Below are 144179 nucleotides of genomic sequence, written 5' to 3' on the forward strand. Positions count from 1 at the left end.
TTTATTGATTTCACAGAGGAAGGAAGAGGAATAGAGAGAGAAACATCAATGATGAGAGACAATCATTGATTGGCTGTCTCCTGCACGCCCCCCCTTTGGGGATTGAGCCCATAACCTGGGCATGTGCCCTGACTGGTAATCAAACCATGATTTATATATACTAGTAGGTCAACCACTGAGCCATAACAGCTGGGCTGTGAAGCAATTTATTAAAGTGATATTTATTTGGTTCTTTAAGAAAGCCAGCACACTGGATATGAATTACAGATTCTTAGCATAGGTATCAATTAATGATTATCTAAATGTCATATTCTTGTTACTTACTCATGTAGCTTAATTGGTTGAATGGCTGTTAGGCAAGAAAATTTAAGGAACTAATAATCATTTTGACACCTATTATTTGGGTATTACCCAAATTAAGGCATTTATTAGTTAATGTTCTCTGTTAACCATTTTAATTGCCTACAGTAAGTGAACTAAACATTTCTACAACTTAGAATTTCCCAAAGTAGGTTCAGAAGGCTGCAGAATAAATACTATTAATGGCAAAAAGCCTTTAACACCCTAGCCAAAACACTGACCTATTGTAAACACTTTACATGAGATGTATTTTCTGTCATAGAAGTACATTTTTCTTCTAGAAATGTAAGTGATGTTATTAAGAAAACATTTTTTCTTTCTTTCTTAGTAAATTCAGGTGGTAGTATAATATGAGCCCTGGTATTTTATTTTACTTTACTTTAAAGGTGTAATACCAGCAATGAATGGAAAAACTTAAAAATTCACAGAATTCTTCCATTTAGCACAAAACTAGTAAGGCAGTGTGGTAAAAAAACGAAAACGAAACAAAACAAAAAACCCCAGTAGAATAAGTGTCTAGGTTTTAATTTTAACTGCCAATAACTTGCTGGTTGAGATGTAGTTCATTTATTGTCATGAATTCTATAAAAAATGTTTTTCTCTCTACCTATTGGACACTTTACAGGAGAATTGTGAGAATGAGTCATTCAGTCTCTAGAGATGTGAACAATCCTGTGGAGGCAGAATGTCAGCAGTGGCTTCTATGCCTACCTAGCTCAGCGGTTCTCAACACTGAGACCTAACACTACCATTTTGGTTGTCTTATTTTCTGTGTTTTATTTGTGTGTGTGTGTGTGTGTGTGTGTGTGTGTGTGTGTGTGTGTGTGTGTGTGTTTCCTGTGTTTTTAAGCATTTAAAATTTTATAAACAGTAAAATTTGCTTTCTTTAGTGGGCATGTCTATAAGTTTGACAAATGCATTGAGTTGTGTAATCCCTACCACAATCAAGATTCAGAATAGTTAACATTTCTCCCACCACGCCCCAAACTCCCTTATGCTGTCCCTTAGTAATAAATCTTCTTGGGAACCCCTAACCCCCGGCAACCATCGATGTGTCCCCTGTTCTATAATGATTTTCCAGAATGTCACATAAATCAAATCACACAGTATATAGACTTTACAGACTGACCAAAAACTGCCTTTTAAAAAATAATAGGTATTCCATTATTCCCACTTTACCATCCTTAAATAGAATTAAAAGATAATATTATCTACGCTGACACACAAAATCTCGAAAATAATAAATATAATGCTCTAATATCTATAAGGGGAGCAAAAAATCAACTATAAAATATTATTTATTTGAAATGAATATGGTTGAGCATGGCTACTCTTGACCTAATCAAGTAATCAGATGCCTGCATTTACTTTAATGAAAAAATTTGGTTTTAAGGGAAGTATGAAGATCAGAAGCTATTATGGATAAAAAGCACAGGAAAAGAGCAGACGTGTGATGTGATTTTTCCAAAATGTGAATAATTATTGGTAAAGATCCAAACAAAACAAAACACAATCTTACCTCTCACAGAATCTTACTATTCCCAGTAGTAGTGTTTGTGGAAAATTCAGTGTAGATTAAAAACTATGTTTATATGTAAAATGGAGCTAGGTTTCTAGGTTCAGATAATTTTAAACGAGCTTTCATGTACATGAATCTCCAGCAGGGTAATCAAAAGATGCGTAGACTGTGGGACTGTTCATGTATGGTCCTGTCTTGTGCATAGGAGGACATCTACCATCCCTGGTTTACACCCTGTAAGAGCCCAAAGCTCCCTCCAATCATTGTAATAACCAATAATACCCCCACAAATTTCTAAAATGCCTCCTAGTGAGTGACTCAATGGCTAAGATAAAGTAACTCTTGTGCCATTCAATACTCTCATCTTAGTGTTAATGTTTACCTATCTTTTGTTTACCAATTTAATTCTGCACGTACCTTCATATTTGGAAAGGAAGGTCTTGAAGTGCTGACTTTTGCATTCTATCTCTAGAAATATATTCCTATAATAGAGATCAATAAAGTATCATTTTGGTTTATCCCAGTTCTGTTTTGAGTTTGCTTAACTTGAAGCAATCGCTCAGGTCCTGATCAACTTAAAAGTAACAAAACTCAGATTTGTCTGCACAAACATAACTTCCTGTTTTGTGTTAACTCTGCCAAGGTATTGCCCCCTCAATAAACCTTACTTTCATAATTAGCTAATCTCCCTTGAAATTTTAAATGTGTTCTTTAAAAAATTCATGAGGGCACATTTTTAAGGTTACTATGGGTGCAAATGGTATTCAGTATTTTACCTAAATAAAGCCAATCACATAATCTGGCATTCAAAAATTTTGATTATTCCCACAACTGGAAAGAAAATATATCATATTGAGATGGCCCAAGGAAAGATGTTTCACGAAACTTGAGAATTCTCAAGAATGAGTGCAAAATAGGGCAGGGGGTGGAAGGGATGGGGAGAGATTAACTAAAGAACATATATGCATAACCCATGGACACGGTCAATAGTATGGGGAAGGCCTGGTGGGGGGTGCAGGGGCTGGGTTGAGGGGAGTTAAGAGCAGGGGAGGGAGTGGGGGTCTCCCCCGCAGGCCTGAATACTGTCAACAATACATTTTTTAAAAAAGAATGAGTGCAAGATAGAAGAATTCAACTCTTATTGTGGTTATCAGTTATCAATAAGGCAACTTCCACAATATATATTATAAAATCCTTGGTACAAGTTTTAAATTATGAAGTTTTTGTTTATTTGAATATAGGAAGAGTTTTTAGAGTCACAGTGCTCTCTGAGATTCTAGTTGCTACTGTGAGCATAGCGCGGTGAAGAAGTAGACCTATGCCCTTATCATCTAGTATATGGCAAAGGTCTTATTGCAATATCCAGAGAGCAAAGCAAAATTTCCTCCTGGGAATAAATAATATTAGTAATAAATGTCCAAGGCATTCATGTTATTAGAACAGTCTGAGTTAAGAGTAAATTTTTGCAGACTGACTGTAGTAAGTTGGAAGAGGCTAATAACTTATAAGAGGGAACCAACCATAGCCATTTGGATTCAAATATTACATTGCCTTTTAATTTATATCTAACAGGCACTCATAAAGTTCCTTTTATATTTTAGGCAGTTTAAATCCAGAAGTATTACTTACACTGAATCTGAGTTGAAGTAGCCAATCAATCAAAGTGTCCTTAAATACATGTACTCAATTATTGGGGTGGGGGTGGGGGGTGGAGGAGGGCGTGCTATCCTGAATCCACAATCTGCATTATTTCCATTACCGTACATTGCTTCCCAAATAGTTCTAAAAGCCTAAAGAAAAGGAGAAATTTTGTGGAGACAGTAAATATATAGTAAACAAGGCTCAAAACAGCATGTAATTCCTTGGTATTCTTGCAAAAAATGAGAAAGGTTTTTGTAAAACCTGATTTTATCAAGCTCATTGATAGCTAACCTTTAATAATGTTATTGCAGATTCCCAGTCATCATTCACGGGGAGCATGACATTTTGATTCAATCTCTTTGCTTGAAAAAAACCCCAAACCATTAAATATCTTTCAAACAAAGGGAAATAACTTTACTATTCTTTCTTATTAATACCTGTTTATTATAAAAGATTTAAATAACACAATCAAATGATATAAAGAAGAAAGTGAAAATCTGGAGAAACATAACCATCTAATATTAATAACTATTCACACAGTAGTGTCTAGATATACACCAAATACGTTAAAATACAAACATATTTTATGTATTTATTTATTTTTCATTGAATGCTTGATTTTATTTTTAATTATTACTATTTTAATATATTTTTATTGATTTCAGAGAGGAACGGAAAGAGAGACATAGAAACATCAATGATGAGAGAGAATCATTGATTGGCTGCCTTCTGCATGCCCCCTACTGGGGACCGAGCCTGTAACCCAGGCATGTGCCCTTGCCTGGAATAAAACCCAGGACCCTTTAGGTTGTCTGCAGGTCAACGCTCTAACCACTGAGCCAAACCGGCTAGGGACAGACATATTTTAAACCATAGTGTATTTATACTGTAATTATACCACAATCATTCATGCTGTTTTGCAGCTCTTTTTAAAAAAATTTAAAATAATGAGGACTTTTTATGTCCACAGATTCCACTAGATGCCACTTTAACTTGCAGCATGGCATTCCACTATATTCCACAAAACTCATTCAGTTTTGGTGGTCATTATTTCTAATTCTTTAATATTGAAAAGTTTGTCAAGAAATTCTTGTTCATATATGTTTTATGCATATCTAATTATTTAATAAATTCTCAGAAGTAAAACTTCTTGTTAAAGAATATACCTATATAAAACATTGATACAAGATACTATATTGCCTTCTAGAAAGATTGCATCATTTTCTACACTTGTCAACAGCAAATGCTGTGAGTCGTCTTCATCTTTACTCTAGCAAAAGGTAAAAGAGAATATCTCATTGTTTTTATTTGAATTTCTGGATATCTTTTAAAATGTTAAATGACCATAGATTTTCATTTATTTGTATGTGTATGTCAATTACCTGAAGCTGTACCCATTTTCTATTGGGATATTCTCTTTCAACTTTAGCAAAAATCACCTTATATAAAAGATTTGAATGCAAAACTTCCCCCTCAACATATTTTTTCTTTAGTTAAAAAACTTTTTTTTTTCAATTATAGCTTGAAAAAACAGTCAATATTATTTTCTATTAGTTTTAGGTGTACACTGGTTAGACACTCATGTATTTTACAAAGTGTTTCCAATACCCAACTGACATTATACGTAGTTAAAACAGCATTATTGACTATTTTTCTAAAGCTGACTTTATATCCTCATGACTATTTTGTAATTATCAATCTGTACTTCTCAATCCATTCACTTTTTCACCCAGTCCTGCAACCCCTCTTTTCTCTGGCAACCACCAGTTTCTCTGTATCTATGAGACTTTTTCTATTTTGTTTGTTCATTTACATTGTTCTTTAGGTTCCACATGTAGCTAAAATTATATGGTATTTGTTTTTCTCTGACTGACTTATTTCACTTTGTATAATTACCTCTAAGTCCATCCATGCTGTTGCAAATAGTAAAATTTCATTGCTTTTTATGGTGGAGTAATATTCCATCATATATATGTACCACAGCTTTTTTTTTTTTTTTTTTTTTTACCATAGCTTTTTTATCCACTCAGCTATTAATGGGCACTTGCCTGGGAAGCTCTTTATTTCTCCTTAAATTTTAGATGATAACCTTTGTGGGTAAAGTAGCTTTGCTTGTGGGTCCTTGCTTTTTTAAAATTTAAATTCTTTATTATTTAAAGTATTACATATGTCTCCTTTTCCCCCCATTGACCTCTCCCTGGCCACTCCCACCCCCCCAGCACAGGCCCTCACCCCTCTACTGTCTGTGTCTATTGGTTATGCTTATATGCATGCATACAAGTCCTTTGGTTGATCTCTTACCCACCCCCCTACCACCTGTACATCCTTGCTTTTTATCACTTTGAATATTTCATGCCAATTCCTTTAGGCCTGAAATGTTTTTGTTGCAAAATCAGCTGACAATTTTATGGTAGCTCCCTTGTAAGTAACTAATTATCTTTATTTTTCAGCCTTTAAGATTCTCTTTTTGTCTTTAACCTTTGCCATTTTAATTATAATGTGTCTCTTGGTATGGTCCTCTTTGAGTTCATCTTTTTGAAATTCTCTGGATTTTTGTGTCTTTTTCCTTCACCAGGTTAGGGAAGTTTTCAGTCATTATTTTTTTAAATAGATCTCAACTTCTTGTGCTAGCTCTTCTCCTTCTGGTACTCCTATGCTGCAGATGTTGTTACACTTCATGTTCTCCCAAATGTTCCTTAAACTATTCTCATGTTTTTTAATTATTTTTTTTTCTTTTTGATTCTCTGGGTGTTTTCTGCTACCTTGTCTTCAAATCACTTATTGTATCCTCTGCTTCTTCTAACCTACTGTTTATCCCTTCTAGGGTATTCTTCATTTCAGATATTGTATTCTTCCTTTCTGACTGTTTTTTCCTTTATGATTTCTATGTTTGTTTTTTTCATGCTTACGATATCTTTAAGTTCTCACTGATTTCATCCATTCTTTCCCTAAGTTCCTTGAACAGCTTTATAACCATTGCTTTGAACTCTATCTCTGGTAGATTACTTGCTTCCATTTCATTTAGCTGCTTTTCTGAAGATTTCTCCTGTTTTTCATTTTAGGCATGTTTCTCTGTGTTCACATTTTGGCTGCCTCTTTGTGTTTGTTTCTGTGTATTAGGTAGATCTGCTATGTCTCCCAGTTTTGGTAGAGCGGTCTTTGTAATAGGTGTCCTGTGGGACTCAGTACTGCTATCTTCTTGATTACCTGAGCTGGGTGCACCAGGAATGTCCCTTGTGTGGGTTAAGTGAGCCCTCCTGTTGTAATTGAGTCTTGTTTGTTGTTGACCATTTGTGCATGGGGTTTACCCTCAGGTAGGCTGACTGTTGGATTGACCCCAACCACCATGTATTAGCTGCTGTGCAGGTAGAATTTGACTGAGCGTGGTCTGTAGCCTGCTGAGATCTCCCTTTGAATATGCCATTTGTGAAACTAATTGGATCCTGCTCTGATGTTGTCTGAAGTTTACCGCTGGGTCTATTGGTTCTGGGGCCTCTTGGGAGGGACTCTGGTGCTTGTGACTTGCCTTGGGCAACCTGTGTGGAGCCCAGAGCACAGAATTCAGTTACTGACCTCCCCTAAATCTGCCCAGACCTCTACACCCTGGGTCCAGACAGCTAACTCCTCCCTAGGGAGTGAGCTCCACAGGGTGGGTTGATAGGGAGTTCAGAGGGTGGGGCTCTTGCATTCCCCCAGACCAGTGGTTGGCAAACTGCGGCTTGCGAGCCACATGCGGCTCTTTGGCCTCTTGAGTGTGGCTCTTCCACAAAATACCGACTTCTGCGCATGGGCCACGAAGTTTCAATTGCACTGTACGTGCGCGCCCGCACGTGGTATTTTGTGGAAGAGCCCCACTCAAGGGGCCAAAGAGCCGCATGTGGCTCGTGAGCCGTGGTTTGCCAACCACGGCCCCAGACTAATGCTGTATGGAGGGGAGTGCTCAATCCAAGAAAGGTGGCATCTGCAGTGTGAGAGAGGGACTCAGCTCAGGGACTCCCCCATGGCTGTCCCTTCAACTCTCTCTCTGGAGCTGTAAACCCCAGACGCTCCTCACACAGCTCCAGTCTGTTCCACCTTCCCTCTGCCAGAGCCCTGTGTGAGTGGCTATAAGTGAGATTTTGTATGCTGGCCCTTTAAGAGGCCGCCTGAGTGTCTAGTGGACTCCCATCTTTCCCTGATGGAGAGAATCCTCCCTAATTTTCACAGCCAGATGTTATGTAGGTGACTTTTCCTGGCTTTGGTGCTCTGGGCTGGGGAGCCCGGAGTGGGGTTGAGACCTCACACTCCTCAGGGGAAACCTTTGCATCTGTGATATCCCGATTCTCAGCCACTGCCCATGGGAGTGAGTGCAGCCCTTTTTTTGTCTTCACCCTTCCTACCAGTCTCAATGTGGCTTTTTTGGTAAATCCTTTGTTGTAAGACTTCTGTTCAGCTAGTCTTCAGTTGGTTATTCAGGTTGATTATTCTACATTTAGTTGTAATTCCAGTTTGGTCCTGGGAGGAGGTGAGTGTAACTTCTACATATTCTATCGTCATCTTGGATCTATCCCCTCAACATATTATTTATCTTTTAATGTTGTTTCTTGTATCTCTGAACATATAGAATATAGATATATAGAAACATATTTATAGATATGTAGCTATATGTGTACAGAGACCATATAAAGATAGATGAAGGAAGGAAGGAAGGAAGGAAGGAAGGAAGGAAGGAAGGAAGGAAGGAAGGAAGGAAAAGAAAGAAAGAGAAAGAAGAAAGAAAGAAATAAAGAAAGAAAGAAAGAAAGAAAGAAAGAAAGAAAGAAAGAAAGAAAGAAAGAAGTTAGCAAACATATCAACATATCTTTGGTGTTTTTCTTAGAAAAATGGTCAGATGCTCACCTAATTTTTTTTCTAGAATGTTTCTTTTCCCAACTGATATACAAACTAAATGTCTTCACCCCACCTCTTAGGTCTTTGCCATTCCTCAGCCTCACCAGAAAGAGAAAGAGTCAGAAAAGGAAGGTGTGAGAGTGATTTTGTGGAGGTAGGAGTCACATAGACACCAAAACAACCCTCTCAAAATGATGGATGAGGAGATGTGCCTGCTCCTGCTTGAGGCAAAAAAGCCTTATCAAAGCTATGTCAACAGTGTCCTGCTGCTTTTTTGAGGCTCATTATGAATTAAGCTCCTCCATATATAGTACTCATGGGACTTTCCAGTGCTTCAGGTGTCTGTGTCCTAGGATATCTGTGTCTGTGATAACTTTCTGGAAGTAGGAATGGGTGAAGGACTAGAACTCAGATTAGCAGGTAAATTGGAGAGAAGAATTGGGGGAAAGTTCATAATGCTCTGTAGACTTCAGAGATCAGTGATCAAGAAACCCCTCTCACTGCTGTTTTGAGGATGGCCGCAGATCCACAGGTGAGCGAGCAGCTTCATACCCAGGCCTTGAGTCAGCTCTTCAGACCACTGCTTCTAGAACTCATAAAATACCAGCTACTGGTGGGGCTCTGCAGTTTCAAATGAATTATATAGTTATTATTGAAATGACGCATTTGTGTTCTGAGTTCCTTTTTCTTATAGATTTGTAATTTCTTTATATATTCTGGATAAGGGTCTTATATATCCAAGTATCTTCTCCTACTCTATGGCTTCTCTTTTCACTCTCAATGTTATCTTTTGATAAAAAGAGGTTTTTAATTTTAATATAATCCATTTTACCAATTCTTTCTTTTATGGATAGTGCTTTTTGTGTCCTAATGAAACATTAATATTTTTTAATTTCTTTAAAAATTTTAAAACAAATTTAGTGAAATACAGTTGACACATAATAAACTGCACATAGTTAAAGTGTATTATTTTTTAACCTTTTGGGAGTGATGGATCGTGTACACCAAGCATGTCAAACTCAAATGCTAACATGGGCCAAATAAACAAGGTTTAAGTTTATGAGGGCCGCAAAAAAACAAAAGCTTCAATTTTCATAGAAACGTAGGTTTATTTTGATAGAGACATGCTGCATACAAAGGGCTGAAATCAATGAGCAATTGTTGACATAAAATAATAGAACCTTTTAATAAAAATTAATATATTTTTTTGAACATTAACTTACCAGGCACTAAATAACTGCATAAATTAATAAGTGTAATGCAAATAAACCTATTTTTCTTGTTCTCCGAAAGCAAAATATTCCGTTGGCACACCAAGTCAGTCCAAGACTAATGACGTGCCCATCGGCTGCTAAAATATTCGCTGCTAGTATTAGTGGAGAGAAGTGGTGCACCTGCACGTAAGGCGTGTTAAGGGAAATGAATGCAACACGATTATAGTAATCAGTCATTGGCAACCGTTGTAGTTCGTTATTAATAATTATGTATAACAGGATATTGTAAAAATTGTTATGAAATTTTTATTAAAACGTTTCTTACAAACCATTATATTGGCTGGGCCACAAAAATATTCATTGTGGGCCGCATGTGGCTTGTGGGCCACGAGTTTGACATGCTTGGTGTACATTATCTTGGTTGTGATGATAATTTCATGGTTAAATACATATGTCAGAACATCAATTTTAATAGTTCACTAACATTTCATCCTATGAAGGTATTGTACTTTGTTTTCCATTTCTCTATTATTGTGCAATAAAATTATTTTCCTTTTCCTCCACCATAAAAGAAATACTTCTGTTAAGTGTCATAGGGATGCATCAGCATGGATGAACAGAAAATAATGGATATGGTTTGTGGAAGACAAGATATGTGGTAGGTTGCTTGGCAATGCCATCACGTGAGGAAAGAATAGCTAGAGTGCTGCCCAGGCTGATGAGGAATGCTCAAGCTGTGCTGTGCTTCAGTAATGAGCTGTCATGTGTTGTGATGTACAGTTCTTAAGTGATAAAGTATGCAGGCAGCATAGCAAGAGGTGCTGGCTTAGGGCGGTGACAGCTGCCTACTTTGGGAGACACTGATGAAGCAGGAAAGGAAGGATCTTTCTCTTCTTAAAAATGGCTTTTAATTACATTTTTTAAACATCAGAAAATATTTGTGCATAAAGTGAAATTTATTCCATAGTCCCAGGTCCCACTTCCCATAGATAACTTCCTGGAACTATTTTGGCATGTAACCTTTTAGATATTTTCTATGCATAGTTTTATATACATACTAGAGGCCCAGTGCATGAAATTCATGCACAGGTAGGGTCCTTAGCAGCTGCTAGCTGCTGGCTGCTGACGGGGCCTCCCTTCCCCAGCTGCTGGCTGCCAGCAGGGCCTTCCTTTGTTCTGTGCTGCCCCGTGATGGTCAGCACACATCATAGCGAGTGATTGAACTCCCAGTCAGTTGAACTCCTGAGGGGACACTTTGCATATTAAGCTTTTATATATATAGATTAACTATACACACACACACACACACACACACACACACACACTGTTTCTCTTTTAAAAACAGAACTGCATTAAAAATAATGCTTGGCACCCTAGCCAGTTTGGCTCAGTGGATTGAGCATTGGCCTGTGGACTGAAGGGTCCTGGGTTTGATTCCAGTCAAGGGCATGTACCTCCTTTGCAGACTTGGTCAGAGTGTGTGAGGGAGGCAACCAATCAATGTGTCTCACTTACATCAGTGTTTCTCTCTCTCTGCCTCTCCACCTTCCTTCCTTTCTAAAAGTAAATGGAAAAATATTCTCGGGTGAGGATTAACATAAGTACATACATACATACATACATATATATAATGCTTGGCTACTTGCTCTATTCACTATCTATCTATGTCCCCCTTTCTATGCCAGTGTGCTATAAGGGGGCCTGATTCCATCTTTCTTATAGTGCAGCAGATATGCCTCAATCTCCATCTCAACACCAGTAGTGACCAAGTCAGCTTTGGCTGAGACCATGATGCAGAGTGGCTGGCAGAAATGGCACTGACAAATCCCCCTCTACAGCAGGCTTTGCCCTTGTTCCTACACAACCACACTTCCAGTCCCCTTAGCCCTGAGGTACTTTCTCCCTGCCTGTCCCATAGCCTCTTCTCCAGGCCACAACTCAGATGCCTAACGAAGCCCAGCAAGTCAAGTAGATGAGTGAAGAAGGCTCCATAGAGGAGTACTGTAACTGTAAGAATTAGAGAGCGCTAGCCCTGTTTGAATGGCAGTCCCTACTCACATACATCCCCTTGTAAGGAGGGAACATTGACAGAGGCTTATATTTTCCTAGAAAAGCCATGAGAAGCTAGAAAAAGGCCTTAGGAAGCTAGAATTCCAAATTTTTATGAGAAATCTTTTTTTTTTTTTTTTTTTTTTTTTTAATATATTTTATTGATTTTTTACAGAGAGGAAGGGAGAGAGATAGAGAGTTAGAAACATCGATGAGAGAGAAACATCGATCAGCTGCCTCCTGCACATCTCCTACTGGGGATATGCCCGCAACCCAGGTACATGCCCTTGACCGGAATCGAACCTGGGACCTTTCAGTCCGCAGGCCGACGCTCTATCCACTGAGCCAAACCAGTTTCGGCTATGAGAAATCTTTTGATTTTGAAAAGTCAGCAGCTAAGTGTTTTGAATGCATCTTGGTATTTACCTTTAATTTTAAAATTAGAGGCCCAGTGTACAAAAATTTGTGCACTTGGGAGGGTCCCTCAGCCTGGCCTGTGCCCTCTTGCAGTCTGGGAACCCTAGGGGGATGACCACCTGCTGGGTTAGGCCCGCTCCCTGGGGAATTGGGCCTAAGCTGGCAATCAGACATCCCTCTGGCAGCCCGGGAGCCCACAGGGGATGTCCACTTGCCAGCAGGGAGCAGGCCTAAGCTGCAGTCGGACATCCTTGACATCCTTAGTGCTGCTGAGGAGGTGGGAGAGGCTCCCACCACACTGCTGTACTGGCAGCTGTTAGCCTGGCTTGTGGCTGAGCAGAGCTCCCCCTGTGGGAGTGCACTGACCACCAGGGGGCAGCTCCTGCATTGAGCGTCTGGCCCCTGGTGGTCAGTGTGTGTCATAGTGACCAGTCATTCCTAGTCGTTCTGCTGTTAGGGTCAATTTGCATATTACCCTTTTATTATATAGGATAGAGGCCTGGTGCATGGGTGGGGGCCAGCTGGTTTGCCCTGAAGGGTGTCCCGGATCAGGATGGGGGTCCCACTTGGGTGCCTGTCCAGCCTGGGTGAGGGGCTGAGGGCTGTTTTCAGGCTGGCCACAGCCCCTTCAGGGTGGAGGTCTCCGCTGGGATGCCTGGCCAACCTGGGTGAGGGGATGATGGCTGTATGCAGGCTGGCCAAGCCCCTCAGCGGGGACCCTTACCCCATGAGGGTGTGGCCAGCCTGGGTGAGTGGCTGGTGGCTGTTTGCAGCTGGCCACATCCCCCAGCCACCCAAGCTCCCAGTGGAGGCTGGCTGGAAGCAGGTATCTGGGATTTATTTAGCTTCTATAATTGAAATTTTGTTGCCTTTTGCGGAGGCCACAGCCGGCCAGAGCAGGCAGGAAGCTTGGCTTCCTCCATTGCCAGGGCAACCAAGCCTCCTGCTTGCTCCAGCTCCATGGCTGCCGGCCGCCATCTTGGTTGGGTTAATTTGCATATAGTCCCTCTGATTGGCTGGTGGGCGTGGCTTGGGCGTAGTGAAGGTATGGGCAATTAGCATCTTTGTCTTTTATTAGTGTAGATTAAACTTCATTTTTTAGAAAAGCTTTACAGAAAAATGGCAAAGATAGTATAGAGAGTTCCCATCTACCCCATACACAGTTTTCCCTATTATTAACATTTTACATTAAGTATGGTGTATTTGTTATAACTAATCAGCCAATATTAACCCTTTGAGTGCCAACCAATATCCTAGGAACTATGCTAAAATTGCCAAGGCATTTTTGCTGATTTTACAGCAGTTTAGGAAAAAAATTATGAATCGCAAGTAAATGAAGTTACATATTCAAAAACTTAAGGAAACCTTTACTACATTGACATATTTAGCAATATCATCATCACTAATAAAAGCAGACTTAGAACTGGATGCCATTTCGAAGCTTTGATAGTGCTCCCGGCACTTTTGGCGAAAGACAGGAGGAGCGCAATTGTGCTCCCCGGCACTCTAGGGGTTAATACATTATTATTAACGGTTTATTCAGATTTTTTCAGTTCTTATCTGCTGTCCCTTTTCTGTTCCAGGATCCTGTCCAGGGTAGCATATTACAGTTAGTTGTCATGTGTCCTCAGGTTCCTCTTGGCTGTGACAGTTTCTCAGACTTCCCTTGTTTTTAATGACCTTGACAGTTTGGAGGATTACTCATCAGATATTTTGTAGAATGTCTCTCAATTTGGCTTTTCTGATACTTTTCTCATGATTAGACAGAGGCTATGGGTTTTCAGGAGCATGCCACAGAAGTAAAGTGCTATTCTCATCACACCATATCAAGGGCACATACTGTCAACATAACTTATCACTGTTGGTGTTGACCTTGATCACCTAGATGAGGTAATAGCTGTCAGGTCTCTCCATTGTAAAGTTACCCCCCACCCCCTTTCCATACTGAACTCTATGAAAGGAAGTCTCTCTGCACAGCCCATACTTAAGGAGTGGGCAGTTACGCTTCACCTCCTTGAGGACAATGTCTCTCCATAAATTTGGGGGATTCTTTTCAGCACAATCTTCCATAACCAACTCCTACCTACCTTTTTTAGCTTCATCCAGCCACTCCCTCTTCCCCCCACTCCAGGTTCATCACACTGCAGAGCGCTACTGGCAGATCCTTGATAGTTCTATTCCCTCTCTAGTCTCTTTGTCTTTGCTGTTGTCGCTCTCTGTGCATGGTCAACCCTCCCTCTCTTCCCTCCCTTGCATGTTCAATTGCCCGTTAACCTTTAAGGCTGCTCAAGTACCCTGCACTCTAGGAAGTCCTCCCACAACACAATCTGCATCAAGAGACTTTCCCCCGAGTCCCCAAATACCATGTTTACATCTCTATCGTGGTGTTCATTCCTATTGTCCATTCGTAACACTCTTGCCTGTTAGACTGAGAATCTGAAAGCAGGGGCTGTCTTTTTAGTTGCCTTTCCCTTGTGCCCATACAGGGCACACATCAGACACTTTGTTGATGTTTTTTGAATGAATTAATTAAAAAGCTTCCAGAATCCCAGATATGAGATTTCTTCTTTGAATTTCCAGTCCTCTGTCTTGTCAACAGTCACCATATTCTGCCTTCCATTATGGTTACTTGGGTGCTTGTCTTACTCATTTTAACTCCAATGGTCTTCAAGGGCTGGGGTCCTGTTTTGTTTTTCATGTTGTTTCATGATGCTTCTTACTGCCTTTGTCTTTCCTGTACTTTCTAGGACAGTGTCTTGCACAAAATAGGTGCTTAATAAATCTTTTTGGAATGAGTGAATGAGTTAATGAATAAATAAACCTGCCTGCAAATGTAATTGATGAGAATAAGTTACACAAGGAAAGGAAGGATAATGGACTGGAAAATCAATGGTAGAATTTCCAAACTAAACAAAGTTGATTGATAATACATTGTGTCCTAGCACATTATTTCCAAATTTTTATCATGTGCAAATAGATGTTGTTGTATTTTTATGAGTGGAGAAACTTAAACACATCACTGCATTCTGAATGAAAACAAAAGCCACTTTCACAGCTCCTCAACAACAGAAAGTCAAGCCTGATTTAGCTCTTAGATGGACCTTCCCCTCAAAAGACATACTCGGTTACTTTTGAAAGTATCTGACCAGTGCCTAACATAAGTTTGAACCAAAAGGGTTCAAATCCAAGATTTTTAAAATAACCTTTTTCTCTATAATAAAATATGAGTTTTCTAATTGTTCACTGTTGGGGAGAAGTGAATAGAGACCATCCATTCTGGAAGGAAAAATAATTCTTTAGAGCAAGATATATTCCCATTATCACCAGCACCAAGCTCCGCTGCTGCAGAAGAACCCCACTTTGGGGAATTTGAATCAGGCAATTGAGTACCTCTTTTCTCTAGCAAAAAGGACATTTCATGGATTATTTTTTAATTACTGGTGTTTGATTAGAACAACCTGTAGAGGGCGTCCTTGCACCAAGAGCCATAGGGGCTTGAGTAATACTAAGTCAAAAATTTCAATTAAAACCACACTTTCTGGAGTCAAAGAAAATGTCCATTGTTTTGTGAAACTATCTTTACCTAGGAGGCACTTGGCATTACAATGCTAAAGTGTTTTAAAGATTGACCAATGCATATGAATACATTATATAAATGAACATTTTCTGAAATTTTTGAAAAGAGGTTAACTATTTTTATTTTAAAGGGAGAAGAGTTGTGACGTTTTGGATTCAAACAGACTTAAATATTATTTACTTATCAGTATGAGGTATAGCAGTGAAGAGCATGGGCTTGGAAATCACTGTGCCTGGGATTTGAACCCTGACTCTGCCACTTACCAGCTAGGTAACCACAGTCAACTTATTGGACCTTTTTGAGCCTTGTTTCCACATCAATAAAATGGAAATAATTATAGTACCTACTTAAAAGAGTTGTGAGGATTAAGTAAGCACCTCAAATAAAAATCCTTTTAAAATTAAGACACTGTAAGTTCAAATAGTCATGGGCTTATTTAAATCTCTTCAAAGATTAACAATTGTACAACTGAAAATATTTCATAACTGGAACCGCATATTCTGTTCTTTTTAGTAACTTCTCACGACCTAACATTTAATAACCTCTCATGACCTGACGTTTATTTAACTCAATGTGTGCACATGTTCAGCTTCTCCTCTGTTGTTTCTGTTTGCTTTTCCCTCTTGAACTGTCCACAAAGCACCGAAACACCGCCCCAGCCCAGACACTCAATCCTTGGGCATTTGTCGCAGCATCTGGGTACTAAAGAACAAAGAGAAGAAAACAACCCTTTTCGGAGTCTGAAATCTTTCTTTAAAAATAAAAAATAACCCCAACCTTTTGCTTCTGTTTTCTTTGCTCATCCGAGGGGTTGGGTAAGAGGAAAGTTAAGTCCTTCCTGCTGGGGTCGGGTGGGTGTGTGAGGCTGTAGCTCACTGCCAGTCAACTGCCCTTCCCACGGCAAGACCAGCGCCTTGGGCTTGTCCTCCAGCGCCTGTGATTTCAGGACCAGAGCACGCCTCCAAGTTTTTTTTGAAACACCAGTAAATATAAAGATATTCACAACGTTTGGGACCCCTATCCCTAGGGGGTCAGGGACTCCTGTCACCCAGAGCCCGGGGAACTCTTCCTGGCGCTGCCCGGTTAGCAGAGAGAGGGGCCTCCCCCGATGTGCAAGCACCCTCCAGGGTGTCTGATAATGCAGAATGAAAGCCCGCGCCCCGAGTCCAGCCCAGTGCCTGCGATCGGGGCAGCAGTGGACGCTGGAGATTCGGGTTTTAAGTGCAGGGCAACGCGCAACATGTCAGCATAGCGCGGATCCGAGAGGATGGCTTTGCGGAGAGAGAGAGGAATGATGGGCGGAAAGGGAGAAGTGGGAGAAAATGTGCCTTCTTTTAGCATCAGGGTAGAAATGGGACCCGCCTTCATCATCATCGCGCTCAATTAAGCCCTGAGATCTCAGCTCACTCTATTTCCCGACGCCCCTGCCTCGCCTGGCTGGAATCATAGGCGAGTGTAGTCCTCGGGGTGCCTCCCAACACCCCTTTCGCAACCACTTCCACCACGCGCCCCCTTTGCACGCGTTCCCACTGGGCCCACCGCGGGGGAAACGCAGCCGCTGGGGTCGCGCGCCGCCCCGCCCCCCGCGCGCTCCGCAGCGCCCCCCGGTGGCGGCTCGCGGGGCCTCGTCACTGCTCACACGCACCCCACTGGCGCCCGCCCTTCCCGCTCTTCCCCTCTCGCCGTATTTAACCCTCCGACTGTGGGTCTCGCCGGGCGTGCTGGCATCCGCTGCTCTGCCAGCCTCGCGTCGCTGCTGTCCCCTCTCGCTCCTGCGCCCGCTCCTGCAGCCCGGCTCGCGCCGCTCTTGCCCGCCCTCCTCCTCCTCGCCCGGTTCTCCCAGGCTCACTCGCCCGGGGCTGGACGCTTCGCGCGCAGACGTCTACGCGGGAACAGCGGAGGGACCGCTGAACCGCCGCAGGTTGGGGTCGGTGCGGCCGGAGGAGTTCCAGCGGCGAGAGCCACCAGCGAGGAGGTCCGGACGAGCATGGCCCGAAGCAGCGCCCTTCCTGCCGCCGCGCTCGGGCTCTGGAGCGTCCTCTCCTGCCTGTTGGGGCTGCGGGCGGAGGTCGGGCAGCCGCGGGAGGAGAGCCTGTACCTGTGGATCGATGCTCACCAGGCAAGAGTGCTCATAGGTAAGGCGCCAGAGCCCAGCACCTTCCTCTGCCTGGATCTTCCCTCTCTTTCCGACTCTTCCATTAAAGAAGGAGAGATGCACGACTTTAGCATGTTTTTTAAACTTCATTTCCAAGGAAGGTTGCTCCCCCCTTCTAATGAGCTATTCCGTCTGAAAGCATATAAACTTCTCTCTCACGAAACTTAGGCTCACCTAACATTCGGATCTTGCTGTTGCTGGTTTCTACAATCCTCTGTTTTTAGGTGGACCCAGCATTTGTTACCACCAGTTAACACTCCTTCTCCCTGAAAGCATGTGCCTGTTGGCATCATTCTTGTCACACACAGAGGAAAATGAGTCGGCACCAAGGCAGGTGCTCTGTGGAAAGCAATGAACCATACTGATTCTTTGGTGTTCTTGCATGCAGTGCTGATTTTGATTCTTGTAAGTCCGCCTAGTTTGATAGTTTTGTTTCTTTTTCTAAAACCAGGATTTGAAGAAGATATCCTGATTGTTTCAGAGGGAAAAATGGCCCCCTTCACACATGATTTCAGAAAAGCGCAACAGAGAATGCCAGCTATTCCTGTCAATATCCACTCCATGAATTTTACCTGGCAAGCCGCAGGCCAGGTAAGTTCTGATAGCCAGGAAGGGTGGAGAAAATGACCCTTTAATATTGCCACTGCTTACTGACAGGTAGAAATATATTGTGTAGTGTGTCGTCTGGTATATTTTTATAATGTTTAAGAATGGTTTCTCATCTGATCTCCAAAACAAATAAAGAATTAACCCCCATTTATTTAAACACGCTACATTACTTACGGATTCCCAAAGGAAAAGAGCAAGCAATGTGCCTAAAAACGCACTATTTTGATAAGACTCGGTGACTTCAGACTGCTGGAATATAAAGACCTCAAATACCAACATCACTTATTTCTGTGATTATTGACATTAAAATTTAACATAATATTTAAAAGGCTCTTTTTTCCCCATAGCATATACTAATCACTTATGGCATTTATATTTTACCGTCAGTTTTAAGGCCTGTACGTATTTTTGACATTGTGCACTTGAAAAAAATTGGTATGTTAAATGTTACTCACTGGAACGATGTGAATGCTATATATTTCTGGTAGAAGTTCACAGACTCAAAAAGTGTCATATAAGAACATTTGGCCCTGGCCAGTTTGGCTCACTGGGTAGAGCGTTAGTCTGAAGGGTCCTGGGTTCTATTCTGGTCAAGGGCACATGCCCAGGTTGTGGGCTCGATGGGGGGGGAGGGAGGGGGTAAGGTGGGGTGCATACAGGAGGCAGCCGGTCATTGATTATCTCTCATCATTGGTGTTTCTCTCTCTCCCTCCCTCTCCCTTCCTCTCTGAAATCAATAATATATATATATATATATATATATATATATATACACACACACACACACACACATATATATATATATATAAACATTTGTAAAATATTGCAGATTATTGACTTTTAAGTTACCATTTAAATAATTTTATATGGAAAAGGAAAATTGCAATGTATTTTTATAAAGAAGTATTTCTTTTATTTCCTAGCACATTAGCATTTTTATATGTTACCTTTTGTAGTTTCAGTATCACGTAAATTACCTCTAATGACAAATGGTAAGTAATAAATTCTTTTGCTCATTGGTTGGTAAAATGTGTCTAATATGAAAATCATTGTAATTGTAATTAAAATCACATTATCAGGTCTTTTTTTAAATTCTAAAATAATTAAATGGATATTTTCATGAAGAATGTGATCCAGAAAAAAACTCTTTATAAAAAGTAACTATTTTTAAATTGAGAAACCACATTGGTTCCCCTTAATTACTTGTTATAGTATGGGCATGACCATTTTAGCTGTCTCTTTTCCCTCAGATCTGTTCTCTCATTTTTCTTTTCCAAAGTAGATCAAACCTAAACCCTTTGACACTTCCATTGTTGCAACAACAACAACATAAATGAGAGAGATGTTTTGTATCCACTGAAGTTCATAGCCAGAAGGCCATTAATTCTGATACCCTCATTTTGCATTTGAGTTCAGAGGCTCTTACTGCTCTATAGAAAGATTATTGCTTTTCTTCGTACGATTCCCTCTTTATAGATACTTAATGGACAGTTAATTTTGGAATATTGTAAAACCAGTAATAAATCAATAAATGACATTTTTATTATCATTTTGTTTCACCTGAATCTGTTTACTTGTGTTTGACTCGTATCAAATGGGGTCAATATTAATTCTGTGTTTTTAAAAAGAACATTTTCCTTACCTATACTTTTATGATTCATAAGAACCATTAGAAAGTAGCTTGACTTAACACCCCTCCCTAGCTGAAAGGATTTGGTAACTGTTACAGAAGAAGCAGAAAATGTCAATAGCTCTTATCTATCTATTATCTACTGATTTATTTTTCATCTGAGTTTGTCTTCCAAAGAATGGAATTTGAAGCAATGGCTTAAATTTCATGTTATCTCCCCTGCTGCTTTATAGCATAGTGCGTGTTTGCAAACATTGGCACATCGTTGAGTACAAAATGGAATACATATCAAACAATCTCAGGAAAAATTTTTTGTAGGGGATTAGAGAAGATGGTAGAACTGGCATGGAGATGAAGCTTCCAGCATCTTTCTCTCTCCTGTTTGAGTGTTGATTACCCATGTGGATTGTCTCATTATGCAGGACACTGGTAGCACCTCAATTAGATTATCTCCCTCTCTAATTAAATCATCTCCCTCTCTGTGCCAGTCTGCTCTGGATAGGCTACCATAGGTACCTATGAAATCTGGTGTCTGTTGTTCTTAGGGAGGAGGGTAGTGACAGGGTAGGATCTTTACAATGCCAAACAGCAAGATGTTTGAATATATTATTTAAATCTGATCCATTTTACTCCATAAAGTTATGTGATTCTAGCACCATAATTTTTGAAATGCGTGGAAATTTTGAAGGTGGGAAAAATAATGACTTCAATACTAATTAAATGTTTTGAAAGGCATCTCTAACTAAAGCCAAACCACATCAAAACATCTACATGGATAATGTAAAGTTCATTCCATGATCTAGTTATTTCATCCAAATAATAGCAAACATCTAGGGATTTCAACACAAGCAAAACACATAACTGATTAATGAAAATTTAAACTTAATATGTAAGTGTTTTGGCAACATGTGAAGAAAGTTAATTTTAGTTTTGAAGACCTTGTAGAGGCAATAGGTGTTATCTACTTCCAATAAGTGATCAGTCCAATAACCCAAGGTGTCTTGGACCATTTAAAATAACATTCATGTTCTACTTCAAGCAAATACAAATAAAAATTACAGTGATATTCATTTCTCCACATCAAGTTGGTCAATTTTTTTTAGTGTTTTTAGTATGTGGAGAATTGTACATATTCATATGTGGCTGATGCATGTTAGACCTTTTGCAGGGCAATTAGAATCTGATGGCAAAAGCTTTGATCTAGATCCTTTGGGCAATTTTACTTCCAGAGGTTCATCCTAAAGATATAATCATGGATTTGAGTAAAAATTTTAGTGCAAGATTGTTCCTAATCATGCTTTTTATAAAAATTAAAAACTGGGTGGAACCTAGGAGTCCACTGATAATAGCAGGAGAATGGATGAAGCATTAATGAGAATATTCTAGATGTCTACTCAAAGCCATGGAAGGATGTTCATGACAAATTGTCAGTAGTCCATAACAGTATATTCTGTTTGATTGCATTACAAAATATGTGGGCAGGCATAGGAAAAAACATTTGATAAATGTCTGATCCTCCATGGTGTAAACATTGGTTACATCTGCATATGTTATATTTTGTTTTTTTCCACAATGAATGTGCATTGATTTAGAATTAAAAATATTACATGTGAGTAAAAAGGTGTGCTTTAGAGTTTAAAGTTATATGATGTTTGTTATTTCTATGAAAGAAGCTTTAGACTTAAAGGATTTTTAGTAATTAAGGAAAATACCCTTTGTTACTATATATAACTTTTAATAGTTGATATTTTTCAATGAAGCATTCCTTATTCTAACCTTTCCCTGAATTTGAGACAGAGGCCATGAGCAACCACCTTAGTTTTCTAAACTATGCACTAATTAAACATTTTATTTGGAAAATAACCCCTTTCTAAACCTAATGGCTTTCAAATAAAATTTTAATGAGAAGTTTGGTAGACAAATCTGAATTCTAATATTAGGACACTGCTGCTCATTTCCATAGGAACCAGTTTAGTATAAGGCCAAGTTTTTTCCATTTATGTAGGTCATACAATAAATGTGTGTTTAATACAATCTTATAAAATTTGTAAAGATCGTATAGGCTTGATTTTAATAACGCTAATATATGTATAGGCTTGATTTTAATAACGCTAATATATTCTATCACCTGCATTACAATGTTAAGGTACTATGAATCGAGAACCTAGTTAGTAGGGCATCTTTTTTAGGTTGGCTCTTTTAACAGTGGTAATGGATTTATGCTGAGCCATCTATATATGACTTTTCCAGCCTCTATTTGACCAAATGCCTGGTTTTCTGCGATGGTTGGTAAGGGCTGGGCTGAAATTGGTGTCTATGGGCTAGAAATTCTCTGGGTGAAGATAACTGGTCGATATTAACTTTAAACCTATCACTGGGATTACTAGCACGTTCTAATCACTGTATCAACAGATCCAGATCTTAGAATAAGCTTTTTAGCATGTATAGCAGTGGTTCTCAACCTGTGGGTCACGACCCCTTTGGGGGTCGAACGACCCTTTCACAGGCGTCGCCTAAGACCATCGGAAAACATATATAATTACATGTTGTTTTTGTGATTAATCACTATGCTTTAATTATGTTCAATTTGTAACAATGAAAATACATCCTGCATATCAGATATTTACATTATGATTCATAACAGTAGCAAAATTACAGTTATGAAGTAGCAACGAAAAAAGTTTTATGGTTGGGGGTCACCACAACATGAGAAACTGTATTAAAGGGTCGCGGCATTAGGAAGATTGAGAACCACTAATGTATAGGGATCACAATTCTTATAACCACTAGAAATCAAGCGATATAGATTTATTTTACTCAATTTCAAGATGTTTAAAAACAAAAATGAAAAGTATTACTGTGGGTACAGGATAGGAATTGCAGAATTTTGTCTGCTGTCCTGGGGAGCTGAGAGGTCATGTGTATATTGTAGAAAAATTGGTTTTATTGGGTTAAACTGCAGAAATGTGCTTCTTTGTTTTATGTATAACCACTGAAAATGGGAAATATTAGATATGCTAAAGATACAGTGTATCCATGAGGTATTTTCCAACATGAAAGGTTAATTATAAACTTGTTCATAACCCTTGCTAGCTCCCTATCAATGAAAAACAAAACTTCTTGAATTATTGAAAACTGCCCAAAATAATAAAAATAATTCAAAATCAAGTCTAAGAAAGCTTGAGAACTTTGCCTGGATAGTGGTGTCTTTGTGAATGATTCCTGTCAGTAACACCCAAATTCAGCTTTAAAATGAGGAAAATTCAAAAAATAAAATAAAACGAGGAAAATTCCATTGGGGAAAAAAAGAAGTCATAAACAGGCTATTTTCCTGACAACTGACCCACATTTTTTGCTGATGTTTTAAAAACTAGGATCACTATTGTTTCTGTAATATCAACTGGACATGTTCCTGTAATATCAACTGGATAATCCAATTCTGTTATTAAAATGCCCATAAAGCTCCGGATAGCTTGTTTTTGCAATGTAGGGTTTGAAATGATGTAACACTGGTCCCATTAAAGTGGCTACAGTTTGCAGTCTCAAATTTCCCATTAGGCTGGTTGAGTTAAGGAGAACTGTATTAAAATACTTTTTCCTCTTCCTTTCACCCCATGACAAAAATCAAAGAAAAACAATAGTGGATTTAAATTCAAGTACCTCCTCTCCCTCTTCAAAGAAATTGCCAACTACCCCTACACACCTCCTTTCAACTCTGAAGTTATGGTAACACTCATTATTAGCAGTATTATTTAAATCCCTTAATGTGTACTGTCCGCATTTTTTCCTAATGGAGTTATGATTGTTTTGGCAGTTACAATCCAAGTGGCTGCATACCTCTGCCCTCCTGGGGTTTGCCGTCATACCTTTGCGGTGGTTTTATATCACCAAATGGAGGAAATGCCTTGTTTGCGACCTCTGTTGCATGGTTTCAAAGTGGGAATGTGAGTATGTTTACATACTGTGGGCATGATTTTTTTTTAAAAGAAGGTACTCATATCAAAAGCGCAACTTTAGACCTTTAATGTTTAGATTCTGCTATGCTGTGGTGTTTTGCATTGTGGTGTTGTGGACATGCCACTAGGGATCAAAGAGTAATTCTGCAGAGAGCCCATTTCATTTAGCAAAGTAGGCATGTGCCAGCCATCTGTTGTATCTGCTGATAGAAAACAGCAGTAAGTTTCTCAAACTTTTGCCAGAAAAAAAAAAAAAGACTTTATTGCTTGGAGGAGATGAGTTACAAGTTACCTTGTAAGCAACATCTGGTTTTGTAGCGATTTACATGGCATAAATGTAAACTCCACTATGTCTTGCTTACACAGTGGCGGAAAGGCGCGTAAACAGCCCCTTCCCCGTTATCCTCCTTGTTTATTCCTGACTTTACAAAGCTTGCACAAATAAAAATCTCTTAAATAGTCGTGGTAGAGCAAAAGGTATGATATTCAATAAAGCATTTTGTTTTGGATTAAATTCATTGAACTTAAATGTCCCTGATGAATAGGATGGGCGCTGTGAAGGGGAAACTTTGGGGATTAAGAGTTCAGTGAAAATGCTTCATCCTGTAGCCAGAGCTCTGTTGGACTAGGGCTTCTTTTGCTGCAGAGATTAAACCAGCTTGCCCCACTTGCCAACATGGGAGCAGTTTGGTCACATTCCCTTAGTGCAGCGGTTCTCAACCTTGGCTGCACATTAGAATCACCTGGGAATCTTTAAAAAATCCTGATTTCTGGGCCTCACCCTCTGGAAATTCTGTTTCTTTGTTACTAATGTTGTGGCCCCACCCCATAACAATGAGGCCCAGAAATCAGGATTTAAAAAAGATTCCCAGGTGATTCTAATGTGCAGCCAAGGTTGAGAACCACTGCTTTAGTGGTTTTTTTCTGTCTGCCTCAAGCACTCACTCAATCAACAAACACAGGCACTGAGTTAGTCACAGATCATACCAAGAGGGATAAACATGGCCCTTGCCCTCAGGGAGCTCATAGTCTGGGAAACAAATACTCAAAACACTCATTGAAATGAGGTTGGAAAGTATAGGATTGGCTGAGAGCTCAAAGAAGGCCACTCTTTTCCCTGCTTGGGGGAGGAAGGAAGCCGGGAGCCCTTCCCTGAGCTCCCTGAGCACGTGTTGTTTGAAGTAATTCCTGAAGGTGATAAGCATTCCTCAGACCAGCAAGGGGGGCAAATGCCTTCCAAGTGAGCTCAGGATGTTCAAGTGCCTAGAGGTCTAAAAGGGGAAGGCACATTCTATCAGGGGTGGGGAACCATTTTTCTGCCAAGGGTCATTTGGATATTTATAACATCATTTTTGGGCTAGACAAAATTGTCAACTTAAAAATTAACCTGCTATATTTGGTCAACCATTTAATTAACTCACCCCCAATGCCTTGGCAGGGCCAGACCAAATGAGTTCTCAGTCCTTACGTGGCCTGTAGGTGCCACCCCTGTTCTAGGTAAGCATGAGGGGCCTCATATCTGAGAGGTAATGGAAATTCAATGAAGGGGACTTCAAGGTCAAATAATGGAGAAAGATTCTGGGAGGACAAAAAAGATAAAAACAGTTCAGGGAGGTTTCTCTCTTCTCTGCTGTGAAGAGAATAGACTCAACATTTTGCAAGTTTGTCCCAAGGATGCATTAAGTCTATCTTTGGTTTATGTATTGGGGGAAGAGTGGTTTTTCCACACCATGATTTAGCTCTTCTTTTTCACTTAACTCTGGAAGAGTTTGTGATAATTAGTACCAGCTCCAAATTAATTTTTGTAGGTGAATATGAAGGAGCTATAAAAAATGCTTTTTTTTTTGAGTGCATAGGACTTTAAAAAAATCAATTTAATTTTCTAATGCAACCTAGAACTTTGAACTTAATGTAAAACAATGCATAAATAATAATATGTTAATTTGAAAAAGAATTGAATTAGCATCTATTCTCAACTCCTATATTACTCTTTAAAATATCGTGAGAGCCCTAACCGGTTTGGCTCAGTGGATAGAGCGTTGGCCTGTGGACTCAAGGGTCCCAGGTTCGATTCCGGTGATGGGCATGTACCTTGGTTGCGGGCACATACCCAGTAGGGAGTGTGCAGGAGGCAGCTGATCGATGTTTCTCTCTCATCGATGTTTCTGACTCTCTCTATCCCTCTCCCTTCCTCTCTGTAAAAAAATCAATAAAATATATTTTAAAAAAATATATCATGAGAAGTATAATAAAGGTATAGAAATTACATTTGGCTGGAGATCCTTTAGTTAAAATAATGAGAGGTTGAACGCTAGAAATGGGTTTATTTAAAACAAACCCGCTTCTTCAAGTATTCTATTTTCACTTAAAACTTATTAAAATTCAAAAGTCACAGGACAGTTTCTGTTCTTCCCTGTTTCTCTCAGATAGACCTACAGGTATCTAGCCTCCCGAGCTGTACGCTTTGTCTTCTTTTTAAATGATATGGACGAATATGATTAAAGACTCTTGGAAATTTTCAGGCACCTTTTGAAACCCATTCACCTGAACAAAATATCACAGAGCAGCTGTGTGTTTTGAAGGACTTGAAGGACACACTTGAAGCATATTGAACCTGGGACGAGGGACAGATTAGGGAGTGAGTTCTTAGCTGGCAACATTGGAAAGGAGCTAAACCCAGTCCTTGCTTCGCCACTTGGGGCCAGAACTCAGATCATGCCTCTGAGTCTCCTTCTCTACTGTCTATTTCTTTAAATGGCATTCAGTATAATGATACTTGATTATATTTCACTAGAGGCTCAGTGCACGAAATTCTTGAACTCGGGAGGGGGTCCCTCAACCTGGCCTGCCCTCTCTCGCAGTCCAGGAGCCCTCGGGGGATGTCCGACTGATGGCTTAAGGCCAGCTCCTTGCAGGGAGTGGGCCTAAGCCGGCAGTTGGATATCCTTAGCACTGCCGCAGAGACGGAGAAGCTCCTGCCACTGCTGCTGTGCTCACCAGCTGTGAGCCTGGCTTCTGGCTGAGTGGAGCTTCCCCTGTGGGAGCACACTGACCACCAGGAGGCAGCTCCTGCATTGAGCATCTGCCCCCTGGTGGTCAGTGAGCATCATAGTGACCAGTTGTTCCACTGTTGGGCTGAAAACGACTCTCCGACATCCCCTGAGGGGTCCTGGATTGTGAGAGGGCACAGGCCAGGCTGAAAGACCCCACTGGTGCATGATTGGGGCCAGGGAGGGATGTGGGAGGTTGGCCAGACTGGGAGGGACCACAGGAGGGCTCCAGGGCATGTCCGAACCATCTAGCTCAGTCCCGATCAGCCCGACCCCAGCAGCAAGCAAACCTACCGGTCAGAGGGTCTGCACCTGGTGGTCAGTGCATGTCATAGCAAGTGGTTGAGTGGCTTTAGCATGTCATTAGCATATTACGCTTTGGTTGAACGGCCGACCAAATGAATGGATACTTAGCATATTAGGCTTTTATTATACAGGATTTTAATTGTTTGACTCTCCCATTCAATGTAAGCTCATGAGAGCAAGAACTTTGTCCTGTTAAACATATAACTCCAGCCCCTGGAACAGCTCCTGACACAACAATAAGCAGTCGATAACTATTAGTTGAATGAATGAATGCATGAGGTAGGTCTCATTATTATTCCCATTTGATAGGTAATAAGTGGCAGAGCTGGGATTCAAACCTAGTCAGTTGGGATTCAAATCTAACCCTTGCTCTGATAAGTGCTAAATAGAAGTGTGAACACAGAGTGAGCTCTGGAACACAGAGGAGGAAGCAGTGAATTTTGGCTGAGGAAGTAGGGGAAAGCTACTATAGAACTAGGACTTGAAGGACACACTTGAAGCATCGTCAATGCTACCATGTCCTAGGTCAGTGATGGCAAACCTCTGACACGCGAACTCATTTATTTGGTTGATTTTTCTTTGTTAAATGGCATTTAAATATATAAAATAAATTAAAAAATATAAGTCTTTGTTTTACGATGGTTGCAAATATCAAAAAATTTCTATATGTGACATGGCACCAGAGTTAAGTTAGGGTTTTTCAAAATGCTGACACTCCGAGCTCAAAAGGTTCGCCATCACTGTCCTAGGTTATGAGAATACATACCTTAATCATCAGAGGGGCACAGGAGGCAGGGCCATCACAGGCAGAGGCAAGGGAGTTGTGAGAGTGCATTCTGGGAGATGCTAATGGTGCCTGAGTCTGGGATTAATGTGTGGAAGGAAGAATACTAGGGCTAGGGTGGGGGAAGATGAGGCTGGACATTTGGTAAGGCCAGATATAGAAATACTAGAAGCCATGAAAGGTCATGTAACTCAATTCTTTTATCTATTAGAAAAGCAGTTTGGATTGCCTCCAAACTCCTTCCAAATTCTAATATGTTCTTATTGACTTCAGAGAGAGGAAGAGGGAGATAGGTATAGAAACATCAATAATGAGAGAGAATCATCAATGAGCTGCCTCCTGCATGCCACCTACTGGGGATGGAGCCTGCAACCTGGGCATGTACCCTGACCAGCAACTGAACCATGACCTCCTGGTTCATAGGTCGATGCTCAACCACTGAGCAACACTGGCTGTGGCATCAATAAGGCAATCATAATAATTGTGGCCGTAACCGGTTTGGCTCAGTAGATAGAGCGTCGGCCTGTGGACTGAAAGGTCCTGGGTTCGATTCTGGTCAAGGGCATGTACCTTGGTTGCAGGCACATCTCCAGTAGGGAGTGTGCAGGAGGCAGCTGATCGATGTTTCTCTCTCATCGATGTTTCTAACTCTCTATCTCTCTTCCTTCCTCTCTGTAAAAAAATCAATAAAATATATTTTAAAAAAGAATATATAATAATTGTGTTAAGTTCTCAGAACTGACGTGCAGTTGAATAAGGTTTTTCATTGCATAAGGGAACCTGACCAAACAGCAAGTCCAACCCAACCAAGTTGAAACCCAGCCCACATTTTGTTTGTCAAGTCTTATAGCTTGACACAGAGCCTCACAGTCCAGCAGGGACACTTCTACCTAATTTGCACAGAGCCTTCATATGGGCTAGCTGTGGCCCCATTAAATACCCTATGAAAAGTCCTATGGGAGCATAAAGCCAGAGGATTTGCCATTGATTGGGTAAATTTAGAATTTCATATGTTCTGGAGAAGATACCACAGAAAAGGTAACATCTACACACAAAAGATGATCAGTAGGCAGACAGTGGCCACGGCTGGTGAGGGTGAGATGGGCATTCTGGGTATACAGGGAGGTACACAGGATTCAGAATCATTGGTGTGCTTGGAAGATGACAGTTCAAAATGGTTGGGGTTTATGGAACAGATCTGAGTATTATAGACCTAAAACAGTAAGTTTGGGAAGTTATGATGATTTCTGTATGCCATAGTTGACTTGTCTTATAGAAAATGGGAAGCCATTGAAAGTTTAAAAGTAGATGACAATATCATATCTGTGTGAAAGATAATGTTGGTGGCAGATGGAGGGTAAGGATGAGGTGCCTGGCTGAGTTCTAGGAGCCAAGTAGGAAGTTAAGACACCGCAAGAGATGACAAGGGTGTGAATTAAGGCAAGCAGTAAGGAGAGAAGAAGGAATTGACTCTAGAGCTATCTGTCGGTGAAGTTGACAGGACTTAGTGAATGTGAGTGTTATGGAAATGAGAGAGTAGAGGATGACTCTGAGATGGTTATGTCTTAACTGAGAAATTGATTACAGGAAATGGATGAACAGTTTGAGGTTCAAAGACAGTGGAGTCCATTTGGAAATTACTGAACATGAATTTCTGCTCAGCATCCAGATGGAAAAGTCTCATGCATTTGAAAATGAGTCTAGAACAGCCGTGGGCAAACTACGGCCCGCGGGCTGGATCCGGCCCACGGAGCCGAAAGAGCGGAGGTTCTCTTGCTCTCCCCTCCGCTCCTTCACCAGCAGCAGTGTTAACATGCATTATTTCACACAAACACTCCATCCATGCTTTTGTTCCGGCCCTCCGGTCCAGTTTAAGAACACATTGTGGCCCTCGAGTCAAAAAGTTTGCCCACCCTGGTCTAGAACTAAGACATGAGGTGTAAAATAGAAGTGCTGACTTTGGAAACTGTGGATCCTTCTCTTCCTTCCTCTCTTCTTTTGACTTCAACTCAATAAATATTTATTGAGGGCCTACCTAATGCCAAAGCTTATACTGAATGCTAAATAAAATACACAAATGTAGCCTGGCCGGTGTGGCTCAGTGGTTGAAGCATTGACCTATGAACCAAGAGGTCTTGGTTTGATTCCCCATCAGGGCACATGCCTGGGTTGTGGGCTTGATCCCCAGTGGGGGTGTGTAGGAGGCAGCCAATCAATGATTCTCTTTCCTTATTGATGTTTCTATCTCTCTTTTCCTCTCAGAAATAAATAAAAACCTCTCAGAAATAAATAAATAAATAAATAAATAAATAAATAAATAAATAAATAAAAAGGCTAATATGTAAAGTGTCCCCTCAGGAGTTCAACCAGAGACCAAGAGTTTGATCGCTTGCTATGATGTGCACTGACCACCAGGGGGTGGTGTGGAATGAAGGAAGGCCCTGGCCAGCAGCCGGCAGCCAGGGAAGAAAGCCCTCGGCCAGCAGCTGGGAAAGAAGTCCCTGGCTGGCAGCCGGCTGCCAGGGAAGGAAGGCCCCGATCAGCCCTGCTCACCAGCCAGGCCAAGGGACCCTACCCATGCACGAATTTTGTGCACCGAGCCTCTAGTATATTAAAAAAAGTAATGTAAAATGTGTATGACACTTGCTTATAGGAGATTACAGTAATACAATTTTAAATGTGTTATCATTGCAATATGAACAAGGTGCTGTGAAAGTACCGAGGAGGAAGCATTAACTGTTGGGAGAGGAGTGAATTATCTGCACAGGGTTCCTGGTGTTGTTCAGGACATAACCTGAGCAATGTATATACCTAAGACATGCACATTTGGAACACCTTCTTTGCTTAACTCAGGGCTGTTATGTACTTGAGATAGTTTGGCCTAATGTATTCTGCCTTTCACTTGCATTTTTTTGGAAATGAATACAAGTGACACTATACCACTAGGTGACAAAGCAAGTCAGCTCTCCCAAATGAAACATCTAGAACTACTCTTGAGGAAACAGTCTGTGGGAGCAGAAGATAGGCTTAAATAAACCCACATTGTATGGCTTGTTAGGATGCCTCATTTCCAAGGGCTGTTTCAGTATTAGTCATGGATGCACCATTGGGAGGATTCACGTCTGAAGTCAAATCCAAGTAGGACATCTCCTACTTAAGGCAATAACCAGATGGATCCCCAGTAGACTTGTAAAATTACTCGGTTACTCGGCTTTTGAGTACTTGGTGAAGTAACTTGATTCTTATCATTTGGAAGTTCAGTCAATATTCCTATTTCCAGTTGAACCTTGAATAGGATGTGAGATTACATTTATATTTCTGTCACTTATAGCAGTAGCCAGCAGGTGGCAATGTAAAAAGTTACTTCTTTGTAAAATTTTCCAACTCAACATTTTTTAAGGCTGTGGAGGTGCTCTCTAAGAGGCCCGTTTGTGGGGTACTGTGATCTTTAGGTAGTTAATTTCAGTAGACCATTAATACATCCAATAAGTCAAAAAAATACTTTCTCAAATTCAATGTCCCTGAAAGCATTAAAACTCATCATATATTTTAGAGCTCATCCTAAATAACCAAAAATGTGAATGATTTCACTATACACTGATCACCTGTCTCTTTCTATTAAATAATTGCTCGATTTCATGTAGGAATCAAGTTTTGAGTTATCATCTCTGTATGTTCATCCAATTTTTTCTTTGCTTTCTCTGGCTGTACTTTTAGATAGAATAGCAGAGTTGGAAGAGTTCCCAGAGTTCATCCACCCCATCAAGCCCAACTTTTCTCAGCAGCATCCATGAGTTATGGTCTCTCAACCCCTAGTTGAACATGCTCAGGGGCAGGAAACTTACTAAAGCAGAATTCATTTCATAATTTTGATTGCGATGACCATAGGAAGTTGTTCTCTATCATGGGTCAAAACCTACCTTCCAGGTGTAACTTGAACATCACAAGACCACTGGTCTCTGGACTCCCATTTGGAGAGTCCTACCTTGCATTTATACCCTAAAGATGGCTGATTGGTCATCTCCATTGCTGATGTAGGGTTCATTTACTCCTGCTACTCCTCCAGCAAAGAGCAGCTATTTTGGAGCTCTTAGAAAGGCTGTACACACGCCATCCAGGAGGGAGATGTCTTGATCTCTGCCGCTGCAGTGGGGCCTGGGAGAGGCTGCTTCTCAGGTCCACGTGCAGCCTCTCCAAGCTCCCAAGCTGTAAGGACTCAAGGGGCTGGTCTATGTTCCCCACGGGCCTTATGGCCTCAGAGCAGCTTGGCGTTTTCTGGAGAAATGAGGAGTCTAGCCCTTTCCTCAGTTTGGCATTGCACTTTGTCACTTGGTCCCTAAAGCAGCATGGCTAATACCCTGACCCCAACTGAGGACACCAGCATTATTTTCCTGCAGCCCAAGTCCCCATAGAAGTTAGGCCTTGTCCTTAGTGCCAGGCCCTAGAATCTCTCAGTACAAACGTGCATCTTGCCCTGGCCATTGTCGCTCAGTTGTAAGAGTGTCACCAGTGCACCATAGGATCTCAGGTTCGATTCTGGTCAAGAGTACATACGTGGGTTGCAGGTTTGAACCCTGGCTCCAGTCAGAGTGTGTGTGGAAGCAACCAAGATGTGTTTCTCTTACATCAATGTTTCTCTCTCTCTTTCCCCCCAACCCTCTGTGCCTTCCACTCTCTCTAAAAATCAATGGAAAAAATATGCGAGGGTGCCGCCTGTCCCCTTACGCCCCAGGCAAGTGCATAAAGAAATGCCCCAATTAGCAGGTCCCCTGAATCTCATGCATGCCGATGGGTGCCGCAGACCACCAGACGCAGCTGAACCCCAAATCCCAATTGAGGCCCCACTGGAATGCCTAGTCACATCTATAATTCCTAGCCTTCGTCCTCTCCCTGACCTCTGGACCCCGAGGGAGTATGTTTTAACCTCTTTTTGATTGGCAACCAACTCACAGGCATTTGAGGACAGCTCACATTGTCTGTTCTCTTTGCCAACATCCCCAATTTCTTCAGCTACTTCACATAAGCAGTTCTGTATTTCTTCAACCTTGACTCCTAAATACTTATCAAAAGTATAAAATTGTCAGAGATGAAATTTACTGGTACTTTACTCTTTATACTCTGATAATAAAAGTTCATTGCTAAATTAGAGATTAACTTTATTACTTCTGGAATCGTGAAGTCAGTTACTGGTCTGTAAAGCTTGTGTGATAAAGAAGGGAAAGAAGAAAGGAGGAGAAGATAAAAAGAGGGAAATAGCTAACACTAAGTATATTTTACTTGCCATCATTGTGAAAGCCACTTTTCTTCTAGTTTAATCCTCACGGCAATCCTTTCAGATAAGCACTATTAATATTCTCATTTGACAAAAATGGCAACTGGGTTACAAAAAGCAACTTGCCTCAGGTCACTCAACTAAGGGGTAATGGAGCTAAGATTTAAACTCAGGTGGTCTGACTCCAGAATCCGCGATGAAACTGCAACTTGAACCCTTTGAAACTGAGATTTTCCTGAACCTGCATCTATGTTATTGAGACATTTTATTTCATCCATACAGCATGCTGTGGAGCACGAGTTAGGTAAGGACCCTGACCAGTAGGACCCTTACACTGTTCAAGGAGGTTAAAACAGCATCACTTTACTAAATAGGAGGTTGATGCACTTGAAGTTGTCATTTTTAGTCGGTCAGAATGGTTGAATTTCATCTGATTTAACCTAATAAGAACTGACCTTTATTGGACATTCGCTGTGTGCCCGCAGTTCTTCTCAGTAATTGACATAGATGATCTCATTTCATATTGGGACCTATTCTATGAGCTGTAGGTACTATTTTCATCTCCAGTAAAACATGTAAGAAGACTGAGACACAGAGGAATGAAGTAATTTGTCCAAGGCCATATCTTAGTCACCTGTAAAGCCTGGGTGTCAACGCTGGCAGTTGTATGGCAAAGTAGGCATACATATGTATATAGTTTTTCACGTCTAGGTTATAAACAAGTAGCCAATCTGTCTACCCAAGTCACTTTTTAAAGAAGACTTTCATTTAGAGCAGTGGTTCTCAACCTTCTGGCCCTTTAAATACAGTTCCTCATGTTGTGACCCAACCATAAAATTATTTTTGTTGCTACTTCATAACTGTAATGTCACTACTGTCATGAATCATGGTGTAAATATCTGATATGCAGGATGGTCTTAGGTGACCCCTGTGAAAGGGTCGTTTGACCGCCAAAGGGGTCGTGACCCACAGGTTGAGAACCGCTGATTTAGAGAGTCCTATCTTACAAGGTAAATATCAAATCATCTAAGTCAAGACACAGTCCAGGAGCCAGAGAGAACGAATGCAAAATCCTACTTGACTCCAGACTGGCTGGATGTCTTTGGTTCCCAAAGTTGGATTACTAAACTTACCTGATTTCTTGGATATCTGCGGACTTGAGTGTGGAGTCCCATGTTATCCAGGATTTGAAGGAACATTTACTCGTGAACTGAGGGAGAGAATATAAATTGGTACAGCTCTCTTGAATTGAAGTAAGAGATGTCCTATAGTATATTCTGCTAATAGCAGTGACACCTTTCTATATTGCACTTAATAGTTTAAAGCATACTTCCATTTATATTATCTCATAAGGTTAATTTGATCCTCACAATGACTGTGAAAAATCCTGCATTAATGAAACTGCAGATAACTCCATATGAGGAATAACTGTATAATATGCAGTGAGTGGCTCATTGCCAAAAGTAAAATAATTCAAACCTGATCTTTACTAGCTGTGCATTTTTCTTTAATGTACAGAAGATTTGTGTGTTTATGCTTTTATAGAAATGCTTTTGCCTTTCCATAAAAATAAATAAGGCCCCATTCAATAAATACTATATAAATTATAAGGAAATTTCATTGGAAAATGTAAATGGACTACCATTCCATTCCATAGTAAGCATACAAATAATTACCCTTAGTCTGTTTTCATACTCAGTATTTCAGGTATTTTTTTGCCATCAGTTCCTTGAGAAATTGTGCATACCCAGGACTCTTCTAGAATGGTATTTCTATACCATATTTTCTGTCTTCACTGCCTCACAGTGGGAGAAGTTACTATCAAAGAGGCACCTCTGTAAATTTGTGCTCTGAGTGCCTTGCTTGCCTCCCCCTAGTCCAGGCCCTGAACATACTAGAGAACACGATGTATGATGGGTAATTGTATGTGTCCAGACATTTGGTCAAACATTATTCCTGATGTACCTGTGAAGGCATTTTGGAAACGATTAATATCTGACTTGGCTGGGCCTCCTCCAATCAGTTGAACGCCTGAATGGAACAAAAAAGCAGACTCTCCCAGGAATAAGAGAGAACTGTCTGACCGCCTGCAGACTGAAACACTGGCTCCTCTTAGGTCTTGAGCCTGCCTGCTCTCAGACTGGAACTCACACCATTGGCTCTCTTCACTCCCAGGCCTTCGGACTCGGATCGAACTATACCACTCACTGCTCCTCAGTCTCCAGCTTGCCAATTACAGATCCTGGGACTTGTCAGCCTCCATGATCACATGAAACAATTCCTTATAATAAATTTACCTATCTATCATCTATCGGTCTATCTATCTATCTATCTATCTATCTATCTATCTATCTATCTCTGTTTTTCTCTCTATCCTATTGGTTCCTTTCTTCTGGAGAACTCTGACTAACATACCATATTTTCTGTCTTCACTGCCTAACAGTGGGAGAAGTTACTATCAAAGAGGTAAACAGCAGCAAGGGGTCAAATCTTGATCAACTTAAACTCTTGGGGACCTTGGTTTCTTCAAGTATTAAAAAGGAAATAATTAATTTGCTGTTTACAGCAGCAGCAAAATGCAGTTGTATAATGTGTACAAAATACTTGACACATAGTAGACACTGAAAAAGTAGGGTTCTTTCTTCCCCGTGTATTAATGAGCTGTGAGTGCTAAGTGGGAGCCATGAGGCCAAAGAAAGGGAGTCTGCCAGACCCCAGGCTGGGGAGTGCGCTGGCAGGATGCCCAAATTCCACTCTTCAGTGATGGCGCCCCACTCTCTGAACTCAGTGTCACACTGAGCTGGCCTGAGGAGACCTGGCTTCTGGCCCGGCTCCCACAACATCTATTTGGGACCTCAGACAAGTATTTCATTTTCTCATCTGTAAGATAATGGGGTTCCTTTTGGGTCTAAAAAGTCTGTGATTTATTATTAGTCATTATCATTTCTGCATTGTTCTTGGTTTTGTATTTGAATTCAAATCACAGAAAAATGGCTTGGACAATGGGGTTAATTGTAACAAAAGAATAAAACAAACTTAGGGCAGAATTAACTTTTCAAAATACCATTTGCCCAAATAATGCTACTAAAAGCTACTAAAATCTATTTTTGGTAACTTTTATCTCATTTTCCTATTAGCTTGATTTCAGACCATTCAATTTGACTAATAAACTGACAGGGAGTTACATTCTGAGGAAGATAAACAGGACAGCTATATTACTACTAATTCCCCTTTCAGACCTTCCCCAAATAGTAGCTCCTTTTAGATGCTGAGAACAGTTACTCCTGGCACGGTTCTTTACAAAGAACTGAGGAATCAACTCTGAGATTTTTGTCTCTGTTGCAGATTGAGGTTGTTCACATTTCGAGCTGTCTTTTGTATTAATTATAACTTGCGAAACTCGTTACTCACTTGGGAACATGAACTGGACTTCATTAGAGTTTGCAATACTTAATTTCCTGGGTATAACTATTTCTTTTTATGAATCCTTACATAGTTTTATTTTAAGTTCATTACTTTTTTCCATCATAAACTAGTATACCCTCTAAAACTACAGAAAAAGAGAAGGCAGAATGGGAGAGGGTAATTCATGTATAGATAACTTATGTAAGAAAATTTTAATATTTTGGTGTTTTCCCATCTACTGTTTTTCCATTGGAGTACCAATTTGTGTCCTTTTTTTATTTTTTTTATTTGCTGTTTGCTTAAAGACAGTGGGGCAGTTTCCCATGTTATTACATATTCTATAAACGATTTTTAAATGGCTGCACAATATTCTGTAGTTTATTTAAACATTCTCTTATTTAGATGATGTCTTTGGATACTTTTTCACTGTTATAAATAACACTGTGAATAGCAACTTGATGCATAAAACTTTTTCCACATTAGCTTTACTACTTCATTAGGACTGAGTTCCACAAGTGGAATTTCTGAGTCAAAGCGTCTGATCATTGCACAGGCTCTTGGCACGTACGTGATTGCTGAATGGCTTGTAACGGCTACTCCATATCCCAACAGCATTATACCAGGATGTCATTTTTAGTATCCTTTTGTGGCTTATTTCTAAACCTCCAAATGAAACTTTCCAAATGGTACTGGTGATGGTTGATTTGTGCCTGCATTTTTAAGTTCTGACAGGTTTATCTCAGTGGGAATTTCATACTGTAGGGGGCAGTGGGGGATCAGTAAGCGGCTTCTCCCTTTCCGTACAGGGATGTTAAGGCCCATCATGGTAAAAAGTTCTGCATGAGGATGATTACTAATTGTGAACAGAGGACTCTTCAAATAGATATTAATTATAAACTATACTTCTAGTCTACAAATATAAAACTAATGGGTGATTTCCAGAAAAATATAATAGGTACTTCTTTTTAACATAGCAAGGAAACACATTTTCTACTAATTTTAAGTGAATATGAATAAACATTTATATGAGTTTCTCTGCACATATGTAGATATTTTTTTTATCCAGAAATATTTTAAAATAACAGTGATTGGAACATTTATTTTTGCACATATATTCTTTAATTTTTTTATGTATTAAATAATTTCTTTCCCCAACACTCGGTGGTATAATATCCTCATTTTCATAGGGGCAAGGCAGACAGGCATTAGCAAGTAGAGTTATTGTCATCAGTGGCTAGAACATAGCACTCTCTAAGAGGAAGAATGGTGTATTTGCTACATTTATCAAAATAAGGGCACTCCAAGCAAATAAATATACTCTTATGGGTGTTGTGTAAAAGGGAAGACAAATTAATTTGCTAGTCAGAGCTCCCAGAGGTGTACATCCAAGTGGAGGAAGGGGAAAGAGGAGAGCTATGCAGGGAAGTCTTTAAGAGAAGCACTCAGCAGACTACGAGCTGGCTTCACTTGAACCAGCAGTCCTGATATCTTAGTAAATACTCCGCATGTTCGCCTTTGAAGTGTCTGTTAACTTCTGCTGAATTTGCTCTCTGTGGAATAGGATGTTTCAGGGAGTAACAAGAGCCTGGTAGGTAGACACAGATTATTGCTTATAAGCTGCTGGCTTCTCGGCTGCAGAGCATCTTCTGCAGCCACTTCAAAGCCGGCCGCCCTCGTGTGCTTCTTTGAGCAAAATCTCCTGTGGCGAACACAAGGCAAACAGAAGGGAAACAGGCAGATCTGATGGAGGGAAGTCATTCTCAATCACACTGTTGGCTCACTCTGAGTGATCTCGTCAACTGGTTATTAGAATGTATCTCTGCATTTTGAAAACACCAGAAACCGATAAAGGCGAAAGTGTGCTCCCAAGGATGTCTGTGCAGCAATTTCCAGGTGTGTATGTATTGGAAAAGATTACTCATTAGGTCTTAAGTCATTAAAAGCACAGAACTAATACACTGAGACTTTAATACTGAGAGCTAACTCTTTACTGAGCCCGATCCTCTACCTAAGCAGAATGAACTGTATTCTTCACAGATGCTTAGGACTGTATATTAACCCTTAGATGAATTTGTCAAGGGTCTCCATTTAGAATCATAAACTCTTAGAATGGAAGGAATCTTAAAGATTCTTTCAGCCACCTAATTTTCCAGATGGGAAAACCAAGGACCTGAGACGAGGACCAACTCTCTGAGGATCACAGAGAGAACTGGCAGCAGAGCTGACAAAAGAGCATGTATCTTCTGGCAGCCAGAGCCGAGCTCTCCACATCACAATTCAAAGGTCCCTTAAAGTGGAAGGGAAGAATTGCCTACAATTTTTCTCCCAGAATGGAGTATGAGGAAGTCTGTTGATCTGTTATCCAGTCTAATAATCTCTCTCTCCCTCCCTCCCTCCTTCCCTCCCTCCCTCCTTCCCTCCCTCCTTCTTTCCCTCCCTCCCTCCCTCCCCTCCTCCCCCTCCTCCTCCTCCTCCTCCTCCTCCTCCTCCTCCTCCTCCTCCTCCTCCTTCTTTCTCTCTCTCTCTCTCTCTCTCTCTCTCTCTCTCTCTCTCTCTCTCTCTCTTCAATTTTGATAGCTGGAGGGGTGGTTACAGGCACTGCAGTTCTGGCTGTGATGCATTTCACCCAGCTTGTACCCTGGACATGGTAGATATTTAACAATGGTGGTCCCCAAATCTCAGGCTAATGTCAGTGTTGGGTTTTTCCCCTTTAATTTCAGCATTAGCACGATGGAAATGATTGGTAGGGCGGCAGTATGGTATCATGAAAGGTGCTGAGCCAGTCCTAATGGATGGAACTTGGAATATAACAACTTCCCTGGCCTGCAGTTTCCCCACATGCTCTCCTAGAATTTTTCCAGCTCTAAAGTGTCTTGTTTGGCCATTTTAGCTTAGAGGATCTTTGGAAAGACTAACTTGTTCACAGAATTCTCTGAGATCCCTTATGGTGGAAATTCTGGCAGCATCAAAAGGAACTACAAATACAGATTTTTCAATGAGAGTTGGAAAGTATTTAATAGTCAGAGAATATATATTTTTTAAAATAACATTATTTTTACATAACTTTGAAAAGTTGTCCTGATTCTGTGCTAACCTGTTTCTAGGAGCTGGGTTCATTGATTGACTTTGTCTTTTATCCACTGCCGATGGAGGAAGAAAGACACAAAGTGTTGACCCTTATGTTCTGTTGTCCTTCTCTTGATTCATGTTAGAATGTTGGCTCTTTCTTGGAGATGAGTTCTTTACCTCAGAATCCACCAAACTAGCATTATAACCCCTCTCCCTTTCCTTCCTTCTTTCATTTAATAAACATGCCCCCCCCCCATGGTACTAGAGTTTCTGTTATTTTAATTTCCTTTAATAATTTTACCCAAAATGCTGTGGTTGATGTGGCACAAAAGAAAACGGAGGAAAAACAATAAGGACAGAAATACATGAGAGATAATTTCAAGTTGACTCTAAAAAAGGCTGATGGGGAAATCATCAGTAAATTAACAAACAACAAATGTTGGTGAGGATGTGGAGAAAAGAGAACCCTCATGCACTGTGGTGGGAATGCAGATTGGTGCAAACATTTTTGGAAAATAGTATGGAGGTTCCTCAAAATATTAAAAATGAAACTTCCTTATGACCCAACAATTCCACTTCTGGGTATATATCTGAAGAAATCCAAAACACTATTTTGAAAGAATATATGCACCCCTATGTTTACTGTAGTGTTATTTACAATAGTCAAGATATGGAAGCAACCCAAGTGCCCATCAGTATACAAGTGGATAAAAAAGTGGTGGTACATATATACAATGGAATATTACTTGGCCATAAAAAGAGTCAAATCATACAATTTGTGACAGCATGGATGGACCTAGATGGTATTATGCTAAGTGAAATAAGTCAGACAGAGATATACAAATACCATATGATTTTACTTATATGCGGAATCTAAAAAGCAAAGTAAACAAAACAGAAACAGACTCCTAGACACAGACGTCAGACTGATGGTTGCCAGAGGGGAGGCAGGTTGGGGGACTGGGTAAAGATAGTTAAGGGGTTAATATTATTTTGTGACAGATTGGTAGTCACAAAATAGTCACAGGAATGTAAAGGACAGTATAGGGAATATAGTCAATAACATTGTAATAACTGTATAGGGGGCTAGGGAAATATCAGGGGGACCACTTTGTAAAGTATATGATTGTCTAACCACTATGCTGTACAGCTGAAACTAATCTATAATAATAAAAGTATAATATGCAAATCAACCAAACGATCACCCAGATGTCCTTCAGATGACCTTCCTGACAGAGGAAGCCAGGGCTGCAGCTGCAGGAGGGATTGAGGCAGCCACCACGGCTGCAAAAGCCTACTCAAGCAGAATTTCGTGTATCGGGCCTCTAGTACAAAATAATATTGGATATAAACTGTTTTTAAAAAACAAAATGTTAAAAAAAGAGCTCTATGGAAATATTTACTCTCTGGGAAGAAGATAATTTAGAAATAATTGTTAGGGAAGGATTTGACTTTTTGGAACAAAGTGATTTTGGATTTGGAAGAGTAATACAGAATAGCATGAGCAAATGATAAAACTTGGGAGTGGAAAAAGTAGAAAAAGAAGTAGATAATGGACTGGTACAGAGCAGAAGAGTGGGGAGGGATTGTTGACAGGGAGAATACTTGTGAATGCGAGTATTTTTTTAAAAAAATATACTTGGCATACAACATTATATTATTTTCAGTTATACAACACAGTGACTTGACTACTATATACCTTACAAAATGATCACCATAATATGTCTAATAACCATCTGTCACCAGACAAAGTTATTACAACATTATTGACTGTATTCTCTATGCTGTACTTTACATTCTCATGACTTACTTATTTTATAACTAGAAGTTTGTACCTTTCAGTCCCCCTCACTTTTTCACTATTTCCCCCATTGCCCTTCCCTCTGGCAACCATCAGTTTGTTCAAAAACAAACTGAACGAATAAACAAAACAGAAACAGCAAGAGTTTTTTAAAGTCTACCATAGATTAGCAGAGCAGGAAGGGATCTCTGCATCTAACAGGAAGCATATAGGGCAGACCTTTAACTACCTTCTGTAAGAACCCAGCCATCACTTTGGCTACAGAGTTTCAACATTCAAAAAAAATTTTTAATTGATTTTAGAAAGGAAGAGAGAGGGAGAGAGAGATAGAAACATCAGTGATGAGAGACAATCATTGGTCAGCTGCCTCCTGCACACGCCAGGTATCCTGACCAGGAATCGAACCTTGACCTCCTGGTTCATAGGTCAATGCTCAACCACTGAGCCACACCAACTGGCTGGAGTTTCAACATTTTGATTGCCTACACTTTATCTCCATCCAGAATCTTCCTTGCTACAATGAAGTCATTTCTTTTTGTTATACCTTTCAGGGCTTGAGAACAATAGACAAAAATTCAAGAACTATAGACAACAATGAACTTGGAAAAGTGATTAATCCGAATACCTATTTTTAAAAAACAGTTCTTCATAAGACTTTTAAAATAGTTTCATAAACTTTGATATGTTTTTATGAATCCTTCTAATTCATTCATACCATTTAAAATAGATACTAGTATTATATCTAATGCATAGCATGGAGGAAGAATTTTTTTTAAATATGTTTTTATTGACTTTAGAGAGAGAGGAAGGGAGAGAGGGATAGAAACATCAATGAGAGAGAAACATTGATCAGCTGCCTCCTGCATACTACTCACTGGTGATGGAGCCCCCAACCCAGGCATGTGCCCTGACCGGGTATTGAACCCAGGGACCTCTTGGTGCATGGGTCGACATTCAACCACTGAGCCATGCCAGCTGGAATAAAGGAAGAACTTTACAGACAAGTTCATTTTTTCCTTATAACATAATATTGCTAACTCATATTCAGCTTGTGGTAAACTATGATTTTCCAAATCTGATTTGCCTAGTCTCAGTTGTCCCATTATGCTTCCCATTATGCAACCCATTCTGTGGTTGGCCTTTTGAGCCTAAAAACTTTCATTCTAGTTTTAATGTTGTCATATTTAATTAGTTAAGAATTTTTGGATACTTCTTTCAGAGTATTAAAACCTAATTAGTTTTAAAAAGTCTACAGCTTATGTGGGTATCCTCACATTTTGTTTATCAAAGTCACTAATCAGAATATCTAATAGATTGGTTTTCAAGACCAATCTGAATGAAACACCACCCAGTATGTATTCCAGGCTGACATAGGTTTATGCTTTGGGTGTGGCTCTTAAGTGGATTCCATACATAGAATGGTAAAGACGGGAATTCTCATTGAGGGAAGGAATCAGCAGTGATTTTGAAATAGAGGTAGTTTCTTTCTATTGCTGCTTATCCTCTCTTTTGAGTAAGAACAGTTCAGTCAGGCACTGTTTGCTTCTTGTGACTCTATATTGATGTCTAGGTTATTCTTCTAGGTATTAAAAGAGCCATGAAAACAGATCCTGATGCTGTCTGGTCTACAACTTCCAGAACCATCTATCTGTGTGTGTAAAAAAAAAAAAGATGAATACAGGAGACCCACTTCTCAGTGCCTTTGAGCTTCCAGACATTCACACAATCATGATTCAGATCATATCATGATTTGAGGGTACAGTTTTGCACACATCCAGTTTACCCATTGGTCTATTTCTTTTCCACTTTATGTAGTCTGTTATCCTCTGTCACAACTGGAGACCAAAACCAGTTCACTGATATTTTCTTAAAGAATAATTAGTCAAGCTGAGCCTTCTCCCCATTGGTGTTACTGGTCTTCTTTGATCATCATCCCTTCTTTGTGTGTGTGCAAGACATTTGAGATTACTTTTATAAGATAAAATTGGACAACTGAAAACAGGTGGGTAAATTGTTACTTACCAATGTATATGTCTCTGCCTTTAGGAATCATAATCGAGTAGAGGAGATGTGGGGCCAAATATCACTTTTTAAAATGTAGATGATTACAATGAATGAATTGAGTCAGTAATAATTAAAATTTGAAAGCTATTTTTATGTGAAGTTCTATATAGTGGCAGTAGTGTCACAAAGATTACTTTAACAGTGATATTTTGAACTTAAATCTAAATGTACATCAATTTGTTGGAAATTAGCTTTGGAAGCTTTTGAATAATTTCCAAAAGAAAAATAATCATGATACAGGTAACGAAACTGAATCAGGTGACAATGCGGTGGGGTAGTATGGTTGTGAGGGAGGAGGCAGAATGTAAAAATAGCTGCTTTCATGTGCCCCCTTATTATTTATTGGTTTTGTCTTTGTCAACTCATCTCACTTTAAAGATCAGATGTTTAGTCCAAAAAGATCAGACTAATCTTTTTTGGATATCTTTTATTCTGTCATTTAGTGTCCCTTCAATTCAGACTTCTTTGTCCTCTTAGATCAGAAAACTCTGGCTTTTTTGTTTTGTTTCTTAACTGCTGTGGGCCTGGGTTGGTACTTTTCTTCCCAGATATTCTCTTGTAAGCTTACTGCCCTTCCTCCCGAAGTGAAGCCAATTAAGTTACACTAAACACCTACATTTTAAATTGAGTAATAATATAACTTAACTGGGAGGGAGAGGGAGAGAGAGAAAGAGAGAAATAAATATAAATTTTAGGTAATGTAGATAATGACATAATGGCTTCCTAACCAGGTCCCAGTCATTTGAGAACTTGACATGAGAGCATGCCTTTGCTAAATGAATATACTTTCCACTTACGTTTTTAACAATGATTTGTTGGAAAAGTCTTTTCTTTTCCAGAATATGTATTTTTAAAGCACACAAGCCATGCAGTTAAGTAAAAAGTTATTGGTTTAGATTAAATTGCTTTACACAAATGAGCATCAAATGGATTCGGGGGAAATATTTATCTTTTTAAGCTTTCCAAAAATTCTGTTCATTAGGTCCCCACACCCTAACTTAAGGGCCTGAACAGTTTGAGGCTGACAGTAGCTGTGAAAAGTTTCATAGCCTTTTGAGAAAGTTCAACGGTTATGTTTGGGGAAGAGCTATATGTATTATGCAAGACTGCTAGCGAGTACAGAGATTGTGACATATGGGATTCATAAAGGTCCAATTACAGGACCGTCACTGTTTGCCATGGTTTTAACTTATGTAAGTTATTGATTATACTTTCATGAGATCATAATCAAAAGGTTATTCTTTGGTAATGGTGTGTTAGAAGAGCTTTATCCTGAACTTCAAAGCTGTCCTCTGAGCCCTGGGAACAAAGGCTTAGAAGTTTGAAGCAGGGGCAGAATCAGTCTGTATGAGTTAACGACGTTCCGACCATCCGGGAGCTGAATCAGCCCATCCACGTGCTCGGTCTTCCTCTCATCACATCAGATCAACAGTCATCACTAAAAGATGACAGTTGATTCAGCTTTAATGTGCCTTTTAAAAAAATGAATCAGCCTGACTAACCATGGTGTCTGCTCACATCTGCTCCGTAACCATTTATTTTAACTGTAAAGTCCTGTCATTCGCGGTGCTTGTGGCAGAGACTGATGATCATTAACTAGGTTTACATCTAGGAAGGGGAATGGCAAGTACTCAAAAATGTACAGAAAAGAATTCTTAGAAATGAGAAAGCTGTATGTAACACACAGTAATTAAAAAGTAAGAAAGGAGAGTTCAGATTTGTCTAATATTCTGGCATGCTTTAAGTGAGGCTGGTTACAACGGGAAATATGCTGCCCCCCTTCTTGGCTCTTCAAACCTAATAAGGATCTAAGAGCTTAAAGCTATTACACAAATCAGCATCTTTACTTTCTCTCAAAGCCCCACAGACCTACCATGCAGGCTCCTTCCTCTCTGGACCTTCAGATGAACCCTCAGGCAGACCTTGGAATTCTCTAGTCAGCCAGAGGTAATAAAATGTCTTCTGATTACTTCTGAAGAGTGCTCTTATTCTTATCTCAGTAATTAAAATACCCACCTCTCTGTAGTAGTTAAAATTCTGATTTTTATTCATAGTTAAAACTCCTCCCCACCCTCAGCTGCGGCCTGGAAGGCACCATGGCTGCCTTTTCTCACTAGACCAGCCGGGGCAAACTACGCCGGCGGGCCAGATCTGGCCCATTTGAAATGAATAAAACTATTGAAAAAAAAGACCGTACCCTTTTATGTAATGATGTTTACTTTGAATTTATATTAGTTCACACAAACACTCCATCCATGCTTTTGTTCCGGCCCTCCGGTCCAGTTTAAGAACCCATTGTGGCCCTCGAGTCAAAAAGTTTGCCCACCCCTGCACTAGACCATACCTCCTGCTCCTGCAGGGCTGAAGGCCAGTGTGCAGGTAGGGAGCATGGAAGAGAGACAGGAGGGAAGAAGCAGGGCATCGAGATCACCTGCAGGGTTTACCTCTGGCCTCAGAGGATGTGTGGAGCTGGACCTTGTTATTATGGGCCCTTTCCAGGGCTCCTCTTCTGGGAGCATCTGACTCTTTGCCTGTCTCAGAGCAGTGCTTCCCCTCTGGCCACATCCTGAGAACTACAGCGCCTCGAGAATTACAGTCTTGCCACACTGGCCTCCCTGCCATTTCCTGATCATTCCAGGGGCCATCCCATCTGGGGTACTTGACACTAACTATTCCTTCTGCTGTAGTGGTTTAGTCCCTGGTATTTGTTCAATTATTTACAAGTTTTCTAACACTCATATCCCCCTACCTGTATGGCTATAGAAACTTCTCTGACAAAGACAAAAACAGATAATATGTTTTCAAGAAATACTGGTTTCAGTCAATAGTATTTATTGCCTATATTGTCTAGTACAGTGTTAGATAAGGTGAGTGCTACAATCTTTGTCCCTTTCTTTGAGAAACTCTGATGTATCTATAAAAGATAACTTAAAAAAACCCCCTCAGTCCTGCCAGTGTGGCTCAGTGGTTGAGCATTGACCTATGAACCAGGAGGTCATGGTTCTATTCCCAGGCAGGGCACATGCCCGGGTTGTGGGTGTGATCCCCAATAGAGGGCATACAGGAGGCAGCGGATAGATGAGTCTCTGTCATCATTGATACTAATCTTTCTCTCTTCCTCTCCCTTCCTCTCTGAAATCAATAAAAAATATATTTTTAAAATACCTTCAAACCTATTAAAAATTATCTTAATATAATCAAATAGCCAGTTAAATTTTCAACTGTTTCTCATAGATGTCATACTTTTTAACAAACATTTTAATGTCATATACTTTTAAAGGTCTGTCTATTTGACTGAGAACCCAGAAAAGATCTGCAGATCATGATTGGTTGATCGGTCTTTTAGGTGTTTTAGTCTGTGGGTTTCTCATCCACCTCTCTCATTTTTCATTCCTACAATTTTTTGTTGAGTAAACAGGGTTTTGGCTTACAAAGTTTCCTTGCCTCAGTTTTGCTGATTACATCTTTGTGGGGTAGTTTTACTTGTTCTTCTGTCCTCTAAATTTCCTGTAAATTAATAGTTCGATAAGACATTTCTAATTTGTTTTCAATCTAAAGAAATAAGGTACCCAAGCTTGTTTTGCTCAGTGGATAGAGCGTCAGCCTGCAGACTGAAGGGTCCCAGGTTCAATTCCAGTCAAGGGCACGTACCATGGTTGTAGGCTCATTCCCCAGGAGGGGTCATGCAAAAGGCAGCCAATTGATGATGTTCCTCTCTCATTGATGTTTCTATCTCTCTATCCTCTCCTCCTCCTCTCTCTCTCTAAAAAATCAATAAAAACATGTTAAAAAAAAGAAATAAGGTAATTGTAATTTCGACTCTATATACTAACCCGAACTGTAAACTCACATGTGCAATAAGCAGAAAAGGAAAAGAATTTGTAGACTATTTTCACAGCCCCTACTCTTCTTTTGAACTCTTCTCCCAATACACACAGCACATAGCTGATATCCTTCAGGAATGTGAGAACCCCCTTGATCACCCTCCTCCAGCCCCGAACACCGAGAAATACAAAGACTGCTCCTTTCTACCTACAGGTTCCCCCACTGTCTAGGAACTTCTGCTGCCACATCCCCCCAACAAGAGTGGGTATTCTACTTGTGCATTCATCCTGTTAATAATGACCACAATTTGTTCAATGCTTGTTGTGTGTCAACATTTGCTGCCTACTTTACACGTTCTTTAATCCTCGCAGCAATGCTATCAAGTAGGTGCTGGCCTCTCTTTAGTTCCTCAAGCCTGCGGAAGTCCTGTCAGAGCTTATACCTGATCTTCCTTCTGGTGAAAATGCTTCCCCCTCTTTCACCTGTTTAACTTCACCTAGCAGATCTCAGTTGTGCCTTCTTTCTCAGGCAAGCCTTTCTTGACTCCCTAGCTAAATCAAATTACATAGTCTTCCAAGTACAACATACTTCTCATCTGAAGCACTTTACCACAGCCTTAATTTTATAATTATTTGATTAATGATCAACTTTTGTCCAGCCTGCAAGCCAGACAGATTTCTCCATAAAGACAAATACTAGATCTCTTTTTATTCATCCTTGCAATTGTGGGCATACACAATGCCTAGTGCTGACACACTCAGTGCCTATGTGTTGAATGACTAAAAGGCGAAGACTTTGCCCAAGGCCAGCTGGTAAGCAGTGGAATTAGAATTCAAGCCAAGTTGGTTTGACTGTAGCCCCAGTTTTACCCCAGTTCACCCCTGCCTGTGCGTGCTGTTGTGTGGACTGTTAGGTGTCTCCGTGGAGAGCCAGATCAGGACCAGCTTAGTATCCTGTGCATGGCCGGATATCGCCCATTTCCTGCTGACCTGTGATTGGGATGCCGATGTCTACCTCTCTCAATCAAGGTTTCACAAGGATACTTGGGTTTCTTTTTCATTTCATAACAGAAATTTCATGACTTGGAGTAGACATGGTAAGCCATGATTCACCCACTTTTTGAGGGGCTATTGCTAATTTGTCTTAACACTTATATTCATTTTTTATGAACAGTTTTTGAGCCACAAAGAATATGCTAGTCCCTGGGGATTCAAATAAAAAATAAAGCCCCTTCCGAGAGGAAAGTTTAATGTGGGGGGAAGACAAGTAAACAGATTGTTACTCTAAGTAATAATAGTAAAATAAGGGAAAGTACAGGAAAGAAGCATGTGGAGCAGGAAAGCTTTACAAAGAGGTGACATTTCACCTGAGCCTGGAGAGGGAAGTTAGTTTTTCAGGGAGTAGACATTCCAGGCATAAAATAAGGGCAGGGCTCATGAGAGAGCGTGTGGCTCAATGGACTCAAAGCTTGCTGTGGCTGGGTCAAGGACTTGGAAAGGAAGACCCAAGAGAAGAGGCAGGTAGGTGGGCAGAGCCAGTGGGAAATGTCTGAATTTTGGTAGTAACAATAGAAACAAGAGAAGAGAAGAGATCTGAGGAATCAATGAAAGTTTGTGGAGATGTTTGATAAAAGAAAAGTTAGTCTAGAAAGACTGCCAAGTTTATATCTTGAGCAGTCAGGTATACAGTGCTTGCTTTCTGAAGAAGATAAGTGAACAGGTTCATTGGGAAGGTAATGGGTTTGGTTCAGACATGTGAAGTCCAAGGCAGAGATGTCTGGTGGACAGCTATTGATATTAATCTAGAGCTCAGAAGAAGGGTGAAAACTGGAGATACAAATGGGAGGTCACTGAAATGTGGGTGAAGTTATGGAAACAGGTAAGAGACCCTGAGAGCCATGGACTCTAAGAATGAGATGAACGAGCTGAGTTCTGCTGTCCCCTAAGCCATATACTAGTCCATATGAACACAAAAGCTATGGGTTCTCTAAGGGCTCATTGGGCCCATATTCAGAATGCTTCGCAAGGTGCAGTTATATAAAGAGAAGCATGTGAAGGTCATTCGCGATAGACTGATCAGAGAAGGAAAAGGAAAACTCAAAGACACTATTATTGCTATATATAGGTCAAAAAAGAAGAGAAAGAGAAGTTTTTTGTAATAAAAAAAAAACCAGGAGAGATGAAGGTGGAAAAGTGTTGAATGGATAAAACAACTTGGATATCATCAGTGACCTTTCATCAAAACATTTTAATAGTAATGGGGGCAAAAGCCATACTGTAGTAAGCTGAAGACTTATGGGCACAAAAGCTGAGGCCTTGATTATAGATGCATTTTAATGTCAGGAAGGAAGGAAGATAGCCTGGTAGAGACAGTGTTTGGTTCTTAATCTTTTCATCACATTAATATAGATGAAGGAAGATGACATTATTTAGGGAACCAGTCTCAGAGGATATGGGAAGGAAGCAGGATTGAATGTGGCTGTAGCCTTTTTGTAGGTGGGTGGAGGAAAACTAGAGAAAATTCACCACTAGCAAAATCTTTTCTTTGAGGTAATCAGTTGAGTGAAGATAGCAGGAATGGGGTGGAGGACTTTGGTGAATTCATGGAATTCTTGTGTGTAGGAGAAGGGAGAGAGTAGTGATGTTAAAAAGAATTGCTCAGGGGCATTAGGGGGCAATTGAAATTGGCCACATAGATTTAACCAGTCCTCAGATTATGGATTTTCATCATCAGTGTTATCCAGGGAATTGCTTCTGTTCTGCCTCAGTTTCTCTTTTTCATAAGGAGGATGAACGGTGCAAATATCCAGAGGAGCTTAGAAAATTAAAAAGGCTAATTGTGCTGCATGTTCTAGGGCCTATGGAAAAATTTATAGTGATAACTATGAGTTGAATCTTCTGTTAGCAAGACTTGTTCCTTAAATTTTAGACTTTGAAAATCTGTAACTGTGAAGTTACAGACTTATTTTTTTTCTGTTTGGCTCTTGGATTGGAATGGAACAACTGGACCTATCTTGTAATGTAGTACTCTGATACATGAAATTGCAACTATATGAACAAAGAAGTCACATTAAGGCATATTTCATAACCCTTACCAAAGTAGTTTAATGCCTTTTTCCAAAACATAAAGTTAAAGAGAAAAGTCTGTTTTTTTCCCCTGGTTTTCATAAAAAAGTAAGTTAATAATGTCCATGTGGATTCAATGAAAAAATACATCAAGGAATTTCAGAAAACTACCTAAGGCTAAATAAAACTAAGAAAAATATGACCTAATGTTAAATCATTTGAAAGCCATCATTGGGAATATCTCCTGACATTTCTATGACAGCTAAAAATTTTCACTCACCTTTTATCAGTAGAGTAAAATTATACCCCTAGAGATAATGATACATTATACAGAACTCTTAAAGAAATGGGACATTAATTTTGCCTCTTTTGAGCTATGTGTCTGTGCTACCCAAATTTGTTTGTATATTTTATAAATGTTATTCTGTGTTTTAAAACGTGGTGTGTTGAAATACACTGCCATGTTACTTGCATGAAGAAAAGATAACAAGGGGATGAGATACTGATGAAGAATAAATGTACTACATGAGCTGTAAGAATAATTGTTCAGTTTTAAAATTATTGTTAAAGAAATAGCTCTTGGCAGTTCTCTCTCCCCCTTATAAATGAATATCCAGTGACTACTGCTTTTGAAGATATAAGAAAAATTCAAATATAAATCTTGACCAGCTAGTGTGGCTCAATGGGTTGAGTGCCTCACCATGCACCAAGAGGTCATTGGTTTGTTTTTCTTTTCTTTTTTTTTTTTTTTGAGTGTTATTTCTTTTTTTTTTAAATTTATTGCTTAAAGTATTACAAAGGGTATTACATATGTGTCCATTTTATCCCCCCGCCCTAGACAGTCCCCTAGTCTCCCCTATCCCCCAATGTCTTATGTCCACTGGTTATGCTTATATGCATGCATACAAGTCCTTTAGTTGATCTCTTATCCCTCTACCTCCTGCCCCCCAACCCTCCCCGGCCTTCCCGCTGCAGTTTGACAATCTGTTTGAGGCAGCTCTGCCTCTGTAGCTATTATTGTTCAAAAGTTTATAATGGTCTCTATTATCCATGAATGAGTGAGATCATGTGGTATTTCTCCTTCATTGACTGGCTTATTTCACTTAGCATAATGCTCTCCAGTTCCATCCATGACGTTGCAAATGGTAAGAGTTCCTTCCTTTTTACAGCAGCATAGTATTCCATCGTGTAGATGTACCACAGTTTTCTAATCCATTCATCTACTGATGGGCACTTAGGCTGTTTCCAGATCTTAGCTATGGTGAATTGTGCTGCTATGAACATAGGGGTGCATATATCCTTTCTGATTGGTGTTTCTGGTTTCTTGGGATATATTCCTAGGAATGGGATCACAGGGTCAAACGGGAGTTCCATTTTCAGTTTTTTAAGGAAACTCCACACTGTCTTCCATAGTGGCTGCACCAGTCTGCATTCCCACCAGCAGTGCACAAGTGTTCCTTTTTCTCCACATCCTCTCCAGCACTTGTCGTTTGTTGATTTGTTGATGATAGCCAGTCTGACAGGTGTGAGATGGTACCTCATTGTTGTTTTGATTTGCATCTCTCGGATGAGTAGTGACTTTGAGCATGTTTTCATATGTCTCTTGGCTTTCTGAATGTCCTCTTTTGAAAGGTGTCTATTTAGGTCCTTTGCCCATTTTTTGATTGGATTGTTTATCTTCCTTTTGTTGAGTTGTATGAGTTCCCTATAAATTTTGGAGATTAGGCCCTTATCAGATATGACATTGGCAAATATGTTTTCCCACACAGTGGGTTTTCTCGTTGTTTTGTTGATGGTTTCTTTTGCTGTGCAAAAGCTTTTTATTTTGATGTAGTCCCATTTGTTCATTTTCTCTTTAGTTTCAAGTACCCTAGGAGCTGTATCAGTGAAGAAATTGCTTCGGCATATGTCTGAGATTTTGTTGCCTTTGGATTCTTCTAGAATTTTTATGGTTTCCTGTCGTACATTTAAGTCCTTTATCCATTTTGAGTTTATTTTTGTGTATGGTGTAAGTTGGTGGTCTAGTTTCATTTTCTTGCATATATCTGTCCAATTTTCCCAACACCATTTATTGAAGAGACTATCTTGGCTCCATTGTATGTTCTTGCCTCCTTTGTCAAATATTAATTGAGCATATTGGTTCGGGCCGATTTCTGGGCTGTCTATTCTATTCCATTGATCTATATGCCTATTCTTGTGCCAGTACCAGGCAGTTTTGAGAACAGTGGCTTTGTAATACAACTTGATATCTGGTATTGAGATCCCACCTACTTTGGTCTTTTTCAGGATTGCTGTAGCTATTCGGGGTCTTTTTTTATTCCAGATGAATTTTTGGAGAGTTCGTTCTAGATCTCTGAAGTATGCCGTTGGTATTTTAATGGGAAGTGCGTTGAATTTATAGATTGCTTTGGGTAGTATGGACATTTTAATGATGTTGATTCTACCAATCCATGAACACGGTATGTTCTTCCATCTGTTTATGTCTTCCTCTATCTCTTTTTTCAACGTCCTGTAGTTTTCTGAGTAGAGGTCTTTTACCTCTTTAGTTAAGTTTATTCCTAGGTAGCTTAATTGTTTTGGTGCGATGGTAAACGGGATTGTTTTTATAATCTCTCTTTCTGAAAGTTCACTATTGGTGTATAGAAATGCCTCAGATTTCTTGGGGTTAATTTTGTATCCTGCTACATTGCCAAATTCATGTATTAAGTCTAGTAGCTTTTTGATGGAGTCTCTAGGGTTTTGTATGTATAATATCATGTCGTCTGCAAATAAGGACAGTTTTACTTCCTCTTTTCCAATTTGGATGCCTTTTATTTCTTCTTCTTGCCGAATTGCAATGGCTAACACTTCCAGTACTATGTTGAACAGGAGTGGTGAGAGGGGGCATCCCTGTCTTGTTCCTGTTCTTAGGGGAAATGGTGCTAGTTTTTGTCCATTGAGTGTGATGTTGGCTGTGGGCCTGTCATATATGGCTTTTATTATGTTGAGGTATGATCCTTCTACTCCCACCTTGCTGAGAGCTTTTATCAAAAATGGGTGTTGAATTTTGTCAAATGCTTTTTCTGCATCAATTGATATGACCATGTGGTTTTTTTCTTTCAATTTGTTTATGTGATGTATCACGTTTATTGATTTGCGGATATTGTACCATCCTTGCATCCCTGGGATAAATCCTACTTGGTCATGGTGTATGATTTTTCTGATGTACTGCTGGATCCGATTTGCTAAGATTTTGTTGAGGATTTTGGCATCTATGTTCATGAGGGATATTGGCCTGTAATTCTCTTTCATTGTGTTGTCTTTACCTGGTTTTGGTATTAGGGTGATGCTGGCTTCATACAATGAGCTTGGAAGTGTTCCTTCCAAGAGGTCATTGGTTTGATTCTCAGTCAGGGCACATGCCTGGGTTGCGATCCCCAGTAGGGGGCAGCCAATCAATGTTTCTCATCAATGTTTCTCTCTCTCCCACTCCCTTCCTCTATATCTAAAATCAATAAAAACATGTTAAAAACCAAAACAAAGATAAATCTTGATATGACAAGAAAAAATAGAAAAGGTATTCCTGTTTTTTTTTTTTTCAGGAATGAAGCCTTCCTCTCTCATCTCTTCCAGAACACCTGCATTCATTAGCTCACTCAGATTTTTCAATAATTATTCCGCCTTGTATCCAGAAGAAACTTAGAGCTGTGCTCCCAAGAGCCTCCACACTGTTTCTTTTCCCACACCTTCTAGTTGGATGTCCCCAGCTGTGCCACTTGTAATGAACCCTGTTTTCCTTGGTCCCTTACGTTACCCCACTCAAGATTGTCCAATACTGACTGTCATTCTTCTCGGTGCCCAGTTGTTAGGTGGGCATTGACCCATAACTGTGTAATGCTTGAATTAGAAGGAGCCACTGTCCCAGAAGCCTTGAGAAATAATGAGGAATGAAGTTTTCAGAAGCCCTACTGCTACCTACATTATCCTTTCCGTGGAAGGCATTGTGCTGAATGGGGACAAGATTTTGTTAAGAGCTTACTTTGTGTTTATGCTGATATACCTTCCCCCCCTAACTTAGTCTTCAAGAACGTAAAAATAAAACTTTTCCATTCCCCAATGCTCTGTTTTTCTATTTTCTTTTTGACCCCTCCCTCAACATTAACAAATAAAACACTGTAGCTTTGGGTTTTATCTAATTTTGAATTCATATCTAATATGAATACATTGCTTTCATATCTTAAAAGAGAGTGACTCGCCAGTGATTTGTCAGATATCCTGGTCTGTTTCTGGTTTGCATGAGCAATGGTGATTCCAAACCGTAGGAGGAAAAAAATGGAAATGTTTTAGATACTTCAGATTTATGTGAAGCCAAACCGTGTGATCTCCTGCCAGTTTTAGTTTACAAAACTCTCGTCCTGGATGTGTTTACTTGGACTTTAAGTTTTAATATTACCATTATATTCCAATAACTTTACTCCCTCCACCTAGCCCTCTGACTGTGGTCTAATATATATAAAGATGATTACTAGAACAGATTGAGATTCTCTCTTTAAGCATTGTTCATTTACATGTCAATTTAAGCCAAGACCAGTGAAAAAATTAACTACTCTGCAAGAGAAGGGACTGTTCCTTTTTTGCTTCTGAAACAAGTTCTTCTTAGAGCCAGTTTCAAAGGAGTCAGGAAAAAAGTTATCGTTGATATTTCAGTTTCCGCATGATGTTGCAATTATATATTGTAATTTACAGAAGGCAAAATATATACAGTTTTACAAAACAAACTTTTAAAATTAAGTCAATAAAATTACAATATATGTAACTTTTGGAAGGAGACTCATAGGTATGAAGAGCATTGAACAAAGTCATGGTTCAGAACTGGGCCTTGTTTGCACTATCTACTCACATTCGTTCTGGGGGCCCCATTGCCTAGGCTTTGTCCCAGAACAAGTATAAAACAATTACAGACTACACACCGATTGGCTGGATATCAAATGTCAATGTTCCTTTGATTGCTATTTTTTTCAAAAATGTTCACTGTTCTCTATGTATGCTGTGGTGACTAGCCATAAAGTAAAAGAGATGGAACTACTTTATGCCCCAGCAATTCCACTCCTGGGAATATATCCTAAGAATCCCAAAGAATATATGAACCCCTATGTTCTTCATTGCAGCATTATTTACAATAGCCAAGATCTGGACCCATCAGTAGATGAGTGGATAAAAAAGCTGTGGCACATCTACACAATGGAATATTACCAGGCTATAAAAAAGAAGGAAATCTTACCTTTAGTTACAACATGTAGGCACCTGGAGGGTATTATGCTAAGTGAAATAAGCCAGTCAGGGAAAGACAAATACCATATGACTTCACTTACATGTGGAATCTAATGAACAAAATAAGCTAGCAAACAAAATAGAATCACAGATACACAGAATAGACTAACAGCTCTCAGAAAGGAGGCAGTTTGGGGGGCTGGGTGAAAAAGATGAAGGGATTAATAAAAAAAACAACCACATACATAGAGACAACAGTATGGTGATTACCAGAGGGAAAGGGGGGTGGAGGAGGTGGAAGAGAGTAAAGGGGGGATAAATGGTGACAGAAAGAGACTTGACTTTGGGTGGTGAATGCATGATGAAGCATTCAGATAATGTGTTACAGATTTGTACACTTGAAACCTGTATGGTTCTATTAACCAATATCACCCCAATAAGTTCAATATATATATGTAAAAAGATAATCTTTTGACCCATAAAAGTAATTTAGCAATTGCCAGAACAGAAAAGCTGCTGCTTGTCAGTAGAACCAGGGCTAATGCCATTTCATCACAACAATGTGTTCAGAGATGCCCTGGCTTATGCATCTGGATGCTTCTCTCAGTAGACCATTCTTTCATCCAGCAGATACTTATTAAATACCTTGCTTGTGCACAATGCTGCATGACTGCCAATAGAATGTTTGGGGGAAAATGCAACCTCATCTTTAACTACAAAGAATTCAAAATGTATATGATACATGACCTATACCTGTGAAATGTTTAATAATAATGCATGGTGGTATATGTTTAAAGGCTGAGCTGATTTAAGTCCTATCACCGGTCAGTACAGATGAAAACACTAGGATACAGACATGGCTATGTTATATTCAGAGCAGGCCAGGTGAGTTGCAGAAGACCCCTGTTGGAGAGTAGTAATCTAAAGAACAAAATAAGCAAACAAACGCAATTGAAACCGACTCATAGACACAGAGAGTGGACTTGTGGTTGCCAGAGGGGAGGGGTGATGGGGAACTGGGTGACAGAGGTGAAGAAATTGAGAAGTACAGATTGGTAGTTACAAATGGTCACAGGGATGTAAAATATAGCATACGGAATATAGTCAGTAAGATTGTAATAACCATGTATGGTGCCAGGTGGGTACTGGAAATATCGGAAAAAACAATTTGTAAAGTATGATTGTCTCTAACCACTATGCTGTACACCTGAAACCAATACAAAATAATATTGAAAGTAAACTGTAATTGATAAATTAAAGTAAAAAAATAAAGAAATAAAATTTGGAGGACACTTAGGCTAAAGGCCTTGTCTTGGAGATAAGGGAGACAGGAGAGGATTATGACATGGCAAAAGTTATGTTTTAATTAGATATGTTGGTTTATATTATGGCAGATATGTTAAAGAGGAAGGCAAGATGGATAGTTCAGAAAATGTTATGATAATGCCAATGAAGAAATAAAGGCTGGGTTAAGATGGAAGCAGTGGGAATGAAAGGAAGGGACAGAATCAAAAGATAGATAATGAGAAAGGATAAGATTTTGATGTCTGGCTATCGGGAGATGAGGTAGAGGCAAGAAACAATGACAAGTCTGAGGTTCAGTACCTTTGTGATAGGAAAAATACAACTCTTGACAGACGTAAAGAAATCAGGAGGGGAAGCTAGTTTGGGATGACAATAATTAGACTCCATGAGGCAAGCATGGCCATGAGGCAGTGCCAGTGGTTCACATCGAGCGTCATTGCCCGAAAGGAAATAGTTCCGTCTGTGAGAGTGCGTGAATTTTATGACAGAATATAAAGAGAGAAGAGCTGAGGCCTGAGTCTTAGCGATTTTCTGTGATCAAGAGCTGAGAGGTGGAGAGTTAATGAGGAAATGTCAGAAACTCAGGACCTGGGAGGAGAGTCAGCAGAGTGTCACAGAATCCAAGGAGAATGAGTTTTGAATTTGAAGGACAAAATTTTACAGAGAGGTGACAAGAAGAATGCCGAGGAAGAATGTGAGATCTGACAGTTTCTGGTCTAGACATTCAGGCGTCAGGTTATTTTAAGCATTGGGCATGCTTATACGTTTGAGACTTTCACATTGAACTATTTTCCTCTCTTCGTCATTTCAGTAGATTTCTTCTTGCCTTTCACACACATGGTAGGAGCTAGTCTATAACCCTTTAATAATTCTCAAACTCCCTGTGCTGCTAATCTGGACATATGTCTATGCTATAAAAATAGTAGGCTGCTGTGAGAATGAAATGAACGGTGACTCAAGTAAAGACTCAACAGAAATTAGTTCTAAAGTTTTAAACCTTAAGGCATCTCTATGTTTTGTATCTCTAAACCATCTGAAATTTTCTTTGGGACAAATATTTTTTGGGGGGGACAAACATTTTTTTTAAAATATATTTTATTGATTTTTTACAGAGAGGAAGGGAGAGGAATAGAGAGCTAGAAACATCGATGAGAGAGAAACATCGACCAGCTGCCTCCTTCACACCTCACACTGGGGATGTGCCTGCAACCGAGGCACATACCCTTGACCGGAATCGAACCTGGGACCTTTCAGTCCGCAGGCCAACACTCTATCCACTGAGCCAAACGGGTTAGGGCAAGGGGGACAAACATTTTCTTTGGGACAAATTGTTTTGGTGTTTTCCCATGAGCACTTAGCTCAGCATCAGGATATATGAAATTAAATGAGGTTTGAGCGCCTCTTTGACAGCCTTCATGGTTTTATGAAGAACCTTTGATTCTTAACTCAGAGGATCCTGCAATTATTGTGCTTATTAGATTAAATATACACCATAAACCCAGAACTTCAAAGGTGGAAAAGAAATACTGGGTTTTCTCCATTCCTACCAATGGTTAATGCAATTCTCTGCTCTCTTTGTCTACCCAAAGAAAGCACGCCAGAGTGAAGGCCTTATGAGTTGTCCCATTTTGCTGTTTAAATGATACCTTCATCACTTCTGAAAGGAACAACCCCAATATTCAGCCAAGTCTCTTAGGAGCAAGTTAAAAGGCCTCCAGCACTCCTCTCTTGATAAAGTTTGTGTGTCTTTTATACTTCTCCATGAAAAGAAAATTTACTGCATGCAAACCCAGCCAGCAAGATTTTTCAGCAATTTAATTTAGAAGTGAATTATTCTCCTGAATAGGCCCATTCTTTGTTTGAATACAAGGCAATCTTTCATATGTTTCCCAAATAAGCACTCTCCTTACCTCTACCTGAGTTTCCACTAGTGTCATTTAATGAAACAAAATGTACTTTTTCCTAATAGAAGTTGCATGCTCTCCAATATGCCACCTCCCTATTACAGTTCCTGCTCTGACTTCCTTTTATCTAAATAATAAATCTACAATTTGTGAAACTTGTTCCCAAACTTTAAGGCTGGCTCTCTGTTCTCTTTGGCATAGAAGTTAGGTTTCTTTGACCCCAAATAGTTTTTCCAGTGGAGAGGTTTGGGACTAAGGATATTTATTATGTTATAAACAAAGTAAAAACAAAGTCCTGACTAGAAGTTAGAATATGACATTACAAATCTAATGCTTATTTCATCAACCATTTTCTATAACTCTGAGGGAAATATTTAAAATTTTAAGTTAAATGAGTAATATATTTCATCTCTGCCTCATGGTGATGATTATCTGTGGAAATATTTATATGGTATTGGTGGTTTTGGTAGATCTCTTTATAATGATGAAGTGGAATGTTAAAAGAAATCAGTGTCAAAATCAGAGACAAAGGGTTAGTCAATCTCTAAGTGGTTTTCAAGTTGGAATTCTTAATAAGGCAATGAAAACAATACATGAGCAAACCACTTTTTAAAAACGATGCTAAGTATAAAGAAAATTATATATTTCAGAGATTATGAAACACTATCATCTTCTACAAGAGAGACAAACAAACAAAAATGTTGACTCTGGCAACTGCCTTTGCTGATAAGTTCCAAATAGGAAATTGCTTGAACCAGTTCTTGACCTGTGATACAGCCTTAGAACTGCAAGAGAAAAACCATAATGTATACTGATTCTCAAAGAAATCACCCTAAAGCCTCTGCAGTGTGAAATTTATTATTGATAAGATCAGAGTATTGGCTGTCCAGAGAAGTCCATCAAGCTTAAATGCATCATGTAGAGTGGTCATGCCAACTCCCTGATATTGAATACAGTGGATTCCATGCTTCTCAACCTACTTAATGTGGCCATACTCAAAAGCTACAACAGGAGACCCAAATGCTCTATGCAGTGATGTTCAACCCATGTGCCACAGCTCACTGGTGTGCCGAAAGAATTTTTAAAACATGCAATATCTATTTAGTCAGGGGCACTGACCTCCTTTCCTTAGAATTTGTGAAACTCGTTCTCAAACTTTAAGGCTGGCTGGCTGTTCTCTTTGGCATAGAAGTTAGGTTTTCTTTGACCCCAAACATTATCAGTAAAGTGCAAAGGGAAGTGTAGCGGGGAGAAGTAATTTATGATACCATTTTATGTATGTTATATAAAAAGATGACAACAGCCAGCACAATAATACTAGTAGCTGTCTGGTGTGAATAAATTAAAATTATACCCTTTTTTTGCCAGGTTGGCAAAAAATGTATTTTTTGTTGTGCCGCAGAATGTTAGTAGTTTGCGTGCCATGACATGAGAAAGGTTGAAAATCGCTGCTCTACAGAGTTGTTTCTGGACTCTGAGGGAAATTCTTTCAGTTCCACATTCTTTGAACATCATCAACAGTTTCTGGAATAGACATTCAGAAGCTACTTTAATAGTGAGTGAGTGGTGGGGATGAACTAGAAGGGGTCAATGGGGGGAAAAGGGGACATATGTAAATACTTTCAACAATAAATTTTTTTTAATTGAGTATTTTTTTTCTTGAAACACACTTTCAAGGAGACATGCAAGAATTTTAAATGAGATTGTTATGTGAGCACAGCCACACTAAATAGAAGACCAAGAAGAATATTTCATCGATGATCAGATGGGTACATGATTAATGTTTGCTCTTAAATAAATGTATTTATTTTACTATAAAAGGTATGGAACCACATGTAAAAAATTTGAAAAGGAGAGAGAAGGAAAAAAATAGTTATCAATACTACACAATCATTGTTTTAATCTTTACCTAATCTTTATCTAATTTTTCATCCTTTTTCTTAACACATGATTTTTGTAACTTGCTGGGTACAAATATACACTGGAATACTACGCAGCCATAAGAAAAAATGAAATACTGCCATTTGCAACAATATGGATTCCTCTTGAGAATATCATGCTAAGTGAAATAAGTCAGATGGAAAAGGACAAGAACCATATGATTTCACTCATGTGGGATATAAAACAGGAAGCAAAAAATGAACAGACAAAACAAAAAGCTCATGGACACAGACAACAATACGAAGGTTACCAGCGGGGAAGGGGGCTGAGGGGAGGGTGAAGAGGGTTAAGGGGGTCAGATATATGGTCACTTTGGGTGGTGAGCACACAACCAATATACAGATGATGTATTTATAGAATCATACACTCTAACTTATATAATCTTATTAATAAACTAGGGGCCCGGTGCATGAAATTCGTGCACTGGGTGTGTGTGTGAGGGGGGAGAGTGTCCCTCAGCCCAGCCTGCCCCCTCTCACATACTGGGAGCCCTCAGGCATTGACCCCCATCACCCTCCGATCGCCTGATCGGCCCCTTGCCCAGGCCTGACGCCTCCGCCAGAGGTGTCAGGATTGGACAGGGGACCTCCATCTCCTCCCGATCACTGGCTCTGGCCCCCGCCCAGGCCTGAGGCCTCTGGCCCAGGAATCATGCCTGGGCAGGGGACCCCCATCTCCCTCTGATCGCTTGCTCCACCCCCCGCCCAAGCCTGATGCCTCTGACCCAGGCTTCAGGCCTGGGCAAGGGGACCTTCATATCCCCCCAATCCCCGGCTCCGCCCCCCACCCAGGCCTGATGCCTCAGCCAGAGGAGTTGACCCTCATCACCCTCCGATCACCAATCACCGGATCGGCCCCTTGACCAGGCCTGAGGCCTCCAGCAGAGGTGTCAGGCCTGGGCAGGGGACCCCCAGCTCCCCGCGGTTGCAGGCTCCGCCCCTGCCCAGGCCTAACGCCTCTGGCCTAGGCGTCCGGCCCAGGCAGTGGGGACCTGCAGTGGCAGCGGGGGGCACCGCGATCGTGGGCTTCGCTTTAGGCCCAGGCAAGGGACCCCTAGCTCCTGGGACTGCCAGCTTCGACCGTGCCCAGCTCCCATCGCTGGCTCCACCCCTACTTCCTGCTATCACTGGCCAGGGCGGCAAAGGCGCCTGATTCTCCGATCATGGCTGGGGGGCAGGGCAAAGGCGGCCCCAGGGCCGCCTTTGCCCTGCCCCCCAGCTCTTAGCTCCCCCCTGGGTTTCAGATCACTGTCAGTGGCAGGGGGCTTCTTCCTGCTTTCCCTTTCGCCTCCCTGCATTGTGCCTACATATGCAAATTAGCCGCCATCTTGTTGGCAGTTAACTGCCAATCTTAGTTGGCAGTTAATTTGCATATAGCCCTGATTAGCCAATGAAAAAGGTATCGCCGTACGCCAATTACCATTTTTCTCTTTTATTAGTGTAGATGTCACCCCATTAAATTTAGTTTTTAAAACTTATTGAAATTATGTTTTTATAAATGTAATTTTAACATACCAGCCATATAAACATAGACTTAATTTAGAATGTGATAAAGCTAGAGTATGTAATGATGGGGCAGCGAATGATAACTTATTAGAGGGTACTGGAAACAATATAGCCACTGAAATGCATTTTTTCCCCCCAGAGTGTTTGCACTCCATCCATGCAATTCTTTTCCATTGTTATATGTACTGTTAATACAAATGTTTAGAATAAGTCTTGGCACATGGTATGCATACATGGACGTTTGTTGTGTCATTGTCGCTAGTTGTTGTTATTGTACCTGGCAATATAAATATTCCAAAGTTATTAAATATTAGTACATCCAGCACGCAATCTGTTCATAATACCAGCTAAAATGTGTTTTGGAACAAAATGTTAAGTGATAAACATTATCAGTAAAGTGTAAGGGAAGTGTAGCTGGGAGAAGTAATTTATGATACACAATTTTAAGTGGTCGTGTGCTCCAGAGGTCCTAGTGAAAATGTCACTCTCCCTCAAAGGGGTGATGAGTTGAGAAATGCCTCCTCACTCTCTGCGGTTTCCGTGGTGCTGACTGTCATGCCTTTTGTTGTAGGCAGAATACTTCTATGAGTTCCTGTCCTTGCGCTCTCTGGATAAAGGCATCATGGCAGATCCAACCGTCAATGTCCCTCTGCTGGGAACAGTGCCTCACAAGGCCTCAGGTGCGTGGTCCTTGCCTCAGAGAAAGGTTTACCCTTAAAATGTAATGATGATGGGAATAATATTTAAGATCCAGATACCACCCATTAGAGGGCTTATGGAATATTTTCTTGAAGAGATTACTTGATTTTAGGGCAGCTCAGTTGTTGTCTTTATATCCTTTGGGCAAAAAATAAGGATGGGGGTGAAGAAATGGCAGTTTTATAAATTCCTAAAAAACTCTAGGTCAGGGGTGGGCAACCCCTGGCACGCGTGCCAAACATGGCATGCCAGTAACTTTTGCTGGTACGTGAAACCCTCTCTTATAATCTTCCATTTACAATTTTTTTCTTAATATTGACTTTTTTATTTTTCAGATAAATTCAATGTAGGTGCATCCTAGATAAATAAATAATTTTACATAATATGCATACATTAAAAAATAAATGTATTTTTCATCATCATATACTGTGTTTTTGTTGCTCGAATGAATTTTATTATTTCTTCAAGGTTCTTCACATACGTACACCTTAAAAGATATCAAGTAGGCGTAACATGTTCTCAAAAATTAGGGTTGGCACGCAGAAGAATTTTGAGTCAGAGATTTTGCTGGTTTTGGCACGCCCTCACAAAAAGGTTGCCCACCCCTGCTCTAGGTAGTCCCAGCTCATATATTTCCAGATTAAAAATAAGAAAGTTGCCAGGTGAGATACACCTGGCCAGTGAGTGTGGATTATTGTAGTGCACAGAAATGTGGCAAAGATGCAAAGTGCCTGGGGGCCAATGGGCTAAATGAAGAAAAACTGCAAAGTGAGCATTGTACAGTGGTCCCCCTTTTCTGCAGTTTCACTCTCTGTGGTTTCAGTTACCCTTGGACAATTGTGGTCCAAAAATACTAAATGGAAAATTCCAGAAATAAACAATTTATAAATTTTAAATTGTGTACTGTTCTGAGTAGTGTGATGAAACTCACGCTGCCCCTCTGTCCAGCCCACTACGTGAATTTTCCTTTTGTCCAGCACATCCATGCTGTATATGCAATCCTCCCATCTCAGGTATCAGACTATCACAGGGCTTGTGTTTAACCCTCATGTTACTCAATAAGTGCCCCAAAGCAAAATAGGAGTGATGCTGGCAATTTGAATATGCCAAAGAGACACAAAGTGCTTCCTTTAAGTGAAAAGGTGAATATAGTACAGTAAGTTATTTTTCAGAAAGACCACATTTACATAACGCTTATTGCAGTATCCTATATAATAAAAGCCTAATATGCTAAATTTTTGGCCATCTGGTTGGCCGTTCAACCAATCAAAGCGTAATATGCTAATGATATGCTAAGGCTGCTCAACTGCTTGCTCTAATGTGCACTGACCACCAAGGGGCAGTCGACCCGTTGACCAGTTGCTATGACGTGCACTTGCACTGACCACCATGGGGACAGTCGACCAGTCACTATGATGTGCACTGACCACCAGGGGGCAGATGCTCTGACTGGTAGGTTAGCTTGCTGCTGGGGTCTGGCAGATCTGGACTGAGCGAGATGGGCTGGACATGCCCCAGAGTCCTCCCGCGGTCCCTCCCCAGCTGGCCAACCCCCTGCGTCCCTCCCTGGCCCTAATCATGCACTGGTGGGGTCCCCTGGCCTGGCCTACACCCTCTCACAATCTGGGACCCTTCGGGGGATGTCAGAGAGCTGGTTTGGGCCCCATCCGCAGGCCAGACCCCACTGGTGCACAAATTGGCACACCGGGCCACTAGTATTATTAGAATTGTTCCATTGTATTACATTTCTTATTGTTAACCTCTTACTGTGCCTAATTTATAAATTAAACTTTATCATAGGTTTGTATGTGTAGTGAAAAACAGTATAGGGTTTGGTACTGTCCATGGTTTCAGGCATCCACTGGGTCTTGGAACATCTCCCTCACAGGTAAGGGGGGATTACTGTATTAAATAGGAATTTTCTATATGAAAAAAGTGGAAGAAAGGGGTTTAGTCTTTCATATCTAATTATTCTTCTTTGCTAAGAAAATAAAAGTATGTAATATTTAGTTAGAGCTTTTAGTTTGAAAAGTACCCATTCATGCATTATCTAATTTGAGTTCTGGGAGGCAGTCAAGGCCAGAATTACAGCTCCATTTTCCAAATTAGAAAATGAAGGTTTATGAAGTTTAATTGACTTTCTCAAAGTCATATATTGGTAATAAGCAATGGAGCTGAGACTAGAGCCCAGGTTTTATGACTTTTAGAAAAATACAGATCATTTACGTTAACATGTTCAAATATTTTCTTTTTAAAAAAATATATTTTATTGATTTTTTACACAGAGGAAGGGAGAGGGATAGAGAGTTAGAAACATCGATGAGAGAGAAACATCGATCAGCTGCCTCCTGCACACTCCCTACTGGGGATGTGCCTGCAACCAAGGTACATGCCCTTGACTGGAATCGAACCTGGGACCCTTGAGTCCGCAGGCTGACACTCTATCCACTGAGCCAAACCGGTTAGGGCCAAATATTTTCTCCAGTCTTTTTTCTATGAGCATATTTTTCATAATTGTGGTAAAATTATATGTCTTTGGTTTTGCATCAATACTTTTTTTTTGCTTTTAACATTTTAACATAAGCATTTTCCTGTTTCATAGATTTTTCCAGAAGTTGTTTTTAATGCCCTTATAATATTCCATTTTATGAACCTGACATGATTTATTTACTCTTTCCTTCATTGTGTGCTACTTAGATTGTTTTCAGGGTCTGAATCTAGAAATATCACAATACACATCCTTTTAAAGTAGCAGACATTCACTGGGCAGGAGTTCTGTGTTTTATTCACCGTAACTGCCAACACAGGGCCCAGCACAGAGCAGGCATTCAGAAAATACTTGTTGATTAATGTGTGTGTCAAAATCTTGGTGCTCATCTCGTTATTTTGGTAAAATAGATTCTTAGAAGTCGAATTATTATGTCAAAGGATATGAACTATGCATTTTTTAAAAGGCTCTTAGAACAAATTGTCAAAATGCAATTACTTTCCACCAAGCTTGCCCCCATTTGTACCCTGGCTAACAGCGTGGGAGAGTGCCTGGCTTTCTGTGTGTAACCGCTCAACATGGGTTATTAATCATCTTAACTGCTTGGCTGACTTATAAAGTGAGAAGTGGTTTCTCGGTGTTCTTTTAATTTGACTTTTCAAAATTCCTATTGAGGTGGAGCATTCACTTTTATCTGTTAGACAATGTAAAATGTCTGTGTACCATCCTCATTTTCACATTGAAATAATAGTGTTCTTACTGATTTGCAAAGATCCCTATATGCTAAGTATATTTACCCTTTAATGCAACTCTTTTCTTTTTTACTGAATGTATTGGGGTGACATTGGTTAATAAAATTATATAGGTTTCAGGTGTACAATTCTACAATACATCATCTGTATATTGTATTGTGTGTTCACCAACTCAAATCATGTCTCCTTCGATCACCATTTATCTCCCCTTTTCCCTCTGGTAATCACCATACTGTTGTCTGTGTCTATGAGTTGTTTTTTTCTTAATCCCTTCACCTTTTTTCACCATGCCCCTCCTCTCTGACATCTGTCAGTCTTTCTGTCTGTAAGTCTGTTTCTATTTTGTTTGTTAGTTTGCTTAAATATATTTTTTATTGATTTCAGAGAGGAAGGGAAAGGAAGAGAGAGATAGAAACATCAATAATGAGAGAAAATCATTGATTGGCTGCCTCCTGCACACCCCACACTGGGGATTGAGCCTGCAACCCGGGCATGTGCCCTGGCCTGGAATCGAACCGTGATTTCTTGGTTCACAGATCAATGCTCAACCACTGAGCAACACCGGCCAGGCTGTTAGTTTATTTTGTTCATTTGACTCCACATATGAGTGAGATCATATGGCACTTATCTTTCTCTGACTGGCTTATTTCACTTAGCATAATCATCTCCAGGTTCCTTTATGCTGTCATAAAGAGATCCTTCCTTTTTTTTTATGGCTGAATAGTATCCCATTGTGTAAATATGTACCACAGCTTTTTTATACATTCATCTACTGATGGACACTTGGGTTCCTCCCATAGCTTGGTTATTGTAAATAACACTACAATGACATAGGGGTGTGTATATCCTTACAAATTAATGCGGTTCTTTTTAAATGTATTATTTTTATATTTTTTGAGGGAGGTGGAGTTTGCAGGGTCTTTAAAACTCTATGTGGTCAAACCTATCTTTTCTTTGTGATTTTTAAAATTACTTTTATGCTTGGAAATGAATTTCTCTTCTAAAGAGCAGGTAAGTGATAACTTACACATACTTCTAATGTTTTATATAAATTTATTTTGGCAATTGTATGAGGTAAGGCTGTCACCTGAATTATTTTTCTGAGTCATCAACTTTACCAATTTGAGATGTTGAATCAATTCATGATATGCTCTTTATTTCATATTAACTTCTTTTATACATAGGGGTTGTTTTAGAGCATACTGTTTATTCTAATACTGTATTGTTTATAGTTTTATAATATTTTTAAAATAATTGATAACATAATCTCTTTTTTAAATTAGTCTTCTTCTATAGAGATGTTAGATTAATTTTGTCAGATGTCAAATGAAGATCTCATTAGGAGCTAATTTAAATCTATTAAAAAATCGGGAAATCAGTTTACAGTAATCTACTACTTCCAATGGCTCAGGATTGCCATACCCCAGTGTAAGAGCTGGGGACTGTATGAGTACAGAGTCTTCCTAATTTCCTGGCATAGTGCCAGTGTGAGTGTAGACAGGAAAAGTGAATTTGAGTTTCTCTTGGGTCATCCCAGTGCTGCAGGTGTGACTAGCAGCCCACCCAGAGGATCTGCTTCCAATCTAGATGGGCTTGAGGTTCTCAAAAGTCCATATGAATGAATGAGGCCTTGGGTTCTGGAGATTCATTAGCCTGTGATATGTAGCTGCAGGGGCAGGGATATCCCATCCCAGAGACAGGGATATCCTAATTTCACTCAGATGGCATTGCTAGGGCTTTACTACATCATGGAGACACAAAAGACACTCTGGCCACCAAGTTCTGGAATATGGCCATGTCATGTGTCTCATATCATGTTACTTTTTAATTTTTTAAAATATATTTTTATTGATTTCAGAGAGGAAAAGAGAGGGAGAGAGAGATAGAAACATCAATGATGATACTCATTGATCAGCTGCCTCTTGCATGCCCCCCATTGGTAATGGAGCCTGCAACCCAGGCATGTTGCCTGACTGGGAATCAAACCGTGACCTCCTGGTTAATATGTCAATGCTCAACCACTGAGCTACACCAGCCAGGCTAAAATGCATAATTACATTAATGACACAGTTACACCTGCTCAATAAGTCTTAAATTTTTGAATTTATAATTTAATGCTTGAAGCTTAAATCTTCTCAGCTTTATTCACTTTTTGTGAGTAGTAAAAAAAAAAGCTTACTGAAATTCTACTTCTTAAGATATTGAAACAATAAGAGTTTGAACATATGATGTGAGACTATTTTAATGGACCATGTTTAGGGACCATCATCCTATCTAATAAAGAGAGAATATGCTAATTGACTCTCACACCATTGCAAAGATGGCAGCACCCACAGCCAATAAGAAGGGAATATGCTAATTGACTGCCACACCCTCAAAGATGGCAGTGCCCACAGCCACAAGATGGCGGTGCCCAGTCCCCTCAGCCCCCAGCTGCCCAGGGCCGCCTGAGGCTCAGGTAACCAGGGCCAGCCGAGGCTTGTGCTGCCGGCAGTGGCAGCAGCAGAGGTGTGATGGGGCGTCGCCTTCCCCTGATCACCAGGTTGCCTCCTGCGTCTGAGGGCTCCCAGACTGTGAGAGGGGGCAGGCCAGGCTGAGGGACGCCCCTCCAGTGCATGAATTTTCATGCACAGGGCCTCTAGTAAGTAATAAAATTTAGAGGGGAAAAACGGATGATGCTTTGGGCAAGAAGACTTGAAAAAGAACAAGCCTTCCAGGACCAGGTGACTTGTGCACAAGCATACACACACTTTGTATGTACAACTCCCCCACACAATAGGTTTTGGTGGCAGATGTAGGATTTGTTTGCAAAAAATGCAGGTGCAAGAAGTTTATGGGAATTTCAGTCCATTGCAGAGCAGTTATTCATTAGCCTCATTAGCTCAGTCTCCACAGTAGGAACAATGAGGGTACCTTGAATTATTACAAAGTAACCAAAACAGTGTGTCTTTGCTCCTAAGCATTCAGGTAGTGTTCATTATTCTACTGGCCTATTTTATACCCCCAAGCTGCTAAGCCATTCCTTTATCCCACTGACTCCTTATATGCCTACCCATTGAAAAAGAAAACTCTTGATCTTTAACAGTTATGAAGTGCCTGCCTCTGGCATCTGCAGGGATCAAAAACAGGAAATACAAACTGCAGGGTGGTTCCGTAAAATAACGGAGTTGGATAACAAAAAACATAAAGTTTCCATAAAGCCCAGGCTTTGCCTCTTTGAACACTCCGTCCCTGTCATGCCAGGAAGCCAAGAGACCAGCGGTATTTCTCAATCAAGACTTTCAGGAACCCAATGTCTAGAAACGTTTAAATAGGTGCTAAGGCTGGGAGGACCATCGTCTTGGAGCCCCAGTCCTTAGCAGAAAGTGAAGCCCAGAGGAGAAGGCTCAGTATTTGCTGAGAGAACGAATGGCTGTCAGCACAGCTCCGAGCACTGAGGACCCTTTGTGTGGATGGTTTATAATCCCGGAGCAGCGTATAATCACGTGATGCTGAGAATGAGCTCTCCCCCCCCCCCACACCCGTTCTCACCTTCTCCCTTGTGAGGGCAGTGGCTCTGGTGACCGGAGGCTAAGGCTGAGACTGCATGAGCACCATGCTCATCTCAGCGTGGAAGAGGTATTTCATCAGAATATGTTTGTTGTTTACTTCTGTAGAAGAGGTTGTTTATATGCAATCCATCACACATCATTGTGTACTTGAACGCCATGTGAGTTATGTGCAATCTGCTTTAGTTTTTCTGAGTTGTTTTAATGTACCTCAGTTTCAATTATACAACCTAGACCACATTGGATTTTACAGCATCTGGCCTAATTTCATTTATCTTTTGGTAAAAGTGGCTCTCTAGTCATTATTGTTGTAAAAGCACAACATAATTTTCACATTTTTATTATTCTTTGGAAGTGGAGACTATGCTTTTTCTGCTTTCAATGTCTCTTTCTCTTTATACATGTGTTTTTCTGGGTGCATGTTGTTAATATCCTATCACCTATATCTCCCACTGTCTATGGTGAATTCTTGTCTCTTTCTGTGTAGTGTGAGTGTGCATGTGTATATGCGCAAGTGTATGCCTGTGTGTATAAAGGATATGGGTGTGTCTCCCATGAGGTATATCTTTGTGTCTGTCAGTGCCTAGGTTGTGACAGACAAATACTTGATGCGTAGATTACAAAAACAAATAGATATGGTCCTTGCCTTTGAAAATCTCAGGTCTAGCAAAGATTGCAGAATCATAACTAAATCATGACATTATGATGCAATCATGGAGAGAGGTGTTTGTGAAATAGGTACGTGAAGTGACATAGGCAGGGGGTGTTCGGAAAGGCTCCAGAGAGCAGGTGCAGTTTAATTTGCATCTTGAAAAGTAAGTGGAAGGACACTGGACAGAAAGAGGAGAAAGAGCACTCCGCACAGCAGGTGGGTGTGCAGTCAGGCCCTGTGGGGGTGGGCCACATCTTTGGGAACGGAAAGTGATCTAGTCTGGGTAGAGTCAGTTGCTGAGATGAGGCTAACATATCCACCACTCACAAAAAGGAACTCAAAATGGATTAAAGACTTACATGTACAACCTGAAACCATGAAACTCCTACAAGAAAGCACAGGCATAAAGCTCCTTGACATAGGTCTTGGTAGTAACTCTTTGGATATGACACCTAAAACACAAGCAAAAAAATAAACCATAAACAAGTGGGACTACATCAAACTAAAAAGCTTCTGCATAGCAAAGGAAACCATCAACAAAGTGAAAAGAAAACCTATGGAATGGGAATAAGTATTTGCAAACCATATACCTGATAAGGTTTAATATCGAAAATATATAAAGAACTCATACAATTCAATAGCAGAAAGAAAATAATTCAAAAATGGGCCAAGAACCTGAGTAAGACATATCTCCAAAGAAGATATAGGAAAGGTCAACAGGTACATGAAAAGATGCTTAACATTATGAGTCATTAGGTGAATGCAAATTAAAACCACAATGAAAGCAAAATAACCAGTCAGAGAAAGCTTAAGTATCACATGATCTCACTCATATGTGGAATTTTATGAACCAAATAAATTGATGAACAAAATAGATTCAGAGACATAGAAGCATCGTACAGACTCACAAATCTCAGATGGAAGGCAGGGGTGGGGAGTGCGTGGGTGGGGAGAGATTAACCATATATGCAATAGTGTGGTGAAAGCCTGGGAGGGATGGGTGCCGGGTAGAGAGAGTCAATAGGGAAAAAGAGGGGGACATCTGTAATACTTTCAACAATAAAGATAAATTAAAAAAAAAAGAAAAGCCACAATGAGACATCCCCTCATAGCCATCTTGCTAGAATGGCTATTATCGAAAGACAAGAGATAACAAATGATGGCATGGATTTGAAGAAAGGGCTCATTTCTGCCCTGTTGGTGGGAATGTAATTTGGTACAGCTACTATGCAAAACAGTTTGGAGGTTCCTCAAAAATAAAAAAGTAAACTACTATAGGATCCATCAATTTGACTTCTAGGAAATATCCAAAGGAAATCAAAACATTAACTCAAAAAGATATCTACACCCACGTGTTTATAGCAGCATTATTTATAATAGCCAAGCCAGAGAAACCTAAGAGTCTATCAATGAATGGAGATTTTTTCTAGATTTTTTAAATGATTAAAATATTTTACTATCACAAAATGTCTTCAAAATAAATCACTGAAACATAATCACCAAAAAGAGCAGGGGTTTTCATTTGTCTTTCCCACTACAGTATCCTCACTGTTTAGAACAGTGACTGGCACATAGTAATTACTCAATAAAGCTTCACCTGTTCAATGAATTGGTCTGTATTTTGACTCAAACTTGTATTTAACCATTTAGAGGGAAAAATCATCTTGAAAACCCTAAAGAAAGTTATTTATGGTGTTTTCCTCCTTGAAGTTTCTATTGGATTTTACATCCTGGTTTTTCTCCCCTGGGATGATTCAGAGCCATCTGTTTTAGAACCCCAGGCCGGAGCTCTCTGAGCATCTCTTCACTCTGACGGACTTAGAGGTCAGGTTAGCAAATCACACACTTTCATGCGAGCACTCCAAACTCTCTAGAAGCACCCCCAGATGATTGGAGCATGTGAACATGCAATTGTACCTTAGCCAGATTTGAAAATGGTTTGCTTTTAGCACATCTGAAAATATGGACAAACTAGCAGTTCTTCTTAACAATGCTGATAAACAGTAACAAAGCATTTACTTACAAACATCTCTTGCATACCAATATTCTGAAAGCTAAAATAAAACTTGAAAGCCTCTTTGAAATAATTGGGAGGGTTGCAAAGTGGAGGCTGAATAAGGTCCAGGAAAAAGATACACCTGGAACATAATAGTGTGGATAATGACATGTGATGAGGAAGATTCTTAAAGATCTATCTTTAAGTATCCATTCAGGTTCTTCCATTACCCGCCCCCCCCACCTTTTTTTTTTTTTTTTTTTTTTTTTTTTTACCTTGGGGAAATTATTGGCCTACCTATCCATGCTGAGGATTCATGAGAACAGGCTTGATTCGAAGGAACCGCTGAGCTAAAGGTAGTTGATGGTGATGGAAGAAGATTTGACTGTGGGTGGTGGGCACACAATGTACTATACAGATGATGTATCATAGAAGTGTACACTTGAAACCAATAAGGTCAACCAATGAACTTATATGCATATATGCATAACCTATGGATATAGACAATATGGTAGTGAGGGCCTGTGGGGTGGGGGAGTAGGGAGGAGACAGAAGCGGGCTGGAAGAGGTTAATGGGGAGAAAAGGAGGACTATGAAATACTTTTAATTTTATTAACCAATGTTATCCAAACAAATTTAATTAATAATAAGCCAAAAATATTTATGAGAAAAATAAAAATGTATAATTGAACAAAGTGAAAATTATAACAGAGTTAACAGGTGAAAGAAATCCTTCATCAGCTCCTTTGCTTCCAGCTGAAGTGGAAATCCCCACAATAGCTTTTTGTGTTTTTTGTTTTTTTTTATTGCTTAAAGTATTACAAAGGGTATTACATATGTGTCCTTTATTTCCCCCCGCCCTTGACAGTCCCCTAGCCTCCCTTATCCCCCCAGTGTCTTATGTCCATTGGTTATGCGCTTTTTGTGTTTTGTAAACTGGAATTTTCATATATAAGATTTCATTAAACCAAGGCTCCCTTCCTTCCTTCCTTCCTTCCTTCCTTCCTTCCTTCCTTCCTTCTTTCCTTCCTTCCTTTCTCCCTTCCTTCCTTCCTTCCTTCCTTCCTTCCTTCCTTCCTTCCTTCCTTCCTTCCTTCCTTCCTTCCGCCCATCTTTATTGTTGAAAGTATTTCATAGTCTTCCCTTTCCCCCCATTAACCTCTTCCAGCACGCTTCCTCCCGCCCCCCGCAGGCCCTCACCACCATATTGTCTGTATCCACAGGTTATGCATATATGCATATAAGTTCATTGGTTGACCTCTTCCCACCCACCTTCCCTCTGAGGTTAACAGTCTGTTCATGTTTCTATGAAACCAAGGCTTTCAATGGGGACAGACACACCTTCAGCTTTCTCTTTTTATTCTGTTAAAATATCTGTATATCCTTTTCATCACATAATTGATTATTTGCAATGCTAATATCTTAAGGTTAAGGAGGACTGGAAATCCGTGTTACTTTGAGATTGGAACAGTAATGAACAGTGACAATGCCAAAATCTTGCGAGGAGTATTGGTTGCCAAAGCACGTTAAGATTGTATGACCAAGCTTGTGTGTAGTGACATATGGAAAAGAGCAGACCAATTTCCAGCTCATTTTTTCTTATAAACCTAAGGGAAAGGCTTATGAAAACTCTAAAGGGAAAGGATTTTTCTTGGCTTGGTATACCTTTCCCAAACTTGGCAGTAGCTATTACCTGCCACACAAAAACAAAGTGAAGCAAAATTTCATGTGTATATCTCTTAGCCATATTTTTTCCTATTTCTAAGGAAGAACTAAAGTCTAATGGATCAGCTAGATCAGTCCCAGTAGATATGTTATGATAACCAAGTGGCTTTTAGAAATTTACATGATCAGTCTCTCAGTCAGTGACTTGAGCCAATTCCCACCATTGGTGCCCTTCTCGCCCTCTCTGTTCCTAAGTCAGCACATACACACCCTAAATGATGACTAGACTCACAAAATAGAAGTGGCCTCCTCTTTAGGAACCTAAACCGTTAGAAATAAGGCTATCATGAGATTATTTAATCAAACCAACCTCTCTTCTAGATTCCCCAAGATATGGACACTTCTTAATATTAACCAATAGCCTGAGAAAATATTAACTTCATTAACTCAGTTCAGTGGTTGGAGTCTAGTTTGATTTACAGAATATTTCCAAAGAAGGTACTTTGTCACTTTCAAGCACACAGAGTGAACTAGTGGGGTATTGCTTTTAGGGCTTTATTTAATGGATTCTCAAATGCTGAGTTTTAGTTGTTTTTTGGATTATATGGAAGCTGGTGAAGACACCCACTAAATTTCTCCCCCTGACTAATTAATCTATGCTGCCTATTTGTACCTTTACTTTTCAGAGAAAATCTTTTTTGGATAGTACAAGCCAGACTACAAACAAAATATCCCCAATTCCATATTAGTAGGGTAATTCATTCTTTCTCCACCCAGCATCATGTACAAGTTCTGTGGAGAATGTCCAGATGATCAAAATGCACTCCCTACTTCAGTGGAGGTACAAGGATGTCAAATAATGAAATGTGAACATTATTGCTTTGTTCTTTGTCTCTCTTACCAGGATTTCTGTAAAACTGGAAGGGAATGGATAAACAATTTCTTAATACTTTCTTTTTCTTTAGTTGTTCAAGTTGGTTTCCCATGCCTTGGAAAACAAGATGGAGTAGCAGCATTTGAAGTGAATGTGATTGTAATGAATTCTGAAGGCAACACCATCCTACAAACGCCTCAGAATGCTATCTTCTTTAAAACGTGTCAACAAGGTAATCAGTGATGGTGACTCAAGAGAAAGCTCATAAGGCTTCCAGGTGTGATTTGGGTCAAAAATTTTAGGTAGGTAGGTAGGTAGGTAAATGTTAGTGTAATTATAATCATACCAATGGGAGGAGAGGGTGATACACACAGGGGCCAGTAACTGTACCTAGAAAGACTTTCTCTGCTTTGGCCCCACTCCTGTTTTAGGAACTGTAATACCTCCTTCAGAATGCCCTGCCTTCTACCTCCCTCCTTCCCCTCATCCAGTGCATCCTTTGGGAGTCCTCAGGGGTATCTCACGTATGGTCATGACTTCCCCCCTTTTCTTGTTCTGGATTCTCATAGCAAGGTTGGCAGTGATAGCATCAACTGCCACCCGTCAAGGCAACACTCCCCACTCCCCTGCCCAAAGCTTGGTGCTGCTGACTTCCATGGAGGACAGGGTGCCACCATTATGCTTTCGATCTCCACCAGGCAAAGGCACCTCATCCCCACACTCTGGATGCCCACTTAAGCAGGCAGGCCTGGCTCCTTTCCCATCCTGGTACAAACTTTTCCAGCGTAGAATTTAAGCTCTGGAAACTTTCTGTGCTGTAAAGATGCACCAAGAGATCATTCCACCCTCTGAGAGTGAATATTGAGAGCATGGTCATTCATTCCATTTCAGCATGAAGTTAAGCAGGTATAGTAGATTGATAGCTGGGGATGACAGCAGAATAAGGCTTCCTTTGCCTTCTTCCATGAGTCCCCTACTGTTCGAAGTCAGATTGGGAGATACACAATCTTATTTTGAAGAAGACTTGAAGTCCAAGTGGTTTAGAGAGAAAGGGGTAGAAGTATCGGTATTCAACGAACTATGATCATTGGTGCACTGTAGGAAAATGACCACTCCCTCTTCATGCTCGCTGTAGTTCACCCAACATTTCAAAGGTGTCCACTTAATCTTGTTTCTTTCTCTTTGGTGAAGCTGAATGCCCAGGAGGGTGCCGAAATGGAGGGTTTTGTAATGAGAGGCGTGTCTGTGAGTGCCCTGATGGATTCTATGGCCCTCACTGTGAGAAAGGTAAAGGCGCTTCCCTGGCTTGCTCCCTAAGGACATGGAGGTCACACAGGAGCCCCATATGAACTTTTAACACATCCCCTGAAATTATTTTTCTGGTCTCATTATAAGGGTTGACGAAATCTCCAAAAAGACACAGAAGAGCTATTGAAAATTATTTCGTCTAGGAATGGTTTTTTGTTAAATCCAAATATGTGGTGACAGGGTCAGAGAACTTTGGTGCAATGTCTACATTTTTTTGTGGCCACTCCTCCCTTGCCCTGACCCCGAAAAATATTAACGATTGTATACACTATACTTTGACATTATCTTATAAAAGTTTTGAGTTTTTTTCACTCTACCTAAGTTGCATTTTAAAAGCTAGTATTCTGATTGATTTGAAAGTTGCTTCTCCAATTAAAAGTAACTTAATTCACAATTAAGTCTATCCCTGAGTTATGAAGTTTCTTTAAGGCAAAAAATAAAAAAAAAGATAAATATCATTTGTGTAGTGAGTACATCCATTTAAATGAAATCACTATTAAGGAAGTTATATGAAAAAAAGAGATAAAGAGAAAATGTGTATTAACCACAATATACTTAAATACTAAGAGTTTATTTGACTGAAATAATGAATATATTTTTCATTTTCAAGAAGTAAGAATTTGTCTTGTTTGCATTTTATTTTAGAAAATCAAGGAAATAGGGCAGGAAAAAAAATATTTACAGTCTTAAGACCACATCTTTTCGTTGAAATAATAATTCTGGGCAAATTTTCATCAGTCATTCAAAGAGAACAATTTCAAAATTCTCTTCCATAAAAATGGTTAAAAAAATAGTCTGATATGAAAAAACATCGTCTTATTTATAGCACAAAAATAAATTTTAATTTAGAGAACTTACATCTCTTAAGAGTGACAGTTTTTTAGTCAACCAGCAAGCTTGAAAATGTAGACCTGTTATCGCATTGACATTTTTATAATGCTGCTGCCCCGAAACCCTACTTGGCCTTAATCAGAGCTCTCTCTCCCTACTAGCCCTCTGCACACCACGGTGTATGAATGGCGGGCTTTGTGTCACTCCTGGCTTCTGCATCTGCCCACCGGGATTCTATGGAGTCAATTGTGATAAAGGTAACACGTGTTGTTGTTTTTTAAGAACAAGGACCTTTCTGCTTTTTCTTATTAATCCTCACCCAAGGATATTTTTTCCATTGATTTTTAGAGAGAATGGAAGGGAGGAAGGGAGCGGGAGAGACACAGAGAGAAACATGAATGTGAGACACACAAATTGGTTCCCTCCCACACATGCCCCGACAGGTCTGGGGCTCGAGCCTGCAACCCAGGTACTTGCCCCTGGGTATCAAACTCTTGACCCCTTGGTGCCCAGGCTGATGCTCTAACCACTTAGCACACTGGCCAGGGCTCTATTTACTTTTTAAATGTTTGATAAAAGACATATTTAATATAGCATCACTCTTAATAACAGTGTGTGTCACTTAACTGGCTGCTGTAATAACTTTAACCTCAACTTATAGTGTAGCTTAACACGGTAACAGTTTATTTTCACTTACAGAATGCTCCTGTGCAGGAATTACCTACCTGGTCAGTGGGCAGGGCAGCTTTGCTCCATGCGGTGACTCAGGGACTCTGGGGCCTTCCGTCTGTGATCCTATCTAGAGTTTTGGAGCTCTTTGGATCCAGCCAATAAGCAGAGAAATAGAGATTGGAGCAGGCACTGCTTAAAAACAAAACACACACACACACACCTGCCTCAGTAGTGACCCACAGAAGTTCCATACCTATTCCATAGGTAGGAATTAACCCCATGGTTCTCCCTAGATGCAGGCAGGAGAAATGTCATCCCTGGCAGAACAGCTGTCTTCCACTGACAACTGTATGGAAGGGGAGCTGGATTTTTGTGAACTAGCTGTCCCTGCCACATGGGTTTTTGGTAGGTCCTAATAAGTTTTTTAAGACAGAGATGAAACAACCTGCTCCAAATTGCCTGACCTAGAAGTCCACTGACCCCCAGTTCAATGCTCTGTTTACAGATCACATCCCTGAGAGATCAGGTTCCACCTTCCTATAATGCAGCATCACAGCCAGAGTTACTCTTAAAAAGTGAACTCAAACTCAGTCCTAACTATTATTGAATGATTTATACTCTTTACAAGATACCTATTTTGCCCAGTTCACATCTTTTATGGAAAAAGATTAAATAATATACTGCAAAGTGTATGCATTTAATGAAATTGTCCTTGTGTTAAAAGTAATGGTTGCATGAGTAGAGCACTATTTTAAAAATAAATATATGCTTGAAATAAAATGAGTGTTATTTTTTAGAAATGTCTCTTCAGTGATAATGCAGTTAGCACCAATTAAGACTGAAATGAGCAGCTTTAAAAAATAAATAATAAAAGGAAGAAAAGCTAAAGAAAAGAGCGTGAGTCAGAATAAAAATTGCCTGCTATTTTCTGATACAGAGTACTTTCATACAATTATCTGACTTTATTCCCAACAACCTTTTGAGATATGTAAAATGTTACCCATCACTTTTCCAGTTAAATGAGGTTTACAGAGCTTGAGCGGCTTGGTTCATGTCTTCCACTGTACCATGTTGACACTTAGGCCACCTGTTTCAGGTCCTGGTTCCTCCAGGAGTCACTCTGGATCTGGGCAAATATCTCTATATCCCTGTAGGTCCTGCTTTTCCCATTCCTTAACTGGAAATTAACCATTGACCCCTGATCCTCCACCCCACAGCTAATTGAGATAATATGTGAGACCATCTCTACCTTTTATTTTTAAACTAGAGGCCCGATGCACGAAGATTCGTGCAAGAATGGGCCTTCCTTTCCCTGGCTGCCGGCACCGCCTTCACTCAGGCCAGAGCCACCTGCCGGGGTCCAACCCCAGCAGGTCCAGGGGTCCCCAAAGGCGTAGACGGAGTCGGCAAAGAAGGAATGACACGGAGACAGCGTTCAGTTGATCAGCAGCCTAGCCAGGATCTCCAGCCAAGTTCTGGTCTCGATCTCCAGAGAGGTTCTGCTCAGGATCTCCAGCGAAGTTCTGGTTAGGATCTCCAGCCAGGTTGTGTCCATGTTCTCTTGCTAGGTTCCCCAGGTTCTCCAGCCAGGTTCTGTAGCCATGTTCCCTCGCTAGGTTCTTCAGCCAGGTTCTGTCCAGGTTCTCCAGCCAGGTTCAGTCACCAGGTTCTAGTCAGGTTCTCTTGCCAATTTCTGTAGTCAGGTTCAGTCCAGGATCTTTTGCCATGTTCTCTCCAGCGAAGTTCTTCTGTCTGTAGGTTCTGTGTAGGTTCTGTCTTCTAAGTTCTGTGTGTAGGTTCTGTGTTCTAAGTTCTGTGTTCTAAGTTCTGTGTTCTAAGTTCTGTGTTCTAAGTTCTGTGTCTCGCTGTCTTGTAACATCTGTATTTATACCAGTTGATTCAATCCTATCAATCTCTATTACAAAGGTTAGGGCGTTTCTTATCTCCATTTCAGGGAGTAAAGATTATGTAGCTTAAGCATGATTGTTCGTAGTTAAAGTGATTAATTACCCGCCTGGCACTTAGTTGAGGGGTTTTATTCCCTCCCTAACTTCAGGGGAAAATCCCTACCTGGGGAAACAACCTTTCTCAGAGACCTTGGTTAAAACACATAGTGCCTAGAAGGTGAGCAAACATATTAAGAACAGTATGCCATATATGCCAGGTCCCTTGAAACAGCAAGCATGGACCGGCTCCCGGCAGCCGCCTTTATGCCTTCGCTCTGGACTGGAGCCGCCTTTCCGCCTTCCCACACTGCCCAGAGGCCTGGAGCAGCTGGGGAGGTGAGGAATGCCCCTGGCCACTAGGCGCCTGTGTGTGCAAATTAACCTGCCATCTTTGTTGTGTTAATTTGCATACTCACTCTTGATTGGCTGGTGGGCATCGTGAAGGTATGGTCAATTTACATCTTCCTCTTTTATTAGTGTAGATAATCTTTTAAAAGTAGAGCATTGAGTTAGAAACAATTTAAAAAATTTGTATTCATAAAAATTAAGCACTGATGACACTGATAATAATTAACAGCCAGTGAGTAAAATTCTTTATTGTGAATCTTTGTTGTTTTTTTTACTTGTCTAAATTTAGCATTCAGCATGTCTGCTATTTCAAAATTGGGCATTTCTTGAAGCTGAATTAAATTCATGTTATATCGAAACTATTAGGAAATAAAGCAAATCCTTCAAAGATTTGAATGAGGAACTCAGGCATTAACAGGTTTAACAACATTTGTGAGCCCTGCTTACCCAGATATGGCTGTTATTGATGTAGGTTGCACAGTGTAATGTCAGTGGCATTGTTTTTTCTATCGGTATGGGTTCACAAACACTACATGATCACTGTTGAAGGAAAATATCTACATTCCAGTACATTTTACACTTGGAAATATTTTACCTTTAAATGAAAAGTTTTCTTCCTTGTTAGATTCCAAGTAATTTTTAAAATTCTTTTAGAAAATCTGTTGAAATTTCATTTGGTCTCACTAGAGACCAGGAAACATTAAAAAACATCGTTTTACTCCCTCAACAAAACATGCTTTTATTGTTTAGAGGGAATATAGAGCTTTTGAAAAACTGTTTAAATACTGGCATGGAGCTAGACCTTAGCTCTATATATTTAAAGAAACATTAAAGAGTAATTTTCATTGGCTCTTGGAACATCAGGCACAAATTTCAGGAACTGAGTTAAGTATTGGCCTGCGTACGCTCTGTGCCTGTGAAAGTCACTTACTGTCTGCGGTTCAATTTTCTGGTCAAGAATGATCGCACAGCAGAAATGTTGATGAGCTTGGTCAGGACAGTAACATATTATGCAAATACTAAGAGTGTGGCCAGACTCTATGACCAGCTTTGTGATATTCTGTAACTTTCAAATAAGCTCCCAGGTTCACTGCATTCTACATGTTAATAAGGGACAGTGTCCAGAGGGCTGCAGCCAAGTGGGTGCTGATCCTGTTGTTTTCACATCATATTATCGCCAGGAGAAGCTGGGACCAGTGGGGAGACAGGACGCACTCACAGGCTCAACTTCCAGCCCTAACAATCCTAGCACCAAGAAGCAAAGAGGAAACTCTAACAGCCGGTTCTCCTAAATCCAAATTCTGAATCCTATACCCAAATGCTGCTGCTCCCCTCCCTCGCCACCCCGCCTCTACCTGCCTCTACGCTAGGAGGCTTGATTTTGCCTAAATGAGTACATCATTGTCTTAAGCTGAGAGATACTTAGGATTTTAAACAAAAACATTTCTCATTTATGATATTCACAGAACATTCTAGTTGGACTTCTTTTCCACAAAGAAAGCACACACTTATGACTTTTGGATTGCCTTTCTGATTTTCCTACTGGAAGGTTACTTCAGCTTTTGTTCATCTATAGCCAACTTTGGCCTGTTTTATATAGGACAAGAACAAATAGGCTATATAACTGGAATTGCTGAGAATCTGAGAATCCAAGCTTTTATTTTAATCTCTTTTATAGAATGAGCCAACTTGTCTATTTTTAGATATTTGCTCCTTTCTCCCCTCCCCCGTCCCCATTTCTATCCTCCCTCTATTTTAGGTGCCAGTGAACAGTCAAATTTCAGACATTGACACTGAGAGAGGGTTTAGTGCGAATCCCACAGTCGATTTTTACCTGGAAGGCCCAGTGAATTGGACGCCCACAATAATATACCCAAGTTCTTCTTCCCTGGCTCATGCTGCTGCCACTTCCCTGCCTATGGCGCCTCACGAGGGTCGGCAGGCCGTCTCTTCCTGAGTACAGTGATCCTTTCTTCCAAACACCATAAAAAGTCAAATTTTTAAAAATCCCTTTTACATAAGATGAATCTCTGTTCTTATTCTGAAAAAAAAGTTGCTTTCTCCTTTGTTGGATCTGAATACTTAGGACTTCTCTTTCTTTTACCTATTTCAACTTTGAAAGTTTTCTTCATTTTCCTTTTCCTTTAGCTTAAAAAAGGAAGGGGGGTGTTTTCCACGGAGCATTATGTGGAAGTAGGACATTACTTCCCTTTAGACATTATATTTCTTCCTTTCACTATTGCAAACAGCTTTTAAGGCAAATCTGGCTCAAGAATCTATATAATAAAGAGCCAGGGTCATAACGACTGAAGGCTCGACCAGACTGGAAGTCAGTGCTGGGTTGCTGTGGTGACCCAGCACTGATTGGGGCCGCTGTGGGTACCCCGACCCAGCACTGACTGCCTAGGGGGCTGCGGGTCAGGCCCAGAGAGAGGCCTGCAGAGAGAGAGGCAGGGTCTGATCCATAGCCTCTGTGGCAGCCGTTGATCAGAACTTGCCTCTCTTTCTCTGCCAGCCTGACCAACAGCCACACCTCCATTTCTCTCCAGGCCTCCACAGGGGCTGCTGATCAGCCCTGCCTTTCTGATCAGGCCCTGTTTTGATAGGCCCAGAGACACTGACTGGCATAGAAACTGACCAATCAGAACCAAATCTGGGTGAATGTAAGGAGCCAATGGCTGCCTAGGAGGCAGAGCTTTTGATGCTGACTGGCATAGAAACTGACTAATCAGAACCAAATTGGCTGGCAGAGGAGGGCAGTTGGCGGCAAGATCAGATCAGCGGGGGGGGGGGGGGGGGGGGGGCAGTTAGGAGTGATCAGGCAGGCAGAGGCAGTTAGGGGCAATCAGGCCAGCAGGGAAGAGCAGTTAGGGGTGATCAGGCAGAAACAGTTAGGGGCGATCAGACAGGCAGGCAGAGGGGTTAGGGGCAATCAGGCAGGCAGGCAGGTGAATTGTTAGGAGCCAGTGCTCCCAGATTGTGAGAGGGGTGTCCAACCTGTGGGATTGTGCCTAAACTGGTGGTCGGACATCCCCCGAGGGGTCCCCATTGGAGTGGGGGCAGGCTGGGCTGAGGGAACCCCCCCCCTTCATGCACAAATTTCGTGTACCATGCCTCTAGTACTAATATAAGTGAGGAGCTTTGCAAAGGGTCCACTGAGTGTCACCTTAACTGGAGAGGAGGTGACATGAATTGGGTTTGGGCAGGGTGAAAGCTGAAGATGTAGTCCAAACAAATTTCTTTGAAGGGTTATATTTTACCTTTAAAAATCATGCAAAATTTCTATCACATCCATATAGCTTTATGTTTGTTTTACATAAAAGCAATGTTTGAATTTCTAAAAAAATGCAGGGGATTTATAGTGGTCTTCTTTTAAGGGTATAGATATTTATAAGAAAATAAAAAATAATTTTTTACACACTGTATCTCTTTCCACTAAGAGGTAACCCCTCGGGGTGGGTACTATAGAGCATGCATGGTATCCTATCAGGTTGTTGGAGTCTGCATATGGTCAGCCCGTTGGTTCCAATTCCTGTGTTTGAACAGTGGTGTACTTTACTACATAAGTAAATGTGTGAGAAGCAGATGCCTCCAAAGTATCACCTAACTGTAAGTGAAGTTTTTTCTTCTTTAGATTTAACCTACCATCTAATGCAATACCCTGTTATCATTCTCACAGCGAACTGCTCAACTACCTGCTTTAATGGAGGGACCTGTTTCTACCCTGGAAAGTGTATTTGCCCTCCAGGACTAGAGGGAGAACAGTGTGAAATAAGTGAGTATTGGCCCTCTGCATTCTCTTTTATTTTCAGGGACCTTAGCAATTCCATCTAACCCTTTATGTTAGCAATCTGAAGCCCAGAGACAATGAATCACTTGTCCAAGGTCTCAGGCCAGTGGTTTATTTTCACTACACTCAGCCCCCATTCACTTGGCTAAAGGTGGGGCAGAGTGACATAGCTCAGCTCAGATGACTCAGAGCAAAGGCTCTCTGACTCAGTTACGTCTGGGTGTGGGCTACTCAGCATGCTGCGTTATTCTTGGTGATTTTGGCCCCCCTCTCATGTGCAGAGCCTGTAGTTCAGCCTAGAGATGTAGACCAGAGCTTTGAGACAGCTGGCATTTGCTCAACTACCTGTACACAATAGAGTCTTTTCTCTTCTACTCACAGCCACATTTCCCAAACTTTTCTCTTAGATGGGTTCCCGAGCTGAGTAGCTCATCTAAGAGAAAAGGGCAGACTCAAGAAAAAGGAGAAAAAAGGGTGCCCACCAATAAAGAAGAACAAACTAATAGCACATACCACAACATGAATGACTCGCACAGAAGTTAAGTAAAAGGAGCTAGACACAAAAACATTCATACTGCATGAGTCCATTTTTATGAAGTTCAAGAACAGTCAAAACTAATGGATGATGGTAGAAACCAGAGTAGTGGTTGGGGCACAAAGGAACTTGATGGGCTGCCAAAAATGCTCTGTATCTTGATTGATGAAGTGTCACATGAGTGTTTTATTTATGTAAAAAAAAATAGTTGAGCTGTAAACTTAAGATTGGGGCATGTTAAGCCTTCACTATATATTAGCCATGCTCCAATACAAAAAAAATAAAAATTGACAAGTAGAATGTGGTAGATAATCATTGTTTTGGCAATCAGGACATCAAACTGCCTGTCCTGGCTTTGCTACCTACCATCCATGTAATCCTCAGCAAGTCACTGACATTCTCTATTAAACTCAGAAATGAGCCGACTCCATTCTCGGTGGCTTTATGATCCAGGAGGCAGGTAACATGGAAGCTCTGCTCAGGAAGACGCAAAAGCAATGTAAGCATGTCTGCGGAGGGTGCTGTGTCCCTGCCTTTCTGGCGGTTCTGGAATATGGCATTTTCATTTCCAGCCACATTATATCTGTAGAACACCACTGCATTTGGTGCAGTCATAGTTTCTGAAGTTGTGGGTTCAAAATTGAATAAAACCGACTTCCTATTTTAACTTTCAACTTCTAATTTATTTGTGGGCATTTGTACTTTAATGAGTACTAGATGAAGTAACCATTTTTTATAGAGTTCACATGAAATACCTCTGAAGTTTCCATAGAACATGTAATTAACTGTCAGGATGTGGTTCTGTTCTTATTAGTGACCCAGCTCTGATAAAGGTATCTGTGAGCTCACTCCCCTCAATTTTGCCCTTTACTTATGCTCAGACTTTGCATAGTTGGTTCATGTTTATGAATCTTTGTTTTATGGGCTCATTTCTCTTCATATAAGTGTGCCCTTTCATGCTCTCAGGTTTATGACCTTTCCATTGGCAGTGACAATGTTTTCTATTCTTATTTTATTTTTTTTCCCTATCTGCACCAAAAATGTGGGCCTTTGAAAGCTCCTGATTATCCCTATCATAAATCATATTCAAATCATTTTAGGAAATTTTCTGTTTCAATTACAGGAGCCACATTACCAGAAAAAGGTGGAAATAGGTCTCGAATAGAAGTACCTCTGGTGTAATAGAGACAAAAAGTTTAATTATGTATTTTTTTTTTTAAAAAAAACCAACCTGTGTTTTTATGGGATACCTCAGAAAATAAAGAAGAAATTAAGAGAAAATTTAAAAGCAAATAAAAGAAATAACTTCCAACTATAATAACTGCTTTACAATCTTTTGTAATTCTTTGAATTCTGGAGTATTCTCTCATAGCTGGGCCATTGATGAAACAGTTCCTTGAGTTAAATAATGCTATTATTTTATGTATTCTTATTTTTTAATTGATATAGTTCACATGCCATAAAATTTACCATTGTAAAGTATGCAATTCGGTATATTCACAAAATCATGCAGCACTTCTAGCTAATACCAAAACATGCCATCACCCCGAAAGAAAACTCTGTACCCATTAGCATTCACTCCTTATTTCCCTCTTCTTAAGACCCTGGAAACCACTAATCTACATTCTCTGTCTTTAGATTTCCCTATTCTGTCTCTAGATTTTCCTATTCCTACTCATATAATCATATAACATACGGCCATTTGTGTCTGACTTCATTCACTTAGCATGATATTTTCAAGGTTCCTCCATATTGTAGCATATATCATGCTTCCTTTTAATTTCTGGATAATATTCCATTGTATGGCTATACCAACCTCATTTTGTTTACCCATTCATCAATTGATGGACATTTGTTTGTTTCTTCTTTGGGCTATGATGAATAATGCTTATATGAACATTCATGTATACGTTTTGTGTGAACATATGGGTCTCTTGAGTCTCTAGGAGTAGAATTGCCAGACCGTATGTTAAATCTATATTTAATTTTTGGAGGAGCTTCCAAACTATTTTCTAAAGAGGCTGTGCCATTTTACATTCCCCCCAGTAAGGTACAAGGTTTCAATTTCTCTGCCAACATCCTTGCCGACACTTGTTATTTATGGTCTTTTTAAGTGAAAATATATATGTTGATATTATCTATATTTTCTTTTTTTATGGCCTCTATTAGGATTGATATCTTCTCAAATTTCATTCTGACTTGATTATAAGAAACATTTGTAGGTTAACAAATAAGACCATGAGTAGAGATATCTGGATGTAATATATATTTATTATTATTTAAGGTGTATAGATTTCCCTAAAATTTTTAATGACCCTTCAAATAAATTAATGACACAAATGAATTACACTGTATGGTAAATGGGTTTTTTAAAATAACTTCATGGGTTCTTATGATTATAAAAGTTCTCTGTAAAAATTTTAGAGTATTGAATGAAATAATCACAATCACCCATAATCCTAAAACCCAGAGATGATGACTGTTGGTAATTATTGTAAACCTTTCTAATCTTTTTCTATGTGAAGTGGAGTAGCAAATTGAAGGTGTCCCACAATCCAGTGGGTGGAGGAAGTTTAATTTTTTATTTTGTCAATATTTCATTGTCCTCACTGGACTCATCCACCAAAAAATGCTAACTGTTCAAACTTAATCAAATCTGTTTGTCTCCAGCAATTCTTTTTGGTAATCTTTCAAGTTGACTCAGTTTTCCACTGTCTAATGGATAGAATTTAGTTATAAAATATTTTCAGGAAAAAGAAGTCAATATTAAAGATACTTATGAGCCTCTGAATTTTAAAACAATCAATCTTCATGAGATTTGGGCTTCATGAGGTTTGATCTAGGAGTGGCCTTCCCATAGTTGCCTGCAGTCATATTTCTGTCATGTGACAACCAGGAGAGAATGTTCTCCTTCCTGGCTTCCGTGAACCTCTTGCCAAGGAGACATAAGGCTCAGGGAGTCCATGAAAAAGTCCTCTCCACCAATCATTCTCTATGTGACCACGTTCACTTCTCATAGAACATGGTTTCAGTTGAGCTTACCAAGTATTTCACAGTAAGTACTCGATCTTTTCTGGCATATAAGTATTGTCCCACATCTTGCTTTCTTGAAAGACCTCAGTGCATTGCAGAATACTGTGATATGATCCAATTTTGTGTATATGATAGAGTCAGATTTTTAAAAATGCAAACAGAAATTCAGAGTTAGGTATTCCTTTTCTTTAGGGAAAGGTTAGGATCTTAACCAAATAGTAAGCGCTATTCTTTGTATCCAAACCCAGAAAAAAGGACCCTTTTGGGTTTTTAATGGTCAACAATAAGATAGTATTCTATTATTAAGGTTGTTTTTAATAATTAAGGTTGTTCCTGTTTCTGGAACATCCATGCACCAGAAAAACCTAAAGATCTAATGGCATCCTAGGTTTTTGAGAAATTTTAACATCTCAACGGTAAGTCTATATTGTCTCACCATGACCAAATGCTGCTTCATTTGGTTTATATGTGAAGAAAGTCCTTTTGGATAAGTAAAAGGAAAAGAAAAGTGTGTTTTTAGCAAAATGATTTTCATAATGGAATTCACTTCATGTTTGTTAAGCATAGTGCTTGTCAGTAAACTATTATAGCAGTTCATTTGTTTCAAAGCTTCATTTGACCATAAAAGAACTTAGAGAAGGAAAGGTGGGTTGTTATTTTAGGATAAAGATTTAATTTCTTCTCCTTATGTATTGAGGCCTTTGCAGTGAGTATTCTGCTAAAGTGGAAAAGAAGAACAACAATAACAAAAATACGTATATCCAAACTCCTCCACTACCAAAATCTACTGGCTGTTTGCTCTTTGCAACATCGTTGTGCCAGTTACAGGATGTGGTTTCAGTTCTGTGTGGACAAACCTTTCTCTTGTACTTCTTCAAAAAATTCAGCCTTAGGATGGCAAATTCTAGGTTGCAGAGGGATAATGAGTAGCTTCTGGAGTAAAAAGAAAATTATTATATAGTTTTTACATCTAAGGCCCTATTCAGCTCTAAAATCATGTGATTCAAAGATCTGTGAAAACATTAGCCATACTCATTTGGCATATAGATTTTTTAAAAAAAGAAGAATGATGTATTATTAAGATCTGAGACATTCCAGAAAAATGCACAGATGTGGTATCAAGGCACCTTCTGTGCTCCTCTGACATCTTTCTCAGCCAGCCTTTCACTCCAGCCACTACTGCGACACCCAGATTTTCACACGAATAACCTGATTGCACCTCATCTTAGCTGTTCCAGTTCTCCTGCTTTCCATTCATACTCCCCTGAGTCCTAAAAAAATACCACCTGTATTCACACAGTTGCAGAATGGAAGCACAAGGAAGTTATCCTACGGGGTGACCCTTGACCAGTGGGACGGAGGTGCTGATAAATAGATGCTCCCCTCTCCCTTCTTTGAGGAGACTTGAAGGTGCCATCCTCAGCAGGACGCAGTAGGGTAGAACCCGATTGCCACAGTGATGCCCCACTCACAAACATACTTTTGTGTTGGCTTTCCCTTCTGTTCCACTCTTCCCATTCCCCATTCTTGTTTCCTAGGATCATTTCCCCAAATAAACTATGTGCATGTAAGCCCTCCTTTCTAGAGAATCTTAGGCTACAACAGATGATATCAGGTACAGGTGTCAGCCTGCTTTCAGAACGCAAAGGAAAGATCATTTACAGGGTCATCCTATCTCAGCTGTTAGTATATCTTAAATTCTAAGGGCTTATGAATCAATTAAAATATTGTTTATGAAAAAGTAATGTAAAGATAGCATTTGGGCAGCACATTAATTGTGAAAGATATATATTCAAAATTATAAGTAAAAATACTAGCCTGTTTTTTTCCAAAAAGAAATTCAAGCAGAATCAAAGCCAGATTAAATCTGAAATAAATGGAAATAACTGTCATTTAGTAGCTTTATCCTCCCAAAGCCTGGCAGTTTCTTTGAAAAATGTAATTACCTCTGAATGAAACACAGAGTTCCTTGCTTACTTGCATTCTTTTCTGTTTCAGGCAAATGCCCACAACCCTGTCGAAATGGAGGTAAATGCATTGGTAAAAGCAAATGTAAGTGCTCCAAAGGTTACCAAGGAGACCTCTGTTCAAAGCGTAAGTACCCCATACACATGGGTCTGGGAAAGGGATTATGAAAGTAGCCGTAGTCTTGTTCTACATAACTTCTGTGCCTGCTGCATGTTACCTAGACCTGAACCTTTCTTCCCGGACACATAGGTTGCCTTTATGTAGACTAAAAACGTCGTATGAAATCCACACATGTATAAAAAGTTAGACACTTCTGCTGAGTGTCTCTTGTGAATGAGAAGCATCAAACTTAGTTTAAGATCGCTTTCAGGACCTTCTCAGTAAGTCCCAAACCAACTTGGAGCTGAAGATTGACAGGAAAAAAAGAAATGAGGGGATGAAGCCAACTCTAACACATTCTAAAGAACAGCAAGAAAAACAGCTGTGTGTTTCTGTTGAGAATTGAAAGCTCAGGAAACATCCTTTTTATCTCCTTTGATTGTAGCTGTCTGCGAGCCTGGCTGTGGGACACACGGAACCTGCCATGAGCCCAACAAATGCCAGTGTCAGGAAGGCTGGCATGGAAGACACTGCAATAAAAGTGAGTGAGATGGCCTCTTTCACGTCTGTTTCTTGGCTCCAAAGACTGAAAGACAGCTCATAACTCAGCCTGCTTTCCATTTCATTAAAGCAACTTCTCTGCCTCTTCTCTCCCATGCTTCCTCCTGCTGCCTGCAGCTCTCTGCACTTTAGCCTAAGCTTGAGAGTGTAAAGAGAATGCCTCATTGTAAAATATCACCACAAAGATTTCCTAGATTAAATTAGTAAAACAGGTTGATTTGGAAGTATGGGTCTATTAAGTATGGAAGCAATGGCAAGTAAAAGTAACCGGTTTGGCTCAGTGGATAGAGTGTCGGCCTGCAGACTGAAGGGTCCCAGGTTCGATTCCGGTCAAGGGCATGTACCTTGGTTGTGGGCACATCCCCAGTAGGGGGTGTGCTGAAGGCAGCTGATTGATGTTTCTCTCTCATCGATGTTTCTAACTCTCTATCTCTCTCCCTTCCTCTCTGTAAAAATCAATAAAATATTTTTTAAAAGAAAAAAAAGTAAGATTTTAAATCAAATGCAGAATTGTATCTTCATGGCTCTGATTTTGTCATTCAAGATTTATCAACTAGCATATCTAACATAAAGAGTTCTGCTGTTTAAAATCTTTAAAAATTGTACTGGTATGGTATGTTTTAAATGAGTTCTTTTGAGGGAGAGAAAGGGTTAAGAAGTATGGGAGAGATGCTATGATGGAGTTGGGTTTTTCCCCCAATTTACTGATGATAAAAAGCAAATTACTATTGAGATAATAAACCACTGGCCTGTTTTATACCCAAATTGAGACATGCTAAACACAACTGTTTCACCGTGGTTGATACCTTCTCTGTGCTAACTATGAATCTGGACATTGGGGACACACCAGTGAACAGGGAGAGGAGGCTCTGTTGAGTGGAGCCCAGGTTCTGGTGGGAGGGACAGGCAATTTGCAAGTGAACCAAAGAAACAATGCAGATTCAGTGTAGTAGGCAGCTAGAGCTCAGCCTCCTAAGCTGGACCCACTGTTTACTCTGCTTCCAGGAGAGGAAGACTAGCCTATAACACCCTGCACTAACAGAAGTCCACATGTGTCTAGCACAGCGATGTTCAACCCTTTTCATCTCATGGTGCACACAGACTAATTACTAAAATTCTGCAGCACATCAAAAATACATATTTTGCCCATCTAACAAAAAAAAAGTAGGTAGAATTTTGATGCATTCACACCAGATGCTATCCTTGTGTTGGCTGTTGTCATTTTTTATTGCACAGTCTAAGGGAAAAGAGGTCAGTGTCCCTGACTAAATAGTCAGATATTGCATGTTTTAAAAATTCTTGTGGCATGCTGGTTGAAAATCGCTGGTCTAGCATATCGTGTATCCAAAATAATGGATACAATTGAACACATCATTTACAGATCAGATGTTTTTCTAGATCAAGGGTCTCCAAAGGGTGAAGCATGTAGCCCAGTAAATGTGGAAATGATCAACAGAGTTGCTGAGAAAAATATATTCGTTTTAAAATATATATGATATTATTTTATTCATATTAATATAAATAGATAACAAGTATTTACATTTATATTTTTCAACCTCAAATTTATTTTTGTGCTGATTTGAAGATGCTCACATTATATTATTCTTATGTATACGTAATACACTTATATGTAGGTACACATGCTTATTTATTTTAAGGTAGTTGGGTCTGATCTAGGCTACACTAATACATTGACTTCCTTCTTTTTCACCTACTGAATTGATTGGATAGATTGAATTGGCTTCAGGTGGGCACAGTTTAAAAAGAAATGTGATTCCTCTGGAAAATAGCCCTTTACCCAAGTGGTGATGGTTGAATGGTATCCCTGTTAGGACATACGTACCAGGAAACCTTCTTTGGACCAAAAGACCTATAGAAAGCTAAACTTTTCTAGAGCTATTTTGGGAAAGAGTAAACCAAACCCTTTGTTCTACCCTAAACTGGATACAAACTGTAAGGCTTGTCCCAAAATCAGATGACCTTTTCAGAAGTCCTAGGGATGAGGTCAGACTACCCATCCCAGGATTCAACTACAAAGGTCCTTGGGGTCTCATGTCTGGAGCCTGGTGGCCCCTGAGAGTGATGGGAGGACAGTATGAGGGGCACTGTCCCTGCTGACACTCCAGGCACTCTTCCAAAAAGAAGGCAAGCCAGGGGCGTCGTGGAGCATAGATGAACAATTCTGACAGGTCTGCCAACTTCAGATAGCACCCCACTTGTAGACCGTGCTGCTGAAAGCTCCCTCATCAGTCTACCTCCTTCCGAGCAAGGCACTGTGCACCCAGAAGATGCGTTGGTGCTTGATTAAAATGCAAATGTGTGTCTGGGAGAGGCCACCCAGCCATTTTATACATTACCTAAGAGAATCAAGGCAGAAAGAATGAGGTTTATTTCGACTTGAGGGTGGTAACAAGGAAGCTCTAAGACACAGAGTTCTTCTGTGAACAGATTCCCAGTGGGGTGACACGTTGGGAGGTCCCCGGCACCCAGGCATCTGAGTGGGGAGGAGGATACTGGAGACAGACTTCTCTGCTTAGGTTCACCCTCACCAGCAGGGAGGTTTGGGCTTCATGGGTGGCAGGGCGAGAGGCAGGGTAGGGATTTCCTCCAGCACATTGTTGGCTCATGTTTTGGCTGTCCCATGAGCTACTAGCCTACATACTGACAATTCAAAGAAACACATTCAGGCACAAAGTATTCTGTTCTCAGTGCGTATTTAATGGCATGCTTGCATTTAAAAACCACGAGGAACAAATGAAATGCCGAACTTGATTCTAATGCACAGGAAAATGGAGGCAGATTTTTACAATGTGATTGCTGTCTTGGATCAGTTTTAAGAAATCAGTAGAAATGAGCCGGTGCTCCGAGCAACTCCAAAAGTTCACAAGTAGGAGCAAGGGAGGTCTCAAGTTGTGTAACTCAGTGCTACACTCTACTTACCAACAACTGAGCTGGAAATAGATACATGCCCACCTCGGCTAAACTCACAAATCCCCACTGATGAGTCAGTTCAAATTACAACCCTTTCTCTAAATGTGCAATTAAAGTCCTTAATTTTTACAAAATCCCTATTTTGTGTTAGTGCAATAGCCTGATCGTGTGGTCTATATGAAGAGTGGAGGTTATTATATTGAACAATATAATCGAGGCTAGTTTTGCAATGCCATGAAAAGAATCAATAGTCAAACCTTCTGCAAAAGTCTCCCTGCATTCGAGATCTCGGCGATACCTTGTTCCCAGCCGTTGGGTGGAGAAGATCCTTCCATTCAATCATATCCATCCAAACTTTGCATGAGGAGTTTCTGCATGGCCAAAATACACAGTGAGTCAGACATTCCATGGAAGCCGGAGTTGATGGAGTTAGTAAAAATGGATTTCTTTTAACAGGGATTTTGAACGCGTAGCATCTCTTCCTTCAGGTAGCTTTTTGTGGTTGCTGTGGTCTTTCACTCTGGGTTGAAAAGGGAAAATGGATTTCATTTGAATGGTTAATAATGAATCTGAAGAGCCTGTTTTTGTAGTTTCTTTTCTTTTAAGCTATGAATAATTTTGCAGGGTACGGAGCCAGCCTCATGCATGCCCTGAGGCCAGCAGGCGCAGGGCTCAGGCAGCACACGCCTTCACCTAAAAAGGCTGAGGAGCGGCAGGATCCACCTGAATCCAATTACATCTGGTGAACTCCGACATCTGAAACGTTTTAAGTTACACCAAGTTCATAGCCTTTGTTAACCTTTCATGTGTTGAATGTTCAAATAATGTTCATTACAGTTAAGAATACTGGCCTGAATTTTATTAGCTTCATTATAAATCACTGAGCTGATATTTACTCTTCCTTTTAAGTTTTCTAAGTACATCTGTAGCATGATGGTATAGATTTTCTAGTTTCAGTGCTTTGGGACAGATTTTATATTATGGCAGTTGATCAGGTTAACATTTTGTCTTTTCAGTGTGTAGTTGACAGGTAATTTCCAAAATCACAATGCATCCATGGTGTGGAAGGGCAGGGGTACATTAGAGAAGGTAAATGGAACAAACAAGCATAAATCACAAGGGTTTGGATGAAGCAATTAATCGTGAAGTTACAGCATTTCAAATTTTACTGTCATGTATTTAGACATTTGTCACATTTTTAATTGCCCTTCTTTTTAAACTCTCAATACAATATATTTTGACCTTACGATGATTCCAGAGAATTCACTATTAAAAAAAGAAAAGAAGTAACACTGTGGGAGTGGCATTTAAACAATATAATATATTGTAAACACAATAAAATAGGGAATATAATGTATGAACTTTTGGCATTGGCTTGAAGCAATATAATATATTGTAAACAAAACACAGCTCTTACATAATAAACATTTTATACTGTTTGTATGTATAAAATAAAGGTGCTGCTTTTAGTTTTCAAAGTGTTTTATGGAGTGATCTTTGCATGTGCTATCTTACGGAAATAAAGTTCGTTGCAGTTGAGCGGTAGTTGAAACTCCAACACCCTTACGAAGAGAAGCTATTCCATCCTCAGACCCTGTCTTAGCTCTCTATCCTCGTCTCTCCCTCCCAACTCCCTCTCTCTGCACAGCACCCTGTTGTCACTGCCTGCAACACTCCAATTTGCCCGTTCTCAGCTCAGTTGTGTCTTTCCAGAGGTCTTCCCTAACTAGAATGTGTCAAATATCCAATGTGGAAGACTTTCTGAAGGTGTCGGAATGGCATCAATGAAAACTGCTATCATTATTAAAAACCTGTCATTTCCCACAAACATTGTGTGTTACCTTACAATCCTAGGAGGTGGGTATCATTGTGCACTTTTACAGACAAGAAAACTGGGTCATGGTGACAAGAAGCAATTTACCAAGATCACACCCGATAGGGAATGGTTTCAAATAATAGGGACAGGTTTCAATCCTCGCATCTGACTCTGGCGCCTTAGGCTCTGCTGTCCTTTCTCCTTCCTTTCTCTCAGCAAATATGGTAGAAGGCAAAACTCCACAAATACTAGGTAGCAACTTTCCAACATATTTTATTCTCCCAAGGAAATGTGAACTTTATTTTACAGATATTCTGAAGTGTACAAGTTTCCTATGCTAGGGCGTGGCAATGATCAGCTGTGGGATTTAGGGAAGTGTCTGTTGCAGGAGGTGGTCCAGGCAGAGGTGGCAGCAGAGGGGACATAGCTTGTTATTGTGCTGGACCTCGGCAGTCTTTCTCCTCTAACTAGCCAGAGCCCAGAGTGTCAGCCTGGGGTCGCATAGAGCTTGCAAAGCAGACCAGCAGCCAGGAAGCTAACCTTGGGATCCTAACATGAGAATCAATTTATTTATTTAAGACTTTTAAGTAAAAATCCAATTGCATGGTAATAAGGATCTAAGTGGAAGAAAATTAAATTTGGGGATAGGATGATAATAATTATAATAATAACAGAGCTAACATTTATATAGTGCTTAGTTTATTCTAAGCACTTTACTAGTAAGCTCATAGATGAAAAATAGGTTGGTGGGAAGTTAGACTGGAGGTAGGGTGGCAAACTGCTATAGACTAGGTTGGTCACCCCCAGACCATTCTGATTGCATAACCCATTATAAATAGTTGAGCACATAGTCTTATGTATATATGACTATTATAATGTATACATTTTAAAAGCCAGAAATATTAAAATGAAGAGAAAAATATAAGTAGAAGCTCTAATATTTTCTTCACTTACCCAAAAGATGGTTTGGTATACACCCTGGAGCATACACACACCCCATAGGAGACCTCAGGTAAAGAGGAGAGATAATAGAATCTGAAATGACGTTAGTGTCAGAGAGGAGAGTTTGGACTCAGCAGAGAGTTCACGTCTAAGCAGGGACTAGATGACTGGGGGTCCAGGGGTTAAGAAGAGAGAGGAACCTGGACAGCCACGCTATTCACTAGTGAGGAATGGTGTGAGCTTCCAGAGATGTGAGTTCAGTTATGAAGATGTTGAGTTTAAAGTGCCTTTAGGACATCTTGGTGTGAAATGCCTTGAAAATACAGTTAGAAGGTTAGGCCAATACTTTATTAAGTATTATTTAACGTTATAAATGAGTAATACTAATTATATGTTGAATTATTTTAAAAATTATATATATATATAATGGATTTGGTGAAATGCAGTAGGCTTCACTTGTGTTTTTAGACTCCACATACAGTAAACATCCCTTGCTGCTTACCTATGTATATCTTTATTTGTATAACAGTACGAACTTCACTCTTTGGCAAACTCATTGTGCACTTCATCTCTCCCCTCTCCCCTTAACCATATGTATTAGGAGTTTTTATCCAAGATATACCCTTTCGTTACTTTGTCACTTTATGTAGAATCACAACAGTGGAGATCAGCTCTTGAAACAAATGCCACTAATCTGGGATATGAAATAATTGTTATTACTCATATGGAGTTATACCACAGAAGAGGAAGAGGGGGAGGAAGAGGGATGAGAAAGAGGAGGAGGAGGAGAATATTTAAAACACCTCTAAATAATAATTTAAAAGTTAAAGTAGTAAGGAGTGAAGGCTGTCTGAAAAGATGTATACTATTTGCTAAGATAAAATGAGTGGGAAAATGAGGCTAAAGGAAATCAAGGTTAGACCATAGAATGTGTCCAGGGGAGACCCCTGCACGCTTGTGAGATGTGCACCGCATTTTAGCTCTAAGCCCTGCTCCAGGCACCTCGAAAGGGAAGCCATGCCTCATTTCAGGTCCCAAAGACCGTAAACACAAAAACGAACCAGTTGCTCAGGAGAAGTTAAACTATACAAAGAACTTACATTTGGACTAGATCAAGACATATAGGTCAGTGGGAAAGCTACTTCTTGGCATCCTTTCCATTTGAGGGTCTTTAAAATAAACTCTTCCACATTTATTTATAGAGGAGCTACATGAATAAGAGGTTAAAAATAAGAAAAAGGGTGACTGACAGAGTTCAGCTTCTTATCCACCATCTCAGGCAATTTTTCTCTGACCCAAAAATCCTGTGCCCCACCCAGCCAACAAAAACTCTCCAGTTAAATCCCGCCAAGCTACTCAGAGGGAAGTTCATTAAGCATATTGTTACTTGAGCATGCTCCTTGAAATTCTTAACATCCCCTCCAAGTGGCTTCTCAAAGTATTCCCTCCAACCATATGCAGTGCTCCTTCTAAAAAAAAACAACAAACTGTGGAACTAATTTTTTCCCTATCTCATTCCAAGTCCAGTGAGCCTTATAACACAATTTTAACCTGATAGGCTGAGGCACAGCCGAAGATGAAGCCCTTATTCTGTTCTAATTGAGAGCAAGACACACATCATCACAATGACGTGCAGTTTAATAAAAACATTTCTACCAAAGTAGGGGAGGGAGGGGGATGTCATGAGGTGAGCAATTTTTAATTTTGATAAATGAGAAATATGGCCATTTTAGGAGAATTTCGTGGGGCAATAAAAAGAAAAAACATGACTGTCCAACAACAGGAGTGTCGTCGTCATAATTTTTAGATGGCTCATGCAAGTGGTACAAATATAAAAGCTTAATAAGCACACTGAATAAATGTCCTCCATATGGATTTCTATACAAAATGGAAACCACATTCAGGAAACTGACATCATAAAACCAAGTATTCAGGTGTTCGGTAAGATTTCTTAAAATTCTAATGAAAACTCCAAATGCAAATGGATTTTGCACCTGTTTACTGGTTTATTGTCAATAAGAGTATACAAATTACAAATGAAAAATAATTTTTATGAAGCATTTACATTGCACGGTTTTTCCTTGGAAACACATTTGCCTTCCTAATCGTGTTCAATTTGCACAACTATTGAAATTATCTGACATTTCTTGAAAGTCCAAAGCAAAAAAAAGCTACTTTGAAATGACAAATCATCCATCAAATCCACAGGAGGATCAATCAAACTTGACTCACTGTGGGCTGAATACCCAGCACCCTGCTCCTGGGGACATGACACTGACAGTCCAGCCTTGAGCATGATCTTGAGGCTGAATCGGGGCCATGGGTGGGAGGGAAGAGCAAGAGAAGAGCAGGGAGCCTGGGGCTATAACCCAGGAGAACAACCAGTGATATAATTTGAGGGGCCCAGAGAAAAGTTTAAATGTGGGACCCTTGTTCTAAATGTATTAAGAATTTTAAGATGGTTTGAAGCAAAGCATCAAACCAAACCTGGAGGTCACCCTAGTGCCAGGCCCTGTGCAGCTGCACATGTCACATACCTATGAAGTTGGCCTTGTCGAGGAGCACGTTCTCAGGTCCATGCACAAGGAAGTTCCGGTAAAAACATCTGCCTCTCTTCAGGCACGGGCCAAATGAGCTCTTCCCTTGCCTTTCCCTCTCTCAACTCCAGCCTCACGGCAGACTGTCACAACCCAAGCTTTGAGAATGGAAGAATCATTAACCAGCAAACCAGCTAAGTCAGTGACCATTTACTGAATTTCTCCTGTTCTTAGCATGGTAAACACAAAAATAAGAAAGTAGAGGGCAAATTAAGGGGACCCAATTTATTGTCTCCTGCTTCGATCCAGTCAGGTCCTTTGAACCTCAAAGAAAGAAAGAAAGAATTTGTAGCTTTAAGTTTATAGCTCACAAGGGAAAGACAGTTTTCAGAATTCTGTGAACAATCCATTTTAACCAAAAAGATAATCTTGGGTCATTCCAACTTACAACTGCTGTTTCTTATTAGGAGGCAGAAAGGCAGAAGCCTGGCTGGAGCGGGGAGCTTAAGCCTTGGGACAGAAGCGAAGTGCATCCCCACCCATGGAAGCTTGATTTAATAAAGAGCCTCGCGATGTTCTCCAGAAACCCCAAACACAAATGTCCCCAAATCTAAATGAGTTTTGCCTCACTTCGAGGAAACACTAAACGAAACAGCAAATCTGTGATCTTTTTTCTATTCTGCAAAGATGAGTATCCGCACAGAGTCTGCATCTGTGCCTACAACACAACACGCTTTGGGAAGGAGCAAGTGCTGCCTCTGAGGAAGCCAGCCAGCCAGCCAGCCAGCCAGCCAGCCAGCGGCTCCCCGTCCCCCGGGCACCTTGGTGAATAATGAGTCCTTGGCTTGTGTCATGAGAGGTAAACCCTACTGTAGTTTGAAAGTTGCTTTGCTTCTCAGTCATTTGGATAGTGTGCCCTGGCTTGTTTATTTGGATTACGTACTACTTTGTTTCTAAACCAAAACCAGACTTGAGAAGGCAGCTTCAGAGTAACGAGCCGAGGTGAGCCTTCAGGCTGCAGCCGTCCTGGCTCCACATGCAAGCCACCCTTGAAAGGATGTGAACACAGGTTATTCCATGACAACTTGTCTCCAGCTAAACGGCTAAAAACGTACGAAAGGAAATTACTACAGCGGTTGCGCCTTTAGAAGAAAAATATGACCTTTGAAACAGACCATCACGTTGAAATTGAAGCAAGTTGTAGCCTCCCTGGCTTTGCCAAGTGTCCGAGCTTTTCCATGTGTGCCAACCCGAAACTGAGACCTTAGGGAGGTACCTTAGTGAGAGTCCTAGCAGAGTGGAGTATCAGAACCAGGAAGGTGGCTTTCCGGGTGAGCATTAGCCCAACACAGAAGTAGCCTCCCAAAGCTTTTAGAGAACCCTTCTGTGGAAATTCTGGGTCACAGCATCTCTGAGAGGGGTTGTTCATTCAAAGGAGAAACAGCGCAGGATGTGGAGATCACAAAACGGTTTAGAAGCAGTAATCACCCTGGTGTGGGGACTCCAAACTCCTGTCCTGGAGAATGCCAATTGCTGGAGATATTAATAGGTGTTATATGAAAACAGGGGAAGTCTAAGAGAAGGGGAGTTACACTAAATGAGGAAGACGTCTTCACAGGAGCACCACCCAGAGCCTTTACCACGCGACTGCACCTTGTATATCTCAAAGAGGGCACTGACATTCAGCATTCCCCAAACTTACTTGATCAAAGAGAAATTTTTCCCTAAAGCATTTCCCAGGAATAAAATTCCACATAGCACACCTTGGGGAACATAGCCCTAGAATAACCAGGTCTCTGAAGCTGGAACTTTATTACATTCTCTTTTTTTCTTAAAAAAAAAAAACAACACATAATTTGATGAACAAGAATAGATCCAAAGACAAATGGCAGGGGGCGGGGGTGGGGTGGGGGTGGAGAGCAACCAAAGGACTTGTGTGCATGCATATTAGCATAACCAATGGACACAGACACTGGGGCGGTGGGGGCTTCCCCGGGGTGGGAATGGGGGTGGGGGTGCGGGGGGGGGGCAATTGAGGAAAAAGGAAACATATGTAAAACTTTAGACAATAAAAAAAAATTTAATGCAATCTAATTCAAGGAAAATGGGAGCTTGTAATTTGCAACACAAAGAACTTCCGTTTTAAATAGTAAAACAGTTGGCTTTTGGTAATTGGCTCCCCAGCGCCCCCCATGTATTAACATTGTTGAAAACATTTCTTAAAATGATGTTTCTATGTTTTTAGAGATCGATCAGGCACTCTAACCTAACATCAGCTTAATGACCATATACCAGGGTACACATAAATGAAGAACATTTACTTGTAATAAGTAAAAAGGGGTGAGTTTGAAACCTTCGAACTTAATAGGAAACAGAGTGGAGATGGAAATGATATCCTCTTGCTCTCCCATAAACCTGTGTCTTGGGGTCTCGTACAAAGCAGACTCAAAATTAATGCATATTGGATTGGTTCATTCAAAAAACTAATAACTACATTCCCTTTTCCTAAAATTCCAGACTCATATAATCACCAGCCAACTCTTCTTGGATTCTGAAATCCAACAAGGAAAAATCATTTATTGAACAAATGCTATTGGGTTTCTTCAGGAGACAACCTCTCTGCAAGAAGGTGTGTGCTTGCTCCAGCCGACACTCACATGTGAATGGTTGCTTCATGAGCCAGAATGTCATTGGCCTTGGCCTTTCTGCTAAGGCAACAAGGAAATGGCCATGGAGATAAGCTCTTACAGTGGTTCTCAACCTTCCTAATGCCACGACCCTTTAATACAGTTCCTCGTGTTGTGGTGACCCTCAACCATAAAATTATTTTCATTGCTACTTCATAACTGTAATTTTGCTACTGTTATGAATCGTAATGTAAATATCTGATATGCAGGATGTATTTTCAGGGGTCGCAACCCACAGGTTGAGAACTGCTGCATCAGTGACTTTTTAAAATCTCAGAAAGACCTTAGGATAGACTTCAGAAATTAGATACCTACTGTAAAAATTGCAGTCTACCAGGATTACAGGTTAGTCTTGGGTCTCAAGTCACATGTTATAAAGATGTAAAGGCCATCATTTGGAGAAACACAGTTTGTAACATATACTCTGATAACAACCTCTCTGGGGCCCCAAAATATGATGGTAACTACTTCACAAGATTGATGAAGGGATAACATGTTATGTGCAGGGATTGGCACACACCAAGTAGCACCCAATAAATGATTGTGGTAATGGTGGTTATCACTCTTTAAATATAAAGAAAACAAGAAGGAAAGGTAAATAACTAATAATCATTTGAAACGGCATTCAATCTCCTTAGAGAGCAACCAGGTAAATGCAAATTTAAACCAAAAAACAGGATCCCATTTTTTTAGTTACTCCAGCACAGTACCAAGAGTTAGAAAAAATGTGAAGCAACAGGGATGCCCAATCATTGCTAGTGGGAATATAAGCTGATACAACCAAGTTGGAAAAGAGTTTCACATTATCTTGAAAAGTTGAGCATACCCATCCTCTATGACCCAGCAATTCCACCCCCAGGTACATAATCTAGAAAGATTTTGCATATAATGCCTCAGGAATCATGAGCAAGAATGTTTGTCACAGTGTTGTTTATAATACCAAAGAGTTAGAAACAGCCCAACTCTCCGACAGACACTGGATGAATAAATGGTGGTATATACACACAAGAGAATACTGTACAGTGGTAAAAACTAATGAACTACAGCTGTAGAAATCAAACATTGGTGAATTTTAGAAATACGAAGTTGAAGTGCAGAAGACTACACACAGTATGATTCTGTTTCCATGCCATTTGGGGACACAAAAAGACAATGGTTCCTTTGTGAAGATGCTGAGGAATGAGATTCGGAGGCACCCATGGGGTTTCAAAAAAATTGGTGGCATCCTATTTCTGAAGCTGGGTGGTAGGTTCAAGAGTGTTTATTTCTTTAAATATCTTTTCTGGCATGTACAAATTATATCTAATGAAAATGAAAATAAATCATAATTCACAACAGAAAAATCAATAAAGAATTTGATCAGGTAATCCCCAAAAGAAGAGATGTCAATGACTAATGAATTGATTTTTAAATCTTCAAATTTACTAGTAATCAAATAGTTGTAAATTTTTTATTGTAATTTTTTTAATGAGCAGCAATTTTCATCAATCAGATTGGCAAAGATATTTTTTAATAATACTAAATACATGTGTTAATGTGATCAGGTGGACACAGTTATACTCTGCAGCTAAAAGTGTTGCCAGAGACAAAATTATATTTATTAGGAAGCCTTAAAATTTGTTCTTTTAAATCAATATCAAAAAAATCACACCAAACTGGTTTGGCTCAGTGGATAGAGCGTCGGCCTGCAGACTGAAAGGTCCCAGGTTCGATTCCGGTCAAGGGCATGTACCTTGGTTGCAGGCACATCCCCAGTAGGAGATGTGCAGGAGGCAGCTGGTCGATGCTTCTCTCTTATCGATGTTTCTAACTCTCTATCCCTCTCCCTTCCTCTCTGTAAAAAATCAATAAAATATATTTTAAAAAATCACAAAATATTTAGTCAAAGATTTAGACTCAATACAGCATTGTTCACAACAGCCAAAAATGCAAACATTTATCCATTCATTTGACAAATATTAGTTGAGCACCTACTATAGTGTTTTGTGACCTGCAATACATTGGTGAACAAAATTAACAAAAATATCTACCCTCCTGGAATTTACATTATAGAAGAATAAAAAATAAATAGAAAACTTAGTAAATAACTAAGGTAAAGTAATGCATGAGAAAATAATAGGTGCTGTTGGAAAATATAAAAAGCAAAGCAAGATATGGGAGATCACAAGTGGCTGAAGGCAAGATGGAGAGAAGCATGCTGCTTCATTAAGCAGATAACACTTGAGCAAATATTTGAAGGAGGTGAGATATCTGGGTAGTAGGTCCTTGGGCGTTCCAGTAAGAGGGAACAGTTGGTGCAAAGGTGCAGGGGTACAAATCTGCCTGGCAATTAGAGTGATAATAGGGAGTCTAGTGTACCTGAAATGGCCTGAGAATTGAAAGGAATAGGAGATGAATCCAGAGACCAGAGAGGTAGTTGTGAAGGGCCTCAAAGGACTTAAGCTTTCACTCTTAGCAAAACAGGAAGCCCCTGCAGGCTTTGGAGCAGAGGACCATGATGTGACATATTTTTAAAGGATCCAAATGTTCAAACAATAGGGAAATATCTAACTAAATTACAGTAAATCCTGTGCTTATTCACCATAGAAGCTAAAAAAAAATATTTAAAGAACAAATGAATATAATGGATATTATACAACTATTAAAGTTATAACTTCAAAGGATATTTAGTGATAAGGAAAACGTTTAGCACACATAGTAAATGAAAATAATCTAATTTAAAAATTGCATAAAAGTTATAGCTCCAATTTTGAATAGAGAAATGGATAGACAGATAATAGAAAAAGAAATACCATAATGAAATACCATCAAATATGAAATGGTTTTAAGTAAGTGGTAAAATTATAGGTGTCTTAATAGTATTTGTTATACTTTTGAATTTTCTATAATAATAATGTATTACTTTTATAATCAGAACAACAAATGCAATTTTAAAATACCTACCATAACCACAAAATATTCTTTACGAACTTTACAGTAAATGTCAGAAAATATGTCCATTGATCAAAATTATTAGGTAATTCCTGGGTTTCTGGGAAAATAGAAGGTATTTGATATTCATTGGCTGAATTTAGCAGCCTGCAGTTCATCAGTGTGGCTGTCACCAGTAGTTCAATAAATCCATTGGAATCACTACAGAAGAATTCCTAATGGGATCATGGAAACAATTTGGCCAGTAAAAAACAAATGATTAAAAAGTCATTACATTATCTACACAGGCAAGAGAATTGCCTAATTTAATCATGAAAGTCACTGCAAAAGAACAAAATAATTACAGTGTAAATGGATACCCAAAATAAGGGAATCATTTGATTTTAATGATACCTTGAGAGAAAATTAGGGGTGCGGGGTGAGTTTGCCAGAACCGCGTAAAACAGCTCATTAGCACCCTCATTGGACTCAATTGACTGCTCATTTGGATCTGAGGAGTCCCACCACCTCCTGGGAGCTCCTCACCCATGATTTCATTTTGGTGTCTGGGTCTGATGTCTTCAGGTGCCTGAGTCTCAGGTACGGCACGCCAAGGAAAGGTTTCCCATGAGATCTATCTCCTTTTAAGTTCCTACAAGGCTCAGATTTTAGCAGGATTCCAGCCTTCTGTCACCAGGAATACACTGAACCACCAGGAAACAATGTGCTAATTTGGTTTGTGAGGTATATAGAGTGATGAACAAAGAAAGATCCTAAAGAAAACCAAACGTGGGATTCCCACGACACATTTGAAAAGCTCCCAGAAATTTGCTTTCCCTCCCTAAAGGGAAGGTTCCATGTCCCGAGGAGCTGGTACCACTCCCTTCCTTGTACAACCTGATCTTCAAATCGGACGTGTCTTACCAGCAAAGGTGGCTGTGGAATTAAATTGTTGCTCATTTATTTAATCATGCAACAGATATTCACTGAGTTTCTACCATGTGCCAAGTGTAAAGATGAATGGGTCCCTGAATTAAGACGTGAATCGTTTAGGAGGGGACACAGGTAATGTATTAGCCTTCTGTAAAGCGGAAGGTGCTGTGGGAACACAATGAAGACGTGAGCTAGGGTGGCTGAGTTTCCTTCCACAGGAAATGCCTCAAGTTAATTCCTAAACAAGTTAGACAGGTGGAAAGGGGGGTGATGGGATCGTTTTTATAGTGTCTGACATAAAACATTCCACAAATAAGCCCGAAACTGCTGGTTTTATTGTTATTGGTGTTGTTTTATTTTTATGAAAACAGCTTTTCCCTCTAATTATAAATGTAACGTATGCTAAGCATGAAGTTCTTGTATTTCACCAGTACGAGATAATAAATCTTACACTCCAAAGGTCTTAATCTGGGTGTTTAGCCTGCAAGCAGGATCATCTCACATATTTTTTCAAACAGCCAAGATTCTTATAGGAAAGGTTAATTGAAACAGAAAGCAGCAAGCTTTTCTATTAAATTCCCTCTTTTGAATTAAGAGGCAATACATTCTCTCCCTTCAGAGCTTAGAGATGAGCTTTTGGAGCTACTATAATCATACTAGGGGCCTGGTACACAAAATTCATGCAGGGGAGTGGGGGAGGAGTCCTCTCAGCCCAATGTGCACCCTCTGTCACATTCTGGGACCCCAGCCGCTCCAGGCCTAGGCGCGGGCCTACAGGCTCAGGGTGGCCTGGCTCCTGAGGACACCTGTCCCAGGGACACAGGCCTTTTGGCGTCAACACGCACACAAGCGGCCGCAGAGCGAGAACCTCTGCCGGTGCCCATGCACGCACTAAAGTGAGGCGGGAGCTTCCCCCGTGTCACCATGGCAATGCGGGGAAAGCTCCAGGCCCCACCCCAAGCTTCCGCGTGTGCTGTCCCAACCCCAGCTCCCCAGCACCTGCACACATCACCCCGCCCCCAGCTCCCCAGCATCCGCACGCGCCGCCCCGTCCCCGGCTCCCTGGTTCCTGTGTGCTTGCAAGCAGCTGCAGGGCTGGAACTTCCCTGCATCGCCATGGCCATGGCTGCCTGGTGCCTGTGTATGCAAATTAACACATCATCTTTGTCAGGTTAATTTGCATATGCACGCCTCATTGGCTGGTAGGTGTGGCTTGTGGGCATCATGGAGGAACGGTTAATTTGCATGTTTCTCTTTTATAGAGAGCGATAACTAATACAGATCGAGGAATTCCAAATCCTTCCCTGAACACCACCTTTCTCATCACTGAATTTCTGTACTCATAGGAAATAATAGACAAACTGCAACAAAATCCCACTTTATTAGCATCTATGCAAGTCTTAAAACCCCAGCAAAGTGCTTTGCCAGGGTTCTTGTTCCATCATTAAGAAGGGTTCAGGAAATCTGGAGAAGGGGCTGTGTGTAGATTAAATAGTCCAGAGACGAAATATAATTTTGAAAGGCATTTGGGCGTTAGAGGAGTCTAGTTTAAAGGAAACTAAGATCTCCTCATCTCAGGACCCCATGCTTTTTATTAACACAAATTGTCCTGAGGAGAGGCAGAGATATACACTTCAAAGGGTCAGGGTTTCATATATATACACGGAGTCCATTGTAAGATTAGGGGAAATTAGCCTATGGCTGTTCAGGTGTTTGGCCAGTAGGAGGCAATAACATGTAGATTAAGATGCCCTGCGCTGTCTGGCAGCCCAGCAATCATCCCTTTTCAGGTTTGGGAAAATGCCCTCAGCCATTCCCAACAGGTGACAACATATGTGACTCAGACCTTGTTGAGTCCCCAAGTTCCATCAACCTTTCAATGAAACTCTTGAAATTATGACATGCTGGAATTGGCTTCCAGCAGTGCTTATTTAGATGTGGAAGTTTAAAGAGGACTTCTTGTTTTCTTTGCCCATTTTCTACAAAATCTAAATAAAATTCAAGTGTGTTTTCCAGAAGAAAAAAGCTGAAGCAAAGATAGAAGGAGAGAGAGAAACAGAGAGATATAAATTATAAATAAAAAGCAACTGTTGTCACAGTTTAAAAAAGATGTGATATTTAGGGTATCACTAGCTGCTATAACTAAACCCCCCCAAATTTAGAGACTTATCCAAATAAGTTAATTTCTGGTGGTGCCTTCCTGTAGCTGAGCAGCTTTCCTCTACAGAGTGACTCAGAGACCCACACTCCTTCCATCTTCTAGCTCTGCTTCTGGACTTCGATATCTTTTTTAAACCATAATCCACAGTGGTATATTAATTTACATTTATTTTAACTCATTTTTTAGATAATGAGGGAAGATGTTTACTTAATAACAGAGGAGACAACATGATAGTGTAGAAAGGACACAGGTTGAGAGGCATAAACGATATTAATCCCTAATGTTGCCCAAGTGCTGACTCTGTGACAAGTTCTGCTCTGAGTGCTTTGCCTTCATGAACTTGCTCAGTCCTCATAACAGCCTATAAAACTCCTGAATATAGGCACTTGGCTTCAAAACCTACACTCTTAACCATTACAGGTTCTTCTTTCTCTAAATAGGTTTGAAATCAGGGTCTACCCTTTAAAAATCTATGCATACTTGCACAAGTTCCTTAATTTCTCAGAGCCTGTCTCCCAATCAATGAAAGTGGTTATTATTAAGATCAAATAATGTGAGGTCAATGACATCATAATGGGTGCTCAGGAAATATGAATTCATTCATTTAAATATTTTTAAGCTCTATGTGCTAAGCACTGTGCTAAACTCTGGGTTATTCAAACCTGATACAATGCATGTCCCCAAGGAGCCTAAAGTCTAGTGGAAAGCAGCCATTAAATAAACAATTGTATGAGTAATTAACTATAACTGGGTAAGCTCTAGTTATAACAAGTCTAGGGTGACGGACTCAACCTTGTTCAGAGATGGGATGATCCATAGCAATGTGTAAGTAAAGTCCAGAAAAATGGTTAGGAATCCCATTTTATTTTATGTCTAGGCTTAAAGGAAAAGAAATAGATAAGCACTAATGAGGTCACTACTGTTATTATTCTACCTGTGTTTTTTCATGACTGTTATTATTGACTAGAGACCCGGTGCATGAAATTTGTGCGGGGGGGGGGGGGGTTCCTCAGCCTGGTCTGCACCCTCTCCAATCCGGGACATCCCTTTTGCAATCTGGGACCACTGGCTCCTAACTGCTCACCTGCCTGCCTGCCTGCCTGCCTGATTGCTCCTAATCACTCTGCCTGCCTCCCTGACCACCCCTAACTGCCTCTGCCTTGGCCCCCGCAACCATGGCTTTGTCCAGAAGGATGTCCGGAAGACATCTGGTCTATCCAGTCTAATTAACATATTATCCTTTTATTAGTATAGATTACTAGAATCTTATTATCTCATTTCTGGATCTTTTAAAATAGATTATTTTATTTTTTATTAAATTTATTGGAATGACATTGGTTAACAAGCAATTATTTTAAATTTAGGGAAAATTACAGTAAACAGTGGGATCCTCTGGCTTACCAGCACAAGCTCCAAGAGAACTTTGGGCCTCTGGAAGAATGTAGATAATGACATTGCAACTGATGCTTGTGTCTTAGGACCCTGGATTAAGCACCTCAACCAGGAAAAGAGGCTCAAAACTGGCCTCAGACCCCTGGGAGTGCCTTCAGGTGGGTAGGGTCTTTTTGAGGTGGAAAAAGATCAAGGATCCTGGGAAAAACAGGGGTAATAATGTGGGTGTGATGGGAAGTCGAATGCCCTCTAGGCCAGCTTGGGGTTAATGAAATAGAATCCAACCCCTTCCTCATCCCACCCCTTTCCACAACAACAATGTAGACAGGTCTTGGGTGTGACCAAGACCCCTTTGGTAGAAAGAAGGGTAGCAACTCCACTTCCAGTGATTCTCTTTATTGACAGCTACAAATGAAAGGCAGTCTTCTGTTCTCACTAAACTTGTTACCCATGTCTTCAATTTTATGGATTAGCCCAGGTTTAATTTACACTGTGAACACTTTTCTAAAAACCATGATACAAAAAATCAGATATTTCTCCTTATTAGTCTGAAGTATACCTCTTTCTCAATTGTAAGTCAAAAGATATGGGTGAACTATCTAAATTGTATATTATAAACCCTTAACAAATTATGCTGAACACATTTTTCTGGACCACAAGTTAAAAGAAAACTCTTCTTCCCCCTGTTTCACTTCCTCTTCCTTTCTCTTTTCCTTCTTTCCCAAAAAATTCAGTCCTAAACCTATTGGGGATACACCGAGATGGGCTTCCACATGGCAGTAGGAGAGGGAAGGGAGCTGCAGGGCCCAGAGCAGAGTGCCGGAGTCCAGGTGGGATAAGAAGGGGTCCATACACGGAGACGGCAATGCCCGGGTGTCAGAGTCCAGATAAGGGAAGGAAAGAGCCATGTGCAGGGACAGTCCAGCACAAAGTGTCAGAGCTTGTGAAGGGTGGGCAGCACAGGTGGCCAGAGACAAGAGCAGGGTGCCCAACGGGCAGTGGTCCAGCATGGATGTCAGAGTCCAACCAGGGTGAGGAAAGGCCACAGGAGGGGCCCCCCAATAGAGGGTGAGCCACAGCAGGGTGTGAGGGTGTGGGGGGTAGCCATACAGAAGAGGGGATGATGGCAGAGGAGAAGGGAGATCAGTTATGTTCAAGGAGATAGATCAAATAAGCAAACATATTAGGGATAAAAATGTCTCTCATTATCAGAAAAGGAAGATACACATATGATAAGCCCTGTGATGTTGGTGTTGGACAAGAATAAAAGGTATGGATATAAACTCGTAGTTTTCTATATACGAAACTAGTCATAGAAATAAAGGTGTGTGTGTGCGTGTGTGTGTGTGTGTGTGTGTGTGTGTGTGTGTGTGTGTGTGTAGTTCCTTGGAGAATGGCTCATTCTCAGCTGGAGTAGAGAAAGTACAAGATGAGTCTGGAATATCTTATGCCAGGAAACAAAGAAGTACTCAAAGAATGATGAAGATTTGTCATATGACACAGAAGCCAACTTGAAGGGGGCTGACTGACCAAGTTGAGGGATAATTAGAGCATCTAAAGAAATAATGATAGTAATCCATCACACATAGCCCACTAAATAAATAGGAAAAAACCATGAGTCCATACAGACTTAATAAATGAATAAACTAAAAGTTTGATGATGAATGGAATATTTACATAGTTTCAAACTGCCTTCCCCCCCAAATAACTATAATTATAAGTAACTACGCAGTGGGGAAACCAGGCACAGTCCACCTTAATCAAGTAATCAAAGGGAACATTTCCAGTCATCGGACAAATTAAAGTCCTGCACAACTGACAGGAGGCAACGAGAGGAACACAGCCTCACTTCTGTGGTTTCACTGCCAAAAACAAGTAACAAAATGAGAAAGCAACAGAGAAACCCAAATTGAGGGCGAGTCTACGAAATCAGCGGCACTCAACCTGTGGGTTGCAACCCCTTTGGCAGTCAAACGACCCTTTCACAGTGGTCGCCTAAGACCATCCTGCATATCAGATATTTACATTACGATTCATAACAGTAGCAACATTACAGTTATGAAGTAGCAACGAAAATAATTTTATGGTTGGGTCACAACATGAGGAACTGTATTTAAAAGGGCCAGAAGGTTGAGAACCACTGTACTAAATAAATGGCCTGCAATCTTTTAAAGTGTGAAGGTCATGGAAGTCAAGGAAAGACAGAAGAACTGCTGCCCACTGAAGGAAAATGAAGAGACATGACAACTAAAGGCAAAGCATGGCTGTGAACTGGGTCTGTGTCCCGTAAAGAGCATTAGTGAGACCGCTGGTGACACTCTAATGGAGACTGCAGTATAGATGGCCGTGATGCTTCACGGTCAACTTCCTGAACCTGATGGTTGCACTGTGGCTATGTAGGAAAAAGTCCTCATGTGTTCAATCCACAAGGAAACATTCAGTGATGAGAGGCATCAGGTGGGCAACTTACTCGTACACAGTTCAGAAGAAATGTTTTTACAGCACAGCTGCCTTCTTTCTGTAAGTTTATGATTGTATAGAGAAATTTTAAGTATTTTTTAAAATACCAGGACAAATATGTCCTCTGGTGACAGCAGAATATCTGACAACAAGGTTGCCCTGGAAAACTCAGGGTGTCTGTTGTTTTATCAACTGGGTCAAGACAGAATCCCGGGGGAGGGGCGGCGGGCGGGCGAGCAGGGGAGTTCTTTTGTTTCTTCCAAGGCCAGCTGGGCTTCTAGTAGTATACCTGTTTGATTTTCTCTCTGCCATGGAGCTTTTGTCCCAGATGAGCCACATTTATTAGCATGGTTTCCCCAGGCTTAAAAATTCATCCTATGCTTAAGAGAACTTAAATCAAAAAGAGGCCAGGCCCCTGTCCACTGAGCTTCCCTGCCAGAGCAGCACTGAGATGCTGCCACCAGCTGACATCTGTGAACTGGGTGGATGCTGTTTCTCACTTCTAAAGGATGACAAACGGTTGATGCCAGGAAATCAGAGGAAAGCCATTCTTTCCTTTTCGATTGAGCAAATATTAAGTACTTATTATGAGGCAGATGTTGTACCCAGAGTAGGGGATAGAGCTGTGAATAAAAACACAATCTCTCTCCTCAAGGAAAGCACATGGTGCTTTTTTAATTTTAATTTTTTTGAGAGAGAGAGAGGAAGGGAGAGGGCGAGAGACAGAGAGAAACATTGATTGGTTGCCTCCCACAGGCGCCCCAACCAGGTATCCCTCAACCCACGTGTGTGACCTGACAGGGAATTGAACCAGAGACCTTTTGGTGCCCTAGACAACATCCAACCAATTGAGCCACACAAGCCAGGGTACAAGGACACTTTTTAAAACTATATCTTTTTTTTATCGATTTCAGAGAGAAAGGGAGAGGAAGAGAGATAGAAACATCAACAATGAGAGAGAATCATTGATCGGCTGCTTCCTGCATGCCCCACACTGGGAATCGAGCTCACAACCTGGGCATGTGCCCTCACTGGGAATCGAACCATGACCTCCTGGTTCATAGGCTGATGCTCAACCACCGAGCCACACCAGCCAGGCTAGGGAACTTTTTAAAGACAACTTTTTAAAACTGAACAGTAACATATACACGCACAAAACACACAGATCCTAACTGTGCTGCTCAGTGAATTTTCACAAACCAAACATGCCTGTGTAACCAGCACTCAGGAACTATGTTGCTATTTCCAATCACTACCACTCCTCCCGACTCCCGGGATTGGTTTTGCCAAAAGCAGTTCACTTTCAAAGGAGATTTCAAGGAGGAAAAATATCAGGGTGATCATTTCGTAAGTTATGTAAATGTCTAATCACTAGGTTGTACACCTGAAACTAATATAATATCATGCATCAACTATAATAAAAATTATTTAAAAATAAAAATGTAAAAATGTTTAAATATAGGAGGAAAACTAAGTACTATTGGTTCTTCCAGAACAGAGCTTCTCATCCGGGGACCAGGGTCACACAGTGCTAACAGCGTTTCCGTGCAGGGAGTTGGTCTGCTTCCCCACAGTGCTGGAGTTGCTGATTAGTGGGTGACAACCTGAGCCTTGCCTGGCATGGACCTGGACAATAACTCCCACATGAAAGAGTTTGAGCAGAGCTGCCGAGTTTGGTTGCCAGGAGGGGGCCTCTCCTGAAATCCAGCCTGGTCCCTTTTGTCAGAGCAGGTGCAACATGGTGGGATATTGCCTTTGTCCCTCTCCCACGAAGGCCTTGGGGCAACCCTGAGTGTGCGAGCTGTTTGGGTTGGGCAAGCGAGCGGAGAGGTGTAGTGAGCTTTATCCATGGGTCCAATGGGCAATTAACGGGCTCGTGTGATTCTTGGGTGATTAATGGGCTTGTGTGATCCAAAGGAGCCCAGCCCCTGATTCTTTCACAGGCTGTAAAGGATGCTCCCCAAATTTTCCTGGTGGTGCTGTTCCTCTGTGTCAATGGGTTCCTCTTCTGTGCCCAAGACTGCTGAGCTCAAGGGCTCTTTTATTTGTGTAACATGAAGCCCCAAAGAGCTCAAGAGGAAATATTTCCAATGAAGCCAGTTGAAGCATCTCGAGTTTTTTGGTGTTATTTCTTTTTAGAAAATTTTGAGGAATAGGAGGACTGTTGAACCCAGAAGCTGAGCCCTCTCATTCTGAGGGTTGCCCAGGACAAAGTCCATTCCTCACAGTGGCTGTAGTTCCTTGCCTCACCAGACTTTCCTTTTCACTTTTCTCTTCCTTTCCTTCCTTCTTCCTCTCACTATATATAGTTTTTAAGGATTCTACTTGGGCCTCACCACTTGCAATCGTATAAAAAAACAGAAAGAAAGGAAGAAGACTTTCCCCCAAAGAAAGGCAGGAAGGAGAAGACTCGTCAAATGGCAACCGTGTATGCCAAATGCAGTTAGCAAATAGACACTGGAGACACATATTGCCATTGCTAAGGAAAGAATAATTTCTCCTCTTCCCTCTTAGGGTCTCCAGCTGGGTCTAAGAATTAAACTGACAAAAGATAGATTAACAGGGGGAAAGCCCCAAAGTTTTAATTATTGTTTATATGTACATTGGAGCCCTCACAAGAAAAATGAAGACCCAAAGAAGCAACTAGAGTTGAATGCTTATACACTAAGTTGGACAAAGAGTAGTGAATTGTGAAAATGTGTCAAGGCCAAGGGGCTTGGGCTAGGGTGGTTAGTTATGGGAAGGTGAATAGGAAGATAAGAATTAGTATAACAAGGTTTGTTTGCACAGATTTCTCTTGGCCTCAACTCCTCATTCCTGGTGATAAGAATGTTTATTTCCTCCTGGTATATGGAGGACATCTCCCATACGGGAGTTTCCTCTCTGGCTTTTAGAAAGAAAAAGGTCAGAGGGCCCTTCTTGCATCTGCTGTTTTTCAAATGCTTTTATTTTTTTCCTTATTGATTAAGGTATTACATGTGTCCTTATCCTCCCATTGCCCCTCACCGCTCCACTTGTGCCCTCACTCCCCTAGTCTGTGTCCATTGATTATGCTTATATGCATGCATGCAAGTCCTTTGGTTGATCTCCTCCCTCCCCCCAAGCCTCCCCTGCCTTTCCTCTGAGGTTTGACGGTCTGATCGATGCTTCTCTAATTAATATGCAGCATGTTTTGAGGTGTGTATTCTGAAGTATTTTACTATATAGGAAATATTCTACATGAGGTTTACCCTTTAAAGAGAATCTTAAGATAGAATGACTAAGAGTTATGTCCTTGGGAAGGAAGAAGATACGTTTAAAGTTATAGAATGTTTAATTTGAAGGCACTTACAGAATTTAGAAGGTTTTGAAAGGTCATCCAACCTAACACTTTTATTTTATGGATTAGAAAGCAGACCCAGAGATGCTATCTGATTTGCTTACAGGTACACAAGTAGTCAGTGGCGGGAGCCCACATCTGCAGTTCCCAAAACAGTGCTCCTTCCCTCATGATTGTTCTTGTAACTTGGAAAGACACAAACCAGCTTCATCCTAGGTGTCCCTCTCTGGCAAGCTCCAGCAAGTTGAGAAATTAAGAACTACGGTATTATTTGCAAAAGCATCCATCAGAACTTATTCCAGCCTTCAGAAGCACAATACAAAGGAACCCTCTCCCCTACTACCTTAAATTATGGGCAGCACATTTAGTGAGGTTTCCCTAACTTACTTGTTTTGAAAGTGTTGAAACTTTGCTGAGGAGTCCAATCTTTTTGTCTTCCTGTGGTTTGTTTGAAATTCATTACCCCCTTTCATCCCCTCTGATCCCTTTCTCGCTCTCTCCCTTCTCCACCCTTCCACCCCACCCAAGTCCCGTGTCAAATCTGAAGGATCTTAAAGAGAAATATCACAGTCACTAGGACTTATCATCACCAAGATTGATCCCATATGATGTCAGATGAAGAGTGAGGCTACAGCTCTCATGGGCTCCTCGGGGACAATGTGGGAACACAACTCTTTCTGCTCTTCATCCCCCATCCCCGAGATGAGCTCAGACTGCTAGAACCAAGAATTTCTACTCCCCCGGCTTCCATAGAGTTTCCAGCCATGCTTTTTCATTTTTTCAACTCCGTTTCAAGAGCAACAGAATTCAGAGTTTTGAAAGGCGTACAAAAATATATTTCATCTGATCCCGTGCCTACAGAATTCATGGTCCAATTTACCTTTGAGCTCTTGCCTATTTTTACTAATTCAATTGTTTCTTTTGTGTCTATAAATTGTGTTTAGATTTTTTTTCTTTCCTCTAGTTTGTTTAGTTTCCAGGATGGAAGAAATCTCATCTCAGACTTTAATTACAACTCCAGCGCTAATCTGTCATTTGTTTCCAAGATGTTGGAAGAATTGTCTGAGTTCTTCCACTTCGAGCCGGTGTCTCAGAATGTCAGTGGAGATTTCCAGAAGCTTCTTCCATTGGCCATGCATTGATCTGGAACCTGGTGGTTTTTCCCAAGGTGATGTCCTACCATGGAGGCAGGGAGGCAGCAAAGCGCAAGCCCAGGGAAGGCCGGGAGAGGGTGGCACCCAGCCACCAGCTCTGACATGATTCCTGTGGCATCGGTTCCCGAAGCATCTTGTTCTCAAGGACAAAATGGCAACTATTTATACTGTCTTGAATTTGTTTCTTTTAAAGAAAGAAGTGACTTACTGTTTGGTTTCTTCCCATGGTCTTTGTTTGGCCGGCTGTGTTTGGAGAAGCCAGAAAAGCCTGGCCGAAGAAGGAAGAGCTGTCTGGCTTCACTAACTGCTTGCCCAGTTACCCCAGCATCGCATCTCATGCCAAAGGCCATGCTATTGAAGAGACAGCCAGAAATGGAATGAAAGGGAAAGGACACATAAAAGCAATTCTGCTCTGGTAAACTGCTTCATGGCATTCAAAGGGGGAAAGACAAACAACTCAAAATACAACCTTAAAATGCACTCAGCAAGAAACAAACTGCCCACCGGGGGCCTTTGGAACTTCGTTCTGATGCGGAGTTCAATTATACAAGAAGTACCTAGTGAAGGCAGGCCAGGCGGGGGTGGAAGAGAATAGGCACCCTCGCCCTACAGAGTGCAGCTCTGAAAAAGATTTATCACATACGTGATGGACCTGCCACATGTTGAAGACTTACTTTAATTTCATGAATTCTTTCCTCCTCCCCCCCCACCCCCAACACACAAAAAGGTAATTGTGGTGATGGGAAAATGTCTGTAACAATTTTAACATATGTGAGGTTACCCAAGAGGTGTATCATATTTAGAAGGCTTCAGAATTTCATTAATCCACCTTCTAGGAATGTGATATCTTACAGATTGTACTTGTACACACTACAAAGACAGACAGCTAATTCTTAACAGACACGGAGGAGCAAGCCCTCCTTTTGCAACATGCTCCTCACATTTCTCTAGGTATTCAAACACAGAAAAGTAACTTATTGGATGCTCAGCCCCTGGCTTTGTGTCCAGATCCTCTACAGAAAACAACTAATTTCCGCTTGAATAAAGCTGACATAAGATGGGATTCAGGGCCAGACATTCTATTAGCTAACTGGACGAGAGTGGCACCTGTTAATTTCTCTTTGTTAGATTTGCTACAAATTTCATTTCAAAGATATAAAAATATGTATCACCAAGGTGAAGCATCTTTGCAGGGCAGACCACGAAAATTCCAGCAATGAATTTTCCGGGATGACCATTTACAACTGTCTCCTTTACCTAAATATTAAATAAGAATGCCACTTTTTTTTTTTTTTAGGCAAAAACATCTGTTACCTATGAACCTCTGTGCTTTTGTTAAATGCCATTGTTAATCTGCAGACTTTTTCCTCGCCTGGAATGTGATCTCTGAATGTGTTACTGAATCAAGGCATAGCATGGAATGAGTATCTTCTTGTTAGGCTCTGACTCATTGACTCTCTGCCAACAAAACAAGCATAGATCTGAATTTAAACTGGAAATGTTTCACCATAATTCAAAATGAAGTGCCACCATTGTCCAAAATTTAGAAATATAGAGAACTACAAATGGGAATTTAGCCCATCACCTTGTCACTAGATAGGACCCTGTCCACATAATTCCCCAAAAAGTTTTAAAATTTAAAAAGAATGAGATTCAGTAATTATTGAGTGCTTCCAGTGCTGGAAAAAATATTATACACATCTTGGCTAAATGAGCTAACATTTTGATGGTAAAAAGAGTTATAGAACATAAAATGAGTATAAAGGATTACTCGGCCCCGCTCCATTTTCGTAAGTCCTCTCACTGCAGTCACTAGTGTTCCTTCTCCCCGTATCGTCTCACTTGTTGCAGGAGTGTTGGTTTCCTTCCTGTGTGCCAGTCACACCCCCTCCTTAGGACAATGCTACTCCCTCTGCCCAGAACGCTCACCCCCAGATGTCCAATTGGCCAGCTCGGGCACCTCCTCTAATCCTTTGCTCAATATCACCTTCTGAATTGAGCCTACCCTGACCACTCTATTTAAAATTGCAACCAGCCCTCCAGGCCCACACTCCTCATTTTACCCCCCGACCCCTCTCCTTTTTTTTTTTTTTTCCTTTTCAGTAACATTTATGATCTTCAATTATCCTATATAATTTACTTATTTTCTGTGTCTACTGGTTCTTATTCCCCACCCCTCCCACTAGAATGTAAACTTCACAAAGACAGGAGTCTTTGTATTGACCACTGGTATATCCTGTGAGCATAGGCTATTGTCCAGTACATTTAAAAAAAATACATTTTATTGATTTTTTACAGAGAGGAAGGGAGAGGGATAGAGAGTTAGAAACATCGATCAGCTGCCTCCTGCACACCCCCTACTGGGGATGTGCCCGCAACCAAGGTACATGCCCTTGACCGGAATAGAACCCGGGACCCTTCAGTCCAGGACCCTGACTCTCTATCCACTGAGCCAAACCGGTTAGGGCTGTCCAGTACATTTTAGTGTCCCTTAAATATATAAGCAATAGCCAAAGGAGCAGAGGCATATCAAAGATGATCATAGAGGAGAGAAGAATATCTCTCACATCCAATAAAAAGTATGAACTCTTCCCTTGTTGGGGAAAACTTTTGAGGAAAAGAAAGGGAGCAAGCAAAGAGGTCAAACCAGAGGGCCCTGGCTCTGCACAGGGCAGGGCTGAAAAGTCCTGGGACGGGGGTCAGGACGCTTCAGGGTTTTAACACTCTTTTTAAAGATTTTGAATCATGCACCTCTGCCCTCAATGGGACGTGATAGTTCTGATTCTACAGGAGAATTGGGCAGGAGGAATGAGCTTGCTTTTAGTTGGCTTCCCCACTGTGGCCTTAGCCCCCAACTTGGTTCCCAGGTCAACAGCAGCCAGGCTTCCAAGCCTGGTTGCTATTGTCCTGGGAACCAAGTTGCAAGCTCAGAATTTTACTGTTAACCTTGATGGCTTTTAACTGTTCCCTATGTTTAGTATGATTCTTCACCACCTCTGGCCCCCAGTGAGCCTGGTGTGCCTGAGTCTAAAGACCTCTCCCCAAAGTAAACTTCTCATCTTATGCCAAAATGAGGGAGGAATAGTTAGTTGTTTGGATACATAGGTGGAGAAGATCTGGGGGTTCTAAACACTCTTTTTGAAGACTTTAAACCAAGGACCTCTACCTCCCAGGGAGAGTGACAGCTCTGATATCACAGGGGAATTTGGAAGGAGGACCAGCTCGCTTTTAGTTGGCTTCCCCACTGTGGGCTTAGTTTTCACCCTTTTCTTGTCTGCCAAGTGAGTTATTGTATCAGTTAGCTCTTGTTAGCTAACAAACTACACCCCAAATTTAGTGACTTCACACACAATCATTTATGATTACACCTGAGTCTATTAATCGGCTGCATGATGCTTTTGCTTTCAGCTGAGCTTCCTCAGGCCTCTGCAGCCATGCACACCTGGAAGGCAGTTCTGCTGATCTTGGCTGAGTTCACTCACATACTTGCAGCTTTGACTGGGACCACTGGGCTGACTCCGCCTGCCCCACATATTCCCTCATCTTTGATCAGATTAGTCCAGAATTGTTCATGGCAGAGGCAGCAGTTCCTAGACTCAGAGCAGAAAACACACAGGCCTTTTGAGGTTTAGGCTGGAACTGGTAAGCTTTCTCTCTGTCCCTTTCTATTAGTCAAAGCCAATAACAAAGCCAGTTCACATTCAAGAAACAGAGGAATAGGCTGTATGTAGTTTTTGATGGAAGGATCTGAAAAGTCACATTGCAATGGGCATAAATAAAGGAAATAAAGAGGGACTGTACTACAATCTGTCTATCATAGTGACCTCTGATGGACCAGCTTTTTAGCAACCAAGTTGTTTCTGTTCCCATTTTCATTTTGGTGGTTCATCCTCCTTATTTCTTTATTCAGCCATCCATTCATACAACAAACATTTACAGACCTACTACCATATCAGGCACTGTCCTATGTACTGGGACTACAGACATGGAAAACATAGTCAAAATTCCCGCCCTCCCCTTGTGGGGTGTATATTGTAGTGGAAGGACACAAACAATAAACAAAATACATAAATAAATTTTATGGTTTTCTCAAAAGTTATAAATCCTATGGAGAAAATAAAGCAGAGAGGTGGAATAGGGAATGCTGAGCATGTGCATTCTTAAGTAGGATATTTGTGATCCTGTGAGACTTGAGGAGGAAGTAAAAGTCAATGTATATATTCAGTCTGCTATGTTTAATCTGCAATTGCCCCACTGAAATATCATGCATTCATTAAAAATTAAGTCATGGAAGACTATTTGACTTTTAGAAATGTATGCTTTATTAGCATTTATGCTAATCACACAGAAATGATAAATAAAATACAAAAAGAGAAAATAGAGACAGCCTAGCCAGATTAAATTAGAAGATCATAATTCTGTGAACCACAGACAGAACATAAACACAAACCAGAAAGTAAGATGAAGCTGTAGATAGTCTGAGACCTGAGCCAGGTTCACTGCTCAAATGCAGGGACTGAAGTATGGTTTCCTGCCCTTAAAAAGTCTGAAAATGCTTTAAGTAACCACTTCCTAAGGCTACACCATACATATGCCCACTTATCTATGACAGTAGGAGAATGCACATATGTATAGCCCCAAGTCCAGGACTGAGTTGCTCATGTGCTTGTTGAAAGATTTACTCTCTCTTTAGTATCACCACAGGGCTGCAGCCCCAATCACTAACCTGGTTCTAAAATAAGGATCCCTGGAGAATTGGACTTAATTCTCCAGAATTTGGCTTAATATCCAAAATATAAAAAAAACTTACACAACTCAACACCAAACAATCCAATTATAAAATGGACAGAGGCCCTGTACTGACACCTCTCCTGAGGAAACATACAAATGACCAACCAACATTTGAAAAAATGTTCAACTTCATTAGCTTTTAGGGGAAAGCAAATCAAAACTACAATGAGATACCACCTCATTCATCTTAGAATGGCTATCATCTACAAGACGGAATAACAATAGGTGTTGGAGAGGCTGTGGAGAAAAAGGAACCCTCATTCACTGGTGGTGGGCATGTAAACTGGTGCAACCCCTAAGGAAAACAGTATGGTGATTTCCTCAAAAAATTAAGAATAGAATTATCATAAGACCCAGAAATGCCTCTTCTGGGTATCTACTGGAAAAATTTGAAAATATTTATTTGCAAAGATATATGAACTCCTATGTTCATTGTATCCACAGTGGATAAGACACGGAGACAAAGTGCCCTCAAAAGAGGGTTGGATAAAGATGTAGTACATATATACGATGGAATACTACTCAGCTATTAGAACAGTTGAAATACTGCCATTTGTGACAACATGAATGGACCTTGAGAATATTGTACTAAACGAAATAAGTCAGTCAGAAAAAACTAAGAACCATATGACTTCACTGATATGTGGAATATAAAACTGAAATTCATAGACAGGAACAACAGTATCGTGGTTATCAGAGGGAATGGGGTGGAGGAATGGTAAAGGCTAAAGGGGCCAAGTATATGGTGATGGAAAATATGACTTTGAGTGGGGTACACAATATAATATGCAGATCATATATTATAGAAATGCACATACTTGAAACCTATATAATCCTGTCAACCAATGTTATCCCAAAGAATTTAATGTAAAAAATGGGCAGAAGATCTGAATAGACATTTTTCCAAAGAAGACATATAGTTGGCCAATAGGTTCTACAATAAGGATCCCTAGAGAATTGGTTCTACAATAAGGATCCCTGGAGAAGAGGCCTACCAAGGGTGGGATGAGCCCAGAGAGAGAAAAAGCAAACCAAGGAAGAAAAGGAAAAAAACAACAACTCCATTTCAAGATGAGCCTATACCCTAACATTTTTAAACATATGAGCAAAACTAAGAAAAATAGTCAATAAAATCTACAATCAAGAGATAAAATCTATCCAAGTAAAATAAAATTGAAGTATATAAAAACAACTTTAACATAAGTATGTTTATGGTCCTCAAAGAGATAAAAGAACTTATAATAACTATAAAAAGAACAAAAAATCATGTAGCAAAAAATAGCCAGAAATGAAATCAGAACAGATGGATCAGAAAAAGAACAATTAGAAATAAATGAAATATATAGTCATTGAAACAAGATAATCCAATAGATGACATAAATTCTGGGCTGGACAGAGATAAAGAGCGAAATATAAATTGGGAGATAGTACTGAGAAATTAAGATATGCAGATGACACCATCTTACTGGCAGTAAGTAGCAATGATTTGAATCTACTTCTGATGAAAGTTGAAGAAGTGCCAAAGCAGGACTGCATTTGAACATCAAGAAGACAAAAATCAAGATTACAGAAGAAAGGTACATCTTTAATACAGACAATAAAGGCATTGAAATTGTGAAAGATTTTGCTTAGCTTGGTTCAGACATCAATTTAAATGGAGATTGTAGCCAAAAATCAAGATAAGGCGGAGACTCCAAAGGGCAGCAATGAAAGAATTAGGAAAGATCATCAAGAGCAAAGATGTGTCATTAGAGACCAACGTTATGATCATCCACACCCTCACATTCCCAAATACTATGTACAAATCTAAAAGTTGGACAGTGAAGAAGGCTGAAAGGAAAAAAATGATTCACTTGAAATATGGTGTTGGAGGAAAGCTCCATGGATACCATGGACCGCCAGAAAGAAAAACAAGTAGGTCCCAGAGCAAACTAAGCCTGAAACATTGCTGGAGACAAAAGTGACAAAACTAAAGCTGTCCTACTTCGGGAACATCATGAACGGTAGAGTTCTTTGAAAAAGACAACAATGCTGAGACAAAAAGAAGGCAGCAGGAAAAGAGGAAGATCAAATATAAGATGGATTGACTCCATAAAAGAAGGCATAGCATGAGTCTACAGGAGCTGAGCAGGTCTGCTGATGACAGGACATGGTGGCATCATTCATTCTTGGGGTCACCAAGAGTTGGAGCCAACTCAATGGCATATCATACACACACTAAGAAATTCACAAGAGAACAACAAAAAGAAAAATCTATACTAATAAAAAGATAATATGCTAATTAAACTGGGAGACCTTCTGGGAGACTTTCCAGATGTCCTTCTGGACAAAGCCATGGTGGCGAGGCCAAGGCAGAGGCAGTTAGGGGTGATCAGGCCAGGAGGGGAGGGCACTTGGGGGTGATTAGGCTGGTGGAGGGGGCAGTTGGCGGCAAGCAGGCTTGGGGGGGCAGTTGGGGGCAAGCAGGCTGGCAGGGGTGGCAGTTGGGGGTGAGCAGGCTGGTGGAGGGGCAGTTGCGGGCAATCAGGCTTGCAAAGGGGGGTGGTTGGGGGTGAGCAGGCCAGCAGGCAGGTGAGTGGTTAGGAGCCAGAGGTCCCAAATTGCGAGAGGAATGTCCCACCTAAACCAGTAGTTGGACATCCTCCAAGGGATCCCAGATTAGAGAGGGTGCAGGCCAGGCTGAGGGACACCCGCGCCCCCCCCCCCCCATGCACGAATTTTGTGCACCGGGCCACTAGTAAATATTAAAGAGCAATGAAGAGATACAGAGTATGGATTGAGAGTTATCAACTTATGTCCAATAAGATTCTAGTATCAGTCCATCAAGCAAACAAAAAAATATTTATTGAGCACCTATGATATTCCAGACACTTTTTCAGTCACTGGGATATATCAGTGAACAAAAGGAGAGGAAAATCCCTGCCCTCATAGAGTTGGCATTCTAGATGGGGGAGAAAGACAAACAGTATATCAGGATCCTCTCAGGAAATAGATGGCACACTCAAAAGATGACCCTATGCCCTAACCGGTTTGACTCAGTGGATAGAGCATCAGCCTGCGGACTCTAAGGGTCCCAGGTTTGATTCCGGGCAAGGGAATGTACCTTGGTTGCGGGCACATACCCAGTAGGGAGTGTGCAGGAGGCAGCTGATTGATGTTTCTCTCTCACCGATGTTTCTAACTCTCTATCCCTCTCCCTTCCTCTCTGTAAAAAATCAATAAAATATTAAAAAAAAAGAAGTGTCTTGCTGAGTAACAATATTCTGCAGATGAAGCCAACCCACTAGAGCCTCTGAAAGCCTGCCAATCCCTCACCTCCTTGCTTCTCCAAAACCCTATGTGAGACCAGTAGTTTGCTCTGTCTGGGAACACTATGCTGACTAGCATAGTCTCCTCAGACAGAGGAATTTGGGGAAACACATACCCTGAACTGTCTCTCTTCCCCACATACAACCTTTTGACAGTGCCTTCTGTGGCTGAACTCAACTAGAAGCCAGAGAACAAAGGAGATATGTTGATCCCACCCACAGATGTCAGCTTCCCAGGGCACAGAACAGGATGGGTAAGGGTGAAGAATGGATCTGAAGGAGCAAAGGAAATATCTAGAACAATAACAAACATACCAAATAAATAAATAATGTAATAAATTAGGTTAAAAAACAGAGAAAGTAGGGTTGTGAGTATTAGGAAAGAGAGGGGAAAAGATTGAAGTATTATCTGTGGTTTTCAGGGTAGGTTTCATTACGAAAGAAACATTTGAGCAAAGACTTGAGAGAGGAGAAGGAATTAGCTATTTATATTTGAGGGGAGAATAGTCCAGGCAGCAGGAACAAGTTGGGCAAAGGCCAAGCAAGATATTGCCTGGCATGTTCCAAAACAGTGTGGCTGGAGTAGCATGGGCGAGGGGGAGACGGGTAGGTCCTCATAGGTCATTGAAAGGATTTGGGTTTTGTATTAGTTTGCTAGGGCTTCCATAACAAAGTAACACACACTGGTTGGCTTAAACCAAAGAAAGTTATTTTCTCACAGTTCTAGAGGCTGGAAGTCCAAAATGAAGGTGTCATCAGGATTGTTTTCTTCTTAGGCCTCTCTTTTTGACTTGCAGATGGCTGCCTTCTCAGTGAATGTTCACATGGTCATCCCTTGATCTGTGTGCTGTCTGAATTCTTTTAAGGACATCAGTCATATTGGATGAGGGCCTATCCATATGATCTCATTTTACTTTAAATACCTCTGTAAAGGCCCTATCTCTGAACACAGACATACTCTGAGGTACTGGGGGTTCAGACTTGAACATATTAATTTGGGGGGGGGTGTCATTCAGCCCATGACAGACTTTTACTCTGAGTATAGGGAGCCACTGGATGGTTTTGAAGAGATGACTGGCATAATTTGATTTATGTTATAAATGTCCAATCTGGGTGCTGTTCAGAGCTTAGGTTAAAGTGAAGTGAGGATAAGACTGGAAGCAAAGAGACTGATTAGGAAGATATTTTAAGATGAAATATCAATAATTCAAGTGGAAAGTGATGGTGACTAGATCCAGAGTGGTAGCAGTAGAGGTGATCAAAAGAGTCATATTCAGGATATATCTCTAAGGTAGTCCATGGGATTTCCTGATAATTAGGATGTATAATGTAAGAGACAGCTTTTGCCTTGAGCAATTTAAAGAATGAAACTGCTACAGCTGACTTTGGGAAGGCTACAGGGAAATAACCTTGTGAGAAAAGAGATAAGAGCTCAAGGTGAGGCATTTGAGATGCCTACTAGATATTCAGAGGATATGCCAATAGATGTGGAGATCAGGAAGGAGGCCTGGATTAGAAGTATAAACATGAGAGTCATCAGAACATAAGTGGTATTTAAAGCCATGAGACTAAGTCCAGCTGGCGTGGTTCAGTGGTTGTGCGTGGAGCTATGAACCAGGAGGTTATGGTTTAATTCCTCGTCAGGGCACATGCCCAGGTTGCAGGCTTGTTCCCCAGTGTGGGGCCTAGAGGAGGCAGTTGACCAATGATTCTCTCTCACCATTGATGTTTCTATCTCTCTCTTCCTCTCTGAAATGAAGAAAAAAAATATATTTAACAAATTAAAATAAAGCCATGAGATTAGATGATCAACAATGGAGCAACTGGAGAAGGGAAGAGAGACCAAGGGTTGAGCGTATGTCACTCCAATATTAAGGGTTAGAAGAAAAGAGGGACCTGCAAAGGAAACTGAGAAGCAGCAGCGAGTGAAGTACAAAGGAAATGAAGGGAGTTTGGGCTCCTTGAAACCAAGTGAAGAACGTTCGTCAAGTAAAAGAACGTTTGTGTCAAATGCTACTAAAAGTCAATGTTCAGATCATAAGCAAGATCATTTTTTTCCTCAGCTGTTTAGAGTTTATAGATGAGCCTGTAGAAGGAATTCCTCACCTCTGTTACTATTTTCCATTTATGTATTTCCACCGGTTCCTTTCCTATCGTTTCCATCTCTATGCTGAATTTAGCCATCTTTTCATGCATGTTGTCCACCTTTTTCATTAGAGCTCTTAGCATATTAGTCACCATTATTTTAAATTCCCTGACAGTCCCAATATCTGTATAATATATGAGTCTGGTGCTATTAAATGTTTTGCCTCCTGACTGTGTGTGTGTGTGTGTGTGTGTGTGTGTGTGTGTGTGTGTGTTCTTGCTTCTTTGTCTGCCTTGTAATTTTTTGTTGAAAGCCAGATATCTTGTGTATGTCAGTAGATGCTCAGGCTACTAGTTATTATTTCTGTGTGTAATGGTTTAAGCACATGTTCCACATGAGAGACAGGGGAGGACTAGGGCCATCCCCACAGTGGTAGCTATTCCTCACCCCCAGGTCTGCACCATGATGGAAGCTTTCTCAGGGTTTTCATCCTGACCCCAATTTTTGTGTGTGAGTCCATGCAGAAGATCCCCAAAGTAGCTGTAAATTCTGCTTGTGTCTGTGGCCCCCTGCGGTTAACTAGCCTACATTCAGGCTCTAGCAATTTGCTAAAAATCTCAGCCAAGTTCTATTCACCAGTGGGTCTGCCCCTGTAAACAAGTGCTTGAGTCTCATTGCTCCTTGGAGGTACCTGTCTCTCTTTAGATTTCAGGTTAATTGATTTCCCTGTAACTTCAGTGCTCTGATGGGTTCACGAAACTTCTGAATTTGCATATTGGAACTTTTTATGGTTGTTACCGTGAGAATGGTGCTCTTTCCAGCTTCCTACATTATACACAGACTCCATAAGTCCCGTTTCATTAATCTTTACCTCTATGACTTCAGGCAAGCCATTTATTCTCTCTGGATCTCACTCAGATGAACAGTATGCCAGAAAATCTCTAACGTCCCTTCCAGCACACATGTTCCATGGCTCCAATAAACAAAGCATCTTCTAGAGAAGACAGTTGCAGTTACCTCATTGGTCCCTATCACAGCTGCATCAGTCACGACATAGAAAGCAATGGGATGGAAGAGAATTCAAACTCAACTTCTATATAATAATCTCTATCAGCAGTAGATCTAAAATCATAATGTAGCCTGCCTTCCTAGATCACTCTCTATTTGTCAGCTCCAAGACAGCAAGCTAGTTTCCATTCAATGAGTAGTGCAGGGATTCTATAACTCACTTCCCCTTGGTTAATTGTCATCTCTAACATTTATTTTCTTTCATGCTGGACTTTGTTACATCTTTAATACATTCTTGTGTGGCTCTACTACTCTCTCATGTTCCCTTCTTCCTATGATCCTTGACAACTTTGAAAAAGCCTAGAAGTTGTTCCTGCCAGGAAGTGCTTGCGTCTCCCTGGTTCTATTGCTCAGACTATGGAGTGCTTTATCTTGAGGGTAGATAGATGCTGGAGAGGTATGAAGGGTGAGAGTCGCATGGATCAAATCCACCAACTTCACAGGCTTTCTCAGTCCATCATCCCAAGAGGAAGGCTAAAAGGTAGTCTCTTCTTCCTTGGATATTCCAAAGGGGAAAAAAAGAGTTTTCAAATCCATAAACCAGTTCAGCTAGAAAGCAGCCTAACACAGTTCCCAAACCACTGAGTGTGGCGTGGCAATATACACATGGCATTGATGAATCCTTGGCCTGTCGTTTCCTCCAAGTCTCATACAATTGATTACTGGGTTTTACAGACCAGAGTTGGCTACTACATAGAAGCAAGTGTCCTAAGCTCTGGAGAGCTTTGCCTCATGCCTGTCCAGCTTTTCTGTTTATTTTTATGTCTTACTCAAGCCCCTTCTCTTTTGTAATTGATGACTTTCCAGGCTTAATGTTTAGCCAGTGGAATTAACAGATAACCCAAGGCAATGATTTCATTGCTATGGACTCAAACACTACCATTTCCCTGGAGAATACAGAATCTTATGGTTTCTCCTTTCTAGATTCCTTTCAACAGAGTGCAAAATCAAATGGTTGTTAGATGGCAAGAAGCTGAACTGGGCTCAGGGCTTTGGACAGAGTGACTGTTGGCAGAGCTTTTGCTACCTGGGGAATGAGGGAGCCACACACCTTCTCTTTAGAGTGGCCTCAGTGAAGACAAGTTTTATAAAATGTCTTGACACTCAATTGGTTAGGCTTTTCCTCTCAATCAGTCCATTATGTACTGAAACAATGTTTCCTTTCTTTTGATTTCCATAACTTGTTTAGGATTTGTAAATTTCCTGGATCAAATTTTTGAAAACCATTTTAAGTTTTTCTTTTCTATACTGTCTCCACCCCTCAACTTACACTCTTTCTTCTTCCTGAATTTGAATCTGGCAAGCTAAAGTTGGTGGCTCTCCAATGGTGAGAGTCCCTCTAACATTCACAGGGAATGCTTGAAAATAGGAGGAGACCAAAGAATAATGGACAGACCATTATGCTTCACTTCAATTTAGGATAAGGGTAATAAACATTTAGTTTAGTCTGATCTAAAATGTGGACTCTGAAATATACCTCCTTTTATGGACTCTTCAACAGTCACTTGACATATGCTTATGACACAAAGAGAATGGGGGAAAGAATATCAGATCTCACACACCTTTCCTGACAGAAGTACAAGAAGTAAGGTTACACCACGGGAACACTCAATCCTGAAATGAGGTGCAGAGTATAGCCCTTGTTAGAACAAGACTGATAAAATGAAGAAAAAGGAGGAGAGGAACAAAGTAAAAAAGAAGAAGTAGAATAAGAAAGAGGAGCAGGTGGAAGAGGAGGAGGAGGAAGAAGGAGCATTTTTTAGTACTTACTATGTACTTGACAATACAATGCATTGACCTTCATCATCAGAAGATAATGCTGGGCTCACAAGTTAGGCTTCCTGATTCAAACCTGGCTCTACTCTCACCAGCTGTGATGAGCTGGGCAAGTTAACTAACCACTTTGTGCCTCAGTTTTCTCACCTTGGATGTGTGGGTTAAATGAGATAATACCAATTAAGAGCACAGAACAGTGCCTGGTAAACAATGAATCTATTTTGGCTATTATTGCTATTCATCACATTTAGTTAAATGATTTGTCACAGAATCAAGAGAGGAAGTGTTTCCATCCAGGATATGAGCTAGTCATTCATTCACTTATTCCAAACTTATCAATCCTTCTACCTTACTTTAAAAGTCAGGGCCTCAGGAAAACATTCCAGTCATAATTTGCATCAAGTAATCTTTCTATTCTCAACTAATGGGTGTGTAATTCATTTAACTCCTAATCAGACTTTTTCCTTGCAATGTCCCTGTTGAGCTTTAAAAACTACTAAATCCTGACACCCCCAGTGTATCTGATTCAATTTATGTGGGGTGTTGTCTAGACATCAGAATTTTTTAAAGCTCTCCATATGATTCTAACATGCAGCCACTGTTGAGACCAACAGTAGAGACCGAAAGGTCACTGAAAGCAGGGACTAGTTGTTATTTGTCTTTGGAGAATTAAGAGAGAAGTATTTGAGTCAAAGAAAACAAGATGTGCAAAGACCCTGAGGTGAGGGGAAATTTAGAGAGTTCCAAGGACTGAAAGATCCCCACTATCGCTGGAGCACAGAGGGTGAGGGGGAAACCTAAGATGAAACTAGATATAAGAATATGAAGTCCTTACAGATGATTATAAGGTTTTTAAAAGAATGCTAAGCTTTATTTTAAGAAGAAAACCACTGTTGTAAATATGAGTGTGAGTGTACTGAATAGGAATCTCCAGAGAAACAGAACCAATAGGATATAGGTAGGTGGATGGATAGATGATAATCACATATATGTATATAATTTATATAAATAATTATATATAATTACATACATAATATTATTACATTTTATGTATATAAAGAGATTAATTATAAGGATTTGGTTCATGCAATTAAGGACACTGAAAAGTCCCACAATCTGCTGATCTACCAACTTCAATCTGAAGACCCAGGAAAGCCAGTGTGTAGTCCCAGTTTGAGTCCAAAGGCCCAAGAATTGAAGCACCGATGGTGTATACCCTAGTTCAAGGGCAGGAGAAGACTGATGTTGCAACTCATCAATCAGGTTTTTTATTCTATTCAGGCCCTCAATGGGTTGGGTGAGGCTCAGCCACTTTAAGGAGGGCAATCTGCCTTAGTCTATCAATTCAAATGCTAATCTCACCTGAAATCACCCACACAGACACAATCAGAAATTATGTTTAACCTAATATCTGCACACCCCACAGTCCTGTCAAGCGGACACATAAAACTAACCATCACAATGAGAGAGACGCCAGAGATGGTTTCAGAATTTCTCTTTGGAAATACTTGGTGGTGACAATCTGATTAAAGGCCCAGGTTTGAGTTCAATTTGCAGAGCAAGCACTCTGTTTATTAAGACTGCTTCTTTAATACATATCTGTGGGTGGTATGAGGAAGGAGCTAGAGGTTTCCAGGATACCCCTGTGTTGGCTGTCATTAAAAATGCAATCTCAGATTGTCTGCATTGGGGAGAGTAAGTAACCAGTGGCCCCAAGTGCTGTGCTCTGAACCTGTTACTGTGTCCACACCGAGGCCACACTTCCCACAGGTGCTCCCAGCCAACGACAGAGTATGGCAGGGATACTAATGCAGGCCCATTCCTGTGAGACATGGGACAAGATGGCAATTTTGACACAGATTCCTCATGAGCCAGGGAGAAACTTTTTTAGAACTGCACTGTAGTCTGAAACTCTTCCTACCCAACCTTTCTTCCTTCTCTCTCTATTTTAGAAGGATCAAGCCAGCTTCTCTCAGTGTAGGCTGCTGACAGTTAGCTTTCCTGACAGTGAGGTAAGTACCTAACATTAAGTGTTTGATTGCCCAGGCATATACTTCAAAGACACCATCTCAAATAAATACATCGCCAGATACACAAATAGTTAAAGAACCAGGCCTCCCCACCCATGAAGTTCCCCTTTTTAGAAAGCTCTAGTTGGTTTAGATAACTGACCATTTGACTGAATGCTTGATTTTGCCATGTACCCTCCAGGATCTGTGAGTTATAAATCTTGTGTTTTCAAAATTCCTGATGGTTGTTGCTGAGGTGCCTTGTCATAATAAGAACCACAAGGGCCAGTCCAGCCACAACACTGGCTGCTGTCAGGGAAATGTCTATGGGCCTCGCCACAAGTAGCACAGGCCCAGCTGAGGGACCCCAAGCATTTTAAGCCAACAGCATCACTATCAATAGGCTGAGACCGGCCCATCTCCTTCAACTTCTCCTTTTCCCCAGTAAATCCTTGCACATCTAATCATGTCTTGGCATATGCTTTTCAGAGGACCCAAACTAACAAAACTCAAAGACAAAATCAGATTGCCATTTTGGAAAGCTCACTCTGGATGCTGTGTGAGAATGGATTGGAGGAGAGTCAGAGCAGACTTGGGTAGACCAGATAAGAAATAATATCAATAAGCCAGGCAAGAGTTAGTGGTATCTTATAGCAGGATGGTGTTAACCCACCTTCACAGTAAGCATGACAGACACCATATTTAATGAGGATTTCAAGTTTCAGATCCTCCCTGCCTATTTGTGGAGATCAGCTCCTCATATCCTGTGAGTACCTCAAGGTCTAAAAGAAGGAGAAAGTATATTTGGAGGACTTCTGTACCTGTAGCCAAACCAACTTGGTGAAAGCAAGTACTGACACCATGGAATCTGGGATGGTTTCCTTCAGCTAGTTTTAAAATATTCTACAATTCAGATCACGTTCAAGGTTTTAGCGTTATGAGATTGTTCAATGACAGAAAGATTACAACATTGCTCTTTGTACAGCATTACAACTTGTTGAAATAGGGCATGCAAAGTTGGCCACAAAAACGTTTCTAAATTTCCCCCATAGACTCCATCACTCAGTTCTTGAAAAGCAAAAATGGAAATATAATTAAAAGGTAGTTTAGAATTCATTTAACTTAAGAGGGTGACTTCTATTTTATAATCAAACTGGTGAATGAAAAATCTCCCTGGAAGAAGCAAGGATTTTCCAGAGATATCCCATCAGAGAGTCACTAAAAAAAGTATACTTAAGAAAGTGAGTCCCTTTCATCTCCTTCATAATCATGTGGAGGCAGCATCTTAACTGACACTGCTGCAGTTGAATGAGCTGCAAGTATATTTTAAAGATCAATCTCCCCATGAAAGAGGAGCCATTTGACTAAAAATTTCAGTGGCGCTGTGGTGACAACAGCAAGGGAAACCTCTCAGACTCTGAGCACTGGCGCCAAGGACTCCGCAGGAAGTTGAAGGGTGGGGCAGGGGTTTCCACCTACCAGTAGAATGGGTGTTTGTCATTTCCTCAAATTCCTTGAGACCACCCACAGGCATGAAAGATGATGAGCAAAGCTTGAGGAATAGAGACAATCTTCAAAAAGGGCTTCCTGGGAGACTTAAAGGACAATAAGAAAATAATTTGTTGGTTTGTATGTCAGCTGACGTGGCTTTTGATCATTCAGATGGGACAGTTCTGCCTGGAAGGGATCAATCTTTTTTTGTTGTTCCAAACCCTAACACAAACAGATACAAATCAAAGGAGGTGTTCTTTCAATAAAGGAAATTCCAGAAAGGATGCCTAGGCTTAATTAAAATATAACCCTTTGTTTCAAGGGCTCTTCGTCCCCTTAAAAAGGAAACGCACTCCCCGAGAAGCATGTGCTGGGGCTGGTGAGATAGAATTCTTCTGCAAGTAAGGATCTGTCTACACTGGGGCAACATCTTGGGGAAGTCTTGAAGGGAATGTGCCTGGAGTCCCGTCTGACTTAACTCATCATCACAGTCCTTCATCACAACATAATGAGTGTTATTACTTCCTCATGTGGCCTGTGGGCTTTGTTAATTAAAGAATGGAAAGGTAAGTAGTTCCAACAGTTTGCTTTTAATTAATCAAAAGATGTGTTTTCCATCTTCAAGTTGCTGGGCAGCAAGTATTTCCTCTGCCTTCCAATACCCAAAAGAGTTAAGGGAAAAAACTCAGCTGCTGGTTTGAGATTGTGTAGACGCAAAGCAGATGACTGACAGTCTGCCCCTTTTCTAACTTTAAAACCGATTCTATTGGCCAGACTGCTGCCTATAACATAATAGTAGCTGAAAAGAAATAAGAGGTTGCCCCATACCATCCTATCAAATAAATAAAACCATCTTAAAGAAAAGGTCCGTATCTTAAACTCTAGTGGGTATCTGACACAGTACTAGGTAATCAGGAAGCACTCAGCACAGAGGAAAACTGGAACTAACAGTTACTGAATGCCTATGATACCAAAACCCTTTCTGTCATAGTATGCCATCTTTCTGTTCACTTGACTTACTGACACTTCTAGCATTCGGGCCATTCCTTTACCATCAAGCATTCTCTACACTTTAATAGAAATATATTTCCTGGAAGGAAAACACACCAACCCATTACCAAGCATCACACCTTAGGTAAGGTAGCATCTCAGAAAACGAGCAGGGCACCAGTATGTTTCCTTTTGGAGGGAAGTTAGGAAAAGTCCGGAGCAGGGGTGTCACATAAGCTTTAATCAAGTGTGTCAGCCCTCCACAATTAGTGTTGGCTGCTGCCCGGAGCTCTGTTTTGAGAAGGAGATAGAGGCAAAGAGTCTAAACTCTGTGGCAAAGAGAGCTGCAACGGCTTGGTGATATCTGCTTTGGTGGAGGGGAGATAGTAAAGGAGGAGCAGCTCTGGAGCCCTGCTGGGAAAACTGGGCCTGCTGAGCTACTGAGAGAGAAGTAGAAAAATAAAGGGAAAACTGTCTTGTAATAAATACCCGAATCCTTTAAGTTCATTTCTACAAGAGACTCTCTGTACAGCTGTGGCGGAAGACCAGAAAGCCTCACTCTTCTCCCAAACTCACTTTCCCCTTGGGGATGTCTCACACAATGGTGGCCAGTGAGGAGGCAAGCCGTGTTCCTGGCTCATGTGTAGACAAGCGACCCTCCCTCAACAGCCTGTAGCACAGCTGGAACAGGTTGGTTCATTTGAAGACAATATCAAAAACATTGAATGTTAAGAATCTTTCACTATTTCTTTTCTCTAATTGTAAGCCCTATTCTTCCCAGTTCTCCTTCTGAACATTGATGGGGTGGGGTGGGGTGGGGAGATCTCCCCTTTCCAAGTCAAACACTCACCTTCTTTCTGTTCTAGGAGAAATGAACAGGAACAATTCCTCTTAGTTGGAATCTTGCCCTGAGCTGTGGGCTCAGCAAAGTAGATTGTTTGTCCTCCCCATTGTGGGTAGGCAGACTAGTCTGAAGGCATGCAGGTGTCCTCTGTGCCCATTCAGCAGTTTCCTACTGAAGACGAGCACTCAGCCTGCCACTGAAGACTGGTCTGCAGCCCCCACTGTTCAGGCCACTGAATGGGTAGGAACAACCACGGAGTGCTCTTAAGCTGTTCTTCCACAAATTCTTAACAGAATGGAAATAAGGTTGATGGAAAATAAACAGTTTCTAAAAGTCGTAAAAAAAAAACCCCAACACACTGAAGAAGTGTTTTGGATGAAATACTTAAAAAAGAGAAAAAATCTAAGAAATGCAGTATGACATATATGAAATAAAGGTATTCTTAAATCTTAGTTAAGAAAAAACAAGATATTCTACTGAGGACTTCAAAGGTTACACAAATGCTTGATTCAAATTTCACAAATTTTAGCCGAAACCGGTTTGGCTCAGTGGATAGAGCGTCAGCCTGCGGACTGAAAGGTCCCAGGTTCGATTCCAGTCGGAGGCATGTACCTGGGTTGCGGGCACATCCCCAGTGGGAGATGTGCAGGAGGCAGCTGATTGATGTTTCTCTCTCATCGATGTTTCTAACTTTCTGTCTCTCTCCCTTCCTCTCTGTGAAAAATCAATAAAATATATTTAAAAAAAAATTTCACAAATTTTAAAAGGTATTTAAAATTTGCAATGAAACCCATCATACACACTTCAAAGTATGATATTCCAAATTTTAACATACTGGAGATCAACATTAGGCCACTCATCAGGCCATTGATTGAGTTTAGAATAAGTAAATATTATGAAACTAGAGGCCCAGTGCATGAAATTTGTGCACGGGGGGGGGGGGTGTCCCTCAGCCCAGCCTGTACCCTCTCCAATCTGGGACCACTCTAGGGATGTCCGATAGCCCATTTAGGCCCAATCCCACGGGGCAGTCAGACATCCCTCTCATAATCCAGGACTGCCGGCTCCCAACTGCTCGCCTGACTGCCTGCCTGATTGCCCCTAACCACTTCTGCCCATCAGCCTGATCAACACCTAACTGCTCCCCTGCTGCTCAATTGCCCCTCACTGCCCTCCCTGCCAGCCTGGTCACCCCTAACTGCCCTCTCCTTCCAGCCTGGTCACCTCCAACTGCCCTCCCCTGCAGGCCTGGTTGACCCCAACTGCCCTCCCCTGCTGGTCCAGTCACCCCTAACTGCCCTTCCCTGCTGGCCCGGTCGACTCCAACTACCCTCCCTTGCAGGCCTGGTCGCCCCCAAATGCCCTCCCTTTCAGGCCTGGTCCCTCCCAACTGCCCTCCCCTGCTGGCCTGGTCACCCCCAACTTCCCTCCCCTGCAGGCCTGGTTGCCCCCAACTGCCCTCCCTTTCACGCCTGATCACCCACAACTGCCCTCCCCTGCTGGCCATCTTATGGCAGCCATCTTGTGTCCACATGGGGGTGGCCATCTTGTGTGTTGGAGTGATGGTCAATTTGCATATACTCTTTTATTAGATAGGATTTGATATAAGAAATTTATAGCAAGATAGTCAGGTGAATAAATATCTTGATAGAGGTTTGTTTTTTTTTAAATTTAAAAGAGTTAAATTTGAAGAAAGAAAAAAATCTATACATAATAGCCCCCATATTAAATTGCTAGATAATGTAGAAATAGTGAGATCAAGGTAGGAAATTTTAAGAGCATAAGTATACAGAGACTTCTCATCTTGTTGGGAGAAGATTTTCTTAAGTTAAAAAAAAAAGATTTAAAAGAAATATAGAAAAAGTGGAGCAAGCCCAGCCAATTTGGTTCAGTGAATACAACATCGACCCATGGATTGAAGGGTCCCGGGTTCGATTCCTGTCAAGAGCACTTACCTTCGTGGCAGGCTCCATCCCCGGCCCTGGCTGGGGAGTATATGTGGAGGCAACCAATTGATATGTCTCTCTCTGTGTCTCGCTCTTCCTGTGTCTCTCACATGGATGTTTCTTTCTCTGCATCTCTCCCTCTTCCTCCCACTCTCTCTAAAAATCAATGGAAAAATATCCTAGGGTAAGGATTAACAACAACAACAAAAATGGAGCAAATTTTTAAAAATAACCAACGCAGTAGAAACAGATCCATATATCAGTAATCACAATAAGTGTAAATGGACTAATCTGACAGTTCAAATATAGAAATTGTCAGAGTGGAATGTGTGTATGTGGGTGTGCACACACATGCATTTACAAGAAACAAATCTCCATAGTAGAAAGCATAATCTGCTCTCTACTCCTTATCATGCATGTAATGTAGGCAATTCTCTTCATCTTTCCCTACCTCAGTTTTCTCATAGTATAGAAAATGGTCATTAGTTAGGATGCCTTTCTTCACAAGTAATAGAATCCCATCCCCAAAGAGGATTAAATAACGCACAGAAGTCCAAAGCTAGGAGGAACTTCAGTATGTCTGCTTTGCCCTCAGGGTAGCTGCTCTTATGATCACAAGATAACTCCCCACACTTTCATGCAGCCTATGTAGACACAGCCATGTATGTACAGCTGCAAAAGAAGCCTCTGTCCTTCTGGGATCTCTTTTAAAGAATATAGAAATCTTTCTCAGAATTTCCCCAGAAGCCTTCTCATCACCTTTTATTGACTAGAATTGTATCTCTTATTCATGGTTAGATAATCCCTGTCCGGGATAATGGGAAAACAATGACCTATCATGATTATCCCTGTTGCTGAGGGATGGGGAAATGTGAAACACCTAAGTTATATGAGGGAGGCAACCACTAACAAAACATGAAGCTCTATCAGCAAGAAAGAAATATAGGGTGTCCCAAAAAAATGTATACACACTTTAACAGCTGATAGTTCAATTTTTAAAATGAAATGTATTTTAATAAACACTGCCTTTATAATTATTCAAAGTGTGTGTATGCATTTTTGGGAGGCCCCTATAGTTGTTATATAGGCAACCAACGATGTCTATTACAAATGGGGATAGTAATATCTTTCCCATAGGGCTGATATGAGAATAATATTCAAAAGTCCCTAGAAAGTGTCTGGCCCAAAGAAGGCATTTTATAAATATTATTTTTCCTTCCATTTTCTCTTTATTTCTCTCTTTTCCTCCAATTACAGTTTGAATTTCTTTTTCTCTCCCCATTTATTGATTTAAGGAATTAAAATGACACTATGTTAACCAGCAGTCTGAGAAAAGTCCCATGGTGCTCACCACACCTCTTACTGACAAACTGTAGATTATCCTCAAAAGCCATTAGGCTAATGTCCAACTGTCTTCTGTGCATTCCAGTTGGGAGAACATTTAATTAGCATAGAAGATCTAATTGGCAGCAGCCTGGTCCTCATGAGCATTCTTTACACCGCCACCCAATTATTCATCCTGCACAGTCAACTGGGTGGAGGTTTTGGTAACTGCAGCTTTTCTTCATTTAGTCATCATCATAATTTACGCTTACATATTTGGTAGGTTTGTTGTACAACTAAAGTGACTACACATACAGTTAGTTCAGTTTCATATTAGGACCCTAATTCATATAAAAAATGGCATAGTTGACACTGTGAATATAATGATTTAAAATACTACCTAACCAGGGTGGCTCAGTGGTTGAGCATTGACCCAGGAACCAAGAGTAATTCCTGGTTAGGACACAGGCCTGGGTTGCGGGCTTGATCCCCGTAGGAGGTGTACAGGAAGCAGCCAATCAATGTTTCTCTCTCATCGATGTTTCTATCTCTCTATCCCTCTATTTAAAATCCATAAAAACATATTTTTAAAAAGTAATAAAATAAAATACTAAGTATACCAGAGTAAGCAATCTTATTATTTTTTTTAGCCTGGTGGACTTCTGTAAACCAATTTCATAGGTTTGGGAGATTGGTTTTACTAACATAATCATAACAAACAATAGCTATCTTTATTGAAATCTTGCCAGAGGCAAGCACTCTTCTATATACTTTACATTTATAAATTAATTAAATTTAGTTTAAATGAATTTATTTAATTAAAATGAAGAAAATGAGATACCAGGATTAAGTAACTTACTCAAGATCACAAGTGTTAAAGCCAGAATTCAAAGCCAAGCAGTCTTAGTCCAAAGAAAGCCTGCTATCTTAACCATCCTATGTAATAAAAGGCCAGCGACCGTAATGGCATAACGACCAGCATGACTGATTGACCAGTCACTGTGAGGTGCATTGACCACTTCTCGGTCCCTCCCCCAAGCCTGCAGCCTCTGATTGCTGGATGGCCAACAGTGAACCATGGGGAACCAGGGTGGGTGGTGGCGGGGTGGGACTGGGGACTGGCGAGCGGGCGGAATGCTGACCTCTTGGTCCCTCCCCCTGGCCCGCAGGCTCAGATCAATCGCCCGACCAACGGGGAGCCAGGGTAGGTGGAGGCGGTGGGGCAGGACTGGGGACTGGCGAGCAGGCAGAAGATGGCCCTGATAGCAGGTTAGGCCTAGGGACCCTACCTGTGCACAATTTCGTGTGCTGGGCCTCTAGTCCTACAAAATAAAAGGCGAATATGCAAGTAGACCAAACAGCAGAATAACCGAACCGGTTGCTATGACATGCGCTGACGACCAGGGGGCGCGTGTGTGGAACATGTTGGGCGCTGGCCGTGAGCGGGGGTGCCAGACCAAGGCGGGGCACTGGTTGCTGTCATTAGAGTGGGCCTCTGGTGGTTACTGAAAATTCTTTGCTCCTGAGTGCCATGGTCCTGCCTGGCGCTCACACCCGCTGCTGGCACCGGAACGGCCACTCCAGCTGCTGCCAGTGCCTGGTGCCGGCCCCAATTGCCCCTCAGGGCTTCTCCACCTCCCCCTGCTCCTGAGAGGTGATCAGGGCAGCAGCCACCGCTCACACCCACTGACAGGCCAGCCCCAATTGCTCCGCACAGTCAGCGGATACCAGCGGGGGCAGGGCCAGTGTGTCAGCATATGGGAGCAGTGGCGGCAGGAGCCAGGCTACTGGCAGACAGGGGACCGGGGGCCGTGGTGGGAGGGGCCAAGACCCACCCCTGTGCCCACTGTAGCCTCACAGCCCACAGTTCCTTTCGAGGTGCACAAATTCATGCACTGGATCCCTAGTAGTCTAATAAAAACTCTATTTTTTAAGCCCTGGGAGAGGGGGGGCGGTGGTGACTCAGTCGGTTGAGCATCCTCCTATACACCAAAGGTTGTGTGTTCGATTCCCTGTCAGGGCATGTAGCAGAGGCAACCTAGTGAGGTCTCTCTCTGTCTCTACCTTCCTCTCTCTCTCTCAAAATCAATTTTACATCCAGCCAATGTGGCTCAGTGGTTGAGTGTTGACCTATGAACCAGGAGGTCATGGTTCCATTCCTGGTAGGGGCACATGCTTGGGCTGTGGGCTCAATCCCCTGCAGGGGGCATGTAGGAGGCAGCCAATCAATGACTCTCGTCATTGATGTTTCTATCTCTCCCTCTCTCCCTCTCCCTTCCTCTCTGAAATCAATAAAAATATATTTTAAAATGTTTTATAAAATCAATTTAAAAAACATTTCCTCAGATGAGGATTAAAAAAACCTCTATTGTTTAAGAAAGTTTGCGTTAGATTAGTTAATACTTGCAACATAAAGTGAACTGATGGAGATCTAATTAAGGTACACCCAACCTCTCTCCACACGTGAAAAATATTTAGTATCTATCACCCCTCTCATAACATGCTATCCTATCCTTCCTTCTCTTTCTTTGACTTCAGTTCAATTCCCCATTTTTACAGCACAAACAACCATCTCCCCCAGGCACTGTCCACTTTGACCCAACAGCTCCTGCTCCAAGTTTACTTCACTTCTAGTGAACCCTTTGGTCTCACCGTCCTCTCTTAGCACACAACCTGGAGGGGATGAAGCCTCAAGGCAACTGTTGGGTCACCTCAGGAGCTCACTTTATAAGCGATGCCTAGAAAAGCGCACTTATCCTACCCTGCTGAACTAGAAATGAGCAGAGTTAATATTTGGCTATATTAACTTTAGGGAGCTAGGAACATGGTATTGGACGAGAGATTCTGGATTTTTCCCATCTCCACCACCACCCCTGGGTCCTGGTATTATTTCTGCCATTTTCCAACCTAGAATGTTTTCCCATCTCCTCCCTATTCATTCCTTTCCTTTACTTCCAAACTGTCCACAGTATTTAATTTCTCCAGGAAATTTGAAAGATGAACCTAAATAGTGTACTGCATTAAGGAGTAGGGAAGAAACAGAACATCAGGAGCCCCTTTGGAGGCTTATACCAATCTGAGTCACTGACGTATTCAATTACAGGCAACCACAAGGAACAAAAGCATTACAATGAGCCACCTTAATACCCAGTCTTACTCCCTCAACACTATGCTACTGCATCTTGCTTCACTCCCTTAACTAAAGCAAGCAATGCTCTAAACAGTTCTGGGTGTAGCAATACATTTTAAAAAATTAATAATCTCAACTGGCCTTTTCTATACTTAAAAGACACTACTGAAGTATGGATATAGGTGAACAGGTCCATAGTTGCTGGGTAGAAGTGAGCTGCTCTGAAGAAGAAAGGCTGGTGTGGAGCAGGGGGAGGGTATAAGGGAAACTGGAACAGAAAAAGTACATGATGCCTGGAGATCGAGCAGAGACAAACCCCTGTTTGACTTCAGAGTTGGAGGGACTGAAAATGAGGAAGGTCTAAAGGGACTTTTTGAAGTGAAGTAATATTGAACTGAAATACTAATTTGGAGTGAAATAACACTGAACTGTGCAATGTCAATTACCCTCATCCTTTATAAAATATTTAGTAAAAGTAATATTGCCAGCTTGTATTTTGATAGTAGAAAATTCTTAAAGATGATTATAAAGAAATACTGCAGGTCAGAGAGGGTGGAAACAGATATATCTCAGGGACAGACAAATTATTGGTTACATGTCCTATATAATAAAAGCCTAGGTGGCATCGCGCAATGTCCTCACAAGATGGCCGCCGCGATGTTATCACAAGATGGCTGCCGTGATGTTGTCACAGGATGGCTGCCCCCACATCATCACAAGATGGCTGCCACAAGATGACCACCACATCATCACAAGATGGCCACCACAAGATGGCTGGCAGGGGAGGGCAATTGTGGACGATCAGGCCAGCAGGGGAGAGAAGTTGGAGCCAACCAGGCCTGCAGAGGAGGGCAGTTGGGGGCAATTGGGCCGGCAGGGGAGGGCAGTTGGGGGTGAGATCAGGTCAGCAGGGGAGGGCAATTGGGGGCGACCAGGCCAGTGGGGCAGGGCAGTTGGGGACGATTGGGCTGGCAGGGGATCGGTTAGGGGGCAATCAGGCAGGCGACCAGTTAGGAGCCAGCAGTCCCGGATTGTGAGAGGGATGTCTGACTGCTGGGCCTAAACCAGCAGTCAGACATCCCCCAAGGGGTCCCAGATTGGAAAGGGTGCAGGCCAGGCTGAGGGACCACCCCCACCCCACCCCCACAATGCATGAATTTCGTACACCGGGCCTCTAGTGTAATAATAAAAGTAGTAACTTCCATCTCTTTGAAGATTAATCTTCCATTCCTTTTTTGACATTCATTTCTTTCTATCTTCTATCTCCCCTACATCTTTTTTCTCTCTTTCTTTTAGCAACAATCACACTTACAGACAACTTATTTATTTACGTGTGCCATCCTCCTCCCACACTCAAACATAATTCTGAGCGTCTCAAGGATAAGAAAACTGTCTTATTAATTTTGGTGTGCTGAATCCCCAGTGTCCTGTCTGGCACAGAATAAACATTCAAAGTATGTTTACTCAAAAATACAAAAACAATATAAAAAACCCAGAATCTGAATAAAGCTTTTAACTCTATACAAGGGACTTTCACAACCAGATGAATGCTTGAGAATATGCTTTTGTTACTGATATTGCATGTAATTATCTGCATTTATATGATCTTCCCATTTAATCATTCTGGGGCAAGAAAAGCACCTTCTATGTTCACAATGCTTTTCCAGCCTACAGACGCAACAGTCAGTCTGAAAATCTTGCAGACCAATTCCTTATAAAAGTGTCTATAACGTGAACTGAACTTTTTGGAGAGAGACAGTATAGAGACACCCCAAATATAACTACAAATTTTTTTTTTTTTACTCTCCAGATCAGGAGAAATCATATGTTTTGCTAAAGCATCAATGAAACAGATTTCAGAATCCAAATAGAATTATGTGGGAGTAGTAAAGACTGTTAGCTTTCACCCATACATATTCTCTTCATTTTAGTGCTCGAGCACACCAGTGCCACCACCCTACTTAGCAGGTACATGGCCTCTAGTTAGAGACTACAGTCCCTGTATTCCTTGCAGCTAGATGTGGCCATTTGACTATATTATCACTAGCATAATATGAGCAGAAGGAATGTGTGCATCTTCTGGGTCATTTTCTTATAAGAAAAATGCTTGCCCCACTTCCTCTTTCTCCTTTTCTTCTGACTAGAATGGAATGATAAGGGGCAGAGAAGCGAAATTATACTGTGAGGACAAGGGAAACATCTCAGAGCAGAGATTTTATCCTATTTTGTGCTGTGGTAAAATCTATGGAGTCCTTGTTAGAATAATGTTTATAAATGCATAAAATAAAAAGCATAGGTTAAAAAGGAAAATATATTGCCCAGCTGGTGTGGCTCAGTGGTTAAGCAGCAGCCTATGAACCAGGAGGTCAAGGTTCTCTTCCCAGTCAGGGCACATGCCCTGGTTGCAGGCTCAGTCCCCAGTGTGGGGCATGCAAAGAGACAGTCAATCAATGATTCACTCTCATCATTGATGTTTCTATCTATTTCTCCCTCTGCCTTCCTCTCTCTGAAATCAACATATATGAAAATATATTAAAATATACTTCTCAAAATTATCTTTAAAAGTTTTAATATGATAAGTATGTGTTTATTAACCTATTGAATAACAAGCTCTAGAGGCAAGTCTCCTGTTAGTACTGATGTAGTATAATATTTTAAGATACTGTAACAAATATATAAACTTCTCTATAATTTCTATTGATGGCAAAGTCATAGGTACCACTAAAATCACTGTTGTTTGCTACCCCTTTTCAAAAGTGAAAGAAATATTAAATCTTATTTAGAGCAGAATGAAAGTAAAGATTTGGCATTTTCCATAAACAGAATCCCTAAATTCTGTCCACAGCCTCCCATGGACCAGGGATGTAAGGTTAAGACCATACTCTTGGAATGATGGGAAAATAATATAAAGGATGACCTTGTAGAGCAAAGCACTTGCCATGGATTTCCAACTTACCTCTTGACTGTTACATAAGAGAAAAAACTAACTTCTATCTTACTAAAACTACTGTATTTTAGAATCTGTCTATTACAGCAGCTTAGCTGTAATATAATGGAATATCATAGTCCATCAGAAAACTGTCCTTTGCTGAGTCCAGATATCCGAAAGTCTAACATAATTGCATTTTCTGCTGCTGGGGAAAATGATGAAGAAACCAGTAGGGGTGGGAGAAGAGGTCTTCAGAGGAGCAGCTCCTCCTCACTGAGTCCGTCATAAACGCTTAGTCACTCAGACATTCTTACTGTGACTACTCCTTAGTCAATACTACCAGTTTCCTGGGATCCGTGAAAAATGCAGCCTCGGCCATTTCAACTCAGAAAATGTTGGATGCCGCCTGTGTTTTAAGTGGCTGGAACTACATCAAACAACAGTGATAAAGAATGCCTCTGAAGGATTTAGTCTAGCTGGCTCTCAGTATTTCTGAGGAAGGATAGGGGGAAAAGGGAAAGTTTCTCCCAGCCATTATTGTGATTGCTCACAAATTTTCCATCTACTATACAAATTTTAATCTCAGCCCATTATATGAAACCAAATGAAGGCAGGAAACACTTAATCTGAACAATTCTTTGTTGTTCTCCAGAAAGGTCTTACACAAAAGAACTGAAGAAACAAGGAAACCAAATTTTAGTTGTTATTAAAAGATCACCAGAAACCCAAGCATGATAGGATCCCGAAACATTTTTGATTGCACTGTTTGGCAGGCCCTTCTTCTGAAGTTTCAGAGGAACAACTGGTTTTGTGTCAAAAGGTTAGAAAAGATTAAAGTCAGAGGCAACAGCAATGTAGAGTGTTTTGCAAATACCACAAGCCATTCTAAGTCAAGGGAACATAGAAAAGGTAGGATTTACTTTACAAAGTAACCCTGCA

The 144179-nt window shown here is 40.7% G+C and overlaps 1 protein-coding gene across 1 annotated transcript; it reads left to right on the forward strand.

Annotated features, from left to right (window-relative positions):
* The first annotated feature begins 17264 nt into the window (after nt 1-17264).
* Nucleotides 17265-94713, forward strand: WIF1 (WNT inhibitory factor 1). The gene is made up of 10 exons (XM_081084506.1): nt 17265-17781; nt 18253-18392; nt 63114-63222; nt 75308-75448; nt 76408-76503; nt 77517-77612; nt 84001-84096; nt 89678-89773; nt 90192-90287; nt 93863-94713. Exons 1-10 carry the CDS (start codon nt 17634-17636, stop codon nt 93982-93984), a joined length of 1140 nt encoding a protein of 379 aa, XP_080940632.1. The 5' UTR covers nt 17265-17633; the 3' UTR covers nt 93985-94713.
* The last annotated feature ends 49466 nt before the right edge of the window (nt 94714-144179 follow it).

This window comes from Myotis nattereri (genome assembly GCF_964212035.1).
Source record: "Myotis nattereri genome assembly, chromosome: 2".
NCBI classification, from domain to species: domain Eukaryota; kingdom Metazoa; phylum Chordata; class Mammalia; order Chiroptera; family Vespertilionidae; genus Myotis; species Myotis nattereri.

Coding starts and splice junctions, on each gene's coding strand:
- WIF1 (XM_081084506.1), top strand. CDS start 17,634: ATGGCCCGAAGCAGCGCCCTTCCTGCCGCCGCGCTCGGGCTCTGGAGC. Junction 18,393..63,113: donor CCTGGCAAGCCGCAGGCCAG/GTAAGTTCTGAT, acceptor CTTTTGTTGTAG/GCAGAATACTTCTATGAGTT. Junction 90,288..93,862: donor TGGAAGACACTGCAATAAAA/GTGAGTGAGATG, acceptor ATAATTTTGCAG/GGTACGGAGCCAGCCTCATG.